Source organism: Carcharodon carcharias, chromosome 13 (genome assembly GCF_017639515.1).
Source record: "Carcharodon carcharias isolate sCarCar2 chromosome 13, sCarCar2.pri, whole genome shotgun sequence".
Classification (NCBI taxonomy): domain Eukaryota; kingdom Metazoa; phylum Chordata; class Chondrichthyes; order Lamniformes; family Lamnidae; genus Carcharodon; species Carcharodon carcharias.
This window is the reverse complement of record NC_054479.1, coordinates 47,857,569-48,001,747: the sequence shown is the minus strand read 5'-3', so window position 1 is coordinate 48,001,747 and position 144,179 is coordinate 47,857,569. Positions and strand designations below refer to the sequence as shown.

At 43.5% G+C, this 144,179-nt stretch overlaps 1 protein-coding gene across 1 annotated transcript; it reads right to left on the bottom strand.

Annotated features, from left to right (window-relative positions):
• Window positions 1-32,280: 32,280 nt before the first annotated feature.
• Window positions 32,281-138,040, bottom strand: LOC121286039 (coiled-coil domain-containing protein 60-like). The gene is made up of 14 exons (XM_041203057.1): window positions 137,753-138,040; window positions 134,584-134,673; window positions 122,814-122,893; window positions 83,518-83,703; window positions 73,767-73,919; window positions 71,286-71,390; window positions 65,602-65,692; window positions 64,562-64,826; window positions 50,120-50,207; window positions 46,581-46,679; window positions 36,888-37,028; window positions 35,298-35,432; window positions 34,423-34,612; window positions 32,281-32,516 (listed from the first exon to the last, which is right to left on the bottom strand). The coding sequence occupies exons 1-14, from the start codon at window positions 138,038-138,040 to the stop codon at window positions 32,409-32,411; spliced, it is 2,019 nt and encodes a 672-aa protein (XP_041058991.1). The 3' UTR covers window positions 32,281-32,408.
• Window positions 138,041-144,179: the final 6,139 nt, after the last annotated feature.

Genomic DNA, 144,179 nt, shown 5'->3' with positions numbered 1-144,179 from the left:
TCTTATTTTACCTTACCTCGGTTTGCTTTGGGGTTATTAATGCAGGATTGGATCTCTCCAAACCAAAGTGTTGGGGGAAACATGCCACCATTTATAAAGGGAGGAAAATCAGAAAAAAAAACACCTTTCTGTTTACGGGTGGGTAGTGAGAGGAGAAATCAAGGCCGTTTAAATTAATCCCCCTCCTGACTACAATAATTCCCAGTGAATTCAATGGACAATGACCAACTGTAACAGAAGGGAAATTTGGTAAAAATTTTACTGGTGGACAGAATAACAAATGGATGGGAAAGGAATAGAAACAAAAGCTAAAGCTGAAAATAAGCAAAAGCCACAAATGAGACCAGAAATTATGATAGATTTCAATGAGAAACGGGGAACAGAATTCAATGTTGACGTAAAAAAGCAGAAACTAAAATCATCAAAGCGCAATATCAAAACAGGATATGATGAAAATGGAACATTTTTGTGGCTGTTAATTGTCTTTCTGCTTTCTGGGGTTTAATTTCACCCACTGAAAATGCTTCCTGCTTGTTTTGGTACAACCAGATATTCTTGCTGGGTAAGGTTTTTGAGGGATGGGCCAAGCTATTCAATTCCTGTACAAGCGCATTGTGAAATAAATACAGAAAATGTTGGGAACAGTCAACCGGTCAGACCAGAGTTAACATTTCAGGTTGATGACATTTCAGCTGTGGCTCTGGTGGTCACATCCTCACCTTTGGGTCAGGAGATTTCTGGGTTCAAGCCCAGGACTGCAGGACTGAGTGCAAAAATGTAGGCTGACACTTCAGTGCAATACTGAGGGAATGCTGCATCGCCAGAGGTGCAGTCTTTCAAATGAGACCTCAAAGCATGACACTGCCTGCCCTTTCAAGCGGACGTGAATATCCCATGCCACTAGTTAGAAGAAGAGTAGGGAGTTATCCTTAGTGCCGGGGCCAATATTTATCCCTCAAACAAAATCACAAAACAGCTTATTTAGTTATTATCACATTGAGGTTTGGGGGAGCTTGTTGTGCATAAGTTGGCTGCTATGTTTCTTTGGACTGCACTTCAAAAGTATCTCATTGGCTGTGAAATGCTTTGGGACACCTTGAGATCATGAAAGGTGCGATGTAAATGCAAGTCTTTTTTCTTATCAGAACTGGAAAACACTGGAAAGGCACAAGAGGGCAAAGTCTGTGAGGGGGTGAAAGGCAGGAGTGATTCAGTGACAAAAGGTGGTGCAAGGAAAATGTCAGTAAAAGCGAGACAAATATAGAAACAAAAGATGTGTCTAGAGCGAATGTAAATAATAAGAACAGCACAGGAGGAGGGAGAAATAGAAAATCGGCTAAGAGAAGGAGGCTCTGATGGACTGAGAAGATGACAGAATGTGGACCACTCTTCAGGCCTTTTGTTTGGTAATATTGTGAGCTTTGTTCAAATATAATTGATTCTCATCTTTGTCTGAATCTAACAGACACAAGAATAAACTTAAGGTAAAAGCAAAATACTGCGGATGCTGGAAATCTGAAACAAAAATAAAAATAGCTGGAAAAACTCAGCAGCTCTGACAGCATCTGCTGTCATATGGAAGTCATACAGACTCGAAACGTTAACTATATTCCTCTCCGCAGATGCTGTCAGACTTGCTGAGTTTTTCCAGCTATTTTTATTTTTGTTACAAGAATAAACTTATTCTTCACCAGTCTTTTTTTTCAAAGAAATATTTTTTTCAGCATGCTTTGTAAAATGGATCCGCCATCTGAAGCTATCAGAGAAAGAAAGATAAGCCTTTACAGACAGTTAATAATCACTCATCATGTTAAAGGTTAGTGTTGAAGGTGAATGGATGTTTTCTAGTTTCCACTGCAGGCAGGAGAAAAGGCCGTGCTGTTTTCACCTTCGCTGTCTCAGACGGATCCTCAGAGTCACTTGGCAGGACAAGGTCGCCAACTCAGAGGTCCTGGAGCATGCTAATTCCATCAGCCTACATTCATTGCTAAGCCAATGATGTCTGTGCTGGCTTGGCCATGCTCACCAGATAGATGACAGCCATATGCCCAAAGGCATTCTATACTGCAAACTGGCAACTGGGTCATGACCTGCTGGACGCCCACACCTCCGCTAAAAGAACCCCTGAGAGTGAGATATCAAGACGGCAGGCATCAATACACACAAAGAGGAGAGAGTCACCGATGTCCGTGACCTCCACAGGCTCTTTGTAGGGTCAATGGAAGAGGCGAACAGAAAAGCTCAGCTGGCCAAGAAGAGGGCCCAGAGAAAACAGAGGCCAGAGAATGTTGCACCTTCTCAGCCCATTGCTTTCCTCTGCAGAAAAAGTAGTAGAGACAGCCAGGCCAGAGTGGAGCTCCTGAGCCACTCAGCCACTGCCAGATTTAACACAGAGTTGACCACCAAGGCGCAAGCCATCGTCTCACAGGCCACAAAGTTGCCAACTGCAATATTGAAAGCAGACGAAATTGTTATTGTTCTATCTTCCAAGCTAAAATGGTTAAATCTCTGTAAATCTGCTGTGTGTTATTCTTTCTTTACTCATGCCTTTACTGATTGATGGAAGAGTTGGCAGCTTTTATCCTAAGTCACGGTTTGGTGGTGCTCATTCTACCAGATTCCAAAGTTGAGGAAGACAATTTGAGGTCAAATATCGTGGACCCACCTATTTCTGTAATCTTCAGCCCGATAACCCCATCTTCCCTTGATTGCATTCTTTCATTGCTGGCCTCTTGTGCATCCCCCTCCCTTACTCTACCATTGGCGGTCTCCTCTTCACCTCTTTCACTTCCATTAAAAGTTCCTTTAAACCTATCACTTTGACCAAGTGTTTGATCACACCTCCTAATATGTCCTACCTCTGGCTTGTTTATTCAGGTTATTCCTCCACAAAGCATCTTGGGATATCTATTTTTCTACAGTAAAGGCGCAGTGTAAAGGCAAATTGTTGTTGTTATTATTTATAACGAACTAAGGCCGGTAACTACATGGTGTGAAATGATGCGCACTGTCCACTCCCTTCACACAAGTGTAAATAGCTTCTCCACATCGACTTTAACCAAGCTCTTCATAATTTTAAAGACCTCTATTGGTGGTGGTTTGTTATAGTTCACTCGGAGAGTTGGAGTTGTTGTGGCAACATGCCCTTTTACATTTGTAGTCTGGAGCTACGAATAGAGAAGCTCCAATGTTCCTTCCATTGCATGGCTGATCAGGATTCTCTTCCACTTTTTTGCCTGCTATTGGTGTGTGTTGGAAAGATTTGGAGGTTGATATTCGACCTGTTTGGCCATGTTATGTAAAGGGGATCAAAGGTTACGGGGAGAAGGCGGGAGAATGGGGTTGAGAAACTTATCAGACATGATTGAATGGCGTAGCAGACACGATGGGCCAAATGGCCTAATTTCTGCTCCTATGTCTTATGGTCTTATGGTTATGAACGTGCCTTCCTTGACCATTAAGTCCTATAGTGGGACTGAAACCCAGAGCTTCTGGGCCAGAAGCAGGGACGTCATCCATTACTGCACCGCAAGACTCCAAAGACATCTACTCAGCCACCCCTATCAGAAATGCACCTCCAACATGTGATAGAAATTTGGGGCTGTGTCCAAACAGAGCGCACCCAGGTTTCCAATTTGTGCTTCCAATACTGGAAGCAAGTTGCAGTTGCTCCCTACAGGACAAGAACACGATGGTGGATCAAAATGGAAGTGAGCTTACAGAAGCAGAATGTAGGATTCACAAAAAAGCAGAACAAGTCAAGAAACTAGAAAATGTGAGAGCAAAACTGGGAAAGAGGAAGCTACTGGAAAAGTTCTAGGAATGAGCAAGCTGGGAAGAGGAAGGGCAGAACAGAAAGTGCAAAAGAAACTAGAGTCTTCCAGCCTGTTGCCAAAGTTATAGCAGGAGATCCCTGGGCAGAAATACCATCACTGTGCACTCCAAATTGCACTTCCTGAAACATTCTTTGCAAAGCATTGTACTAGACTTTTGCAAACTTTCTTCATTTTCAAACTATTCTCATTGCCAGACCCTGTGGTTGCCTTGTCAACCTCTCTGTTTCCTTGGCCACATAAATTTTGAACATTGCTTTCCAAGGACCCCTCATAAAAGTGCAGTAGGCCTCTGGAGAGTTTTTTGAGATACGTGTTGCTAACTTTTAAGCAAAGCCTGTAGATATTTTTTAACAACCAAATAGATGCCATAGCAACTGCTGCACATTTCTGATGAAAAACTCCCTGACTCCTTGCATTCTTAAATTGTGCCAGAATATTAAAATATCAAACAATGGGCGAAATGTTCTCACCTTAGACTTGCCCTGCATCAACACACCTTGCAGCATCATTCATTCTGCTCTCTGAATCTGAACAGCCAACACTTACACTCATCCACACCCTAATGCCCACTCACACCTGTGTCCCACAGTTACCCTTCACAAATGTTACTCTTCCCTACTACGCACACAAACCTTTGCTAATGTTCATAACTCTCTTCCCTCCTCACAGGAGAGAAAAGCACACAATCTCAGAGAGGAGCAGAGTGGGTGGGGAACAAATGGGGAAAATTTTTTGGGGGGGGCGTGTTTGCCGGCCAGTGACAACTACCTTATCACACACTGGCACTCCATGTCCACATAGCCCACTGGGAAGCTGATCATATTCCAGGAGGCTGAAGATAGCAGCAATGGCCTGTCATGAAAAGCTGAGTTGCCTGAGGCACTCGTATTCGTACATGTTCAGAGAGCTGATCCTCTGCCTGTAGAACCTTGTTAAGTGTCTCAGCTCCTTCCAGCAGAATCTCTGTTCTATCCCTCAGTCCTGTGGGGCAGCATGTGGCTGAAGAGTAGGCAGCTGGAGTTGATGCTGGTGCTGCTGGTGTAACTCCTGCTGCTGCTGAAGCTAGTGGTGTTGGTGTTGTTGCTGGCGTTGTTGCTGGTACTGTTGCTGTTGCTGGTACTGTTGCTGGTGCTGATGCTGTTGCTTGTGCTGTTGCTGGTGTTGTTGCTGTTGCTTGTGCTGTTGCTGGTGTTGTTGCTGTTGCTTGTGCTTTTGCTGGTGTTGTTGGTTATGCTGTTGCTGGTGCTGTTGCTGGTGTTGTTGCTGTTGTTGTTGCTGATACTGTTGCTGTTGTTGCTGGTACTGTTGCTGTTGCTGTTACTGTTGCTGGTGCTGATGCTGTTGCTTGTGCTGTTGCTGGTGTTGTTGCTGGTGTTGTTGGTTATGCTGTTGCTGGTGCTGTTGCTGTTGTTGTTGCTGATACTGTTGCTGTTGTTGCTGGTACTGTTGCTGTTGCTGTTACTGTTGCTGGTGCTGATGCTGTTGCTTGTGCTGTTGCTGGTGTTGTTGCTGGTGTTGTTGGTTATGCTGTTGCTGGTGCTGTTGCTGGTGTTGTTGCTGGTGTTGCTGGTGTTGTTACTCGTGTTGTTGCTGCTGTTGTTGGTGCTGTTGCTGGTGCCGTTGCTTGTGTTGTTGCTGGTGTTGTTGCTGGTATTGCTGGTGTTGTTGATGTTGTTGCTGGTATTGCTGGTATTGTTGCTTGTGCAGTTGCTGGTGCTGTTGTTGGTGTTGTTGGTGTTGCTGGTGTTGTTACTGGTGCTATTGATGATGCTGTTGCTTGTGCTGTTGCTGGTGTTGTTGCTGGTACTGTTGGTGGTGTTGTTGCTGGTAAACCAAAGTAAAATAAAGTTAACATAAGGGAACTAAATTGAAACCATGGCAGCAAAGCTTGGTCGTGTAGAATGCGTGTCCTGCAATATGCCGGAAGTCCTGGACACTACTGTTGTCCTCGGCAACCATATCTGCAGGAAGTGTCACCAGCTGCAGAAATTAGAGCTCTGGGTTTCAAAGCTTGAGCGGTGGTTGGAATCACTGTGGCACATCCACGAGGCTAAGAGCCAAGTGGATAGCATGTTCAGAGAGGTGGTCACACTTCAGCTTAGGAGCCTGGAGGCAGAAAATAAATGGATGACCGCCAGGCAGACCAAGAGAACTAGGCAGATAACGCAGGAGTCCCATCGCCAATTGGTAGCAAATTGCTTGCCAATCGGTTTTTTGTTTAGATACGGTGAGAGAATTGGTTCTTCATAGGAGTGCAGTCAGAGCCAGTTTTGTGGCACCACAGGCGGCTCTGCTGTACAGGATGGGAGCAAAAATGGGGGAGGAGCAGTAGTGATAGGGAATTCATTAGATAAGGGAACAGACAGGTGTTTATGTGGCAATTGACATCACTCCAGGATGGTATGTTGCTTCCCTGGTGCCAGGCTCAAAGATGTCATGGAGTTGCTGCAGGACATTCTTCTGGGGGACGGTGATCAGCCAGAGGTCATGGTCCACATTGGTACTAATACTGTGAACAATTTTGATCCCCTTATCTAAGGAAAGATATACTAGCATTGGAGGTAGTCCAGAGAATGTTCACTAGGTTGATCCCAGGTATGGAGGTATTTTCTTATGAGGAGCAGTTGAGTGGGTTTGGCCTGTACTCACTGGAATTTAGAAGAATGAGAGGCGACCTAATTGAAACATATAAGATTCTTAAGGGGCTTGACGGGGTAGATGCTGAGAGTTTGTTTCCCTTTGTGGGAGAGTCTAAGACCAGAGGCCATAATCTCAGAGTAAGGGGTCACCCATTTAAAACAGAGATGAGGAGGAATTTCTTCTCTCAGAGGGTAGTGAATCTGTGGAATGCTTTATTGCAGAGGACTGTAGAGGCTGGGTCATTAAGTATATTCAAGGCTGAGATAGACAGATTTTTAATCAGTAAGGGAATCAAGGGCTTTGGGGAAAAGGCAGGTAAGTGGAGTTGAGGATTATCAAATTTGCTATGAAATCATTGAATGGTGGAGCAGACTTGATGGGCCGAATGGTCCACTTCTGCTCCTATATCTTATGGTCTTATGGATTTAGGAAGGGAAGGGGATGAGGTCCTGAAAGCAAATTTTAGGATTCTAGGAAGGAGATTGAAAAGCAGAACCTTTAAAGCAGTAATATCGGGGTTACTCTCAGTCCCACATGCAAGTGAGTATAGATATAGGAGAATTGAGTGATTAAACATATGGCTAGAAAGCTGTTCTATGAGGTAGGGCATCAGATTTCTGCAGCATTTGAACTGCTTCTGGGGAAGGTGGGGCCCTTAAGAGTTGGACGGTCTGCAGTTGAACAGGACTGGGATGAATACCCTCAGGGTATCCTCACAGGCTGATTTGTGAGTGCTGTTACAGGGGTCGGTGGGGGAGGGTATTTAAACTAGATTCACGGGGAGCTGGGAAACTGAGGGAAAATTCAGAGCAGGGAACGGGGAGAAAGAGAATTAGTGAGTGATTCTGAAAGGCAGAAGAAGCACAGGTTAAAAGTTGTACAGTACAGGAATTTGGCAGTTTTAAAAGGTGCAGATGTAAATGCAAGGAGCATAGAAGACAAAGCCGATGAGCTGAGGGCATAGATAGATACATGGCAGCATGATATCATCGCTATAACAGAAACTTGGCTTAAAGAGGGGAAAACATGGCAGCTCAACAAAATGTAGAGTTTTCAGGTAGGATAGAGAGAGGGATAAAAATGATGGGGGTGATTGGTCAAAGAAACATTTACCACTGTTGGGAGGAATGATATACGAAATGTAGCATCAAATGAGACCAAAACAAAAACAAAAATACCTGGAAAAACTCAGCAGGTCTGATAGCATCTGTGGAGAGGAACACAGTTAATGTTCCGAGTCCGTATGACTTCAACAGAACTAAGGAAAAATAGAAAAATGGTGAAATATAAGCTGGTTTAAGGGGGACAGGTAGAGCTGGATAGAGGGCCAGTGATAGGTGGAGATTGCCAAAAGATGTCATAGACGAAAGGACAGAGGTGTTGACGATGATGATATTAGCTAAGAAATGTGCTAATGGTGACATTAAGGGTAGAAAGCAGGACAAGCAATGTACAGATAGCCCTAGTGGGGGTGGGGTCGGGGGAAGGGATCGAAATAGGCTCACCCACTCTAACCTGTCTCTTTCTGAACTTGCTGCACTCCGTTCTCTCAGGTCCAACCCTAACATTGTCATCAAACCTGCTAACAAGGGTGTTGTTGTTGTTGACTGGCGCACTGACCTCTACCTCACAGAGGCCGAGCGTCAACTCACAGACACTTCCTCCTATCTCCCCCTGGACCATGACCACACCACTGAACATCAAGCCATTGTTTCCAGGACTTTCACTGACCTCACCTCCTCTGGAGATCTTCCTTCCATAGCTTCCAACCTCATAGTCTCCAAACCTTGGACGGCCCGCTTCTACCTCCCACCCAAAATCCACAAACAGGACTGTCCTGGCAGACCGATCATGAAGGTCTGTTCCTGCCCCATGGAACTCATTTCTTGCTATCTTGACTCCATTCTCCCTCCCCTTGTCCAGTCCCTTCCCACCTACATCCACGATTCCTCTGACACCCTACATCATATCAACAATTTCCAGTTCCCTGGCCCCAACCACCTCCTCTTCACCATGATGTCCAATCCCTCTACACCTCCATCCCCCACTGGGATAGTCTGAGGACTCTCCGCTTCTTCCTCGAACAGAGGCCTGAACAATCCCCATCCACCACTACACTCCTTCGTCTGGCTGTATCTGTTCTCTCACTGAACAATTTCTTCTTAAACTTGTCTCACTTCCTCCAAATAAAAGGTTTGGCTATGGGTACCCGCATGGGCCCCAGTTATGCCTGTCTCTTTATGGAGTATGTGGAACATTCCTTGTTCCAGTCCTACTCCGGCCCCCTCCCAAAACTCTTTCTCCGGTACATCAATGACTGCTTCAGTGCTGCTTCATGCTCTCATCTGGATCTGGAAAAATTTATTAATTTTGCTTCCAATTTCCACCCTTCCATCATTTTCACATGGGCCATCTCTGACACTTCCCTTCCCTTTCCTGACCTCTCTGTCTCAACTTCTGGTGACAGATTGTCCACCAATATTCATTACAAGCCGACCGACTCCTACCTTGACCACAGCTCCTCACACCCCACTTCTGGTAAGGACTCCATCCCATTCTCTCAGTTCCTTCGCCTCTGTCACATCTGTTCTGATGATGCCACTTTCAAAAACAGTTCCTCTGACATGTCTTCCTTCTTCCTTAACCAAGGTTTTCCACCCACGGTGGTTGACAGGGCCCTCAACTGTGTCTGGCCCATCTCCCGCGCATCTGCCCTCACACCTTCCTCTCCCTCCTAGAAACATGATAGAGTACCCCTTGTCCTCACTTATCACCTCACCAGCCTCCGCATTCAAAGGATCATCCTCTGCCATTTCCGCCAACTCCAGCATGATGCCACACATTATCCCTTCACCCCCCAGCGGCATTCCGCAGGGATCGTTCCCTCCAGGACACCCTGGTCCACTCCTCCATCACCTCCTTCACCTCAATCCCCTCCCACGGTACCTTCCCATGCAACTGCAGAAGGTGCAACACCTGCCCCTTTACTTCCCCCTTCCTCAACGTCCAAGGGCCCAAACACTCCTTTCAAGTGAAGCAGCATTTCACTTGCACTTCCCTCAATTTAGTCTTCTGCATTCACTGCTCCCAATGCGGTCTACTCTACATTGGAGAGACCAAATGCAGATTGGGTGACCGCTTTGCGGAACACTTTCGGTCTATCCGCAAGCATGCCCCAGACCTCCCTGTCGCTTGCCATTTCAACACCCCATCCTGCTCTCATGCCCACATGTCCGTCCTTGGCCTGCTACAATGTTCCAGTGAAGCTCAATGCAAACTGGAGGAACAGCACCTCATCTTTCGACTAGGCACTTTACAGCCTTCCGAACTGAATATTGAGTTCAACACCTTTAGATCATGAACTCTCTCCTCCAACTCCACCCCCTTTCCGCTCTCCCTTTTTCCAATTACTTATATACTTTTTTTTCCACCTATTTCCATTATTTTTAAATGTATTTCCATCCATTGTTTTATCTCTACCTTTTAGCCTATTTCGATCCCTTCCACCGACCCCACCCCCACTAGGGCTATCTGTATCTTGCTCATCCTGCTTTCTACCCTTAATGTCACCACTAGCACATTTCTTAGCTAATATTACCACTGTTAACACCCCTTTGTCCTATCGTCTATGACATCTTTTGGCAATCTCCACCTATCACTGGCCCTCTATCCAGCTCTACCTGTACCACCCCCCTTAAACCAGCTTATATTTCACCTCTTTTCTATTTTTCCTTAGTTCTGTTGAAGAGTCATATGGACTTGAAATGTTGACTGTATTCATCTCTGCAGATGCTGTCAGACCTGTTGAGTTTTTCCAGGTATTTTTGTTTTTGTTTTGGATTTCCAGCATCCGCAGTTTTTTGCTTTTATCAAATGAGACCATATGGGTTGTGTTCAGAAATGAAAAAAGGGAATACACACTGCTAGGAGTGTACTATAGACCCCCAAATAGTGGAAGGGAGTTAGAAGAGCAAATATGTAGGCAAATGTCTGAGTGCAATAACAATAGGGCAGTAATAGTTGCAGACTTCAGCCACCCTAATATCAATTGGGATATGAACAGTGTGAAGGGCACAGCTGGCACAAAATTCTTTAACTGCAACCAAGAGAACTTTAACAGCCAGCATGTGACAAGTCCAATGAGATTCTAGATTTAGTCTTAGGAAATGGAGCTGGGCAAGTGAATGACATAGCAGTAGAGATAGTGACCATAATACAGTTAGATTTAGCATCATTATGGAAAAGGACAAAGATAGAACAGGAGTAAATTGGGGGATGACAAATTTTACAAAGCTGAGAGGGCAACTGGCAAAAGTGGACTGGATACAGCTACTAGAAGGGAAAACACTATGAAATCAATGGGAGGTATTCAAAAGCAAGATTCTACGGGCACAGTGTAGACATATCCCCACAAAGAAAAAGGGTGATGCTGCCAAATCTAGAGCTCCCTGGTTATCTAGAAGCATACAGGATAACATAAGGCAGAAAAAGAAAGCTTATGGCAGTCAGAAAAAGCTTAAAATTATAAAATGGCTAGAGGAGTTTGGAAATTACAGGGGCGAAGTAAAAAAGGAAATTAGGAAAGCAAAGAGAGGATACAAAAAGAGGACACATTGACAGGTAAAATCAAAGAAAACCCAAAGATGTTTTACCAGTACCATTAAGAGCAAGAGAATAACTAAGGAAAATGTAGGGCCTATCAGAGATGTACATGATAACTTATGGGTTGATGCTGAAGATGTGGGCAGGGTTCTCAATGAGTACTTTGTTTCTGTCTTCACTAAGGAGAGGGATGATGTAGACATTCTAGTTAAAGGGGAGGAATGTGAAACATTCGATACAATAAGCATAATGAGAGAGGAAGTACTGGAGGGACTGGCATCCTTGAAGGTCCATAAATCACCATGGCTGGATAGATTGTTTCCCAGGTTGTTAAAGCAAGCCGGTGAAGAAATAGTGGATGTCCTGAGGGTCATTTTCCAATCCTCACTAGATAGAGGCGATGTCCCAGAGGATTGGAGGTCCACAAACACTGTATCATTATTTAAAAAGGGTATGAGAGATAGGCCAGAAAATTGTAGGCCAGTCAGTCTGACTTTCGTGGTGGGCATATTATTGGAATCAATTCTGAGAGACAGGATGAAGTGTCACTTAGAAAGGCACAGAGTGATCAGGGATAGTCAGCATGGTTTTGTTAAGGGAAGGTCGTGTCTTACTAAATTAATAGAATTTTTTGAGGAAGTTGCAAAGAAGATTGATGAGGGCAGTGCAGTGAACGCTGTCTATATGGATTTCAGTAAGGCATTTGACAAAGTCCCACATGGCGGACTGGTCAGAAAAGTGAGATCCCATGGGATATAGGGGAAGGTGGTAATTTGGATCAAAAATTGGCTCAGTGACAGGAAACAAAGGGTAATGGTTGATGGATATTTTTGCAAATGGAAAGCAGCTTTCAGTGGTGTTCCATGTGGCTCAGTGTCGAGGCCCTTGCTGTTTGTTGTATATATTAATGACTTGGACTTAGATGTGGGGGCATGATTGGGAAATTTGCAGATGACAAAAAAATTGGTCACGTTGTCAATAGTGAAAGGATGATAGCTGCAGTCTCCAAAAAAGGTATCAATGGTTTGGTTGTGTGGGCGGAAAAATGGCAAATGGAATTCAATCTGGAAAAGTGTGAGGTAATGCATTTGGGAAAGGCGAACAAAGCAAGGAATACTCAATAAATGGGAGGATATTGAGAGGGATTGAGGCAGTGAGAGACCTTTGAGTGCATGTCCACAGTTCCCTGAAGATGGCAAGACATATGGATAAGTTGGTAAAGAAAGCATATGGAATGCTTTCCTTTATTGGGTGAGGTATTGAATACAAAAGCAGGGATGTAATGATGGAACTGTATAAAATGCTGTTTAAGCCACAGCTGGAATTTTGTGTACAGTTCTGGTCACCATATTACAGGAAGGACATACTTGCTCTGGAGAGAATGCAGAGGAGATTTACAAGAATGTTGCCAGGGCTGGAAATTTGCAGCTATGTGGCAAGAGTTGATAGGCTAGTGTTGTTTTCCTTAGAACAGAGGAGGCTGAGGCATGACCTAATTGAGGTGTATAAAATTATGAGGGGCCTGGATATGGTAGACCGGAAAGACTTGTTTCCCCTAGCTGAGGGGTCACTTTACCATGTGCATAGATTTAAGGTGATTGGTAGAAGAATTAGAGGAGATGTGAGGAAACACTTTTTCACCCAGAGGGTGGTGGGCGTCTGGAATTCGCTGCCTAAATTGGTGTTTGAGGCTGAAACGCTCAATTCATTTAAAAGGTACCTGGATCTGTGTCTCAAATGCTGTAACCTGCAAGGCTACAGACCAGGTGTTGGAAAGTAGAATTAAAAGTGAGTGGCTAGTATTTTTTTTTCTCTTTTGTGCCTGGTGCAAATATGATTGGCTGAATGGTCTCTCTCTGCACCATAACTTTTCTATAGTTCTAAAGTTGCACTCTGCTCACACAGCCAGATATTTAATATGATAATGAAGAGCACAATCAGATATACTGTGGAGGCTGTCTTGATGGTAGACTTTCCTATACTGTGGATTGCTGTGGTAAGAATAATCACCCTTTAGGTGGACAGTTATCTTTCATCTTGGAACTCATTGATTCAATGTTATGTGATCTTGAGCCAACCTGGATCAGGAACTTCACAACTGCCAGAAAGAGATCATACAGCAGAGGAGGAGGCCATTTGGCCCATCATTCCTGGCAACTCTTTAAAAGAGAAGCAATGCTGTGCAATGCTGGGATCATCCATATCCTGGTGAGGGAGAGCATGCTCCCCGTTTGTAAACTACTTCCTGCCAACATCTGGTTCCTCGGTTAGCTCAATGCACACTTACCAGTCTCTTCTTAGGCAGTCCCATGGGATCAAGGATGACGTGCTTCACTTAGGTGTGATGGGTTCTGAGATGGCTGATAAGTCCATTGCACGATCTGCAGACTCTGCTACATGTGGGCAGGTGGTGCTTGAAGGGTTAGGTTTGTACGCACCTTCCAATGCTTTGACTTCACCTCTGCACATTTCTGGCAAAGTCTCTCTGTGTGTTCAGTTCCTTCCCAAATGAGCCTTCTACATTCTGATTGGTCACAAGCCAGGGATTCCCATGAGTTGCCTGGGATGATGGATCTCTTCAGGGATTCTTTGAGGACATCCCTAAAGCATTTTCGTTATCCCCCTGGGATCCTCCTGCCGCAACCGAATTCCAAGTAGAACAGTTGCTTCAGGAGGGATACAAACAACATGTCCTGCCCATGGAGCTGGTTTTGAGTGATTAGCACCTTGATGCTGGGCATGTTGGTTGCTGCTGCTGTTAGACCACCTTTCTTGCCCCTGGATTTGGAGGATCTTGTGAAGGCATCATGGGTGGTACTTCTTTGTGCTTTGAGGTGCCTGCGATAGGTTGTCCAAGACTCTGAAGTATATGGGAGTGCAGGGATCACTGCTGCCCAGTAAACCATGAACTCAGTCTCAAATTTGAGACCCTGATTCTCAAATACTCTTTTCGTCAGTCAGTCAAAGGCTGAGCTGGCAAGTTGGAGACGATGATGCAATTCGTTAACCATGTTTGCCTCATTCACAGGAGGCTTCCAAGATATGGAAAGTGGTCCACATTTCCAAGCTCTTGCTGTTGACCTCAACTGACATTGAAAGGTGTTTTGCTGTGGGATCTGGTTAGAAGAAGATCTTAGCTTTCCGAGTGTTTAGTGAAAGGCACATTTTCTTATGAGCTTCGGAGAAGGAGTCAACAATGACCTGGTCCTCAGCTTCTGACTGAGCCCACACAGAGTGCCATCTGCATACTGACACTCTATGACTGAGTGATTTTGCTTCTGGCTTGAAGGTAGTAATAGGTTGAACAGTTTCCCATCTGTTCTGTAGATTATCTCCACAACTGTGGGTAATTTTCTGGAGGTGAGGTGCAGTGTTGCAGTGAGAAAAATGGAGAAGAGAGTTGGTGCAATGACACAGCTTTATTTGACCCTGGTGTTCACTGAGATAGACTTTGTGGTGGTTCCCTTGGTGATGATCACAGCTTGTATGTCATTGTGGAGTAGGCAGATGATGATGACAAATTTCTGACAGCAGTCAAATTTGAGGAGGATACTCTATAAACCTTTGTAGTTGATAGAGTTCAAGGCTTTTGTGAGACAAAAATAGGCCATGTACAGCAGTTTAGCTGTTTGTTGCATTTTTCTTGAATTTGCCATGCAATGAAGATCATGCCTGTGACACCTCTCAGTGGGGGGAAACTGCTCTGTGACTCTGGAAGGAGTTCCTCAGACACTGGGGGATGGCGGTTAAAGAGGATTTTTGCAATGATCTTCCCTACTGCAGATAGTGGGTAAACTCGTCTGTAATCAGCAAAATTGGATTTGCCTCCCTGCTTAAACACAGTCATGCTCACAGCATCCCTGAGATCCTCTGACATGTGCTCTTCTTCCCAGATGAGGGATATGAGTCTGCCAGTAAAGATCACTGCACAGAAATTAGGAGCAGAATCCCATTTTCACATTGATATTCTTATCCTACACCCTCCCAGAATAGTAAGATCCATTGTAACAGATTGCCGTCCTTCTGACCAAGATCAGACTGCTCAGCACAGCCCAAGCTTGAAGTGGACAACTTATTCATCCAAGTGGCCAATACTGTAATGTGATGCCTTTATGCACTAAACCATCTAGATATGTGTTCTACATGTGTTTTAGCAGTTTTTTAAGACTGATGAAGAAATTCCTCGACAGAAGTAGACTTCAGTAGTTTTTCAGTCTGATGGTACTTCTGCAATGTGGGTTTCATTGATTTGATTCAAAAAACTTGTGTCTTTCTCTGTTGATGAGGCCTCAAATAGTCAATTGCTGTAGTTACTGAGCATCTGTTTGACAAGATTTTCAGGAAGTTACACCTATTCATCGGAACTCTTCAAAGTGAAACCCAACAGTGGAAAATAGAGCTGCAAAAACAGTTGAGGAAAAATTCAATGGAATGAATGAGTGTTTGTGAAAAGAATATTAGCCCCTTTGCTGAGTAAAAGTGAAAATGTTTCTGGAAACAAATACTTGACATTCATCAAAGTGAAACACATACCCGCATACTAGTGCGAGTATTTACATCTGACACACACACAAAGCAGCTTGCATTTATTTAGCATCCTTCATCTAGTAAAAAGGAGAGTTCTTGTGGTGCAGTGGTAGCATCCCTACCTCTGCGCCAGGAGTTGTGGACTCAAGTCTCACTCCGGGATTTGATAGCCATGGAAAGTGCATTCATAATATGGTCAAACAGGTTTATTATGAGCTTCTAAATCCATCCAATATGTCAGATGGCAGGTGGTAACAGTTGGGGAGATTCCTGGTCAGCCATACTGCAGAAGGCAATGGCAGACCACTGCAGTACTTTGCCAAGCATAATCATGGCCCAATCCATGGAACTCCTTGGTTGCCAACAACCCCTTAGGGTGTGGTACCTGAAACAGGAGGAAGAATGTAGTAAAATGTCCCAAAGCACTTCAACGAAATGTCACCAGACACAGATCTGTCACATTTCGCAATAATAGGTGAGGTGACTCAAAGTTTGGTCAGAAAGGTAAGTGTTAAGAAGCGTCTTAATTGATGAGCGAGAGGTAGAGTAATGAAGACATTCAGGGAGGGAAATGGTCTAGGGATCTATGATCCTAATGGTTTAGGACCAAGTAGCTGAAGGCATGGCCACCAATGGAGCTGCACTGCAAGTTGAAAATGTTTAACAGTCTGGAATTGGAGGAATGTAATGTTTTCGGAGGGTTGTACGGCTGGGGCAATTTACAGGGATATCCAGGCAATCAGGCCATGGAGGGATTTGAAACGAATGATGAGGATTTTAATTTTGAGACTATTTTAGTGGAGGCAATAACCCATGTAAAATACATCGGTTAACACTTCCGTTAATAATGCAGATAAAGTAATGCTATCAAAATGAATTGACTCCCCTGACCACCCTGTCATGCCGTTCCACCTGCAATGCTGTATGAAACATGACGTGCTGAGATTGGTTGCTTCTGAAGAACTGTTTAGCACAAGGATTTGTCGATGCTTTGCATGTCTTTGTGACATCATTAGAGGTCTGTCAGCATATTTTCCTTTGAGTAGAGGTACCACCAGCACCACCACCACCACCCCCCCAACCCTCCTCAGCCAAAATGAGACCATTTGACCTTCATCTGGAGATGCAGTTATAGGTGAGGGCACAGAAAAACTTTCAGACAGCCTGAACTGCTTGGCATTCTATCATAGGTCCTTACCATCTTCCAAATAATTCACATTGGAGGATTCCCATTTTGAAACCCATTGATGCCTGTAATGGTGTTAAGGGCAAAAACCTAAAATAATTGGGAACTGCTGAGAAAACCTAAGGATTAAAGAGAAATAGCTCTGAAATGACCTAAGAATATCCTGTGCCCTTTAAATGTGCTGGGCTGTCCTGGTAAAGTAGCTCTGGACATGTTCCTTGGACACCTTTCTGGCCTGTATGGGATTGAATACAGCACTGCAGCAGGAGACAGTTACACTTTCAGCAGCTCTCTGGTATAAACGAGCTGGGGCTTTGGGGTCTTTTGTTGTTTACAATGTGGACGACCATCACAGGTGGTACTCAATGCTGCTGGGCCACATCTTCTCAGGCCATGGACCACAAATGAGAGCCCCCAGCACTAGTACACCGATAAACCCGACAAAAGAGGTGCATATGTGATATGGTAAAAGCAGTGGAAAATTGTGCTTCACATCATGGTGCATGGAAGTGCATTTTGTGCTGCTTTGTAGTGTTAATAAAGAGTGAAACCCTACATTCTTTGTCTCAGCTGACGCCTATCTTTAGGGCAGGGTGTTCTGCCTTTGAAAGATAGAAATCAGGAGCAGTATCACCGTGCAGCCTGGTACTGTTTGTTGACCTGGCATTTCAGTAACCTCAAACTCTTCTAATCCTGTAGCCTTTCTATACTGTTATGACTAAAATGCTTAATTGTACAATTTGGCATTCAGATTATACTAGAAGGTTACACAAACAACGATGAATTAACTAGTGATGCTCTGGCCCATTTCATACATGCAGCAGAATTTAGCTGGTGGCAGTGTACCAGAATAAAATGACTAGTTTGGCATTGTGGCATTAAATTGTCGAAAAGGTAAATGCACCTCATGGTGTGACACCGAGTTGCACAGATGAGGACAGACTCAGGCATCACTCCTGAGTTAGTTGCCCTCAGACGGGCAGCAGATGTGACTGTTTAGTTCTTTACATGCCAACTTGGAAAATTAGTGAAGTGCGTTCAACAAGTTCTGAAAAGCTGACGTAGCTCCAAAAAAGGATTACAGTTCAAGTCCAGTGAAGCTCAACGCAAACTGGAGGAACAGCACCTCATCTTCCAACTAGGCACTTTATAGCCTCCCGGACTGAATATCGAGTTCAACAATTTTAGATCATGACCTCTCTCCTCCATCCCCACCCCCTTTCCGATCCCTCTCTTTTTTCCCAATAATTTATATAGATTTTTCTTTTCCCACCTATTTCCATTATTTTTAAATGTATTTCCATCCATTGTTTTATCTCTACCTTTTAGCCTATTTCGATCCCTTCCCTTCACCCCACCCCACCCCCACTAGGGCTATTTGTACCTTGCTTGTCCTGCTTTCTACCCTTAATTAGCAAATTCCTTAGATAATATCAACACCATCAAAACCTCTTTGTCCTTTTGTCTATGACATCTTTTGGCTATCTCCACCTATCACTGGCCCTCTATCCAGCTCTACTTCGCCCTTCCCCCTTAAACCAGCTTATATTTCACCTCTTTTCTATTTTTCCTTAGTTCCTTTGAAGAGTCATACGGACTCGAAACGTTAACTGTGTTCCTCTCGCAGATGCTGCCAGGCCTGCTGAGTTTTTCCAGGTATTTTTATTTTTGTTTTGGATTTCCAGCATCCGCAGTTTTTTGCTTTTATAACAGTTCAAACACTCTCTGACTATCAGCAACAACTTGCATTGACATGGCACCTTTAATGAAGTAAAATGTTCCAAGACATTTCACAGCAGCAGTATAAAGCAAAATTTAACACCGAACTTCAATGTAAGTTTTCCTTTCTCAGGAATATATACAATGTTCCTATTCATTTGGCAAGTTTCTCAAATTGTTGATTTTAATATGTCTTGGTGTTCTTATTTAGGATTTAGTTACCAATGAGACAAAAGTACCTTTTCCAAATCTCTGGGCCTTCAACATTCAAGATGGACAAAGCAGCTAATTAGAAATGAAAGTGTAAACAAGAACAGAATCACTTAAGCTCAGAGACACTGTGGTTTTCAGGTATAGTTCGGTAATCCTGGCTTATTGCTGTCTCTTTGGGCTCAACTAATTCACAACAGAGGAATGATGCTGGTCCTTACCTGGTCTTTATAGTCCAGCTGCTCACTGCACATATTGTGTAACCAGGGAGACTCAGTTTACTTCCATTTCTCTTTCAGCATTCCGAAGGGACCTTCACCTCTGTGACACCCTAGTCCAATCCTCAATCATCCACAGAAACATCCCTTTCCCATGCAAGCACAGAAGATGCAGCACCTGCCCTTTTACCACCTCCCTTCCCATTGTCCAGGGTCCCAAACATTCCTTCCAGGTGAAATAACAATCTACTTGTACTCATTTCAATTTGGTATACTGTATTCGCTGCTTACGATGTAGTCTCCGCTACACCGGGAAGACTAAATGCAGATTGGGTGATCACTTTGTGGAGCTCCTCCATTCAGTCCACAGCATGACCCTGGGCTCCAGGTTGCCTGTCATCTTAATTCTCTGTTCCACTCCCACTCAGACATTTCTGGCTTTAGCCCCCTACACTATTCCAGTGAAGCTCAATGTAATCTTATTCTTCCTTTGAGCACTTTACAGCCTTCCAGATTCAACACGGAGTTCAAAAATTCCAGACCATCATTTCTGCCCCCATTTTTTCAGACAGCAGCTGTTGGTAAGGATTCTGCTTTTCCCATTTACACCTCCTGTAGACCCTTCTTTTGATTCTTTACTTGTCCCCTTACCATTCACTTTTGCCTTGCGCCATCATCCCTTTTATTACTTGATCATCCTGTCTTCCACCCTATCATTTTCCTGCCCTCTATCCTTCCCTGGCTCTGTACTTGCTGTCTTTTTTCCCAGTTCTGATGAAAGGTCATCGACCTTGAAAAATTAAGTCTGTTTTCCTCCTCATAAATGCTGCCAGACCTACTGAGTACTTTTGTTTTAATTTTGGGTTCTTTAAATGTTCACTCAGGCTTCATTATTAAAGAAACAACCCCTGATTATGTGCTTTTGTTGAATGCTACTTTAAACATTGAATTGAATACGCTCCACTGCAAAGGTATTTTCTTTTCCTAGAACATTATGTCCTTAGAAAAGTCAAAAGGCACCAATTTCAACAACATAAATGCAAGGACAAATAGAGATCAGTGAGGCTGATAGTACCATTTATAACACCGACGTTATTAAATTGAAGTACACTTTGTTCTTACTTTTAGCACAAAGTCATATAATTGAAGTAAGAATGTGCATGTTTTCAAGTTCAGAGGAACAAGCCTTCCTGCTCTGGTACAGCAACCAATGACCTCGTCGCCATGGGTACATGTGTGGATGTTAAGTGAGTGGGGGGTTGGTGTGGTGATGTCTTTGACTCCATCAAATTTAAACAGCAAGTTGTTGCTTGTTGTCTCTGCTCACACACGAAGAACTGGCCACTTGTGAAGTGAATGTCAATGGCGGGTTGCGGGGAGGGGGGAGTGGTCGTTGCGCAGGATAATGGAATACATCACTTTAGCAAAGGAGCTGGCGATAATTAAAAGAAATCAAGCAACTGGAGTTTTGGAATTAGCGGCTCTGATGTTAGAGTACGAATGCTTAACATATTGGTGTGACAACTGTTATGGATAGGAGGGAGTTTATTTTAAGCAGCCCTGATTTCCCCTCTCACCATCCGCCTGTAAATGGAAAGGTGTTTTTGATTTTTGATTTCCCCCTTTATAAGTGGTGGTGTATTTTCCCCAACCCCTCAGCTTTGGAGTGACTCAATCCTCCATTTATAACCCCACAGTAAGTAGGGTAAAATCAGAGGGTTAGTTTATTTTACACACACTTTAAACGTGGGGAGGGGACTGTTGCTACATAACCCTTGGTACATCCACACAATGAAGGAGGGATAAAGGAAAGAAAGAAGTACAGGGCAAAGACCACAGACAATATAAGAATTATTGCTTCACATGAGTCCAGAATCAAAAGCCTAATGGTGTATTCCTTCAGAGGGGGTAGCAGGCTGAAGCAGGGTGATCCAATTTTCCAGTCGCTCTGACTTCCACGATGGGAGAAGCACGTAGAGATGAATTAGTCTTTTGGTAGACACTGGTACGGAAGTTCAGATGTTCCAGTAGAGACAATGCATATGAGGGCCAGGTAATTTAAACCTGGACATAGCTCTGGTTCTGCTGCTCTGTTGATGGTAAATGGCAGACTGCCTTTGTTCAGCTCCACAAGGTAATATTACAGGTTCTAGCAGCTTGGGTGGGTGGGTGGGTGGGTGGGGGGGAGGAGGAGGTCGTGTGACATAACTCCCACTCCTTCCCCTTGGTTTGGACAAAGGATGTGGATTCTTGAGATGGTTAATATTTCATCCATTCATAAGTTTAACAGATTTCAGGGGCCTTTATCCTCGCAGATGTATCATCTCCATTGGCCAGAGTTCTGCCCTAGAAATGTGTCTTTGTGCATTCCCTTGAAATTTGATTTCTGCAGTCACAGGGAGCATTAGTGTCTTTTTTATAGAGATAACAAGGTCTCTGCTGTTTTCTGAAGGCTAGAAATTCCTTTTGAGAGTCATAGCCAGTCAGGCTTCAGTCAGTGTAAAGCCTTTGTCCATTGAAAAAATATATTTTTATGAAGAAGCCAGGATGATATTTATATATATATATATATATATATATATATATACACACACACAAATATTTTCCTTCATACCTTCTAAACATGACACAACCATGTTATTACACCAATTACTCATTAATATAGCTAACTGGCTGAGCACCTTTGTTAAAACGTTATGAGTATGCATTAAACATTCACCTCTTAATACTCAAAGAGTCAATTTTAGACTTAGTTTTCAGAAGCAAGACTTAAATTCTTTCAGTTCCAACAAGTTACCATTTCTGATGGAAATGCTTATTGAATCAGCTGTAAGTTTTGATTTATATAGATTTTTAAAAATTAAAATTAATTTGCTTGGCCAGCAGATTCTGAAGGGGCTTAACATGATAGACACTGACAGGTTTGTTCCCCTGGCTGGGGAATCTAGAACATGGGGGTACAGTCTCAGGATAAGGGTTGATCATTTAGTACTGAGATGAGGAGAAAATTCTTCTTAGAGGGATGTGAATCATTGGAATTCTGTACTCCAGAGGGTTGTGGATGCTCCATTGATGACTATATTCATGCTGTAACTGATAGATTTTTCATCACTCATGGAATCAAGGGATAGAGGGAAGGGCAGGAAAATGGAGTGAAGATAGATTAGTCATGATTGTGTTGAATAGCGGAGCAGGTTCAAAGGGCTAAAATTTGTGCACAGTTTTGGTGAAAGTATAAGAGCTGGAAGAGTTGTGCATCAATGAAACAGCTCAATGTGATCTATATCCATTGCATTATGCACTTATGAACCAATGAAAGAAATGTTTGCCAAGTTCCTTTAAACACCAAGTACAGGCTAAACCAAGACTGGGAGTCAGAAGAGCAGAGCATTCTGCATGTGGATTGGACTTCAATTAATGCTGGTAATAAACCTCCAGTCTGTGCCAAGTCTTACAGTTGGTCTTCATTTATCTGTTTCTCTAATGAACTTTTCTCAAATGAACTCCTTCACTTGAAGGGGGTCAAACACATAGGTTGTTGCCTCTTGTCCATGACTGCAGGTCAATACTGTGCCAGTGCTGCAATTTTAAAATTATTCTATGGTTTTAAAATTATTCTACTATGAAACAGAAAAGTGTATGAAGCTCTTTATTTTGGCTTTAAATGCTGTAATGCTCGCATTAAATAAATCAGATGTTATTCCAAGAATCAGTGTGTTCCCTTCTTAAGTTAACATTGCATAACTTGTAAAAATCATTTATAATTATATTAACTTTATGACTTTTCCATGTATCTTCACACATGGACTCAGTGTGGATATCATGTATTAAAAATTGGGCAGCTCTGATGGATGATCATAGAATTTAGATTTGAGCCGCCTAATTGGTTGCCTCCGTGTTCGCCGAACTATTAAGGTTGGCGAACACATTCCGGATGCAGGAGAACCAATCAGAGGGCTCCCATTACAAGATGGGTGGTAGTCTTAGCAGGAGAGCTGGACACTGCTGAGGCAGAAAGGAGATAGTGGGGATAACTCAACATGAGGGCACTTTTAGATACCTTTGGGAAATTAAAGAATGAAGAAACCTGCAGCTAGTATGGTCTGTAGTGTAGAGGGGAAAACACTCCACAGGATTGTTTCTGGTCTTGGTTGGGGCCTTTCATCCTGACATCCCTCTTTGGGCCATGGAGCTTCCACCTCTATTGGCACCTTGCCACCCCCCTCTCCTCCCCCACTTTGCTTTGGGAGGCTGCCTCCAAGGAGCTGTTAAGCTTCCAGGCTTCACACTCAGGGGGTGCACTGACGGTGGGAAACTGCTGTCACCTTCTGAAAATGGTCCCCGAAGTGGGGCCTTAATTGGCTACGCTACTCCAGGCCTTGTCCCGTGCCTGCCCTGGAAAATTCCCCTGGTAGCATCTCCAAGTCATTAGACCCGACATCTAGATTATTAGACCAGTAACATAACCACTATGCTACTGTTCCAAGCTATTGTAATGTTGACTAAAATAAAAGCAAAATACTGCAGATGCTGGATATCTGAAACAAAAACAGAAAATGCTGGAAAAACTCTGCAAGACTCTGTAGAGAGAGAAACAGACATAACATTTCGAGTCTGTATGACCCTTCTTCAGAGCTAGCTGACTGGTGATTCTCCCTTGGGGGGATTTGCATTACATTCTAACATATTTGTCTGATGACTGAATGCCTGACAGCATATGTGTTTTGCATCAGATTGACTTTAAATTGTAAATATCTGCAAAGCAGGTGCACCACCCCTAACCACAATTCTAACTGCAGCGGACACTAACAATACAGAATGCAAATGAGATGTACCAAATACACATACTTCAAAGCACAAATGTTTTTAAAACAAAAACAGAATTACCTGGAAAAACTCAGCAGGTCTGGCAGCATCGGCGGAGAAGAAAAAATATTTTCTTCTCCGCCAATGCTGCCAGACCTGCTGAGTTTTTCCAGGTAATTCTGTTTTTGTTTTGGATTTCCAGCATCTGCAGTTTTTTGTTTTTATCACAAATGTTTTTATCTGATCAACGGTGAGGTTTTATTGTAAAGGAACAGATAATGCATTGCTATTTTTCATATCTCTGTAGTTTAAGTCAAATAAAGAAACCCACTAATTAGTTTTGCAAAGTGTGAATGGCAAGAGACAGATGGCTTGATTTTTCATACATCAGACAGGCAATGGATGGAGTGATAGTGCTGCCCATCTGTGGCACAAGTGAGAGGCCTCAAGCCATTTTTATAGGCGTGCCTTAAATGGGATCGGTGAGCTTTCGGGGATCAACGAGCACTGGGCAGGCAACTTGTTGATTGGGTTGGAGCAGGGGTGTTGCCGAGATCCTGTGGCTCCACCATGAAGATCGAATGGGAAGGAACAGTTGCTGCTCGTGGTCCACAGAAATCAAGAGCCACCTGTTTGTTTTTGAGTATTCAGGAGTGGTCCCTTTAAGAAGTGCTGGTTAAGCCAATCTAAGCCACAGTGCTGAGGGCAACTTGCAGGGTGCACACAACCACCCATTGCTACACAAAAATTACCACATATAGAATGGAGCAATTGTAAATGTTCACAAATCAAAGGTGGGAGTATCAAGTTAGTCACAAATGGAACCAAGTTAATGGTACTTCACAGATTAATTTTCTTAAAAAAATGTTTGACATAAATAATAAGTAGGAAGAAGAGCTGTGAATGAGAGGAGAAAACTGAGAATAGTGAACGGAGGTGACTTGACCATGATAAAGAACAGCACGGCATTTCTGAAAGGTAGCACTGGTGACTGTAATGTGAGAAACAGTGGCAGAAAGTGTAACCTTTTTTTAATTAAGCAACTCCAGTGAATGACTGCCAACCATTAAGGTTGAAAAGTATAGAGGACAAGACAAGATAAATCAGGAAATAGCGAACTGATGAGGTCAAACTTGAACTTTTAACAGTAATATAGTCTACTCCTTAATTCAGGATTATTGAAAATAATTCAGAATTTTTGAAAATGCTATGAATTGTACATTACTTTCTATCAAGTCTCCAGTCATGTTGCTTAGTGAATCTTTGATGCAACAGTTTTCTCTCATCCATAATGGTCCTTGAAGTATTTGAAGGGATTCTACTGCACTTGTAGCACTAGTCAGTTTATCTGAAATTCTTCTCTCTACTATTTTACCAGAGGCATTAAACTGTTAAAATAAATGGTTAACGGCACCTTTTAAATAGAAATGAGAGCAATTTCCACCAAATGTAAAAGGTGTCCATGGTATCCCATAGTGTAATTTCAGGACAGTAATATTATTGTGTTGCTAGGGTTTAATTAAGTTTATTCTGACCCATTTTTAAGGTCACAAATTCTCATTGTTGTAACTCTTTCGAGTACAAACCCATTTCCATCTGTTTCAGATGAAGTTACATTGTTTCATAGTCTACCATTGTGAGATTTGAACTCTTGATCGTTTTTTTAGAAATTTGTAACTCTTTCGAGTACAAACCTATTTCCATCTGTTTCAGATGAAGTTATATTGTTTCATAGTTTGCCATTGTGAGATTTGAACTCTTGATAATCTTTTAAATGAAAACCAAATCAACAAAATTGGGATAAATCAGGCACAGCCCCTAATTCAGGTCAGCTGTAAAACCAAGAACAAAGTTTAAAGGAAACTTACAAACTTTAAATCAAAATGTGATTAAAGGGGTCAACAAAACACCCCAGTCCCCGCGGTGCCCACCGAGCACGGAAGGCATAAATCTACACTCGAGAGTGCCAGCAGACACCGCGTGCTCCTTCTCCAGGGACATCCGGCAGCGAACGTAGCCGCGGAAGAGGGACAAACAATCGGGCGGGACTCCTCCGTCGATCGTCCGCTGCCTGGACCTGTTAATGGCCAACTTGGCCAGGCCCAGGAGCAGGTTCACGAGGAGGTCCTCCTCCTTCCCGACCCCCTTCCGCACCGGGTGCCCATAGATCAGGAGCGTGGGGCTGAAGTGCAAACAAAACATCAATAAAAGGTTTTTCAAATAACTAAAAAGGGAGTGCAGCCTACAACACCCTATGTATACATGGTCCACGGACTCCACAAGACCGCAAAAAGGGCATGTGTCCTGAGAGTCCGTGAACCTATGCATCCTCTTATTATAAGGGACTGCTGCATGCAACACCCTCCAACCCAGGTCCCCGATAGAAAGGGGGAGGACACCTCCGTAGAGGGCCTCCCATCGAGGGCCTCCGCCGCCGGACGGCAACAAGGCACGCCAGGGCGTGTCCGGTCGACGGACAAGGGCGAGAAAATGGAAGGTGTGCAGCAGCAGTCCATACAAAAAGCCCCTCTTTGCTGTGCCAAAAGGCACAGAGGGCATGTCCCCGAGGCGGCTCATATTGCGGGGCACCAGCACCCGAGGGAGGGTTCGGGGCTTGGGGCCAATGTGGAATTCCGTTTGATCAGGGGAACGCTCAGACGGAAGACCACCGCGCACCTGGGCCACCTCAAGACCCAAAATAACGTCGGGTCCGAGCACGACCGTTCTCAGGTCTTGGATGGCATCGGCTGCGACCTGGACACTCACAGACGCGCGTCGCGCCAACTCCTGCGGGAGCATCCAGCCCAGTCCTCCGCCACCCAGCACGTCCCCGATCCTGGTCACCCCTGCGGCCACAGCCCTCCTCTCCGCCAACCACTGAAAAGGACGGAGGGGCTAACACGTTTCCATCTGCTTCAGATGAAGTTATATTGTTTGCCATTGTGAGATTTGAACTCTTGATCTTGGGGTTATAAACCCAGTACCATAACCACTTGGCTATTTAGGCCAAGCATCTCATTATTGTAGACATAGAATATCCTGGGGCCAATTAGAGATTAATTGCTGTTGACAAGGGAGGTTTGTAGATTGCCAAAACAAAAACAGAATTACCTGGAAAAACTCAGCAGGTCTGGCAGCATCGGCGGATTTGTAGATTGCCAGCTGCTTACATGGTTTCAGCTGCAGGTCAGAAACCAGCATGAACTGACTGGCTCTCTTCTCTTTTTGTTCTTTTGATGCTTAGATGTGTATTGTCTGAAGCATGATGAGCACAAAACTTTGACAGAGATGCAATCACTAATTTACAAGGGAAAAATAATCAGAGTGAAAAGCGACAACAAATGTGTCATCAGTGAGTTGGAGGGGGGCAGAGCAAACATCTTCTGAACCCATGACTGAAACTATAGCAAACAGAAGACTTTGAAAGCTACAAAACACCTTTGGTGTTCCACAAGCCAGGATCCCGAGTGGTGACTGCTGTTATATGAATGGAATGTGAAGCAGGCATCTAACAAATTCATGGAAAAGCAATCAGTGTAGTCCACTGGTTAATTATGCATGTTCGCATATTGCAAATGATACTATTACAGACTGGAGCATATTGTATGTTTGAATAATCTGTCAGAATAGAAAAAGAATCCCTTGGGGGTCTGCTCACGTGCATCAATTTAAAGATTCACATCATACATAACGGAACTTAATTGTTATTACTGTTTGCTTTTCATAATCACTGCTCTCTGGTATGGTGTAATGGGGATAGGCCTTTTAAACCCATGATTGCCCATTGAAGTAAGCAACATATTTTGCTGGACATATATCTTGCATCACCCATTAACCTCAGTATGTCATCAACTTGCTGATTTCAACAGAGGAAGCAACTAACAGAAAATTAGAGGGTGAAATTCAAATTTTAAATGATAGATGCCTGGCTTTTCTGTTATTAACAACTTGATAGCAAAATGCGATTCACAAATATTTCATGTTTCACAACCGCTTGATCTTACGATTTGTTTGAAGAAATACAGGATAACAGTTCCATTTGAGCAGTTCCAGGGTTTATAACATACCACATACTACCCTTATACTTCACTTAACTAGTAAGGCAAACTTAGTAAGGCAAAACTTTCTCTTATATCTTATTAGAATGATAAAGCTGCTTAGTATGTGACAAACTCAAGACCACTTAGGTGGAGTAGCCTATTTCTCTGCTGTAGACTCTGATTCGAGAAAAGATGACTGCCACTTTAATTTGAATCAATATTGTTTTTATCACAGAAAAAGTTAAAATTAACAGAATTTGGAAGGATTACCAGCCAAGCAAAGCAGGAAAATACAGCAGGCATTATAAATATAAATGTTGCATAATGAACATTAATTATGGCACATTACTTGCTCACATGAGAAAATAGCTTTACCAGCTAAACCATTAAATCGTGCCAATCATATTTTTTCCCCTCATGATGCTTTTTTCCCCTCCCCTACTGAAAGTGTTGATTGGTGTTCAATGCTACAGGTGAGGATGAGATTCCAGTAGGATTGTTCAGAGTGATCCTTAAAAGTGTGTCATCAAGGTAATTAAACACAATGGGGCAGTGTCTACATATTTCATCTATAAATTAGGCTTGCAAAATCTCTCAATTTCTCCTAGAAATTTCTCAATGTATTATTGATACAAGGAGTACCCAAGCTTGTGGTTTCATGGCCAATACAGATGTGTACATTGGAGTCCAGGAGTTTCCAAGTAAGTTTAAATCCATGTTGCTGTTAATTTGCACATGTCGCAAGTTGCTGAATCTAACTGGCTTTATGAAAAATTTAAGATTTATTGATCAAACCTCTATGGCCACACAATTGAAACAGGACAAGTTAACAAATAGGAAATATTAGCAGCTGTGGGATTGAGTTGTCTGGACTTTGACGGCCCAATAGCAAGACATTGGGAATCCATATCTATCTTACAGGATAATTTATACCAGTTAAATGGTAGCTTAATTGGCTGAGTAGAAACACTGAAGATGTTCTTAAACTGACTGCTTGGTTTTAACACAGTGGACAGAATCCTGGGGAGGAGACAGGGGCTAGGCCTCTGGCTGAAGAGCCGGAGAGAGCCCTGGGTTGCCTCTTTTCGGGAAGGCCTGCAGCAACTTGTGCCACATGGCACTTAGGCCAGTGGCAGGCCTTCCCCTGTGATTAAGGACCCTAAGGGCAGAAGGCCTGCCCACTGAGAGCTGCTGGCCAATCAGAGGCCAGCAGTTCTTCTGTACTTAGCAGCGCCACTGGGGAGGTGATGGCTGCTGCCGGTACTACACCCACCGGATTGAAGAGGGTCCCAGGCACAGGTGAGATATCGGGGGAGGGAGGTAGGAAGGGTGGTGAGAGACATCGGAAGCAAGGGCAGAGGGTGGCTTTCAGCGGACCCCTGCCTTCCCGAAGCTGGGTCCCTCAATCAGGCACTGAACGCAAACACACCAGGATTTTCATGTCATGCTCCTTGCCTAGGGAGCCCCCCACCCTGCCGGCTACTGGGTTAATTACAGCAACAGTAGGATGAGGCCCTTACGTGGGAATTAATAACCCACTTAAGGGCCTCAATTGGCATCGGGAAGGTCATCCACAGACCTTCTCACCCTGGACTTAATTGGGGTGGAGGCAGGAGATGTCCACCTGCCATCCTCCTACTCGATTACATACCCTCCTCACCACCAAACTCACCAAAGGGGGAGGGCACAGTGCCTGTACACCAACTGTAATTTCAACTTCTTCATATTGAATCCTTTCTTCAGGGATATTGCAAATTTGGGAATTATGCTCATAGCCTTCTATTTATGATAACATTACAGACCACATCACTGGAGAAGGAACTACACATAAAAGATTAGTTTTGAGCTGCTTGTCAACAGTAGGTTAAAAGCATAAGCACAGCAACAATGGGGGATAAAACGGCTGGAGTAAGTGGACATGTACCTATTTCATAATATACAGTTTTTAGGTATCAATTCAAGTAAATACAATTAAAGGATTGCCATTGTAATGGAGCATCTTTCCCTGTTTATGTACAGCTCAGACTGGGAGAGGAAGAAAAAGAGAGAGAATGATGCTAAATTTCTGCCTTCATTCATGTTAGGAAAAGCTTGTAATAAATATAAGGAACAACCTACTTAGCAATAACCTGCTCTCTGACACCCAGTCTGGGTTCTGCCAGGGCCACTCAGCTCCTGACCTCATTACAGCCTTGGTTCAAACATGGACAAAAGAGCTGAACCCCCAAGTTGAGGTGAGAGTGACTGCCCTTGCATTAAGGCTGCATTTGACTGAGTGTGGCATCAAGGAGCCCCAGCAAAACTGGAGTCAATGGGAATTAGGGGGAAAATTTTGCTGGTTGGAATCACACCTAGCACCAAGTAAGATGATTGTGTTTGTTGGAAGTCAGTCATCTCAGCTCCAGGATTGCAGGAGTTCCTCAGGGTAGTTTCTTCGGCCCAACCACCAGCAATGATCTTCCTTCCATCATCAGGTCAAAAATGGGGATGTTCGCTGATGATTGCACAACGTTCAGCACCATTAGTGACTCCTCAGACACTGGAGCAGCCCATGTCCAAATGCAACAAGACACCGACAGCATCCAGGCTGACAAGTGGCAAGTAACATTCGCGCCACAAAGTGCCAGGCAATGATCATCTCCAATAAGAGAGAATCCAACTACCGCCCCTTGATGTTCAATGGCATTACCATCACTGAATCCTCTACTATCAACATCCTGTGGGTTACCATTGACCAGAAACTGAACTGCACTAGCCATGTAAATACTGTGGCGACAAGGGGACGTCAGAGGCTAGGAATTGTGGAACAAATAACCCACCTCCTGACTCCCCAAAGCCTGTCCACCATCTACAAGGTATAAGTCAGGAGTGTGATGGAAAACTCCCCACCTGCCTGGATGAGTGCAGCTCCCACAACACTCAAGAAGCTTGACACCATCCAGGACAAAGCAGCTCTCTTGATCGGCACCACATCCACAAACATTCACTCCCTCCACCACCGATGCACAATAGCAGCAATGTGTACCATTTACAAGAACTCACCAAGGCTCCTTCGACAGCACCTTCCAAACCCACGACCACTGTCATCTAGAAGGACAAGGGCAGCAGATAAATGAGAGCACAACCACCTGGAAGTTGCCTCCAAGTCACTCACCACCCTGACTTGGAAATATATCACTATTCCTTCACGGTTGCTGGGTCAAAATCCTGGAACTTCCTTCCTAACATGTGTGTGTACCTACACCACATGGATTGTAGTGGCTCAATAAGGCAGTTCACCACTACCTTCTCAAGGGCAACTAGGGATGGACAATAAATGCTGGCCCAGCCAGCAAACCCCACATCCCATGAATGAATAAAAAAATCACATTTCTGTGTTTCTGGCAGAGAATATCAGGAATTCTGCCAAGTGATTTTCCCCCAAGATTTTCCTATACTGTTAGAAACCACAACCAGAGGCAGCAAGTGCAATTGTGGTCATTTCAGCCTGATGGTTGCCAAACACAAATGGGTAAACCACATTCTCATAGCTTGCGTTGAATTCAAGCCATCAAGGTGTGATGAACTGACAATGACAGTTGGGCCAAACAAGTACCGATAGCCAAAAAAACATTTAATTTGGAATCTTCAATAACGATCAGTTTCCTTCAATGAAGAATTCAGAGTGGGATTCTAAGGACAACAGGGACTATTTTATTTAATTGAAAAATTTAAGTAAAGTCTAAGACATACTAAGATTAAAAAAAAATACGATGGAAAATGAAACAGGTAGTGTGATGACTTTTCAGGGACAATTCCATGATTTAATTCTCCAATTGGACAGCATTACTCACAGGTATTGCATCTTGAGAATTCCACATCGATTTTCAAGCACTTGTTCTAATGGACAGGAAACCATGGGCTCTGCACCAACCACTCGCTGAGACTTACTCCCTGCTGAAAAGAGTAGGCTGCGGAATCGTGCTTCCTTAATTCCAACATATCAAACATGGACAAAGCAGGAAAGGTGTGTGGGATGGTGCATCTAGAGCTCAGGATGACCAAGAGGAGAAAGTTAAAGAAGCCAATGACTATAGACATACCCATAAAACAGAGGCAAGAAAAGTTACAATGGAGAGGGACAGAAGATCACAATAGTGCAATATACAAAATCTCTAAGTTTACATTAATATCATAACTCTTAAATGAGATGCATTTACAGCTGATTGCTTTTCCTTCTTTTTACAATATCTTCTCTATTAGTTTTCCAGCTCTAATGGACATAATCTCCCAGTGAAATGGTGGATGAATCTATTTCCCACTCTACTACTTGTGGTTTAGTCTGTGATCAGGCCATATTTATAAAACAATCACTATAACATTCTTTGTGGGTGAAATCACACTGTACAAAATTAATAAAATTTGTGAAGTGCTCCTTTGCCTGGAATTGTAGTGCAGGTGGGTCAGTTTAATTCATTCTCTAACACAGCAGTCAGGCAAATGTCACTTGTGTTCATTATTAATATTGCACATGGTAATTTCAGTCCATTTACATTTCACCAAAAGAAGGCACAAAAAAAACCCCTGAAAGGTTCCACAAAATCACTGTTGCAACAATTTTTAACATACTCCTTCCGTGTGATTTTCACCTTAGGGGTGGTGCACTCTGTATCCTCTTTGGTAGCTCCAATTTCAGCTGCAACCAGCTGTCATAGTCCTCTGCAGGCATCAGAACCACCTTGTCCCGCATAAACTGTGAATTAAACAGATGTGATAGGTGGTTTCAGCAATAACCTTCTGTACAGTACAGTTACACAAGGCAGGTATTGTTTCCTCTGGGGGGTTGGCATGTTAGCACACAATTTCTCTGTGTGCTAGTTTAAAACAGTGGATAAGCTGTTTAAATAAAGCTAGTTAATGGTATTAAAATAGTGTACAAATGCATTTTATATGAGCACTTATGTATTGCACTAGAAAATTAAACTCCTAGGTATTCAACAAGCACCGTTGTAACAGTAGTGTAATAGGAATTCTATAAAACCCTTTTCACCTCCCTTTACTTTTTTAATACTTACATCTTACAGTAGGCAAAAGACTGAGAATAAAGGAATCTGTCTATGGCTTTGTGGGTGAATGCTCTATCAAGTGTTGTCCTGAACCATGCACATTGCTTGGGCTGTGTTGTGTCACAGCAGGGTTGCTTCAATTAATCTCAATAACCGATTGGTTAATGTGCAGGGAAGAAATTGAAAAAAAATGATTTGGTTTGCTATCTAGTGAGTTCAATTGTGAAGTGTGTTCGTCAGGTCAGAGCAAGATTGGACTTAGCTATGATGCTTTCCTGGTGGAATAGTTCACCAAACTCTCTCTGTCTTAGTTTATGAACCATGAACTACGGACAACTGAGGCAAAGTAGGGGAAGAAAATTGTATAATTTAGAGAAAAAAAAAATCAATATAGATCATATTTTTAGGCACAAGTGAATTCCAGAGGTGAGAGTAATTATCCTTGACACCTTCAGAGCAAATGTGGCACCAAGGAGCCCTAGGAAAGCTTAATTCCATGGGGATCAGGGGAAACATGCTAGTACCTGAAGTCACACCTAGCGCATAGGAAAATGGTTGTTGTTGTTGGAAACCAATGATCTAATTTCAAGGCATTCCTGCAAAAGTTCCTTAGTGTAGCATCCTAGGCCCAATGCTCTTCAGTGCTTCATCAGTGACCTTCCCTCAAGAAGTGCTCAGCTCCATTTGCAATTCCTCATATAATGAAGCTGACCCTGCCTGCATGTAGCAAGACCTGGGCTTGGGCTGATAAGTGACAAGTAACATTTCCACTACACAAGTGGCAGGCAATGACCTTCTCCAGCACGACCCACCAACCCCCACCCTCCACCCTCCATCCTCCTCTTGAAATTTGAAGATATTACCATCATGAAGTCCCCCAGCATTAACATCTTGCTGGTCAGCAGTAACCAAAAGCTGAATGGAACCAGCCATATAAATGCCAGGGCTACTAGAACAGGGCAGAAGTTGCATACTCTGATGATGCCTCAACTTCCAACCTCTCAAAATCTCCCCACCAGTGACACAGCTTGGTACAGCATTGCAATAGAATACTTATCAATCACCTGGATGCAGCTCCAATAATAATTATGAGGCTTGACACAATCCAGAACAAATCAGTTTCTGTAATTGGGGGCCTTGCCATTGTATGCCATATCTACCATCAGTGCACTGTGATGCAATACGTACAGACTACAAGATATACTGTGGCAACTCATCAAGCTGCCTTTAATTATGCCTCCTAGTTCTATGACCTCTATTTCAAAAGACAAGAGCAGCAAGGTTATGGGAAACACCTTCACCTCCAAATTGGAAATGAATTTGAGTTGGACGCAATGACAGCTGCAGGCCAAGAAAGTGCCTCACTGCTACCTTCAGTGGATCAGCAATAAATATAACCTTCTCATTGTTATCCCCCTACCTTCAGAAGAACAAATATGAAGCTGTATTCCAGAGACTCAGCAAAATCTTCCTTCCTCAACAGTAAAACAGTCCCATGACGTATGGCTCACTTTCATTTTCACTAAATATTTTTCTTATCGAAACAATATTTGCCCATTATTCTTTTCACCAGTTAGGTAGATGAATCCTTACCTCAATAGCGGCACTAATGTCTGGAGAACAGAGCTCCCAGTTTCTCAGTCCATTAAGCACTTTGAGGAATTGATGTGGCCGAACTCTGAAGCTCTGTCGTTCTCCAAACTTTCCCAGTCTTTTCAGTATTCGGCTGATCTTTTGAATTTCTTTTACAGACTCAGGAATTCGAGACAATAGGTTGGAATACCTGAAAAAGAATGAAAGACACCAGTTTGCTGTGATCCATTGTTAGCAACAACACTGAGTACTGATCGGGGCAGCTGTTAACTCTAATTGTTCCTCACTGCTGACGGTGTTGACTCTTGCTAGGGTATGCATCGACAACTATCACCTACATCATTTAATGGCCGCTTTGTAAATGAGGCTGAGAGCAACTAGTGACAAAATCATCAACCATGATGAGCCATCATATCTGGACTTTATAACGTATGCACAATGATAGAGCATCATCTTAAGCACTTGATTTTGGCCATATTACAGGGACTTTTACCACAAAAGGGCAGTCTCTAGTCCAGGAGTTTTATCATGACAGGACACTCACTATAGTATAAGTAATGATCATTAAATTGAGGTTTCCCCTTCTCCAATTGCGGGGAGGTTTCAAGGTCAATAGTATCACTCCAACTGCAACCCAGCTGAGAACAGCTACCTCAGCACAGATTAGGGATCAAATCAGGAGTCTCCACAGCCTGCATGGTTCAATTCCTCATTGGACAGGACGCATAAGTGAGGCACTGGGGAAGCTCAGAAACAATCCACTCTAATAAAATCTAATTTACCTCAACTTTTTTTCTTCTTACTCCCCCTTTCCCATTTTTCTTTTTTATACATTAGAAGGATAGACAATAATGTAGAAATCATCAGACACTCACCAGGTCTCATCACTCATTTGTACTTTATCTCCTTTAGATTCCTGAAGCGATCTCTGCATATCCTCACTATATGTATAAAAGCTGACTATGTTGTCTAGGGCACGAAATTTGCACTTGCTGGTCTCCCAGCGTTTCCTAAAATTTCCAATGGAACATTTAGTCAGGAAAGAGCTAAACATCATTACTTCCATTTACTACAACAGCATTCACCATTTCCCAGCTGGAAACAACCTCTTCTCACTCTTGTACCAGTCTCCTTTTCAAATGTTCAGTGGGAGTTAGAGGGGAGCAGGCAAGTAATTTTGGGTTTCTCATCTGTCCACTTTGGGAGTTGCCCCAACTCCACACAGCATCTGCCAATACCATGATTTGGAGCTGAGCGCAGAACTATGGATGCTAACCTAGATCATGCCCTCCAAGAACGGCTGGTACATATACAGTAGCTACCTTTGGCCAGTAAAAAAAAAACAGACAGGGTGGAATTCGAGTGGGGCAAGAGGTGGGATCACATTTGGCTGCTGAAAATCATCATAGATATTCATATGTTAACATCATAAAACAAACTAGTAGGTGGGGAAAATATTATGGAAGGCATGAATATTGAATACAAGTTTATATTTTGAAAATTTACAAGCAGCTCATTCAAAACCCAAACTGTTGCTCGAAAACTGGATGGAGGCAGCTCAAAGCACAGACACCTCGGTTGGAATCTTCCGTTCTGGAGTGTAAGTTCGGCAGCAGGTGTGAAAGTGGGAGTGATTGGGACATGGGGGATGGGACAGCTGACCACGCGCAGTCTTGCACTGTTCAGCTCATTACATATGCATCCGCGAGGAGCTCGTCGATCCTCGCAGTGGGGGCAGGAAGTCGCTGTCCCCGCCATTACCTCATGGGGTCATGGACGGCATATTTATAGGGGACCCAGACAGCCTGCATTATCCTTTCCACCTTTGCCCGGCCACTGCTCCACCCTTCCCCGCTTACCCTTCCTTGGTCAACCTCCTCGCAACTTGCACTGCCACCACTTGGTCTCAAGCAGAGGCTGGCACTTACAGATGTTCCTCAAAGAGGACAGCGGAGTGGCAACTCACCGTTAATCATGAAACAAGTCTACCTTGCCAGGTGCACGCCACTAATGTGCAATCATGAAAGTTAATGTTCAAATATCATTTGGAGGGGGAACTTAATTCTACCGGGGTGGACTCTTAATGATCCACATTCCCCTAATGCAAGCAAAAGGGCTTCCCGACATTGTTCATCAGGATGCTCAACTTGCTCTTAACCTGCTTTTAATGTCCTGAGAACGTAATTGCTGAAGTTCATCCCACTGTCGGGAAACTGATTTTTGGCCTCCTGCCAAATTAAGTTCCCCCTGTCTGCCAAGCTTCTCACTGCTGGCAGGGCCAGAAGATTCCACCCATCTTGTGGCACCACTTCATCTCTGGGTTTTAATTTTACTGTTCATCAATTCTTTTTAAAAAAAGGCTAATTAATTTAAGCACTTGTTTTATTAAAGGCAAAACTACATTGCAAAAAAAAAAGATCCAGCTCAATATTGTATTAGCTATAGATAAGAAAGCATGCACCCACTTTTCCAAGGCTTCCAGGTTGTCATGGAGACATAAAGTTGCTTCTTCATTTATCTCGATGAACTTGGACTGCATCTCCAGAGAGAGAGAGGATTTGCTGGCAACAAACAGGCTGGTTTCTGAAGCAAGGTCTAAAGGTGAGCTGAAAGAGAGAAACAAGAGAGTCTAAGCATAGTTACAATTAGTCTGAACACACAGCACATGGTAATGAGCTATTCTCAGTCAGTCCCACCTGACAATATACACACACACATATACACACATGCATGCACACACTAGACTCTCAATTCAATGCTAAAATATGTCAGACTGTTGAAGAAATGTGTTCACAATATTACTCTTGCCTTCTGACTACTCTATCTAACGAGAGATTTAATTTTCTTAGCTAGCCCACGAGACAATGAGTTGGTATAAACTTGTTTTTGTGTTACTTTCATTCAGTCATTGATCCATCTATTCAACAGTGTCAAGATAGTGCACATAGGAATTTTACACAGCCATTGTAATCAGCATGCAACGAGGAATTAAACCTGCCCTTCCACTAATTTTTCAGCACTTAAATTTCCTTACTCCACTGATGCACTCTTCAGCACATTCGTGGCATTTCAATTACGAGAATTCAATGGAATTAATATAGGTGCATTCTGACTGGCTGTTTAGTTGTGATGCACGCAACATCTAAGAGAGCACAGCAAGTAAACTTGTGCACAGCTGTAAAAGATAGAATTATAAATGAGGTGAATTAAATGACCAGATGGTTGCTACAGTGAAGTTGCCTTGCTACTGAACAATGAGATTCCAGTTTTAAACAAACAAGTATGGAAGCCACTTCAGCTGCGTGGCATTCCCAGCATTTGAAACGCAAGGAGCAGCAACGGAAGTATTAGTGGAATGACATGAGTATAGTCAGTAATGTCCCTAACTGCAAATGTGCACCAAACAGTAATTTTGGGGGGAATTTTGCACTCCTGCCAGAAATGGGAATCGTGGCGAGTGGGCGCACTAAATTTGGAATGAATGAAAGAATCAGTTTCCCGCCGGTGGAAAACTAGTTTGGAATTTTGTTCTCCCGACTTTCAAGGCAGGTTAAAGGCGGGTCGAATTTTCCGCTGAGCAATGTCAGAGATCACATTTGCATCTCATGAATGCTCATTAATAGGCCAACTCGCCAGAATCACATTCCCTAAGTTAAGTGCCCCGCCAGTGGATAATGAGAACAGTCTGTTTTACAACTGGATATAAGTGGCGCACACCCTGGCGAGCTTCACTTCATTTGCAACCTGGAGGTCAGTAGATGCTGTTTTCGCCTTCCTTTAATACCATAACTGCTAAATATTGGGTGCCTGTAGCACAAACTGCACCAAGGTGGGGCATGGGAGGCACAACCATGAGAAGGGGTGAGGCATAGGCAGGACTATGGGGGTGTGGGGGAAGCGGAATGGTGGAAGACAAAAGGGGAGTGGTGAGACAGAGACAGAACTGGGGAGGGGGAAGACAAGACGGGTGGGCTGAGACAGAGACAGGACTGCGGGTGGAGGGGAAAAGACGAGAGGGGAGGGGTGAGACTGAGACAGGACGAGGGTTGGGTGAACTGAGTGGAAGAGTGAAAGGCTGTCTGGCGGTAAAAGTTAAAAGAATGTCCAGGGAAGAGTGAAAGACTGTCCAGCGGCTGAGGCCCTGTCAGGGGCATTTTTCAGGGACTGTCCTGGGGTTGTGCAGACCATGTTAGAATGCTCTGCTTGGCACATATGTCTTGGTCCTGGTCTTGGGCTGGGGAAGATCTCTCTGGGCAGTGACAGTCATGCACAGAATGGTCTGTAGGGCGTGGTCAGTCAACTAAGGCATTTGGTCCTGGGGGTTCGAGTCATGGTACCGAGAAACATAGGGTTTGGTAATGTTCAGGCGAAGCATCTGTGTTCTACATGTAGATAGTTGAAAAATCATGGGGGAGGGCCCTGAAAAATAAGCGTGTGTGTGGCCTTGAGAAGGGGAGGGATCAGATCAACAAAGGGCATGGGGACATCAACATTGAAGGGTTCAGGGGGCAGAACAGGAATATTGACATGTACAACGATGGGGTCAAGAGTAACGGGGAGGCTGGACAGTTACAGGAGGGATGGGAATTAGGAGCTGGTGAGTATGGAGGGAGATGGGAGGAGCTTGGTGGGTGATAGTGGGAGGTTGAAAGCTGGTCACACTTACAAAAGCGAGCACCATGTTCGCATTCAATGATTAATGATGCAGTTGGAAAAACAAGCTTGAAAAAAAATCAATACGGGAGGGGTCTCAGGGCATGTAGGAGGAGTTCAACACACAAGTTAAAGGCCGATTGAAGGGGCACCTTATTAATTTCCTGCTCAAACCATGGAGAACATGGCTTAGCTGAGCGCTGGAATTGAGAGCTGAATGCAAATGACCGAGCTTAGCTCCTTTAGTAACGTTGCGCATTCACGTGAGAAGCCATTAAGTTTTGGTGCTGCAGTGCAGTTGGTCTTCATAACCATCTGATCCTCACAGGTGCATGTGAAAAGGGAAAGAGGATCAAACAATCAAGGGCCACGGCTGCTGCACAGAAGCTAAGTGAACACAACAAGCCTCAATATTCCCAGTGTACCGCTCATGGTTTACAAGGCACCATGCTTACAGTAATGACATAAGTACAAGAATTGGGTATTGATAGTTATTGTCTAGGCTCCTGGAGATGAATTGACAAGAGTCTGACTGAGGCCTGGAGCACATGGGTCCATTGAGCCTAATGAAGACCCTCACTGTGAATGAGCAATCACGTCAAAGGGGAATACTTAGCCACTCGTCAACCTCCAGGATGTTATTAGCCATGTGTAGACTCAGGCAGGTCAAGGGCTTGAGGCTGGATTCCTGGCTTGGAGACGGAGGGGCCATTCAAGGGGAACTATCACTGATTGCTCAATTCTATCTATTCACAGACACAAGGAGGAGTGGAGAATGCAGGCTGCAGGCAACACTGTCTTGTTGACAGCTATAATTAGAATGAGGTGAAGAAGGCCTGGTTGGCACAGCTTTGAAAAGAATAGAAGACGCAGCTCATACATGGAGATGAGTGAAAGATGATGCTGCAGGTGCCTTCACTTGTCTAGGGACGTGGCAGCTCACATTTGCCACCTTCTCCATGAGGATTTCATGCTGCACAGACTAGGAGGGAATTCCATGCCGGCTACTTTGAAGATCACTGATGCACTGAACTTTTTTTTCCAGTGGATCCTTCCAAGGCTCTGCTGGGGGCCTTTGGGGAATCTCACAATCGGTGACACACAAATGCATAAGGGAGGCCACAGATGCCCTTTTCAGTAAAGCTCACTATTACGTGCAGATCCACATGGATGAAGCAAGCCAGGCTGCTAAAGCTGTGGGTTTCACTGCGATCCCAGGGTTCCCGCAAGTGCAGGGCCTTCAACTGCACACATCACTGCACATACGTGGCCTTGACAGCAGCCTGTGAGAATCATTAATAGAAAAGAGTTTCATTCTCTGAATGTCCAGCTAATTTGTGATCACAGAAATCAGATCCAGCATGTTTGTGCTAGGTCCCAGGGAGCTCACACAACTCTTACATCTTGTGTCACTCACCGGTGACACTGATCTTTGAGGGCCTCAGAGCTTAGAGGGCTGGCTCTTCAGTAACAGGGATGCCTGTTCGTTGGCCACAGAGTGCATCTGAAGAGAGTTACAATGCTGCACATTTTGCTACAAGGTCCTTAATAGAGCAAACAAATGGCTTCCTGAAGGTGTGTTTCTGATATCTGGGCTGTTCAAGCGGGGCTCTCCAATACTCATCACAGAGAGTGTCCCACATCATCATTGTTTGATGCGCCCTGCACAACCTTGCGCTGCAAAGGGGAGATGTGCTGCCTGTAGGAGACATTAAGGAGCTAGACGTCTCCTCGGATGAGGAGGACGTTGAAAGGGATGGCTCTGAAGAGGGCGAGGATTCAAATGAGCCACATGAGGATGCCATTGCACTGGCGAGATGCAGCAGACTGGCAGATGCAGGGGATGCACCAACATATTCATTCCCAGCTTGAACATCTCAGTAAAGATCAGAAATCTTACCATGATCACAGAAGCAGCATAAGTCTTCTTCTGCCCTAATGATGGGGTCATCCTTGGAAGGCATAGTTGCCTTGGCAACATGTGGTCATTGTGGAATGCGATTAACACTCCATTAGCACAAGTCCTTCAGCAACTCCACATAATACAATCCTTCCAACCATGGTATCACTAAGTTATTGGACATGGCAGCTTTCAAACGGATAAACAGCCAACTCACAGATTTTCTGCACTCATGTCAGCATGACACCAGCTTAGTAAGGCAGCCCAAACACAATTAGCATTCTTCAATGCTTTGTGCTTTGATGTCTTGAGAGGGACCAGCATCCAGAGAACTCCATTCCTCCCATCGTCAGTGCTCATGAATGCATAGTGAAGATGCATCACCTTGCTACTGCCCCATCAATTGCCCTCCGTACATCAGGATGAATTGACCTTTAAGTCTACATCAAATTGTGTGCTGTGCCTTTACACTAGGATTACATAAATCACCGCTAAGCAGCATCCAGGAGCAATTAAGATCATCACAGATAAGGAGGTAGCTTCATCAAGAACATATATCTGACATCACACACTCATACCACTCTTGCAGACATTTGTAATGTTCTTGATTGATCTTTACTTCCCTAGTCCAGCGTCATGCATGGGGAGAGGGGGAACTAATCATGGAATGATGTTCAGCCTTAAACGTGGAGATGAGATATACCAGAGAGAGGCAAGGAAGCTTTTGGGGTTTGAAGTTTGATACTACTTCTTTCATTAAATCATTCTCATAAATTAAGTGCCATAGCTAACTACACATTGGGGAAACAATTCCAACGTTCGTCGCAACGAATACTTGTGCCATCCACAAACACCAGATATCAGTGCGACAGCAGGAGGTAATCAGTAACTTTGATGAGCAATTCTCCTGAGCCCAAATAATATCTGCCTGAGATTTAAGGCTGACGAGTGTATTGGCCAACCATCCATCATTGTCACACAAGATGTGCCTTTGCTAATGTCAAAGATGTGGAAATAAAGGCTACTCACTGTGTTGAGATTGTACGAGGGTTAAGGCAACTGAAGGTCCGGGTGAGAGTTCATTAGGGGTCAGGTCGGGGTACATTTTTGACCCCTGAATGAATGTGGGACATTGAATCACACTGAATCTCTTCTGAATTCATGAGACTTGGAGAAGGATTAATACAACATATATTTAGAGAAGTGAAAAGTACATACAATGAGTGAACAACAGTGCCGCCATTGTGCATTCAAAACGTCTTAGTTTTTCCTACCTACCGTTATTGACTAGAGGCAGTTCCTGACATCTGCAGCAGAGGTGGAGGCAGTCTGCTGGTGCCTACGCCCTGTTGTCTGAGATGACTTCAGCGGGCATCCTTTGGTGGCCCGGGTCCTTGAGGGCCCTAGCCTGCTAATGGTCTGCTGCTCTGGGACAGGTGCACCCTCCTCGGCCTGACCTGCTGGAGTTGATGGGGTCACTGGTAGAGGAGAGGTGGAGTGGCAAGGAAGCCTTGGATTGTCCTGGGTGAATGCCCCCCTGGGTATCTGGCTGGCATTCTTCCTCCCTGTGGGTGCCCAATGGCCCCTCCCTGACTCCTTGAGGAAAGGGGGCACCCGGAGGGAGGTCGAGGTGGTTTGCCCCCTCTTGTCTAGCCACTTCTGGAATGCACCCATGGCAAGAGCGATGGTGTGCAGGTCCGAGCAGAAACTACTGGACCTGGGTCTCCAAGGTGGCTGCCACGCTTCCCATGGAGGCTTCATTGAGCTCGCATACCAGAGCCACAATATCTGACAGAATGTGGATGGGCCCCTCCATCCTTCATTCCAGTCTGCTGACAGCCTCTGACAACTCTGCCTGATGTTCCCCTGCCTGTCTCTGCATCGCCAACATTTCTCTTAGGGCGGATGCTAGGGGCTCGTCAGCGGACAAGGTCTCAGCAGGGACCTGGTCTTGAACAGCCCTCCAAGTGTCAGAGACCTCAGCCGTTACTGCCTCCACAGGCTGTGAACCCATGGCTGTAAGGGGATCATCAGATGTTGAACTTGAGCCTACTCTAGACCTAGGTCCCACTGTGGTGAGTATATAGTGCTGGTGGAGGGTACAGGTGAATGCAGTGAAAAGTCTTCATCTGAGGGTAGGTCTGCTTCCTCCTCCTCCTCAGAGGTCTGGGGCTGAGTCTTCTCCTCAAGGATGTCTTCTCCCTTTATGTACCTGCAATCGAGAAAAGAGAGAATTAGTGATTGATTAAGCAGGCTCATACATTGAAGATCACTCAAAGTAATCTGCATGTTGTCAGTAAATACTGGATTTACCCTCACTGGCTTGTTGGGGAAGGCCGATCTCACCTCTACACAGGAATGAACTCTATCCTCCGGCTAGCTCTGTGACCTGTTCCTCAAACATGGAGATTGGCTGCAACTCCCGGGTTCCCTTGATGGTCTTGGCTCTCTCTCTTTTGTTATGTGAGATCTTGCCCTGCATAAAAACAGATGGGTTGACTGTGAGCAATATGGATTAAAGAGCAGTTCAGAAGTCTGCATGCCTGCTGGGTGCGCTGAGCCCAGTAAGCGTTTAAGACATTGTTGTGCAGGAGCTTACATGAGATAGTGATCTTAAAGTGGCTGGCAGACAATCTATGCTGATGTCCCATCTGCTGATAGTGTGAGAAATCCCTGTGGACTCTAACCTTTAGACTACCTGATGCCGTGATGAGTGTGAGTTTTCTGTGAGTAGAAGTTTCATTACCCAGACAGAGCAGAGTTGCACTGCAGGAAGGTCTTTCCAGTTCACGAGCGCCAACCTCCCTGGCGACCTCCTCAAAGGCCGGCACGGTCAGGTGGGAGGACCTTGTGCTTCATCCCGGGGAAAGAGGACTTCCCACCTTTCCTGGATGGCCAGGAGGAGAATCCCCAGGGAGGCTTTGCTGAACCATGGTGCTGAGGATTTGGTTCTCCTTGGGCCTGTTGCTCTCCTGAGCAACACAACACCCGGCCTGGGCTGAGTGAATGTCTGTTCCGGTGGCCTTTCAAATATGGCACTATGACCTTCGTGCTCATGAGCTAAGGCGGGGCGGGCGAATCCCTGCCCACACTGCCACGAGATTCCCCGAGCTTTCCACACATGCATAATTATTGAGCTGAAAAACGAAAGATCATGTGTGTTCAGCTGTCCCACTATCCAGCAGGAATCACATCGACTTTCCTGCCCATCACCAGGCTTAGTTTCCAGAATGGGAAATTCCACCTTTTGTTGGCTGCAGTGGTTCAATAAATACAGTGAGGTCCCAAGCATTTGCATTTTCTGCATCTCTCTATTCTTCTGCTTTCCTCGCCCGGGTTCAGGTAATGGCACAGGAAGAGGGAAAGACAAGGGGATAAGTCAGTAGCTCTTCGGACTGGAGTGCTGTTTCCTGGGTGACAGTATCACTCCATTGTAGTGGCATTTCTTGTTATATTGCTTGTTCCGCATCCAGTATCAATGAGCAAGAATTATTAAGGTCAAAGCCATTGTCTTCAGTCCCTGCCAGAAATTCTGTTTCCTAATCATTCACTCCTTTTACCTGAAAAGCAACCATGCTGCTGTATTTGACCCTGAATTAAGCTTCTGAGCACATTTCCACATCATTACTAAGACTGGCTATTTCTACTCCAAAACATCACCTGAGTCCACTCCTGTCTCAGCTCATCTACTTCTGAAGGCCTCATACATGACTTTGTTAGCTATAGGCTTGACAATTCCAATGCTCTTCTGCCCTCAATAAACTCAAACACATTTAAAACTCAGAACGTATGTCCTCACTCACATCAAATCCCATTCACCCATCATTATCCCTGTGCTCGCTAACCTACACTGGTTCCCGATCCAGCAATGCCCAGTTTTGGAATTCTCTTCCTTGTTTTCAAATCCCTCCTTGATCTGGTTCCCTCCATACCTCTGTAAACTCCCCTAGTTCTAAAACATTCCCTGGATATCTGGGTTCCTCCAATTCTGGCCTCTGGGGGAGGCGCTAAATGGTTGCTCTCCTTGTTAACAGCCCACCCTTCACCCTCTGTAAACTTCAGCTCATCAAAAGCTTTGCTGCCTGTATCTTATTCTACACCATCACTCACTCACCCACTCTGTCCTTGCTGACCTAGGGTGACTCCCAGTCTCCTAGCATTTCAAATTTAAAATTTCCTTTCATTTGCTTCAATCCCTCCATGCCTCTTCCCTTTTTATCTCTGCAACGTCCTCCAGCACTACAATCATTCCCCCTTTCAAACTGTAAATTAGGAGTCCCTCTCCTGTATTTCCCCTCCCCACCGCTTCCCTTTGCCCCAATAATGGCATCTGAAATTACGCCTCACCATCAGCAATTCTCTTTTTAACCCAAATGCCTTATATTTTTTAAGACTTTGTTAAAACTCAAGGTATCAACCAAATTCTGATCACCCTTACTAAAGTCTTCCTTGGTATCCATACACTCTAGAGGAACTGGGGAACCTAGGGGTGCACGTCCACAGATTCTTGAAGGTAGCAGGATAGATAGATAAGATTAAGAAGGTATATGGGATACTTTCCCTCATTGGCTGAGATATGGGGTAGAAGAACAAGGAGGTTACTCCAGAACTGTATAAAACACTGGTTAGGCCACAGCTAAAGTATCATGTACAGTTCTGGTCACTGCTTTACACGAAGAATGTGATTGTACTTGACAGAGTAAAGAGGAGATTTATGAGGATGTTACCAGGACTGAAGAATTTTCGTTATGAGTAAACATAGTGTGGAATTATTTTCTTTCAAACAGAGGAAGCTGAGGGGAAATTTAGTTAAGGTAACATTTTAAGGGGCTTAGGTAGAGTGGATAGGAAGGATCTACTTTCCTTTACAGTGAGGTCAATAACCAGAGGCAGAGATTTAAAGTAACTTGTAGAAGAAATTGAAGGGAGTTGAGGAGAAGTGTCTTCAGCCAGAGGGTGTAGGGGATATAGAACTCATTGCCTGAAAGGGTGGTCGAGGCAGAACACCTCGTAGAATTTAAAAACTACTTGGATATGCACGTGAGGTGCCATAACTGACAGGAAAATGGGCCAGGAGCTGAAAAGTGGGATTAGGCTGGATAGCTCTTTTTCAGCCAGGCACAGGCATGATGGACAAAATGTCCTTCTATGTTTCTTTATTTCATATTTTCCTCACATCTGTGACATGCGCCTTGGGGTGTTTTTCTACATTATAAGCACAATATAAATTCAAGTTATTACATGTTTTAAATTGCTGTCAACACTAATGAACAGAATTCTATACTTAGAAATTTATTTTGGATATATTTAATTATGATTAATACATAGCTAGCTCGTTAACCACTATATTACAGCTCAACTCTAGCTCCATGCAGTTAATTACCTGTTGTGTAACATCATGTCAGAATGTAGCATGACACATTATGGATGCAGGAATATTCCCTAAGTGGCTGGCACAGATTTAATACCTGAGGAAATTTTGACTCTGTGATCATACCAAATGAAAATGAACATCAGTAACATTGACTTTATGCTCCACACTTTCAACAAACAAATTAGGATTGCAGCCAATTTTTGCAGGTGTCAATCTTAATCTGGAAAGTACCTTTTAGGCCTCTGTTGTGGATTATTGAGGTCGCTCTGCTGTTCTGTCCTGTAATTTGCCACAGCATTTCTTTTCCCATTATTCAGGACTGCTGTTGAACTAAAGGCAGAAAGAGAATCTTCATTATATGCAGCTAGTACACCTAGTCAATGTATCAAAATGGCATCTCTTGACCTTTGAATACTGTACATTCAGTCCTTCTGGATTATCCATCAGGGACAAAAACTGTGACATTGCTTGTTCTCGGCTTCATATTGAAAAAGTAACAGGCTGGATTGTGTTTTTGCCATTGGAAATTTTCCTGGACAGCATCTGTAGACAAGTGAGTTGAGTAGTTAGGCCTCTCTATCAGTAATATGATCTTGGTAAGGTACTGATATTTCATGGAGAAGTCAAAGTTGATAACGTATGATCCCAATAATAAAAAGTCTTTAAACAGGGGATTGCTAACTGGAAACAACATGTTCTTTTATGTCAAATATGTTTCAAAGTATGCAGGAAAATATCTGCATTAGCTTGGGCAGTGGAGCCCTCATTAATTGGCATAAAGAGGGGAACCCCTTAATGGAGAATGGAAATAGCTAGATAATCAAGGGTCACAAATTGTGACCTTGAACAAATGGTCCAGGAATACCCCAGGCACTGGAAAGAAAAATATTAAATACAAATAACAAACTAAATATAAACATAGTTTATTTAATCAAGAATTTAAAATAAGAAGCTATACCATTATGGGATGTCTACTACTAGGCTGTGTGAAAATTCTGGTGTTTATCAGGACACCCTATAGATAACATAAGCTTCCAATGTAGTTTGTTTTGCAGGGCTGAATGTTAGTTTACATAGTGCAGGACACGCCCAGCTGTCTATCGACAGATCTGACTCAACGACCTGAAAAATATTACCTCTCCCTTTCTCCAAACAAATGATCTGGGAGGGCATGGAAAATTATAAACTCCTTTTCTCTCCATTTCAAACCACCTTCTTTGATGGCAGTTGCAAGGAGTTCATGGATTTCTTTTTCTCTAAGATAGAGACAACCTGTTCATCTAACTCAGCTTCTTAAAAATAGTCTTCATTCACTAACCACTCCCAGCTCATACGCCACCTTAACACTGACCACATGATACTCTAACTTCTCCTACTAGCTACAGCCCAATCCTCACCAGATTAATCTCCTGTTTCCTTGGGCATTTCCCATTACAGCTGTCAACTGCTCAACTATATTCCTTCAGTTCATTGCTTGTCACTCCATGCCTCTCTTAAAGCTCTTTTCCCCTTTCCTAAAACTACTGTAATTGTCCCATTCCTTAAAAAGCCTCCACTGGACCCCTCCTCTCCAAATACACTCCCATCTCAAAGCTCGTTCTATTCTCTATGATTCTGGATCCTGTTCATCACAATTCTAGTCCATCATGGTCAAAATCAGCATCATCAATTCTGTTTAACTGTAAAAATTGTGCATCATTCCATCCCACCTTGGCTACCTCAATCGCTGGCTCATAATCCTGGAACTCCCTTCCTAATAACATTGCGGATGTATCTACACCACATGGACTGCACCAGTGGAAGAAAGAGGTGCACACCACCTGTTCAAAGGAAATTAGGGATGGGCAATAAATATTGGCTTAGCCAGTGGCACTGATATCCAATGAATGAATTAAAAATAAACTCTCTTCAGCTTTGGACATGATAAACTACACTGTTCTCCTCCGCTACTCCATGATAACCTCTGTTCTCATATTTCCTGGTATATCTGTTCCAACCCATCTCCTGATTTCTCCTCCTGTACCCATGCAGTAAACTCCAGTGTAGCCAAGTCTCCATCCTTAGGCGCCCTCAAACTTCTCAATAGAAGGTCAACTTCAATGCCACAACATTCTGCTGTCCATCTGACATTAAACTACGCAAGTCCTTGACTGAAACTACACTGGTTAGTCCACAGTGGAAACTCTGTGCCAAAGCCTTCTTGATCCTTTATGGATGCCTTCTCAAACTGAATATTATACAACCTCGGTATGCAGCTCAACTCTGAGCCAGATGCTTAATCCCACTTCCAGTCTATCAATGAAGAAGTAACCCCTTGATCTTCCATTTAGGTCTACTGCAAATTTCCAGAATACTGTAGATGGATTGTGTAGTTCTCCACTGTCTTGCCCATCGTAGCACAACGGAAAAGGAAGATGGATGTGATTGTTGGAGGTCAACCATCTCAGTTCCAGGATGTTGCTGCAGGAGTTCCTCAGAGTAGTGCCCTCGGCCCAACCATCTTCAGCTGCATCATTAATAACCTTCCTTCCATCAAAGTCAGATGTGGGGATGATCGCTGATGATCGCACAATGTTCAGCACCATTCACGATTCCTAAGACACTGAAGCAGTCCATGTCCAAATGCAGCAAGATCTGGACAATATCCAGGCTTGGGCTGACAAGTGGTGAATAACATTCATGCCGCACATGTGCCAGACAATGACCATCTCCAACAAGGAGAAATCTAACCATTGCCCCTTGACATTCAATGGCATTACCATCGCTGAATCCCCACTGTCAACATCCTCGGGGTTACCATTGACCAGAAACTGAATTGAATTAGCCATTTAAATGCAGAGGCTACAAAAGCAGGTCAGAGGCTAGGAATCCTGCAGCAAGTAACTGACCTACTGATTCCCCAAAGCCTGTCCACCATCTACAAGGCACAAGTCAGGAGTGTGATAGAATGCTCTCCACTTAACTGAATGAGTGCAGCTCCAACACTCAAGAAGCTTGACATCATCCAGGACGAAGCAGTCCACTTGACTGGGTCCCAATGACAAACATTCACTCCCTCCACCATGATGCACAGTGGCAGCAGTGTGCACAATCTTTAAGATGCGTTCCAGAAACCCTCCTCCAAGCCTCCTTGGACTACACCTTCCAAACCCATGACCACTACCATCTAGAAACACAAGGGCAGCAGGTACATGGGAACACCACCTCTCGAAGTTCCCCTCCAAGCCACTCACCATCCTGACTTAGAAACATATCGCTGTTCTTGGAACTCACTTCCTAACAGCACTGTGGCTGTACCTTCACCACATGGACTGCAGTGGTTCAAGAAGACAGCTTACCACCAATTAAGGATGGGCAATAAATGCTGGCCAAGCCAGTAATGCCCACATCCCATGAATGAATATAAAAACACTTGCTCTAGCCCTCTAATTGTTTCTGTTTGCACTCTCTGATCCTATGAAAATGCTTCCTTTTGCGCTCCTCATATCTACCTTTTCCCATGCTCTAGGCACATCCTTCAACCAGCATTGTGTTGCACTATGGAAACATTTCCTCAACCTTTTTCCATCTTTTCCTACCTTCTAAAAAAACTACCACCCCAACATCACTTTTAGTCACTGTCCCCGACTCTTGCCCCAAAACCTACTCATTGTCTGATTATTCACTCCATCTTAAAAGTGCTCAGGACACTTTACTGCATTAAAGTGCACATTATGACAAGTACAAATCCAGCAACAGCCCTCACTTGCAATACACCAAAATCCTTGTACCTTTCTTCACTGTTCCTTGGATTCATCTCTTCTCCATGAAGCTCCTTGTTTATGCTCTGTTGCACAGACTCAAGCAGTTTTCGAAGGTCTGTTAGAACAAGCATAATGCAAATTTCAGAGAATGTTGTCAGGTTTTGCTCCTTCTTACACATTGCCATGGGCTGAATTTTTAGGCCCAAATGAGATGAGTAGGGAAGAGGGCAGGTGCAGAATTTCGCTTCACTGGTCGGAGTGCCAGCGCTATCCCGTCACGGGCCATTTTCCTCAGAGGCGGGATGGGGCCAGCAGGTGAAACCAAGCCGAGGGAAAGGGCCTCAAAGCCTGCCTGGAGCTCTGGCCCGCTGGTCTACCAGATAGAGCCCACCTCCAGACAGCTGACCTAGTCCCTGATGCCTCAGGAGGGGCCTGGAGGCCAACTCTAAAATTCCAGTCGGCTTCATACAATAGACCTTAAGTGGCCTTTAAAGTGCCTTAATTGGCTACCCACTGTTTGTGGGAGGGCATTGTGGGAGGCATTACCATCGCTGAATCCGCACTGTCAACATCCTCGGGGTTACCATTGACCAGAAACTGAATTGAATTAGCCATTTAAATGCAGAGGCTACAAGAGCAGGTCAGAGGCTAGGAATCCTGCAGCAAGTAACTGACCTACTGATTCCCCAAAGCCTGTCCACCATCTACAAGGCACAAGTCAGGAGTGTGATAGAATGCTCTCCACTTAACTGGATGAGTGCAGCTCCAACACTCAAGAAGCTTGACATCATCCAGGACAAAGCAGTCCACTTGACTGGGTCCCAATGACAAACATTCTCTCCCAAAAACAGTGGGTAGCCAATTAAGGCACTTTAAAAGCCACTTAAGGTCTATTGTATGAAGCCGACTGGAATTTTAGAGTCGGCCTCCAGGCCCCTTCTGAGGCATCAGGGACTAGGTCAGCTGTCTGGGGGTGGGCCCTATCTGGTAGACCAGCGGGCCAGAGCTCCAGACAGGCTTTGAGGCCCTTTCCCTCGGCTTGGTTTCAGCTGCAGGCTGCCTGGAGTAGGAGGTTTCCCCTCCACAGTCGCTGTCCGGCTGCTGACTCTATTTCTTATTTTAAAGTTTTAAAGCTCCAAGAGAGTGCACCTGCATCTTGAGGCGTCCTCTCTCTTATTTGTCTGAAAAGACAGCTGCTGTTTCTTCAGTGCTGGAGGGCTTCCTTAACTGGTTGGTGAGCTCTGCCGTCTGGTCACTAATTGGCCAATTTGGGGAAAATCGCTGCTGTGTGACTGTTTCCCCCACAGTGAGAGCTTCTGAACCCCAGTTGACCCTGAAATCGGATCCCAAAGCCTATGAGAAAAATCCTGCCCCATGTCTTTCTACTCATGTCACTGCAGGAAGATATGCGTTCTATCTCTCCCAATGCAAATGCGAATGGCTATCAAATGGCCAGTAGTGCAGAAGTGTCCTTCCCATTGCTTATCTGCCACAGCTGTAAAGGATGAGCAAATATTTTGCTGTTTTTTAAAAGTCACAAGCCAACATCACACAGGGTAGACTGGCAATCAAGTGAGATGGCAAAGGTTGCTGCCCCCTGTGTAATTGGACACCAGGATTATTTGGCATCTTTAAGGAAGGAAGGGGGGGGGGGGGCGGAAATTGTAGGGGGTGAGGAACTAATTGGAGAGAAAAAAAAAAGTATTTCCACTAGAGGTAACGACACTCACCATTTCTTTGAAACAAACTGAGGGGCTGGAACCAGTGCAAAACCTTTTTGGGCTATAGGTTTGAGGGAAATGTTAAATGTTTTGTAAATGTAAATATAATCTACAATGCAAGTAGAGTGAGGCACCCGAATGCCATGTGCTGCATTTTACTGTATCTATTGATATGGGTTGTACCGTAAGTACCCTTACAAATTTTATAAATAAAGCATACTTTTGAAAACAAATTCTTTGAAACAAAATGCTTGAAGGCCACCTTTGCTATCTCCCACTACTGTTCAATACTTACAGTATGAAATCCAGAGGCATAAGTATCAGCATCTAACTACAAAACACACAAATGGCATCCCTGATTAGGAAGTCTTCCACCTTGTGGTGAGTTTCAAATAGATATTTAAAAATTCTGTGCTGTGTTTATTTTTCACTTGAATATTCGAGCCCATTGTAGAACCTGATTCTGGATTGGGCAACACTCTAATCTGTGGTTTGTTACAGAGCTGTTGCTGCGCTTTCATACCATGTACTAGGATATTGCCAAGTCCTGCCAAACACTGGCTGTCCCACTACTGGTTCCACTTTTCACCATACTATCAAGCTGCCTGAGCGCCTTAGCATTTTATTCTTTTGGCCGACTGGATGGGGGATGGAACCTTCTGTTCCAATGGTCCCTGGACTGCCCCAGGGAGGTCAACTCCATTAAGCAGGTTGTCTTTGCATGCGACAGCATGCTGCTGCATGCCCTAAATGGCCTCTAACTGGAGCCTTAAATATCTAAACTGGCTGCCTACCTCTGTTCAGCTGGCAGCCGATCCATTCCTCTGCCATCACAAAGGAAACCTCCCCAGCGGTGGGGATGTGTTGGGGAGCTGTCCCCAATTGACTCCCTGCTATTTTCCTGGCCTGCTCATCTCCACTCCCGTCACCAAGGCCAGGAAAATTCAGTGCTTTCTCGTTGTTCGTTTGGTAATGGAGTCATTACTCTGTGCGCCGATACAGAAAACGGGTCTCCACATTCTCATTCTGTGTGTCATAGGCCTATGGAGGAAAGGTCAGGTGAGGGCAAGCAAATGAGGGAGATTAGCAGCAGAATGCTAACCCAGTGGCTGGGATCTGCTGGCCCCGCTCGCCACTGGGATCTTCTGGTCCTGCAGACAGTCAATGGGCTTTTTGGCTATCGTGCCGCATCCCCCATCACAGGCTGGAAAATCCAGGCCACTGTCCACACTCCTGAAACATCTTCACAAGGTTACATGAAGAATGTTTGTTCCTTCATTTGTTTTTGAAATTTCATTCATTTGATCTGATGTTGATGCACGACAAATGCCTGTTGTGGGAATGTTTCTTTTATTCATTCATGGGCGTCACTGGCTAGACCAGCATTTATTGCCCTTCCCTAATTGCCCTTGGTGGTGAGCTGTCTTCTTGAACTGCTGCAGTCCACATTTCTGTTAAGGAGGGAATTCCAGGATTCTGACCCAGCAACAGTGAAGGAATGGCAATATATTTCCAAGTCAGGATGGTGAGTGACTTGGAGGGGAACTTCCAGGTGGTGGTGTTCCCATGTGTCTGCTGTCCTTGTCCTTCGATGGTAGTAATCTTGGATTTGGAAGGTGCTGTCTAAGGAGTCTTAGTGAGTTCCTGCAGTGCATCTTGTACATACAGCTGCTACTATGTGTCAGTGGTGGAGGGAGTGAATGTTTGTGGGTGGAGTACCAATCCAGCGGGCTGCTTTGTTCTGGCTGGACCGCTTTCTACATCCAGTTGAAGCCTGTTACTGTCTTCCTCATTGTCTACTGCACTTCCAAGTGTTGTGTCACCTGCAAATTTTGGAATTGTGTCCTGCACCCTGAAGTCCAATCATTAATGTATATCAAAAACAGCAGTGCTCCTAGTAATGGCAAACTCTACTGTATACCTCCCTCCAATCTGAAAAACAGCTACTCTCCATAACACTCTGTTTCCCATCTTTAGCTAACTTAAATGGTGAGAGGTTGGGAAGTGTTGATGTCCAAAGGGACCTGGTTGCCCTTGTTCATGAGTCACTAAAAGCCAGCTTTGAGATGCAACAAACAATTAGGAAGGCTAATAGTATGTTGGCCTTCAGTGCAAGAGGATTTGAGTACAGGAGTAAAGATGTCCTGCTGCAGTTGTATAGAGCCCTGGTAGGACTGCACATGGAGTATTGTGTAAAGCTTTGGTCTCCTTATCTAACAAAGGATATACTTGCCATAGAGGGAGTACAGACTGGAATGGCAGGATTGTCTAATGAGGAGATTGAGGAAAGTGGGCCTCTATACTCTAGAGTTGCGAAGAATGAGAGATGATTTCATTGAAATTTATGTTTTGATCTCAGCTAATGTTAATGCTGGACAAATCAGATCCCAGTGTGAAATCTGGCTTGATAGATCCTATTTTTTTTTTAGAAACTGTGCAAGAAAGTTACTGATCAAATTCACAGGAGTCTGCTGATGAACACAAAGAAGAAAATACTTATTAAGCAAGAAAAATGAACTATATTACACCAGACAAAATGGTTGTAAAGATCTCCACACAAACACAAGAAAATGCTTCAAATTCACACTATTCCTTTACCCTAGCAATACCCTTACAGACACATTAACCAGTGAAGAGTTACCATGAGCTTGACACACAGAAGGTTTCGCACTTGGGACTGTCACAGTTGCAAATGGTTTCCTTCCAATGAATTCCTGAGCATCCACTCTTTGCTTTTCACCCAATTCATATCTCTTCCCGAGAAACCCAAAAAATCACACTCTAAACTCAGTCTTTCAATAGCACCTCTGTTAAATTGATCACTTTACTGAATTCCATAACTGACTATTCAGTTGACTACTGTCCCAATAGCCGTGTAATGTTTTTTTTCCTCAGAGAACTGAAAATCCCGGTCTTTACTCTCTGATACACACCGAACTCTCTCCTCTGTCTTTTCTGTGTCTCTGTCCCTGGACCACTGTTGCTGGGCACAGTCAAGTTTCTTCTACTCGTGTTTTCTTCCCCACAAACACTAAACTTTTAATCCATCTCTTTACCTTCAGGGATTCTAAAGCCTCATTAACAATGCATATATACAAACAAACCCAAAAGACGTGACCTTTCAATTAGGAGTCCATCCAGATTTCCCAGCACCAAGGTTCCCTAACAAAACCTAAATTAAACGGGAACCCTTTTTACCTCGCTTAACACAGAAATATATATAATTCAACTTAAAAATTATACATTGTTCATAACACTTACAACATTCTTACAAGGCATGACAGGGTAAATGTTTATTGGAAGACTCCCCCTGGCTGCTGAGTCTAGAACCAGGGGACACAGTCTCAGGATAAGGGGCAGGCCATTTAAGACTGAGATGAGGAGGAATTTCTTCACTTAGAGAGTGGTGAATCTTTGGAATTCTCTGCCCCAGAGGGCTGTGGAAGATCAATCATTGACCATGTTCAAGATAGAAATCAATAGATTTCTGAATAATAATGACACCAAGGGATATGGGGATATTGGGTAAAATAGCATAGAGGTAGATGATCAGCCACAATCTATTTGAATAGGGGAGCAGGCTGAATGGCCTCCTCCTGCTCTTATGTTCCTATGTTTGCATCTACATTGCTACTGTCCCTTTTATGCTAATCTGTGGTATTTTATCAAACATCTTTTTAAAGTCCATACACAACTTATGCAACCACCTCCCTTTGCCCCATCATTGGTGGCTATGCCTTGTTATCATGGTCTCATGCCCCTGCCACTCAGAGTCACAGACCCTTATAGCCATTCAGCTCATTGTGCCTGTGCTAGCTCTTTGAAAGCAGTCATTTTTATTTTTACATTGTGCCTTTTGTCTATAACCCTGCAAGTTTCTCATCCTCAAGTACCTGTCCAACTCTCTTAAAATTATTTATGGAATCTGCTTCCACCACATTTTCAGGTACAACACTTGAGAGACCCCAACCACTCAGTGAAAAAAAACCTTCTCATCGACCCTCTAGATCTTTTGCTAATGATTTGAAACCATGACTTCTAGTTATTGACCCAGGTACCAGAGGGAATTTTTTTTTGCTATTTACTCAATCAAAGCATCTTGCAAATCTCAATTAGGTCACCTCCTAACCTTGATATAAAAACAAAATACTACAGATGCTAGAAATCTGAAATAAAAACAGGAAATGCTGGAAAAACTCAGCAGGTCCGACAGTCTCCGCATTCAAAGGGTTATCCTCTGCCATTTCTGCCAACTTCGGCATGATGCCACCACCAAACACATCTTCCCCTCACTCCCTGCCGTTAGCATTCCGTAGGGACTGTTCCCTCTGGGACATCCTGGTCCACTCCTCCATCACCCCCAAAACCTCAACCCCTTTCCACAGCACCTTCTCATGCAATCACAGAAGGTGCAAAACCTGCCCCTTTACCTCCTCTCTCCTCACCATCCAAGGGCTCAAATACTCCTTTCAGGTGAAGCAGTGCTTCACTTGCACCTCCTTCAATTTGGTCTATTGAATTCACTGCTCCCAATGTGGTCTCCTCTACCTCGGGGAGACCAACGCAGACAGAGTGACCGCTTTGCGGAACACCTTCGTTCTGCCAGCAACATGACCCAGACCTCCCTGTCACTTGCCATTTCAACACACCGACCTGCTCTCATGCCCACTTGTCCATCCTTGGCCTGCTACAATGTTCCAGTGAAGCCCAACGCAAACTGGAGGAACAGCACCTCATCTTCCGACTAGGCATTTTATAGCCTTCTGGACATAACATTGAGTTCAACAACTTCAGACCATGAACTCTCTCCTCTATCCTCCTCCCCCCACTTTTCAATCCCCTTTTAAACATTTTTAATTTTTTTATCCACATATTTTTATTTATTTATTCATTCATTGTTTTATCCCCTTTTTCTCACCTCCTCCTCCCCACCATCCCACCCCAAAAAGGCCACCTGTTACTTGTTCCATGTTGTTCTTTCATAAAGTGCTCGCCCTTGTTCTGCTATTATCACATTCTGCTTTTTTAACTTTATGCCACTATCAGCACCTTCTTTAGACCTTATCACTACCATTAACACTTCCTTTGTCTTTTTGTCCATGACATCTTTGTCAATCTCTCCTTCGCCTCCAATTATTGCTGGCCTTCTATCCAGCTTCACCTGCTCCACCCTCCTTAAATAGAATAATTTTGTCACATTTCTACTTCTCCTTAGCTCTGAAAAGTGTCGTACGGACTCGAAATGTCAACTCTGTTTCTCTCTCCAGATGCTGTCAGACCTGCTGGGTTTTGCCAGCATTTTTTGTTTTTATTTCACCCCTTAACCTTCTCTGTTCCAAGGAAAACAGTCCCAACTTTTCCACCTCTCCTCATAACTGAAGTCCGTCACTCCTGGTAAACTTCCTTTGTACCTTTTCACTACCTTTATGTCTTCCCTGAAATTTGGAGCCCAGAATTGTCCACAATAATCCAGTTGAGGCCTTACCAGTGATTTACAAAACTCTAGCATGATCTCTGTGCTTTTATATTCTATTCCTTTTTCATAAAATGTTTATTTATAAAGGATTTATGAAGCATTCAAAAGGGGATTAGACTTATCTGGAAAGGAAGAACATGCAGGGTTACAGGGAGAAGTTGGGGGAATGGCACTAAGTGGGATGCTCATTTGGAGAGCTGGTGTAGGCACGAAGGGCCAAATAGCCTTCTTCTGAAATTCTGAGATAAACTTAAGTAACCCATTTACTTTATTAACAATCATATCAACTTGCCCTGACACCTTTAAGGGTTTGTGTATGTAGAAGCTAAGTTCCTCTTCTCATCCACATTTTTCAAAATCATGCCATTTATAGTTCATGCCATTTATAGTATACTGCCTCCCAAAGAGTCATCATACATCTCTGCATTGAGCTCCATCTGATAGGCTTCTGCCCATTTCACCGTCCTGTCTGGTACCTGAACCTTATAACTATCATCAACATGATTGACTACTTTGCCAAGTATGTATCATCTATAACCTTTATAATGTTGCTCCCTACACCTGGGTCTAAATCATTTTTTAAAACTGCAAAGAATAATAGACCTAAAACTGACACTTTGTGAATATCAGTGCAAGCCACCTCCAATTCTGAAAAACATGGTTTCATCATCACTTCTTGCTTCCTGATCATTGAGTCAACTTTGTATTAATTCCTCCACCCTGGTCTTAATTCCATGGGCTTCCATTTTCTTAATATGTGTATCTGAATGCTTTCTGATAGTCCAAACATACATCCACTACATTACCTGAATCCACCTCCTCTGAAACCTGATCAAAGAATTTAATCAAATTAGTCAGACATGATTTGCCTTTAATAAAACCTTGCTGGCTATCCTTGATTAACACATGCTTTTCCAAATGTCAGTCTATTTTATCCCTGATACAAGTTTTCAATAACTTTCCCATCACTGATGGTAAACTGACTAGCCTGTAGTTTCCTGGGGTGGAAATTTCCATTCCTGAGGGAATCGGGTGTGTTTGGTGGCATGAGCGGACAATATGGCGAGAAGGCCATACAAATTCAAAATGAGGCCCTTTGAAATTTAGTTCCTTTGCAAACATTTGTAAGCTGACAGGCTGGTTAGATCTTAATTGCCTCTGACCTGCACACACAAAACTCCTTTCTGGCCTGTTGCATTGTTCCAGTGAAGCTCAATGCAAACTGGAGGAACAGCACCTCATCTTCCGATTAGGCACTTTACAGCCTTCCAGACTGAAGATTGAGTTCAACAATTTTAGATCATGAACTCTCTCCTCCATCCCCACCCCCTTTTTTCCAATAATTTATATAGATTTTTCTTTTCCCACCTATTTCCATAATTTTTAAAGGTATTTCCATCCATTGTTTTATCTCTACCTTTTAGCCTATTTCGATCCCTTCCCCTCACCCCACCCCCACTAGGGCTATCTGTACCTTGCTTGTCCTGCTTTCTACCCTTAATTAGCACATTCCCTAGATAATATCACCACCTTCAACACCTCTTTGTCCTTTTGTCTATGACATCTTTTGGCTATCTCCACATATCACTGGCCCTCTACAGCTCAACCCCCCCCCACCCCCCCACTCAAAACCAGCTTAAATTTCACCTCTTTTCTATTGTTCCTTAGTTCTGTTGAAGAGTCATATGGACTCGAAACTTTACCTGTGTTCCTCTCCGCAGATGCTGCCACACCTGCTGAGTTTTTCCAGATATTTTTATTTTTGTTTTGGATTTCCAGCATCCTCAGTTTTTTGCTTTTATCCTTTCTGTATATACCTAGCTTCCCTATTGAATGTAAGTTTTCTATTGTATTACTAAGTTTTTAAATTTTACCTCTCCTAACAATAATCCTTTCATTCCACCAATTTTACTGGTAATATAACACATTGATTGGCCTCCCTCAGCTAGGTCCAAGATTTCACCTATTCTTTTGAACGGTTTATTTAAAAATGCAAATTGCACTTTACCTTTTAAATAACTTACATTTATCTAATTAACATCTCAAAACTACTAAACATCAAAGCATCCAGACAAGCTTGCTTTAATCCAGTTAAGACACACACAGGCACACACACACAGATTTAATCTAATTTAAAAATAATTTCCAATAACATTATAGACATTAATATCTCTTCATGCCACCACCCTACTACCATATCCAAAACCCCTTCATCTCACTCTCCTCCTTATCATCCATCTCTTTGAATAAGTTTTTAGTCACCCTTTCTTCGTGATCAGCAATATTTCCTTCTTTGAGTGTCCATTTATTTGATTGTGCCTCTATGAAGCACACTGTGATGTTTTTCAATGTTAAAGGTGTCACATAATTTCAAATTATTGCTAAATACCACATCATTGCATGAGCACAGAATGTTTACTTAACGGAGTCAAGTATGATGCAGAATAACATCAACTAGCTGCACTGTCTTCCTTTTCTTCTTGCCTACCCCCAATATGAGGACATACTAGAACTTGACTGCAAGCTGATTGAGATACTTCAGGCTTTGTGTTGAGAATTGTGCTTTCTGCTGTGACACAAAATATTGGGAAATTTCAGTTCAAATTATAGAAGAAAGCTTGTTCTAAAAAAATTTTACTAATGGCACAAGTTTATTAATGCCAATATTTTTTGATATACCAGTATCGCTTTTCAATGCTGCAATTGTGCAGTATGGAGATTTATTAATTGTTAATCAAGGACATTTAGTTTTCTATTTGTACTTAAAACATGTGTGCGCACCTCTGATTAACTCTTTCTGACTGACTTCGAAATTTCTAACGTTAGAAAACAGCTCATCCGCTCATGTCGGTCACTAAAAGCTTGATGATTCAACAGGCTGCCTGTGATCTTCTAGGGATTTTTGAGTTGTCTATGGACCAGTTGTTGTTATGCCACAGCTAATCCTCAGGGCTGAGAGACCACAACTTCATAGCTACCTCATAATGTTAGAAAAACATCAAGCTGGTAGTTATACCGCACATTTTGCAACACAAAGGTTAATGTGGCTAGCAGCCACATTGTAGCATAGAATTCCTTATTGGCGTGTCCCACAGATGGGTGTAATCAAAGTATAACTTTGGATGACACATTGACTATCCAGTTGACTGTATTCATGTTGAATATTGTTCCATTGATTAATATTTTATTACATATTAAAAATGAAAGATTTATGGGAGGACTGGGTTAGACACTGCCTTTTCACCGTTGAGATCCAGATTGTCCACGGATACGTTCATGCTGCAAATTGTTGCACCATAGCTGTGGAGTAAATTTGTCATATGCTATAGAATTCCATGTGATTTTGTATTTGAAGTGGCATTGGACTGATTCTGGATCTGCATCACACTATGGGACACTGGTGCATTAATGTATAATTCCTGTCTACTCTAAAAATGGAGGTGTTAATCTGGTTTTCTTTTTCAATGTGAAGTCAGCACACACAAAAATAAACCAGCGAGTTGAAGCCACCATATCTGTGCTGACACAATTTGCACAGAAAAGGCCGATCGATGTGGGAGAAACTTGCTTCACTTGGAGAAATGCCTACAATGTAATCCTGTACTTGTCAATATGTCAGTGTGGATTAGCCGTTCTCGGTATTACTTCTGTATAAGGTGGAGAAGCACTTTGAAAAGAGATAACTAAATTAAGACTGGCACTCTCTGATCAAACTTTCATTGGAGCATAAAGGTGGGTAAGTGGAGAGGGGAATCCAAGCAAACCTGGCATTCGAGGAATAATATTAGGTTTTACTGATTTATTTTTATGGTAGTAATTTTGTTAAATGATTTGAAATGATTCTCAAGCCATAAGTAGTTATTATCCTTCAGTGCTCCTGTGCACGTGCAGCATATATACTTTATGAAGCATTGTTTGGCTCTTGCCACTGAGTCAGGGGATCATGTTATTTGTGAGGCATTGTTAAATTGGCTGTCAATTTGTCCACAAGTAGCAGTAGCTACATTCCTAAAGTAACTCATTGGCTATAAATTGTTAAGGACATGAAAGGTGTTATATAAATGCAAGCCTTTGACTGGGGAAGAGGGAATCCTGGGTGAGGAGGAAAGTGAGTTAGTGTATTGTTCATTCAACAATCTGCCATCTTACAGCATCCCTCTGGATGAAGAAAATCTTAGAACATTTAACCAAAGGGAGAGGAGGCTGCAGATAGAGAGGGAAAAAGATTGAAGGGGATAAGATTAACTAAATATTTATTTAATGAAATCAATTTTTAGAGGATCTTGAAGGAAAGGAGATAAATAGCAAAGTGATATAAGGGAGAAAGCGACTAAGCACAGGGTCATTGTTACCTATAAATCAGCTGTTGATATATTTCTGTGGAAAGCACGATCACTTGGTGGTACTGTAACACCTTATCTTCCAAATGATTTGCCTACATACATTGATATTTTCCTAAGAATATACTGAAATGATCATATTTTGTCTATCCAATAAATTAATAATCAACAGGCCTTATTGAAAGCAACCAGTTGTGCGGGGAGTAAAATATTCACTCTCCATAACTTCAAACCACTGCTTAGTTTCTTTATTAATAGATCCTTTATAAGGATACACACACACACTCCCTCAAACTGCTTAGAGGCAACACAGTATCTTCACAATTGATAAGAGCACACAGTTAATTTCCAATCCCTGAGGCAGGTAGTGATTTGGTCAAAGAAACCACTAAAGCAGTAAGTGGGGTACTTACTGTTGTTCTGTTGTATAGTAATACACCAGAAATAGCAATGTGAGAGACTTATAAAAGGCTAATTTGATACCTAGGTGTTAGGAAAGTTAAAACAAGGTTAAAAAAAACTGGACTGTTGCGTAGCAACAGGGGTCCAGGGAGGGAGGGAGGGACACATGCACTAGAAAAGCAGTTTGAGTTCAGTTGGAAGCCACTGCCAGCAGAAGCAGCCTATAGCCAGTCCCAAACCAAAGTCCAGTTGAAGCCAGGACTCTGGAGAGGCTAGACAGCAAAGGGACAGATAGCAAGACCACCAAACTAAAGTTGAAGCCAGCTAACGAGAGAGGCTGGACAAGAGAGGAAACTGCAGCAGCAGGTTCCAGAACTAAAGAAAAAAGTCCCCAAATCCAGAGGAGTGGAACAAGGAAGATCCAAGGAGGACAGACTGGTCAAATGACAAGGACAAGAATCTGGAAAAGATCCTGTTCTGTGGAAGTGAAAGTAAGGAGAAGAGATGGAGGTTCCAAGCTTCAAGTCTGAAGAGAAGAAAGCTGCAGGATGCAGATTTAAAGCGACATAGGCGTGCAAGAAGCCAGAAGGTCCAAGTACTGTAATTATTCACTATGGGCATGTGAAGCAATGGTGTTCTGTTGGCCCAGCTGAACATTTGAGAGTGTAAAGAAATAAGTTGAATGCACATGGTGATCCAGAAGAGTTTGGAACCCTGGAGCTGGACTCTTGTGGAAGGCATCTGAGAGAAAGTGTTGTTGGGAGAACATTCCAGAAAGAGTTCTTCAAGAGTAGAGATTGGAAACCCCCATGTGAAAAATGGAGTTCAGTGAGACTGGTTGGTTCAGGGTGTGACAAGCGTCTGTGGGGAGTTAATGAGAGATCCATAGCATGTTTGAGGTGACATCTGTCACTTAGTTTCAGAGTGTGGTGTACCTGACCATAGGTCGCCTATTGGTTTACATGGACTGTGTACTTACTGGGAACCTTAGAGTATAAGATAGTTTTTGTAACTTATGTTATCCTTACAAATCTGTATATATCTGTAAAGGTATAGTTGTGGGTGAAGGAGTAATGTATGGTATTTCATCTTTTCTGGTTTAATAAATGTTTTATTCTTTTGTTAAAAGTTCATCAGCTGACTCTTGTGACTCTTTTCAGTAGCCACTCTCCACGTACCTAAACAAAAAGTAAAAGTTAGGATCTATCAAGCCGGGTTCCACACTGGGATCAGGTTTGTCCAGTAGTAACATCAGCTGATTTCATATCACTAGGAAACAAAAAAGACTTTAATCCACGGATGCTTGAGCACTAAAGGCTCTTTGGCTTTTTGCTAACCTGTCTTGCAGTGTTATTTTGTATAGTTGAGGCATTACAGAAAATAAAATATCACAGCACCTTTCACTAGCATCGGCAGCAACTGCTGTATTGGACATTTGAAGGAGTTGGAATGAATGGCATAACAAAATAATTTTAAAAATTTCCCATTTCGTGCAATATGATGATTCAGATTTGGGTCCGATCGAAGGAATTGAGCCTGGGACTTTCCTGGCCTGTATGGCTCAGTTCTGCACTTATCAACTAAGTTTGTGTCACATCACATCAGTGGATGCTGTACATGCATCTGCTTACATCTACATGTTTGGAAGATAAAATATACCAAGATTCATTAAAAATGCCAATTAGTGCCCAATTAGCTCCTTACTTTAGATTGTGTGACAGTTCAGTCAAATACTTTTCCTCTTTAATTCTTGCTAGAATACATTGAAGGATAGTGAGGATAATGTATGTATAATGCTAACCAATGGAGCACCATTGGAAGGAGGCACTAATAAGTAAGTTTTTAATGAAATAAAAATAACAAATACTCTTGTAGAAATTAATTAGTTTGTGTAATCATTATGATCGGTGAGTAATTGCCCACTGGTACCAAAGGGCAACTACAGTTAGATAGCAAGTTAAAGTTTAGTGAACCCACTAAAATGTCTCAACATCAACCTCAGAAGAATAATCCTCCACTGTACCAGTTTAGCATTCTCATTGCCCATACAAGCCTCTCCCAGCAACACTGCCAGCTTATGGGCTTGATCACATCTGTGCACTATGAATTCATCAGTAGCAAAAAAACTGAATTCAAAAGTAACATATTCACCAACGTTCTTACTATTTTTACCCAGCCATTAACCAAACAAACAAAAAGTGGGACTTAAAGGGCAGACATAACATTTACACAAACATGTTAATAGGACATTAATGGCTCGTTAAGGAAATTAAACCCATTATTGTCAATTAATGCCCAATTATGGGCAATTTTGTGTTGTAGCCTTATACCCATTTTTTTACAGCTTCAGAAAGTGCTCCTTTCATCCCAGCAGTATGAGCTGAACTCAAACAAATGCTGAAGATGGAAGAATGGTATCGAAACCATTAATATGCCCACTTTAAGATGGTTTCAATGGCTACTAGAATGTGAAAACCTCTGTTCAGTCCGTAGCATACACAATGCTTGATAACTGATTAATCACACTCACAGTCAGACACTGGCTCCTCTTCATCCTGGTCCTGTTTGCTTTGGGTGAATGAGCTGCTTGTTGTGGATTCATTGTCCTCAGCCTCAGAAACTGATTCTAAAACGGTAGCTGGAGTCCCTGCTCCTAGGTCATCGGAGGTGGTGATCACTGATGAGGCACTGCCAAGGACTGGGGTTGCATCACTGGTGCGTGATATAGTTGCAAGGGAGGGTCTTCTGGGTCGTAATGATGTCCTGCGCAGAACTCGAGGGGAATGTTTTTTGAACTGGAAAAGAAATGTTTTAAGGATGTAACTGTACTAACACACATACACGCATTGTATTGAGGCTACATAAACTCAATTAGGGCACTTGCTGCCAGTTGAAAGAGGAGACTTTGATCTCATTAATAGGGACCTGAATCAAATTCAACTCAAAGGTTAAAGGAAAACAAATCAGGTATTGCCCTGAACTGTTCAAGGGAGCTCAGAGAAAGAGGAACATTTTCAGGCCTCTTTTATGGAGAATATATGACTGAATTTTACCATATATGATGTTTGCACAATGAGAAGGAGATGTGAAAAGTAAAACTTGGCACAAAACAATTTATTTTCAATTTTCTATGCAGCTGAGCTTCATAGTACTTCAAAAGCCCCACACTGAGTTGTGAATTGATCCCAGCCCATTAAACCCCTTAACCAACAGCGTCAAAAACAGTCACCCTGGGGTGTTTGGTCATTTCCTCTGTATTTCATTGAAAAGTTGCCCTGGTTTTATGCGGTCCTTGAACCCACAATGTTCGTATTCAAAAGGTAAAGAGATACTGATTGAGCTAAATTTAAATATGAGTTATTCCAAAGGTATCTCATGTAGAACAGTGGAACTTTCTCAGTCATTTGCTACATCAGATATTTCAACAAGATAAGCTCAGTAGCTGACAAACATGGGCACAAATAGTGCCAGTGCAGACAGCCTGGTACCCAGTGCCAGCATTAAGGAGGAAATCAATTCACTAGCACTGCCACTTTCTACAGTGCTATAGGGCAAGGCTGAATGCTTTACCTTGGGCTGTGTTATAAACTGTTCCCATCTTGTTTCTATGAATTTATCTTTATTGATTTTCCTGGCTGTATTCTTCATTCCACCTGGATCTCTGAGCAGAAAAAGAGGGAATAAAGTTTACTCAGGTGGCTGAGGTGGTTCTGAATGAAGCATTGAAGCAGGGCACAAATGTTGACACCAAGTGTAGTTCTTGTCTTCAAAAACATAAATATTCAGCTTCTGTTATCACCTTCATAAAAAGCGCAATGAGGCTCCAACAGCCAAATGCTCCCTGTAGACTAGCATATTGTTGGGTCCACATTGAAGTGTGAGGTTCTGTCTGCATTTTGACTTCACTGGTTACTGCTATGCTCATTGCACATCATTTGTGCCGAATAATGGAAGATATTATCTTAGGGAGTATAACTGGCTACAGGTACACCCTGTGCCCAGTGGTAATGGCACACCCAGGTATAAACAGTACAAAGCAACTTTCAAAGTTCCAACTGAGCCAGATAATCACTTTCTATTGGCTCTTATGAGCTGCTAATCCATTAACTTTGACCTTGAGCCTCTAAGCATGCAAAGCTGGTTTGACATCAATCTCCAATCAACTTGTGATGGAATTAGGATCTGTTCAGTTTCAATTCATTGTGGGTTCTAGATTTTATCTTTTTATAGAAACTTGTAGAAAGGTCAGCGCTTTGGCACTTTATCATGGACATCAGCACAGACTGGGAAATGAGCCTTGGTTCTTCAGGTCAGCACAAACAGTTACAGTGTAAATTCAGCACAGAAACAGGCCATTCAGCAGCATAAATAGTCTGTGCTGGTGCTTATGCTCCACATGTGCTCCTCCCACCCTTCTTCATCTAACCCTAATTAGTACTACCTTCTATCTCTTCCTCAAATGCTTATCCAGCCTCCTCATGAATACATCAATGCTTTTCATCTCAACTACTCTTTGTGGTAGTGAGTTCCACTTTCTAACCATTTTGATGATAAAGAAGTCACTCCTGATTTCCCTATTGCATTTACTGGTGACTATTGTCCATTTATGGCCTCTAGTGCTGCACTACATCTTCTCTTCATCTACCCAATCAAACCCTTTCAAAATCGTAAAGACCTCTATCAGGTCACCCCTCACTCTTCTCTCTCCAGGAAAAAGCCCCCAGTTTCATCAGTCTTTCCTCAGAGTTCTGGTATCATCCTTGTAAATCTTTTTTGTACCTCCTCAGCATACTTTTTATAATATGGAGACTTGAATTGTACATACATGCAAACAATCGAATTATGAGCAGGAAAAGACTCCTCGAGCCTGCTGCCCCAATCAGTAAGATCATGGTTGATCTGATTTTAACCTCATATTCCTGCCTACCCCTGATAATCTTTCATCCCCTTGCTTATCAAGAATCTATCTACCTCAGTCTTAAAGGTATTCAAGGATTCTGCCTCATCCACCTTTTGAGGGAGAGAATTCCAAAGTCTCACAACCCTCAGAGAAAAAAATTTCCTCATCTCTGTCCTAAATGTGCATTTAGGATCTAAATCCCTCATTTTGACTCCAAGTTTTAAATTCCGCAACGAGAGGAAATATCCTTTCCACATTAACCCTGTTAAGTTCCCTCAGGATCCTATATATTTAAATCAAGTCACCTCTCACTCTTCTAAGCTCCAGCGGATAAAAGCTTAGTCTGTCCAGCCTTTCCTCATAAGATAACAAGCCCAATCCAGGTATTAATCTAGTAAACCTCCTCTGAAGTGCTTCTAATGCATTTCCATCTTTCCCTACATAAAGTGACCAATACTGTACACAATACTCTATGAGCTTTGCTAATTACTTGCAGTACTTGCATACTTATGCAATTCATTCACTAGGACATCCACAGATTAGGTCTTTAGCTACCATTGATGGAGCTGGCTGGATTTAGTTCAGCCTGACAAATAGAAAAAAGCCTTAAATTTAATCCTATATCTTTGCAGGTATTACAATACAAAAGGAGTTCTTGACAAAGAAGTTCCCTCTTCAAAAATACCTAGCAGCTTCAGCCCTTCAGTTCCATTTAACAAGATTTCCTACAGGGGTAGTCTTGTTGGTTACCTCCTTTCCTTCACATTATTGATATAGTACAGGTATTGACAGGTGGCTTCCTTGAAATTGAACTATGATAAATTTTACAACCTCCAGTAGTGATTTACAGAGAACCTCTTGTGTTTGAGAAGTGCATTTGGTCTTCTCTAAGAGCCTTCTCAGTGCAGGTATTCAATGTCAAGCTGCCAGCACCGGCAAGCATGTCACAACTTTTAAGAATTCTTCACATTTATTATAATACCACAAACATGAGACAATCCCATGCCTCTAATCCTCTATCATTAGGATTGCTAAATTAACTCTCAAAATGCAGATGGTCCAAGATTTACTGCAGTATTAGCTGAGGATTTGAGGAAGCTTTGTGACCCAATGGTGTGTACGTGTGCGTGTGTGTGTGTGTGTGGGTGGGTGTGGTGTATGTGCACATATTTGAAGAAAGTTGGCTACTTCAAGTGACTGAACATGTTACAGTGCTTAATCTCGTACCTCCTTGCATACACTTCAGTAGCATCCCTCATATAATCAGGCTACTAATTCTAATCATTTAACCCATTTGTCAGCTTGCCATAGTTTCTCCAAGAAAAGCCAGCTCTTTCCCTTTGGATACAGGCTCCTACAAAGGAAGAGACCTGTGTCGGGTACATTAGGAGCATGCAGATGACCTGAAACCATAAATCCATTATACTGCTCTTAAGTTACAATAGGATTAAAACGCAAGGCCCTCTCAGCACAACCACTTGTTCTCACATCATAGGTAGGTCTTTTATGTTTTGATTTTTGTAGAAAAGGAATGAAATTGGGATCTCAACAGTGAGGATGATCTTGAAATCCTATGTAATAAAACAGTAATTAATTGTCACTATTAAGTTGGGCCCCTGGTGATGGGCCTATATTCAGGGCTCTTTTTGAAATGTTGTCTTTTATTTGCTCCAGGACCATGTCAGCTATTTTGAAGTTCCTCTCAGCTTTTGAGAGTTTCTTCGGTTACTCTGCATACGTTATTCTTTGTACAATAAAATACACAAACATGCAATAAACTACAATGTACCTCAAAAAGCTTGAGGTTTCCAGCTTCTGACCACCTTGTTGTTAATAGTATGTTAATTGTATTATCAAGGTTAAGGATACACAAGCAGAGGACACTGATACTGATTAAATACCTTGAGCATATATGAAAAAGGATTCTGGGGCACTGGAGCCTGAATTTTTGCAAAGCCTTTAGGACTCCATATCGAAGCCAAAATGGCACCAGAGCCTGGAAACCGGAAGTCCTGGACCCATATCCTGCACCCACCACTTTTGCTGGGAGGTGCGGGATGTATTTGATACCTCCACAGTTCACAGAGGCAGCGGCACATTTAGAAGTGCAGCTGGCTTCAAACAGAAGCAATTTTGGTCACCTATGTTTCTAAAAGAAGACTTGTGGACTTTATGAGTTTGATTGAAATGTCTAAAGCCACCACAGTTATTTGGAGAGGCAAGGTATCCATTGGAAGGGTCAGGTGCCCCTCTGCGAAAGGTCAGGTACCCCTTTGGGACTGTTAACTTGACTGAAACCTTTAACCTGATTGGGTCTTGACAGGTTGGACGTGGAGAGGATGTTTCCTCTTGTGGGAGAATCTGGAACTAGGGATCACTGTTTAAAAATAAGCGGCCACCCATTAAGACAGAGATGAGGAGAATTTTTTTCTCCCAGAGGGTCGTGAGTCTTTGGAACTCTTCTTCAAATGTCAGTGGAAGTAGAGTCTTTGAATATTTTTAAGGCAGAGCTAGACAGATTTTTGTTAAGCAAAGGAGTGAAAGGTTATCGGGGATAGGTGGAAATATGGAGTTGAGGTTCAAGTCAGATCAGCCATGATCTTATTGAATGGCGGAGCAGGCTTGAGGGGCCAAATGGCCTACTCTTGTTCCTAATTCGTACGTTTGTACGTTGTTAAGGGTAGGCATTATTGTGCGTAAAGGGAGGATAAGGGCTGTGGAACTGTCAAGCTATCAAATCATTTAAATATCCTGCTCTTTAAGTATTGAAAAAAAAGCCTATTATTGGGGAAAAAGATTGCTGCTTACAATTGAATAGATGTTTGTTGACATAAACCTGAATGCTATCATTATGGTATTATTTCTGCTTGACAGCCTCCACAACCTATCATTATTACAGTGGGGAGTCTGTAAGTTTACAGTTTGATTGACTGCTTCAAGTGGTCATACAGAGATTAGTTATCTTTGGGATTATGAATACAAATATGTGTTTTATAAGGGGTTAAGCACTTGAAGGGATTTAAATGCATTGAATGGGATTTTATCAATGAGGGTATTTTCTTTAATATAGTGAAGTCTGTAATAGATAATTCAAATTTTATTTTATTTCATCTTAGCACGGATCCTGACATCTGCCCATGGTGAATGCTGGATGAGTTGACGTGAAGATTGTAAGGGCAGAAGGTGGTTGGTGGGGGTCAAGGATTGGCATGAGTTGGCACTAAGTTGGCACAGAGGCTATAAAAGGGCCACGGCGTGGGTAGAGGGGCATCAATTAGCATGGAGGACATGAGGGGCCCTTGGGATGGGTGGAGGCTTGAGGTAGCATGAGTTGGCATGGATGGGACAAGGGGAGTGTTTCGGGGTTGAGAGGGGTGAGGCATGAGGACTAGAGGGCTATTTTTTGTTTCATTGTTTTCATTATAACTGGGAAGAAGTCTGAGTATTGAGATAGGCCTTTAAAACAGCCTGCCTCGGTTTTCAGCACTCCCTGTGGCTGCCTTCAGATTGTTTCTGGAGATGCTGGGCCTATTTCAATTAGCATTCGCTCCCCCAGATCGAAAATCCGACCCTTTGGGGAACTTTCTCCCAAGTCAAGTTTGCGGAGTTGAAAAATTTATGCCTGGGTATTGGTTAGGTAGGATATCTAATGTCACATTCTATAAATAAATCTAATATTAAGTGAAAAGATTGCTGTTTGGTTTCCTACTTCACCATCTGGCTTCAGAATGAATTAACACTTGTGTGCTGTGTCTGTCCTGTCAAACACAATGGAAACATTAGCTGTGGTGCTATTTTTCTCAATGATAAACAAATGCTGTTCTGCTTAACAGTTAGGTAAATAAATATTAACTGATTATTAGTCACAACTAAATTTACAATGACAGTGCGAGTTCTGTTCCTCCTGAGAACATGCCTGGATGGATGAGGTTTGCATTATCTAACCACTTGAAGTTCAGACAGAAAATGGTGACTGTGTAAAATGGACTTGCAGGTAATGACACCTGATTCTTTCCTCATGTGATATCTGTGTATTATGTACTTTGCAGCAGGGATCATTGAATTGCAAGCAGGAGCAGGGACCCAGCCTGTTACTTTTCCCTCACTATCTCTGAAACATTGAGGCTTAACTGTAGCCCCTAACTACACCCTCAATTAAAGTCATTTAAATGAGCAGCGGGATAACTGAAGCTGCAAAAGCGACTCAATGGCAGCGTTTGTATGCACTGAATTATCAGAGGACTACGGGAGAAAGCTTTATTTATATTGGCATTCTAATGAAGGTACAATCTAAAACAGTGCTGCTATAAAGAACAAGTACAGCAATGCACAAGGCGAATATCTGTGGCCTTACCTGGCACTCCAACAGCTTGTAACAGTGCACATTGTGCTCGGTGGTTCTAAAGTTACAGCCTCCAGCAGCCAAGTCAAGGCACAGAGTTGTCGAAAGAGTGGTTCCCTGTAGGAAGGCAAACATGGAACTTAGAACAGCAGGGTCAGCTGAAAAATATTAAATCTCCTTCCTTCCCTTAAGTTGCTGATTCTTGCTGAGGTATGGCTCCATTGGCACCAGTTGTCCACTTGAATGACTACTCCTCACACATGAGGCTAGTGATAGGCTCTTGGACCCATGAGAGGATAGCAAGGCTCAGTCTGATTCTGTTCTCACCTGAAGTGCCTTCACATGAACTTTCCAGCAGAGATTACCACGTAATGATCAGGCATGGGCATGCAATTTTCTTTCTCCTCCCTGGCTCAGAGATACTGAGGGCAACTGTAGCACCATTGCTGCTGTCTGGTTCAGAATAGCTAATTGATTACAACCGGGGATTTGTCTGGAACTTTCCCCATCTGTGAGGCTTAGCTGTACTTTGTGTTGGGCAATTACCAACCAGACCAACAACAGGGAAGCAGAAGATTTTCAATTTAGCAAAGAGATATTCAAACATGTTTGCTTCTTCCTGTGTTACACATTTAGATCTCTGCCTGTGCCCATCAATGCTGCCTGTGGTGAACCAATAGCAGGTGCTTGAAAGATTGGCTTGATTTTTTTTTGGTCAATCTCACTGTCGTTCTCTCTGGAGGAGGGTCTCTCTCTCTCTCTCAACTCAATAGCCCGGATAAAATTGGGAACGCAACATGTGGAGAATTATTATTGGCTGGATTTTACAATTTGGCATTCTTGACACAGAGATTGACGCAATGGAAGTGGACATTGAAATATGGGCACAGATGTCCAGGTCTTGAATTGTGCGAGGAGGTCAGCATGCTGAATTCAGCCTACCCACTTCACATCCACACCCAAATTCCCTACCTGCATTCCTATCCCATGAAGATTTTCAGAGAGAGAGAGAGCCAATCATAAAATCTGCCCTAGGTATTGAAGGATAGGTATTACCCATGCCAGGTACTGAATGTGCAACCATAACTTCAGATTGCACTGTTCCAAACAGGACAATAGGGAAATGCACTCGAGAACTTTGGCTAGAACATTGGGAATTAGGTGCTGGCACAAGCAGTAATGTTCCAGTATAGAATGCGGTTACTCAAAAGCTATACAGCAGTTCACTGCTAGGCTATGCTGCCAGTTACTTTGCAGTCAGGCACTTTAAACCTGAACAGGCAAAATCATATGATTCTCAAAAAGAAATGATGAAAGCATTTCAGACAAACAGCCAGTTGATGAATATGCAAAATCAACCTGTGAAGTGATTAGAGCTGATTATTTAAAGGTAAGCAGAAACCAGTGTAATTACAGCCCCTGATGTAAGATTATACATGTCAGATTATTTAGGGTAGGAAAAGAATGAAATTAGCAAATTTCACATGAAATATTTTTTCAAAGTTGCAGCTATAACAAAAATATCCTTAAAAAGTTTAATGATACATTTAGAAAATTTATGTGGCTATTGGGAATCATTTAATAAAGACCTCACTAGATAAGGATAGATTCTTGAATCTATTTGTGATCCATATTGAAAAATCATAATGTTAGCTGTTTAAAGGCATAGAAAGAAAATGTGTTACTTATGAGAAATCCTAAACTCATTTATAATGAGCGTAATAGCAATTCTGGTTCGTACAGAATGCAAAGAAACATTTCCCAACCTGTGAACCATTAGCAGGACATAATATGTTAAAATGGCTGCATCACATTTTAATTAACATACATTGCAACAAAGCATTTCAAGCTTGTATTGAATGTGTGTGGTGATACTTCCCTGACCTTAATAATTACATGGCTGAAACATACAGGGTTTGTGATGCAAATTTTTCATATATTTTTATCATCAATAAATAAATTCCTACATTACAACAGTAAATACATTTCAAGGGTGGTAAACCGCTTTGAGACATCCTATGTCGTGAAAGGTGCTATAGAAATGTAAGTTTATTGTTTTTTTTTCAGTAAGTTGAATTAATTGTGAAAATGGGGGCAGCAAGTTACAAAAGATCATGGCTAAATTAAGTGAATGGGCAAAACTGTGGCAGATGGAGTGCAAGATAGAGGAGTGTGAAGTCACCCACTTTGGATTCAAGAAAGAGAAATCGGCAGTATGTTCTTAATGGTGAATGACTAGGAGTTGTAGGAGAGCAAAAATATTTGGGAGTCCAGGTATAGGAATCATTAAAGGCCAGTACATGGGTATCAAACGTAATTTAAAAGGCTAATGGAACATTGGCCTTTATCTCAAGAGATGCTGGAATATGGGTGGTTCCCCTGTATTGGAATACATTGGGTGGGACAGTAACTATAGTTTAGTCATACAGCATTCCTAAGTCATGAGTTTAAAACAGTTGTTCTCCAGACCTATTCATTTTAAACTATACTTACATGTCTCTCTCTGTCAGTCTGGTAGATGCAAGGCTACAATGTAATGGGGTGTAAGGTCGTGCAGCCGGAACCTTTCTTTTGCTGGAAGTTTTTCGAGAGTGGAGTTTTGTTGCATTTGTCCGTGGTGAGAAGACTGGTTCTGTTACAAAAAACCTGAGCCAAATACACATGAAAATATAGTCACAATCAAATGCCATCAGTATTGAATTTTTTCAGTAATTTGGGAGTGAACAAACTGACATCTTCCTGACATGAATGATGATACATGTTACAGGTGCAGGATTTCTGGGGATTAGTTTCAAGTGGAGGGCATGTGCAGCTGCACATGAGGACTTGCAAGAGTATTCCACATAGGAGCTAGGAAGTCTACAAAAGGACTGGTCTTGATGTGGTGGTCTTGGTTGAGACAGTGGTTTCTCATTTCATACTTATCGCTTTATGCCACTCAAATTGAGGTTTGTGAACTTTTTCTGTTGTAATTTTTCCAAGTATAAAACAGTAAATTATTTTAAATACCATTGTGCTGCCATCAAAAGCACAAAATCAGCAATATCCACACAAACAGATGTTGTTATGTGCATCTGCAGCTTACTACATGTTCCCAATCTCAGTTAGGCAACAGGATCATCACGATAGGGGAAAAGCTCGTGAAGAGGGAAGGACTGTCAGAGTAGCCCAGGCATTTCAGTAACTGGGTGAAGAGTGGTGCCTCTAGAACCCTGGCACTAGCCCAGTGGCGCTTGCCCTTTCAGCGATAGAATGGTGGCTGGTGAAGTGGAAAGCCAATATTGCCATTTTCAAAGTGGAAACCGACACAGCAGTCAAGAATGAGTTGCGAGGTATTGCCGATGCTAAGTTAAAGGAATTATCTCGACAGGTGCTACCTTGAGTGTTCCACTCAGATGTGTCAGGGTTCCCATTGAGAAACATTGGTGACAACACTGTTTGGAGCCCAAAGATACAACAGAAAGATAAACAAATATATGCAGAATGAGCAGAAAAGCATTTTTAGAGGGAAAAAAAAGCACACTTTGTCTTTGGGAGAAGCTTTTAATTAAATTAACTTGGTGGTTAATAAGGAGATTTCATGTAGATATAAGCTGGTACTTAGGGAAAAAAAAGTTCAAAATGGAGGACTGAGTGCATGGTCTGAAACTATTAAACTCAATGTTGAGTCCAGAAGGCTGTAAAGTGCTTAATCGGAAGATGAGGTGCTGCTCCTCCATATTGCGTTAGCCTTCAATGGGACATTGTAGCAGGCTGAGGACAGAAATGTGAGTATGAGAGCAAGATGGTGAATAGAAATAGCAAGTGACCGGAATATTGGGGTCATGCTTGTGGAATGAGCAGAGGTGTTCACCCAGTCTGTATGTGATCTCCCAAGGTAGAGGAGGCCACGTTATGAACAGTGAACACAATAGACTAAATTAAAATAAGTATTAGTAAACTGATGGTTCATCTGGAAGGAGTGTTTGGGGCCTTGGATAGTGAGGAGAGATGAGGTAAAGGGCAGATGTTACATCTCCTGCAATTACACGGGAAGGTGCCGTGGGAAGGGGATGAGGTGTTGGGAGTGATAGTGGAGTTGAGCAGGGTGTTGACGAGGGTACAGTCCCTTTGGAATGCTCACAGGGGAGGTGAGGGGAGATGTGTTTGGTGGTGACATCATGCTGGAGGTGAAAGAAATGGTGGAGGATGACCCTTTGGATATGGAGGCTGGTGGGATGGAAAGTGAGGACAAGGTAAACCCTATTGTGGTTCTGGGAGGGAAGGGAAGGGCTGAGGGCAGAAGTGCGGGAAATGGGTTGGACACAATTGAGGGCCCTGCCAACCAGAGTTGGTTGGGGGGGAATACTTCAGTTCAGGAAAAAAGATCACATGTTAGAAGTGCCGTGGTGACAGACAAACTGGGAGAATGGAGCAAAGTTCTTACAAGAAGCAAGGCGTGAGGAGGTGTAGTCGAGGTGCCTGTGCAAGTTGGTGGGCTTGTAATGAATATTTGTAGACAGTCTAACCCTAGAAATGGAGACAGGGAAGAAGAAGTCAAGGAAGGGAAGGGAAGTATCGGAGACGGGCCATGTGAAGGTGAGAGAAGGGTGGAAATTGGAAGCAAAACTGATTAATTTTCCCAGTTCCGGATGTGAGCAGGAAGTGGCACCGATACAGTTACTAATCTACTGGAAAAAGAGTTGTGGGAGGCAGCCTGAGTAGGACTAGAACAAGGAATGTTCTACACACCCCACAAAAAGACAGGCATAACTAAGGCCCATGCGGATACCCAAAGGAGGAAGTGAGACAAGTTAAAGGAGAAATTGTTCAGTGAGAGAACAAGTTCAACCTGGTGGAGGAGAGTAGCGGTGGATGGGGATTGTTCAGGCCTCTGTTCAAGGAAGAAGCCCTCAGACTTGATGGGGGTGGAGTGTAATGAGATTGGAAGTCCATAGTTAAGAGGAGGCAGCTGAGGAACTGGAAAACATTGAAATGACGTACGGCGTCAGAAAAATCACAAATATACGTTGGAAGAGATTGGACAAGGGGAGTAAAAATAGAGTAAAGATAGGCAGAAGTAAGTTCAGTGGGGCAGGAACAACCAAATGATGGGTTTACCACAACAATCTTGTTTGGGAAGGAGGTAGAAGTGGGTTGTTCGAGGTTGGGGTCTAGAAGTGGGGAAGCTGTGGAGGGAAGACCTCCATAGGAAGTGAGGTCAGGGATAATCCTGGAAATAATGGCTTGGTGTTCAGTGGTGGGGTCATGGTCCAGGAGGAGGTAGGAAGTAGTGTCTGCGAGTTGGCGTTCAACCTCCGTGAGGTAGAGGTCAGCACACCAGACAACAACAGTGACAGCCTTGTCAGCAGGTTTGATAACAAAGTCAGGGTTAGGCCTGAGAGAATGAAATACAGCAAGTTCAGAAGCAGACAGTTTGAAGTGGGTGAAGTGAGCAGCAAAATTAAGGTGGATGAAGATCAAGAGTGGGTAAGAAGCCAGAGTTGGGGTCCATGTGGAGGAAGAATATTGGAGGTGGGTGAAAGGTTCTGTTGAGTAGAAGGAGGACTCCTCCTCAAAGAAGTGAGCATGAAGGCGAAGGCAACGGAAGAAGAGTTCAACGTCGTGCTAAGCCCGAAGTTCACTGAAGTGAGGACATAAGGGGATAAAACTGAGTCCTTTGCTGAGCACAGATCTTTCAGAGAGCAGAAGGTCAGAGGGTATAATGAATACATGGCAAGAGCTGGGATTAGAAGAAGGAATGGAGTCAGAGGGACGGGAAGGGGAAGAAGGGTCTGGAGTGCTGTCGGTACCAATAAGTTGTTGCAGCTTGAATTCCTTAATGACTGAAAGGAAGAGAAAAAGTTTCTTGTTTAGATGTTGGATGAGATGAAGAATAAAATGAAACTGGGGACCAGGATAGCTTTGAAATAGGGTGAGATCATGCTGCTGGAGAGAGAGGTTGAGTGTGTACATGTGGCAGCATGTGTGTGCATGTGGATCTCAGGATGGTGAGAATACTGGTCCCAGGAACATTGTATGTCTCGAAGATGCCTGTAATCCTGGATGGATTCAAAACATGAAGGATGGAACTTCGGTTGGAATGCACTTTTTAAAAACTTTCCTTATGAGGTCCCAGGTAAGTTCAGGCATACCTTGCATGGTCTTGTTCTTCCTGATCGCGAGATCCATGCAGGACAAGCAGGATTTAAATAAGACCTGGAGGGAATAATACCCAGCCTCCATTCCAGAATAGCTAATAGGCACTGACTGTTCAACCAGCACAGAAATCTTGAAATTCTGAGGCTCGACTGGCAATGGAGACTGAATGTGGATCAGGATTGGAAGGCATGTGCCTATCACCTTATAATGTAATTTGCAATGCGAGAAGTGGAACTAATTGAAACTGCGCGAATAACCAGCATTAGCCTCCTTGCAAAGGAAGGATTACATTAATGAGGTCCCATGCAGAAATGAGATGAGCAAACTCCATCTCCACCATGTCCTGCGAGTCTTTGATCAGGTAACATATCTGGTGAAGAGTCATACGGACTCGAAACGTTAACTGTATTCCTCTCTGCTGAGTTTTTCCAGGTATTTTTGTTTCGAATTTCCAGCATCCGCAGTTTTTTGCTTTTATCATACAGTGGCCTGGCCTGCTGTAGTGGTTTCCTATAGATAACTTTACATTCCAAAAGTACCGTAAATCGTGACATATAAGCCAACCCCCTTTTCAGCCACAACATGCTATTCTCACGTTAGCAGTCAGCTTCAATTTTTCTCCCCACAAATACATGGTTTATTTCCCGTTACCTTATAACTGGGCGTAAAGGATCAAGCAGATGATTTAGGCTATGTTGCAAAGGTGCACAGGAGTTTAAGACACCCACTCTGTGTCAGAAGCAGATGACATTTCAAAATGGCGATCACCCAGACTGGCGTTTCACTTCGATATTCAGAGTATAAGTTAACTCCCACTTTGGGAGGGACTTTTTGAGGATTAAAAGTCAACCTGTATGCCGATATCTGCAGTACATTGAAAAGTCATGTTTGTTCATTAGGAGCATTGCTCCTTGCCTTAAGTTACTCTGACATGGAAATTTCCATTTTACATATTTTCCTGATTTCTTTAGCAACCTTTCCTGCAGCACTGTTGATTACTGTGATTGGCTTCCAGTGTCCAATTTCCATGAAGTGGAAGCCTATTACAATTAGTGAGCTGGGCTGACCTGAAGATTCACCCAATTTACTTTTTTAGTACTAATTTCCTAAAGTTTAAATTCACATCTCATGCTACTTGAGCCTTTTGCAATCCACTCAAAAGCTTCACATGAATACAACCTGCTTCATGAACATTTACCATAGTATAATTAAAGACTTGTTTGATTACACGCAAGTAGTCATCCCTCACACAGGAATAAGGTTATCATGGAGGCATTTAAACAAAACTGAGAACGCACCTATGCCCCTTCTGTGGGAATTAAGATGTTGTAGTCAAATTATTTGAGAAGGTTATTGGTATTTCAATCCATGGAAGGTGATCCTGAACTCTGGATTTATATATACTTTGAGTGCAATGCCAGAGAAAAGCTCAACAAATCCATTTCTAAGGGTTAACCAATATCATTTACTCCAAGTTTACATTAAGCTGAAGTTTTAGATTTAAAAGGTAATGTAAGAGCTAGAACTGGTTGGAAGTAAGCTGTAATAAGGCTTGAATTTAAATTGTGGGGTCTATTAAAAAGATGAGAACAACCTGAGCAGCTAATGGAGCTTGCCTGAATTCACACAGCAAATTATTACTCAGTCTGTACAAGATGGCACGGATTTTACGATGTTAAATGGAGGGGAGAAAAGAAGGAAACAAGTTGGAATAATTTGCCACACAACATCTAAAACAACTGAATTTTATCGGAGACGGTGTCTCCCTCTTCCTGATCACAAGATCCATGCAGGACAGTCCCAACAGCCAATCACTGCGAGTCAGTTGCTAATCAGGCTGTGTGTTAAGTAAGGGAATTCAGGAAGAGGATTTCTAATTACCCACCAACATCACACTCTTAATGAAGGTAGCATCCACTGTGAAGATGGTTACAGCATAATCCAGGTTGGTCTTTCACCGCTCAGTCAGTGGCGAAGCACCTCCCATCTATCTTTGCAAAGTCCCAGTTGCAGCAATTGCTAAATTATCTCCAGGAGATTCTTTGCTACATGTCACCTGATGTTTAGAGAACATTAGGCCAATTTTAACCCTGTCTACCCAGCAGAGACTGGGCGGATAAGCAGTGAAGATGCATGTGGGTCTCCAGTGTCTTCTTATAGGTTCCAATCTTAATCTGCCCCTCTGTACATTCAAAAGAAATAGCACATGGAAGCCAACATGTGTAGATTGGGTGACAATGAGATAACTGGCACCCAAATACAATTTTAATTGGAGGCCCTGATTGTTTCCCCACCACGTCAACCCAGTTGAAGAGGGTGTAAGGCCTGAAGAGACCCAAAAAGATTCATAGATTTTTCTCTTTTTAAAAATTCTTCCTGGGCCTTGCAAGGAATGTTTCAGCTTCCCTGCAACCTCCTGAATTCGTTCCCAACCACTTACTCAAGTGTTTGGGGACCATTTCTTCAGGCCCTCACCATAGGGCTCCAGCCATATGAAACCTTTCTCCCATCCACCAGTTGGCCAGCTGCTGCTTCCCACTAGGTTACGTGGGAAACTGATGTGACCTATACAAGACAGGTCCAAGATTAAAAATTTCCCAGGCCTCAGGCTGCCGATGCCCTGATAATTTGCAAGCTTTTTAAAAATTCATTCATGGGATGTGGGCATCACTGGCCAGGCCAGCATTTATTGCCCATCCCTAATTGCCCTTGAGAAGGTGGTGGTTAGCTGCCTTCTTAAACTGCTGTAGTCCTTATGGTGTAGGCACACCCATAGTGCTGTTAGGGAGGGAATTCCAGGCTTTTGACCCAGCGACAGTGAAGGAACAGCGATATATTTCCAAGTCAGGATGGTGAGTGGCTTGGAGAGGAGTTTCCAGGTGGTCGTGTTTCCATGTGTCTGCTGCCCTTGTCTTTCTAAATGGTAGGAGGACATTATGGTAGATGGTAGTGGTCATGGGTTTGGAAGATGCTATCTAAGAAGCGTTGGTGAGTTCTTGCAGTGCATCTTGTAGATAGCACGCACTGTTGCCACTGTGTGTCAGTTGGTGGAGGGAGCGAACGTTTGTGGAAGGAGTGTCAATTAAGGGGGCTGCTTTGTCCTGGACGGTGTCGAGCTTCTTGCGTGTTGTAGGAGCTGCACTCATTCAGGCAAGTGGGGAATATTCCATCACACTCCTGACCTGTGCCTTGTAGAAGGTGAACAAGCTTTGGGGAGTTGTCAGGGGGTGAGTTACTCGCCACAGGATTCCTAGCCTCTGACCTGTTCCACTTCCCACCTGCATGACTCTTGCCCAGAATTAAAATTGTGGCTCATATACTTGAGAGGACTTTGGTGCTTGCATTTTCTCATTGTTTGATAAAATTGTAACTCAATTTATTTTGTGTTAAAGAAGTTTAGCTGTACAGAAGTGCAATATTCTCCAACTGAGAAGTAGAGGGCTGGAGTTGAACACCACAATGTTTGCACATTAGTTCAGTTCACCAACTTATTTAAGAGGCCATTTTTGCTCTTGAACTTCTGAGCTACTTGAGTGAGGTGGACCTTGTAGATAAGTGTGCGACCTAGAGTTAATCCAGATGTAGTGACATTAAGTCATGTGCCAGCTGATTCAATACAAGATGGTGTTGAGGTGAGATTTGTGGTGCTTTGAGCTGCAGTATGCAGACTTACACTAAACTCCTGGGAGCAGGCAACACTGCATGATATAATGATATCATTGAAAATGACATGTGGGTTATGAAGGTAGCTGGATGCAAATGTATTCCTCCCCCATTGAGTTCTTGTGAAACTATGGCATGATTAAGACAGAATTGTGTCAATATGGTCTTTGATACACTGGGCTTGTCACCAATTTTTGCAATAATTACTGATGGCTGGCATGTCCTTATTCAGGTTTCTCCTAAATCCTTTTGTAATTGCTACTTCTTGAAGCCAGTCAGATGTATATATACTTGAACTGCCTGGAGATTATCAGTGGCTGAAAATGCTGCTGATATTATTAATGGCTCCTTCTCTTAAGGTACTGTTCGCCTTACCTTCAAATCTGCCATCACCTCTCTCTTCGAAAGAGAAACCATAATCTCTCTATCCTTACAAACTATCGCCCCCCCATCTTTAATCTCCCTTTCCCCTCCAAAGTTCTTGAACATGCTGTCACTTCCCGAACCCATGTCCATTGTTCCTGGGACTCCATGTCTGAATTCCTCCAATCAAGTTCTTCCCCTGGTCACCGTACCAAAATGGCTCTAATTAGTCACAAATGGCATCCTATGCGACTATGGCAAAGGTAAACAATCCACCCTCATCTTTCGCCATTTATCTGCAGCCTCTGACATGGTTGACACACCATCCTCTTCCAACGTCTCTCCACCATCATTCAGCTGGCTGGGACTGCACTCACTTTCTTATTTATCTAATCATAGCCAGAGAATCACCTGCAATAGCTTCTCTTCTCAATACTACACAGTTACCTCTGGTGTCCTCCAATGATCTATCCTTGGCCTTCCCCAATTTATCAATTACATGTTGTCCTTTGGCAACATTATCTGAAAATGCAATGCCTGTTTCCACACGTACACTGACTTAGCTCCACCTCTCCATGATCTCTCTCAACCCTTCACTGACTTTAGTTTGTTGGTCTGCTTCTCCGACATTCAGTGTTGGAAGAGAATGAAGTTCCTCCAACTATATATTGGGAAGATCGAAGCCAATCTGAACTCCCATTACCTATCCATGCTATCAAGCGGACCACCTATTTTCACATCCATAACATTGCCTGTGTCTCAGCTCATCTGCTGTTGAAGCCCTCATCCATTCCTTTGTTAGCTCTAAACTTAACTCTTCCAACATGCTTCTAGCCAGCCACCCATGTTCTACCCTCTATAAAAGTGAAATCAACTAAAACTTTGCTGTCTACATCCAAATTTCACCAAGTCCTATTCATCCATACCCATGTTCATTAGCCTACATTCGCTCCAAATCAATTTCAAAATTTTTATCCTTGTTTCCAAAACTTTGGCCTCCATGGCCTCGCTTCTCCATACTGCTTTAATTTTCTCCAACCCCATAATGTTCCATGATATCAGCACTCCTTTAATGCTGACCCCTTGAACATCCCCGATTATCATTCTAACACTGACAGCCATGGCTTCAGCTGCCAAGGCCCTGAGTTCTGGAATTCCCTCCCTAAACCTCTTAACCTCTGTTTCCTTCTTTAGGATGTTCTTTAAAACCTCTTTGTTCAAGCTTTTGGTCTCCTGCCTTAATATCTCCTTATGTGGCTCTTTGTCAAATTCTGCTTTGTAATGCTCCTGTCAAGTGCCTTGGGAAGTTTTATCATATTAAATGTACTATAAAACACAAGTTATTATTGTTAAATTTATTAAAAATGCTGGAGCAAGAAGTGATCTCTGGTGAGATCCTCCATGCATTTTGCCTAGCATTAACTCTGCAACCAAAGCAACTCTTATTTGGTACCATTTTAACAAGAGTGACCAGTGTGTCAACAGTGTTATATTCTGCTATCAAGTCAAGAAACACAGGCACATTTATGTCTCATGTCTGCAAGACAGCAAGATGAGGAACATATGGCAAAAAGCTAGAGTAAAAGTTATATTTACACAATGGACATATGTGAAAAGTACCTCATTGGCTGCAAGGTGCTTTGGGACATCCTGAGGTAAATAAAAACACTATATAAAGGCAAGCCTTTATTTACTTCTTTATACCCAAAACCAGGAAAGAAGCACTTTTTCCTGGCTAGCTATTATACTTCTGAGCTGTGTTTACAAATATTTGGAGTGGTTAATTCTGCAAAGAATACTACCCAGAACATAGCAGGCTCTGGAGGGCGGCAAGGCAGACACATCACCTACAGAGAAGACTGCAGAAGCTGTGTTCTTTAACATACAGATAATCATTTTTAGAATACTCTTTGTTTCTTTTGTTGTAAATAAAAATAAATTAGATGCTAATTTCCCTCCTGCCAAATTTCAACTACTATTCCTGATGAAAGATAAAATGAAGGTTTAATTCAGCAGTGAAATGTATAGTTATTAAGCCAGCATTTTATACCTCCAATAATATCAAAGAGCTGCTTACCCCTTTACTTCTTCTTGCTCTTCCTCAGATTCCTCATCTGAAGAGAACTTGGGAGGTTGCCATTCTTTGCTGCGTTTCTCCATTAACTTCTTCTGCTCCATCAGGAGCACACTTTGTTTCTCCTCCTCCTCTCTCTTCAACCGCTTGAAGAAACCTTGTCCTCGTTTAGCTGTGTTTACCAACTGCCTGTCAAATAAGTGTAAAATATATTACTATAAAAACCAGAATATAACCTTGGTGGCACATAGAAGGACAATTTTTCAACACATTCCTCCTTTAGTCATTAAAGGTTGGGTGGGCTAGGCTGCAGTTTACCAGATGATATTATTCATTAACATTTTGTAAAAGGACCAGCTACAGTTTTAAGATGTTTCTTCCTTGAGGGCCATTCTCAATAGTCCTCCTATAAGAGCGACAGAAATTGAGGGGCGACTTGATAGAAGTTTACAAACTTGAGTGACATGGACAGAGTAGATAGTCAGAAGCTTTTTCCCAGGGTGGAAGAGTCAAATACTAGGGGACATAGATTTAAGGTGAGAGGAGAAAACTTTAGAGGAGATGTGCGGGGCAAGTTTTTTTACACAGAGGGTAGTGAGTGTCTGGAATTTGCTGCTAGAGGAGGTGGTGGAAGCAGGTACAATAGTGGTGTTTAAAAGGCAGCTTGAAAATACATGAATAGGATGGGGATAGACGGGTACGGACCCCAGAAGTGCAAAATGTTTTAGTTGACGGGCAATATGATCGGCACAGGCTTGGAGGGCTGAAGGGCCTGTTCCTGTGCTGTACTTTTCTTTGTTCTTTGTTCTAGAACTGCATTGCAAAGTGATGGGGCAAGGATTGATCCTTTTAGTAAATATTTTAATGGCTCTATGGATTGTGCAATAGCATTGCCTCCCTCATTGCATTCCACTGCTTTCCCTTGTGGGGGCACAGGAAATTGAATATTTTTACATCTCAGCTTTTTCAAGGTTTTACAGATAAGACAAGTTATCAGTCAGCTAGAGATCCAAGTTTACTACATAGCAGAAGTAAGTCACAGGAAGACCCTGGGCTGTAATGTGAGTATTATTGGTATGAAAATGTTCGGAATAGCATATATTAGCCAACAGGAAATGCATGCAAGGGAGGGGGCATATAGGCCAGAGCTGGCAGTGGGGTGGGGTGGGGGTGGAGCATATGATATGAAATGAGGCATTTGATAAGGTACCACATCAACGGTTATTGAGGAAGATGTGAAATTGTCCATTTTGGCAGGAAAATTACAAAGAAGCATATTATCTAGATGTTGAGAGATTGCAGAGCTCGGAGATGCAGAAGGATCTGGGTGTCCTAGTGCATCAATTGCAAAAGGTTAGTATGCTGGTACAGCAAGTAATTAGCAAAGCCAATAGAATATTATCATTCATTGTGAAGGGAATTGAATGCAGAAGTAGGGAGATAATGCTTTAGTTAACAGTGCATTGGTGAAACCACATCTGGGGTACTGTGTACGGTATTGGTCACCTTATTTAAGGAAGGATGTAAATGCATTGGAAGCACTTCCAAGAAAGTTTACCAGGCTAATACGTGGAAGAGGAGGATTGTCTTATGAGGAAAGGTTGAACCAGCAAGGCTTTATCCATTGGAAAACAAAAACAGAAATACCTGGAAAAACTCAGCAGGTCTGGCAGCATTGGCGGAGAAGAGTTGACGTTTCGAGTCCTCGTGACCCTTCAGCAGAACTAAATAGAAATCGGAAAGGGGTGAAATATAAGCTGGTTTAAAGGGGGGGTGGTAGAGAAGGGGGGGGTGGTTGTTGGGACAAGCAAGCAGTGATAGGAGGAGATAACCAAAAGATGTCACAGACAAAAGAAAAAAGAGGTGATATTATCTAAAGAATGTGCTAATTAAGACTGGAGAGCAGGACAAGCAAGGTAGCTCTAGTGGGGGTGGGGTGAAATAAACGATGGGTGGAACACATTTAAAAATAATGGAAATAGGTGGGAAAAGAAAAATCTATATAAATTATTGGAAAAAATAAAAAAGGAGGGGGAAGAAACGGAAAGGGAGTGGGGATGGAGGAGGGAGTTCAAGATCTAAAATTGTTGAACTCAATATTCAGTCCGGAAGGCTGTAAACTGCCTAGTCGGAAGATGAGGTGCTGTTCCTCCAGTTTGCGTTGAGCTTCACTGAAACAATGCAGCAAGCCAAGGACGGACATGTGGGCACGAGAGCAGGGTGGAATGTTAAAATGGCAAGCGACAGGGAGGTTTGGGTCTTTCTTGCGGACAGACCGCAGGTGTTCTGCAAAGCGGTCGCCCAGTCTGCGTTTGGTCTCTCTAATGTAGAGGAAACAGCATTTCATTTGCACTTCCCTCAACTTAGTCTACTGCATTTGTTGCTACCAATGTGGTTTCCTCTACATTGGAGAGACCAAATGCAGACTGGGTGACTGCTTTGCAGAACACCTTCAGTTTGTCCGCAAGCATTACCCAGACCTCCCTGTTGCCTGCCATTTCAACACTCCACCCTGCTCTCTTGCCCACATGTCTGTCCTTGGCCTGCTGCATTGTTCCAGTGAAGCTCAGCGCAAACTGGAGGAACAACACCTCATCTTCCGACTAGGCACTTTACAGCCTTCTGGAATGAATATTGAGTTCAATAATTTTAGATCTTGAACTCCCTCCTCCATCCCCACCCCCTTTCCATTTCTTCCCCCTCATTTTTGTTTTTTCCAATAATTTATATAGATTTTTCTTTTCCCACCTATTTCCAAAATTTTTAAATGTATTCCTCCCATCGTTTATTTAACCCCACCCCCACTAGAGCTACCTTGCTTGTCCTGCTCTCCACTCTTAGTTAGCACATTCTTTTAGATAATATCACCACCTTCAACACCTCTTTGTTCTTTTGTCTGTGACATCTTTTGGTTATCTCCTCCTATCACTGCTTGCTTGTCCCAGCAAACCAGCTCCCTCCCTTAAACCAGCTTATAGTTCACCCCTTTCGTATTTTTACTTAGTTCTGCTGAAGGGTCATGAGGACTCGAAACGTCAACTTTGCTCTTCTCCGCCGATGCTGCCAGACCTGCTGAGTTTTTCCAGGTATTTCTGTTTTTGTTTTAGATTTCCAGCATCCGCAGATTTTTGTCTTTATCCATTGGAGTTTAGAAGAGTGAGAGGCAACTTGAGTGAAATGTATAAGATCCTGAGGGGTCATGACAGGGTGGATGTGTGAAGGATGTTTCCCTTTGTGGGAGAATCTAGAACTGGGAGGTCATGTTTAAAAATAAGGGGTCACCCACTTAACACAGAGATGAGGAGAATTTTTTCCTTTGAGGGTTGTGAATCTTTTGGAGCTTTCTTCCTCAACAGACGGTGGAAGCAGAGGCTTTGAATATTTTTAAGGCAGAGGTAAGTAGACTCTTGATAAGCAAGGGGATGAAAGGTTATTGGGGGTAGGCGAGAACGTGGAGTTGAGTTTGCAATCAGATCAGCATTGATCTTATTGAATGGTGGAGCAGACTCAAAGGGCTGAGTGGCCTACTCCTGCTCCTAATTCACACGTTCGTATATTGGACAGGGGCAGGGGAAGGGTGGACGTGGGAGGACAAAACTGTGGAGTGGGGGAGGTGCTCCAATTGGCATAGGGTGCCCGGGAATGAAGAACCTCCCTTTCACTGACCAGCAGCCCGCACGGTTAAACCTGCCAAGTTACATGTAGGGTGCAAGTCTCTCCTTTCGTCCATTAAATCGGAGTGGTGGGTGGATGAGGCCATTAATTTACCTATTTAGGGGCCTCAATTGGGCCACAGGTGGGCTGTAAAATTGTGGCACGGTGGGCAGCACATTGCCAATGGCATGGCACCCTTAGTTACGGGTCCACCCCGCTGTTTTTCCACCCACAGGTGATTAGTAAAATTCAGCCCTAGGAAACACTTCTTCACATAAAATGGGGTCAAAGTTTGGAAATCTCTTCTGCAAATGGCGAATGATGCTAGACCAATTGTTTATTTTAAAATTGAGATTGATAGATTTTTGTTATCCAAAGGTATTCAGGGATATGGGGCAAAGTCAGGCGTTTGGAGTTAGGTCACACATCAGCCATGATCTCACTGAATGGTGGAACAGGCTCGAGGGACTAAATGGCTTCCTCCTGTTCTTACATTCCTATCCTTTGTTCCTATTAACCAGAGTAATTAAGGATATTTTGTTGCAGCACTGAATAAATGAGTGGTTCTAATTTTCTGTTGGAGCTGCAGGTATCCGAATTATATATTCAAAGCTTGGGGGAAACTGATAACAGTCTTTCCAGCTTCAAGTCAGGAATGCAGAAACTGACAAATATGCACATTGCATTTGCAAAAAGTAGGTCAATAGTATAACAAAAATAAATTGAAAGAGTAGACAACGTGATCAAAACTGTATATACTTGTATAAATGGCCACTATAAATTTTTGTTGAATAAAGCCTTGGCTCCAATTTTCCAAGTGGCAGCTGCAAGGGTTCTCCACATCAGGTAGAGGTGCAAGGAAAGGGCTGAAGATACTGTTGTATCAGCAATGTCAGAATTTTCAAGTAACTTAAAAAATGCTATGCTACAGTTGCAAGTTCAGGCAGCTTGGTGCTAAGAGTACCCAACAATATTCTGGGTTATATTTTACAACACTGCACAAATAAAAGTCAGACATAAGATCATACTTTTAAAAATCTTTCAAAATATCATTTCTATGATAACAGTACTTTCCCAACGCACCGCGTTGTTAAGGTCAGAAAGAGAGAACAGAGAAGCTGATCACCACTTTTCAATTTGCTTCATGCTTCGTAAGTCGTTAAGGGAGGCTTTCTCTGGTTGTAGTACATTTCGTCATTTAGAGGGTTACATTTTTGGCCAATAATTTTACACACTTCAGTGTCCAGTCAGCTACTGAAGGATGGCCTGGACATAGATGCACACAGGGACAATCTGCTTTCTCTCGGTTGAGTTCCTGTTCTTGCGAACCTGGGAGAGGGAAGTGAGGCACTTCCATTCTCCCTCTGGGATCACCCTGCCCTTCCCTGTGCAAGAATGGAGTGTGTGACACTGCTTATTGGGGTGAGTTGTGTGAGAGAGTCCAGCCTATTAGGTACTCCCATGGCTCCCTTTAGCTTTACTGGAGAATTTGTTGACGTAAAAGCGAGTGCTGAATGTACAGGGCGGAATACACTTCTACGCTTGTAACTTTGCTGCTGTCCTGCACTAAAGGCAAAGGCCCCTCATTTCACAAATTATCTCCCAAAAAATATCTAAATGAAATAATTTGACTATCAAGAGGCAGATAGTATTTGTTTAAAAGAAAAGAAACTCGCATTTATGTAATATTTTGAACAACTTCAGGACATTCTAAAAGTATTTCACAGTTGATAAAGGATGTTTGAAGTGTAGTTCCTATTGTACTGCAGGGAAATACAGCAGCCAATTTGCACATAGCATCAAAACTAAGATAAATAACCAGATAATTTGTTTTCAGCTGTGTTAGTTGAAGCACAAATATTAACCTGGATTGCTCTGCTGTTCTATGAATAATGCCATGGCATCTTTTATGTCCACTTGAGACGGCAGGTTTGGTTGAGATGGTTTAACAGATTGGATTGAAGTACTAACTCCCTCAGTACTGGATTGAAGTACTAATATAGTTTACATGCTCAAGTCTCTGGAGTTAAAACCCATGGCTGTCTGACTGAACAGTGCTATCACTGAGTCAAAGCTGACATGGCCAGGGATCAATTATAAACACAATACAGCTTACTTTACTGTCTCTTACAACCTTTTACCAGATCCCTTTTGGCTCAGTGTGACTATAGCCAGGGAGGAGCCACTAGTTACAAAGAATTACATAGGTTATGTACATAGGATATCTGGTACAGAAACGGGGCATTCGGTCCAGAGTCCATGTCAGCATTTTATGCTCCACTCCAGCTTTCTCCTCATATAGATCCATCTGTGTAGCGATCTAATCCCTTTTCCCTCAATGTTTTTTAGCTTCCCCTGAGATATATCTACACTACTCACTTCAACTGCTCCCCGTGGAAGCAATGTCAACATTCTCACCATTCTTTGGATAAAGAGGTTTTTTCTGAATTCCTTATTGGATTTCCAGATGACTATCGTCTATTGGTAGCCTTTAGTTATGCTCTTCCCCACAAGAGGAAACATTCTCCCTGCGCCTCACTCCATCAAATCCTTTTGTAAAGAGAAAAGAGACACAGCCTGTTCATTCTTTCCCAAAATGTGTACCCTATGATTACTGGTATCATCTTTGTAAATTGTTTCGGCACCCTCCCCAGTGCTATATGTTCTTTTTTTAATATACCAACCAGAACTGCAAGCAATATTCTAAGTGTGGTCTAAGCAAGGTTTGATACAGGTTTAGCATAACTTCCCTACTTTCCAGTTCTATCCCTCTAAAAATAAACCCATAGTGTTTGTTTAGCTATTTTTATGGTCTTGGTAAGCTGTAGCACAACTTTTAGTGATAGCTGCACTGATAGTCTGAGATCCCTTTGTTCCTTTACCTCCACTAGACTTGCACCTTCCAAGTAATGTGACCTCCCTATTCTTCCTACCAAAATCTACGACCTCATATTTATCTGTGTTGAACTTCAACTGTCAATTATTTGCCCGTTCTGCAAGTTTATAAATGTCCTCCCGTAACTTGTTGCAGTCTTCCTCAGTTTTGACTAGCCCCTCCAAAATGGTGTAATCCGCAAATTTAGAAATCATGGGTGGAATTTTCCCATCCCATCTGTGGCGGGCAGGAGCGAAGAATTAAGCGGGAGGCCAAAAATTGGAAACCCACCGGCGTAAAAATAGTTCGCGATTCTCCCGATAGCGATTTAACGGCAGGTCGGTTATCCCGCTGAGCAGTGGCGTGAACGCCATTTGCATTCATTACCACCTCATGAATGCTCATTAAATTAGCTTCTCACCACAATCATGTGCAGCCTTCCTACCTTGCGTCATGCAAGTGGGAAATCACGTCCACCTGAATCTTATTTGAAAAAGGGTGGCATGCACCAGGCGGACCTCGCTTCGCTTGCAACTTTGAGGTGAGTGCAACATATGCAGCCTACCTTCAATAGCACTGCGCCAGTCTAATTGCGATGCCAGTGGAATGCCACACTCCTGAGGCTCAAGGGTTGGTCTGCTCCCAGTGCTTGCCTCTGTAGTCACAAGAACACTATTGTGCAGCAGTACTCAGGCAAGGCTCAATTTTCAGACACTGACCAGTATTGTGTCTGGGGTGAGGCGGTGAGGTGGGGGGAGGACCATGTGTGTTGGAGTGGTCTGCGCCTGGCGTGTGCCACCGTTGTCCAGAAGGAGAGCACTGTGCAGCGGTACTCGTACAGGGCTGAGCATTCAGAAAATCAGCATTTCGACTGGGGAAGGGGTTGGGGGGTGGGGAAGGGTAATGGCGAAGGAAAGCATTGCAAGGGGTTGGGGGAAGACGGTGGGGGGGCACGATGGAAGATAGAGGGTCAGAAAGGTTCTGCAAGGAGGTGGAGGAGGAGGGAAACGTTGAGAGGCAAAGGGTAGATTGGAGGAGTGGGAAGCTGGAGCCTGACAAAGTTAACTGAAATAATGGCAAACAAGGGGGTGACAGGGATACATTGTGTATGAATGAAAGGGGATGCACGCAGAATCTCAAATAGGAAAGAGGTGGGAGCTGTTAGTGTGTCACAAGAGGGATGGGTCACACGCAGACATATAATGGGGGGTGGCATGCAAGGGAGACAGCATAGTCTTCAGTCCTGAGGGTCCTGAAAGTCAAAGTTCTTGGTCTGGGGCTTGCAGTCAGGAGTCAGGTAGAGACACTCCTGGGGCTCTGTAGACCTTACAGTCAATGGTCAGAGAGTGGAGATTGTCGCAGGGTGCATGCTGGAGAAGTAATCATTGGGAACACAGTGTACTCCCGCTCCAGGGTATGGCAAGGGCTGTGTGCTCAGTAGGAATAATGCACAGCTTGGTGTGCAACGCTGGCTCACAGTCGCCGCACACAGGCTTGTCTGTCTCTGTACTGGGCTGCAGATGGTATGGTGATTGTAATGGGAGGCACCTGCAGCCTGTACTTGGGAGGGGGACATAATAAAGGGGGTGGGTAAGTATGTGAAGCTTTCCTGGGGCGTTCATCTCAGTAGGTGGCTATGCACACAGCCTCCAGATTGGAGGGGGGGGGGGGGGGGGGGGGGGGGGGGCGGTGGGGGGTGGAGCAGGTACCAGTCCACATGGGGCATGGGCACTACAGTAGTGATGGGCTCAGGTGGGAGGGTAGGAATGTCGACCACAACAACTATGGGAACCACTATTATTGGGGGAGGATGGGGAATAAGAGGAGGAAGGTCTATCATCATAGTGAAGTTCCAGGTAAATTTCTGGGACACGGACAGGAAGAGGGGGAGCATCGAAGCTCATTTCGAAATAGCAGTGCAGAACCACCATCTTGCTCTACTGGAGTTCTGGCAGAGTTATAAATCAAAAGTAGAGGTGAATCTGAATGAGAGGGGTCTGAGGCTGTGTGGGAGGAGTGCGCTGCTGGAGCAAGGGGCCCCTTTCTAGGGGCACCCTCTTAACTTGTTGTTGCTGCAGGAGTGAACTGAACTCTTATTACTGGGAAAGGAGGAAGACCTCCCTGCAAAGAAAGCCATTGAAAGCCAAAGCCTTTATCAGCGCTGTAACAGGGATACTCATAAGTCAATGGCTTCAGATCACATTCACAGCATATCAGCATTAACACATCGGAATGTGAAATTTGGGAATGCAGACAAAAGGTAAAGAGGCACAGGTCCAGCATATATGACATTGCCTTAACAGAGGCCAGTCATGTGCTGTCTGGAATTGGCATTCCTGATGGGCTAAAGGGCACCCAGTCATTAACCATCAGCAACTTACTGTTCATTAGAATGCCAGATCAGAGATTGAAGAACTGAGCTACGTTAGGTAGCACTTGTCATTCAAACCTTCTCATAGCAATGAAGGATTCAGATGTAATGTTTCTGGGATGTCACCTCAATGTGGGTGGTAGTGACTCAAGGACAAGGCAGCATCGGTGAGAATGCAAGTATGACAGAAACCGCTATAGATCATTACAGTAACAGGTTGTGAGCTTCGATATCTTGATCTGTTCCTCATTAATGTCTTCAATGTCTCATTTCAGAGAAAAGCTAAAAGCAATAATGATCCAGGGCTCAGTGCAGCCGTTCTGAGGGTCCAAATGCAATGGAGGAGGTGAAGGAGGAAGAGGCGATGCAGAGCACAGCTCCCCCAGGAGACCCTGCCTGATGTCCAGGCTCAAAGGGAAACAGGGCAAGGACAAGAGGGTCAGGAGGAGAGACCCAGACAATGGAGGTCAATTGCCAGACCAAGGGTATACTAAAGAAGGCTCTCCTTTTAGAGATGAGTGAGACACAAAGCTGGGCACGTCTGCGCTTGTCCCAATCTCTGGTAGATCACATATGTCACATTCTTCATTAGGACCTGATGATGCCCCGTGCAGTTGGAGGGTATCCCCTGCCAATGGCTCTAAAGGTGACCACCGCGCTCAATTTCTTTGTCTGTGGGTCATTCCAGGGATTCACAGGGGACCTATGTGACACCTCTTAGGCAGCAACACAGATGCATAAAGGAGGTCACGGATGCCCTTTACAGCAAGTCACATCACTATGTGAGCTTTACTCTGGACAAAGATAGGCAGGCTGCGAGATTCACCAGCTTCACAACTATCTCAGGCTTCCCAAGAGTGCAGGGTGTAATCAACTGTACCCATTTGGCTTTAAGGGCTCCGTAGCAGCAGCCCCTAATGTTTATAAACCACAATGGCTACCATTCCACGAATGCACAACTGGTGTATGATCATCGGAAGCACATGATGCACGTTTGTGCCGGGTACCCTGGGAGTTGCCATGACTCAAATTCTGAGTTATTCCCAGGTGCCTGAGATTTTAAGAGGGCCTGAACATCTGCATGCATGGCTGCTTGGGGATAAGGGGTGCTCACTGAAACGCTGGCTGATGATACCGGTGCATCGACCTCAGAGTTGCTCCAAGGAGAGGTACAATGCTGCTCACAGCTTCACACGTAACCTAATAGAGCAAACCATTTGGATTCTGAAGATGCGCTTCGGATGTTTGGACCACTTAGGTGGCACACTCCGGTACACTACCGATAGGGTCCTTCACAACCTGGCACTGTAAAGAGGTGACCCCTTGCCAGAGGGTGAAATGGAGCAGGATGAGAGTTCCTTGGAGGTTGAAGATTAGGAGTCCCAGGAACCTCAAGAGCGTGATGGGGTCACTTTAAAGGTGATAAAGCCACAGGGGAAGCAAGACTTGGAAGACATGTCCATGACACTTTAATTGCTGCCAGATTCCAGGAGAAGTAAAGTGAAGGTAGGGAGAGATAGCCACAGTCCTCCTAGCCCTTAATGCCATTCCATTTCATCTCAAGGGATTTACAACCAATCGATTCAAGAACGAGCCCAGCATTGACAATTGCATCTTTTGGTATTCACCAGGCCATGATCTCCACAAAGGCCTATGGTTCCCAGAGTGCTCGCTCTGGGAACTGGAGCACACTGAACAACAAGAGCAAAGCGAGAAGTGACTTGAAGCAGTCCTCACCACATAATTAAGAAGGTACGGTGGACAGAGAGATGAGGACATGGTTCGGAATCTCCTCCTCCCGTCCATGTGTCTTATACTTTTCCATTCCCACTTAGGACACACAAGTCATGCTAATCAATCAAGGCTGATGTGCTGCCCTTGCAATGGTCTTCTGTGAGGAAAAAGGGCTAGAAGTACATTTATTGCACACTTTTAATAAAATTGACATCACACAAGGGTGCAGAGGCTATTTTCACTGAGTTTCACATCACATGAATGTAAATGCCACAGAGGGAGACTGTCACTGCGTGGGAGGATGGACAAACCTCGAAATAAGAGGGTTCAAATTTACGTAATCACAACAGCTTCAGTTGACCAAGGCATTCACATAAAGATCAAATGTATTTACAAAAGTGTGATATTTATACAGTGGTAGCACACCCATGACCCAAAAGTGATTTCAATATTTCTTAACTTTCCTAACCTTACCGCTACACCTGGGTGCAGCCCCGACATCCGCAGCAGAGGTGGGGGCAGCCTGCTGACTGCTACGTCCTGGTGTCTGTGATGACCTTGGCGGACGTCCTCTGGTGGCTGGAGGCCGGGAGGGCCCAGGCCTGATAAGGGTTGCCTGCTCAGGGGCGGATGCACCCTCCTCTGCCAGAGCAGTTGGAGGGAATGGGATCACAGGCAGAGGGGACTCCGAGTGGCTGGACACCCTAGCTGCCCAGCTCACACTCATCCCCCCTGTGGGTGCCCGTGGGCCCGACCCTGACTCCTCGGAGAGAAGGTGCACCTGGAGGGAGGTCAAGGTGCCTCGGCTGCCTGTTGTCTTCATCTTGATGATGCCCACCAGGGTGTGTGGCCATGGGGTCCAGGGCTGAGCGCAAAACCTGCTGGACCAAAACGTCCATGGTGGTCACCAACCTTCCCTTGGCGACCTCGAGACACTGGCATATCGGAACCAGCAGATCCAAAGAGAATGCGAGTGGACTCCTGCACCCTTCGCTCTAGTCCTCTCAGTGACTGCCAAATCTCTGCCTGATGATCCGCCACCACCTGTTGTTGCAACTTCAGCACTGAGTTGGCAGCCGCTCATCACCTGACCTGGACTGAGTGGGTGGCTGGTGACCAGCAGCCTTCTGAGCACCTGAGACCCGGGCTGTCCCTGCCTCCGACTGCTGCGGGACATGTCTGCGAGGTGTTCTATAGTAGGTGAGCCAGAGCTTAATCTAGAGCATTGCACCACCAAAGTATGTGTCTTTGCGCTGGCGGAGGGGACGGGCGAGCGCTCTGACAGTTCGTCCTCAGCTTCCTCTTCGGATGTGGTCTGGGGGCTGGGACTTCTGGTGGGTATCCTGGTGGGCCTCAATCTGTTGGTGCCTACAAGATACAGAACAGAGTTTCAGTTGATGAGCATGAGGACTATGAGACTGCATGTCACTCACCGTGATTGTCAGGATGTGATGAAGTGATGGAGGTGTGATCCTTACTAGATTGCTGAGATAATCTGATCTCCCTTCCCCACAGGAGCAATCCTTGTCCCCCACCCCACAGCGATCTCGGCTGCAATCTCCTCAAACTCACTGATCATAGTGATGTTAGCTGTGGCCCCCACCCCCAACCCCTGGCTGCACACTTTCCTGCCTCTAGTGGGCAAGCTTGCCCTGGACGAAGACAAAAGAAAGGCATGTGATGAGAAGGGATGGAGCATAGGTTGGGAAAGACATATGGCCCCTGTGTGTGATGAGCCCTCCCCAGCAGGCCTGAGGGTGGAGAGTGTGCTGCATGATAGATGAGATGATGGCAATGCGAAAGGTTCCTTAAGCCAATTAGTTGTAAGCTGTGTCCCCACTTTTGGCCGTGTGAGACCCGTGGAGAGAGCAGCCCTTTGAGTACATGATGCCAATGTTATAAACAGCAGTGGTAAAGGCTGAGTTATTTAAAATCCCAGAGGGAAACTTTAAACAACTGTCATAACCTATATTTTCAATTGATATGTTTGAGATGCAGCTTGGAATTCAGGAATAAAACCAAACAGGCCTGGAGAGGTTTTTTTATATAAATTAAATCAAACATTTATTAATTTAACAAGGTATTAAACACATACACTTGTCTACAAATTACTACCACAATAACTATTAAACAAATCCCCAAATTAATTACACCCAGGTAATCTTCCCCAAGACAACAACAACCCATAGACTTAAACAGACACCAGGCAAAGCACATTTTATCTTACACATTCAAAATGAGGTTCCTTCGCACAGTTGTAGGCTTACAGGCGGCTTAAATATCACATGCCTCTGACTTCCACACACAAAACTTTTCTAATTATACCTAGCCTTCCCTTTGAATGTAAATTCTCATTGTATCACCAGGCCCTTTGAACTCCACCTCGTCTAACAATAAAACCCTTTTCACAGTACCAATTTTATTAGTAATATAAACATTGCTTGGTGTCTCCTAGCTAGGTTCAAAAATTCCCCCCCTACTCCCAGCCTTTGAATGGCTTATCGAACAAAACGTAAATGTATTATTTACCTTACTGTTTAACCTCTCAAAAGTACTGTACATCAAAGCACCCAGAATGGCTAGCTTTAATCCAATTAAGACACACACACTCACACCCACAGACACAGACCCCACTACAAGTCCAATTTAAAATAATTTCCATTAACATTGTAAACATCAATATCTTCATGACAGCCATGATGAGAGCTTGATATGGGAGGGAATTGAAGGATGACTTACCCTGGCAGAGCGGCTGAGATCATCATCATTCTCTTCCTGCACTGGATGGCGTTTTGAGTGCCGTTGCCAGCTGCATTGACATCCCCTGTGATGACCTCCCAGGCCAGAGAGGTGAGGCTGGTGTGCTTCCTGGAGCCATACCTGGGACACAGCGCATCACTGTGCACCCGCATTCCTCTGATCGAGGCCTCGAGGGCCTGGTGGGTGAAGTGGGGTGCTGTCCTTGGCTTTAGGCTTGTAAGCCACCTTCTTTAGGCTTGACAACATCTCAAACGGTGTCCTGGAGACAGATGGGCTGGAGACAGTGGGCTGTGTGCGCTCGGCCGGTGTTTAAATATGGTGTCCGGACCTTCGACCTGTCAGGGAACGGCAAGGTGGATGAATCAGCTCCCAATCCACCAGGTGATTCGGGGAGATAATCACCTGTGTATAAGCAATGAGCTTCCAAGCGCAGAATCAGGCGCAATTTCCCATCATTCTGAGCAGCAGAATATGCGCCACTAAACCCACCCACCACCGCAATTAGTTTCAAATATGGAAAACTCCGCCCCGTGTTTTTGGTTCCAAAGTCTAAACTGTTACTGTAAATTCTGAACAGCAGCGGTCTCTTCATTGATCCTTGTGGGACACCACTTCCCATCCTCCACCACTGTGAATAGCCAGCTAGCAATCCATTCTGCTACTTGTCTCCTTACTCCACATTCTCTGACTATATTCATTAGTCTATTATGGGGCACCTTATCGAAGACCTTTTGAAAATCCAGATAAATTACATCTACTACATTACCATTATCTAATCTCTCTGTGGCCTTCTCAAAAAAACTGAAAAGGTTAGTCAAGCAAGATTTTCCCTTCTGAAATCATGCTGACTATTTATCATATTTTTAGCTTCTAGATGTTAGCTTATTTTCCCCTCTATTAGACATTCCATTAAGTTTTAAAACACTCTATAGTCTTACTGAAGCTGCTTCCCCTCCGGGGGTGCATGCGCTATTTTGGCAGCTGATTCTGGGATACCTGTGCAGCGTGGCCTCTTCAGCAATATGCCCAGGTGGGTGTCCTTTGCGTACACTAAAGCAGCTGAACTGGTGCTATCCTAATGGCACATAGCCCGATTGACTGAATTGAACCTTAATGCTCCAATTTATACCATGGAGGCCCATTCTACAAATCTGTACATCATTCACCAAGATCAGGCATTCAGCTATATGAGAGGCACAGGACTAGTGTTACTTGAAGCACCAATCATCCAACTTGCAAGTAGAATGATTTTTAAAATCTTCTAGTGCAAAGTCTCTCAAGATACTCTAGTTTTTGGAGATGTTGTTGTGTTGAGTCCCTGGATTTGGCAGGAAGTGTTGGGATAATCTCACAAGGGTGGCAGAGGATTAGGTCATCTGTCCTGGCAAAAGGCTGCAACAGGTATAGGGACATCAGTTTCAGTGCCTCTTGGTCTGCAGCAAGAAAGGGAGGTGCAGCAGAGGCTCTGGAGAGGGCAAGCTCTGCGTGGTGACCTCTGCTCTGTTTGGAGTCAGACTCCTTCATGATCTTTGACAATGATAGGATGCTCTCGGCAGCCCAGCCAATGCAACCAGCAGCTCAGCGTGCATCAGTGTTCCCCTAAATGGCTGCCCCATTGAGGCTTCATCGAGTTCCCTGCAGCAGGACTATACTGTCACCTCACCCTCCAGTGATGTCAAACAGATTATCCTTTACAAAAACAAAAAATACTGGAAAAACTCAGCAGATCTGACAGCATCTGTGGAGAGAAAGAGAGTGTTAACATTTTGAGTCCGTATGACTCTTCTTCAGAACTAAAGGGAAGAAGAAATGTGGTGAAATGTATACTATCCTTTACTCCTGGACTGGCTGAAGCCCACTCATGCCCACTAATTCACCATATTGATTCCAATTCTATACTAGCCTCCAAGGTGTGTGTAGTGCCAGTATTTGAATTGGTGACTGTGAGTACCTGATTAACTGACATGGCTTCTTCATCTGAGCTGTTGCCCTCTCACTTCCTCCTGTGGTTGCTGTGGCTGGGTAGGCAGCTGTTCTTGCTGTCTTATTTATCATGCCAGATAGATGCAGGTGAGCTGGGATTTGAGAAGGGGCATAGGCAGCAATATACCATCATCTTCAATGTTCTCAGCAATGCCAGAGCCACGAGCTCAATCACAACTGGCCCCATGATGAAGAAAACTATCACCTCTCCAGGGCTCATCCTTGTCCCTGCCACAGCTTCAGCTCTGCTCCCTTCTAATGTCTGCCATCTTGTCCTGCAAGATGGAAAAATATCAGTAATTGTGCTGCACTGTGTTTGGATGACCTGCCTGCCATAGCTGAATAGCTGGAGGTATATGGAAGCAATGAGAGAGGAATGTGAGCACTTGGTAGGTGTGTGTGAAGGTGAGGTGGAGTTGCTGTATATTAGATATGTTTCCTGAGTGCTAGGGGCTGCTGATGGCTGAGTGATGAGAGCGAGCAGTTGAGCAGCAGGAGGGGCTGGTAGTGTAGCGGGTAGAAGATGTCAAGTGAAAGTGCATTCACTGAACATAACTAACTACATCCAGCAATTCGACCTCTTGGAGCACTGCTGCCAGGTCCAGGGGTCCAGGCAATAGGGACTGATCTTCCTGCTCCCAAACTCATATGAGGGTTGCCTTCTGACCCTCCATGGAACCATAATGTCTCTCCTGCTGTCCACCTCCACAACCAAGGCGTCCAGGGTCACATCCATGATCATGGTGCCCTCTCTCTTCCCTTGATCGCTCTACTTTCCTTGTTTATAATTGCAGCAACAGTATTCAGCACTGTCCTCCTATGATTCTTTTAAGAGGGATGGACTGCCTTTGAGAACAGAAGGCGGGGTGTATCACACAAGTTGTTCTGCTCCCTGCTCAGCACAGAGGCAGCTAGCAGCACAAGAGCTGCTTGGCCCTAAGTTACAATCATGGAAATAAGGGTTTTATGTCTTGGGTAAATGGGTTTGTTGGCCAACCGAATTCTAAGTGCACGCTTTCCTATGTTCTCATCAATTGCTGCTTGCAATCAATAACGAGGAGAATCCGATATAAGAATAAACAGTGATGGTTTATTGAGACATAGGGCAGAACACCAGATCGGAAACCTCCAGAACTAGACTTACAGTTCCCAGTTGCCCATGCTGTATAGTGATTCGTCAGTGCTGTCACATGATCAGTACACCTGCGTTCTCTTAAAGGGACAGGGTACCTCACTTTACCACAGAGGGGCAGTACCAAATTTACCTGCTGTTTATCTCCACCAAAACAGGCACAGGTAGGTCATGATTCACGTGCCAAATTATCTGCGCTATCCAATTTTTAGCCCAATTTATTTATGCTTGTATATGTTTAGCACAGCCAAGCACACTGGACATTTTAAATTGCAGATAAATTATGAGTTGTCACAATTCTAAAACCTACTGTGGGATAAGCCACACTAATCAAACATCCTGTTTGCACATTTATAGAACATGACGAGGATCCAACTCTTATCTATTTTATCAGTCACCATGACAACTGCAAATGTCAAGCTGTTGACGCCACAACCCATTACCCGACGATATTCTGAATGTTTATTACAGTTTATTGCTGTAAATGAGGTTCAGCCAGCAGCCTTGATAAAGCAATTGTTTGCAGACAGCCTGAACTGCCTTCTACTTACACCTCATCAGCATGTCAAGTGCTCTGAACAGCATTATTAAAGGAAATTAACATGCTATTCACAGCAGAGGCAAAGATTTAATTAACACTTACTGTTTACATGGGAAAAGAAAATTAGGATGATTATATTCCTTGATGAAAGTTCTTTCAAAAGCAGCAAATGTATCATAGAGGAGCTGTTGTGCTGTGGGTGCATAAATCACTGGGGCTGGATAAAACTCTGGATGTTGGCTTGAAAATGGTATGTTCTTGTAGGTTTTTACTGCATAATGGCAAAGCACTGCAGAGACTGGAAATCGGAAATAAAACAGAAAAGGTGAAAGCATTCAACAGGTCAAGCAGCATCCGCGAAGGGAAATAGTTAATATTTTGGGTCAGTGATTTCATTAAAACTGGAAGTTAGAGGATTAACCACTTTTAAGTAAGTCCATAGCCAGGGAAAATGGGGGGAGGGGGACTGTGGGGAAGGCAAATGGGATTAAAGAACAAAGGGAAAGCTCCTGTACCTCATCCTATTAGGCTTTTCCCTTTGCCCATTTCCCCAACTCTGCATTTGCTTATAGGCTGTGAAATCTCTAACTTTTTCCCCGGTTCTGATGAAAGTTCATTAACCTAAAACATTGGGCTGGTTGTCCCTCCAGGGCAAATGTCTGGACTATTTCCAGGTCCTGAATCCGCCCCTGGGGTAACAGCCACTAATTGTAATTTTCAACGGGGTGGGGGGGGGGGGGGGCAGGCTTTCCTTAATTAGTATGAGGTCAGGTTCTTTGTCCAATTAAGGAGGGCGAAGTAGAGGTCCTCCAGCTTGTGAGGAACAGAAGGCTGTAATGGAAGGGAAGTAAGAGGGAGGGTGCTTCAAAATGGAGGCACCCTTTCTACAACCTTTGTAAATCATTAATTAAAAAATACATTCTGCAGCCAGTCCCCCACTGTGTGGGTGGAGTAAGGGGTGGGTGGGAGGACCCCCTCTACAAGGCAGCCCTTTTACAGCTCTTGCACTCCTATGTATGGGGGGTGGTGGGGAGGGAGCTGTAGGCCTGCTTGAAAGGCTGCACCCCCACCCCAGGCCTGCTGGGTGCCTACCTCCAGGCACATGTGTTCATTAGATGTCTCAAATGATGAGATCTTGAGTCCTATATATTTAAACATGGAACCCTTGATTAACCTTTAACTATTTACAGATCCCAGGTTACTGTCATGCATGGCACTGTTACCTCCATGCAGCTTGGTTCAAGAGTGTTCTCTCTGTATGGTTCTCTGAGTCTATTACCATGTGACTCTATACATCATATCATGGGTGGTGATATTAATCCAGTCCCATATTAGCCCTTGCTCTGCTGGGCAGCTTTACATTGCAATGGCATGCAGGCACATACAGCATCATACAACATCCCCCTTTCTTCTCCAAATAAAAATTTCCCTTCCAACAGAGTGTAACTATTTGTAATACAATCTTTACTTGCTATCCCTTCTGCCACATTAAGTCTCTGGCTTTATAAATTCAGGAGGTCTTGAGGCTTGACAGCTCTTCCACATTTCGGTCTGTCACGTATGGAAGAATGATAGTGGTACTCTGTTTCTGGTACTTGGTTATCTCCATTTGATTAGCTTTTTGCATTTCTTAAAATTGTGTTTCTCCTTAGTAACAACCAGTCTGCTTTTTTTCCAGACACTGTCCAGGTTTGTCCCACTCTTTCTGAGGGGAATGTGCATTCCATTCATTCCTAGAGTCGACTCGGATTTTCTTTTTCCGTGGTGTCCCCCATGTTCTTACTGGACATATATGCTTTTCAATGGAACCTTCCTTTCCACCTGTTTCACAATTTCAGCCAAACATTTGTTTGTTTTCTTTTCAAATCTTTTAGCAAGCTTATGAATCTTTTCATTCAGCTCAGCTTTTTCTTCTTAGAGCACCTTGCACTTCTGAGTTGGATTCACCTTTTCCAATCTTAGTTCAGTGTTTTCTTTTTCTATCTGCAACACAGCTTTGTTCTTGTCCTTCATTTTGGATTCACTGTTGGCCAGGTCTGTCCTCAGTTAAGTCTTAATCTGTTTCAGTTCTGTAATTGTGCTATTCATGGCTTCATTATCAGCTCACAGTTTGGAAAGTTCTATGGATTTTCTTTTCAGTGCCCCCTCTTTTCCATTCAACTGCTTCTTCAGCTCTTCAGCCTGTTTCTCATAGCTTTCGGCTTCCTCCTGGAATATAGAACATTGCTGAGTCTTCTCTGCCAACTGGTTCTTCAGTTCAGAGTATTGTTAAGTTCATTTTCCTTCTCTTTGTAATTTTCCAGAGGAATAAGCTTTGTCCTAAGGAATTCTTGTAACACGTGAAGGTCTGTAAACAGGTTTTCCTTTTCTTTGTGAAGCTCGCTTGCTTCATCTTTAGTTTTCCTGTACTTAATAACATCTCTTCGAGTTTCTTCTGCCATGCTTCCATTCTGCTGTTAAACACAGTTTTCATTTCTTCATGCTTCTAAATGGTTATGCATTCCTGTTGCACTTGATCTCGAAGGACAATCAACTGGTTTTTCAAATGCTTATTTTCTCATTGACCTCTTGCCAACTCACTCTGATGCTTCAGTGCATTGTTTTGTTGCTACCAATAGTTCCAAGGCAGCTTTTTCTGAAGCACTATTCAACATCCTCTGTGGCTCATGTTTTTCCAATGGCTACATATTGATTCTTCAAGGAGTCTTTCAGTGTCGCAACTTCTTTGCATGTTTTTTCTGCCTACTACTTTGCCTGGCTGTACATCTGGTCTAGTTTTCCCTACTCCTACTTTGATTTGTCAACTGTGCAATAGAGGGTAATTATTTCCTCATAATAAATTTCAGAGGTGACACAAAGGTGTTTGTTCAGACCTTGAACAGCTTGGTTCACTGAAGACTTCAGTTTATCGTGCATTTTCAATGGTATATACTCAGCTTGAATTTTGCATTTCAAATCTTCCAGCTCAGCTCTGATGAGAACATTTTTCTGTAGAATTTACTTTTTGCACATTTTGCTTCTTTTCAGTGAGCTCAGATAGCTTTCCTTCATTCATAACCATCTGTTCACTCTGCAATGCCATCGGCCTCCCTCGCTCTGGAGTTTATTGGCTCCCTTTCTCTGGGGTTTTCTGTCACCCTCTCTCTGTGGTCTTTTGCTGCCCTCAGCACTTTATTGGGAGTTCAAATATCTATCATAATCTTTTAATATCTTATCAAGTGTTGTCGAGTTTGGATCTATAAGTTGGATGTGAAGAACTTCAATGAACCAAAGATGAGTTAAAAATTTATCAACTTGTACTTCTTCTGAATTCTTATCTAATTCTGCAAGTCTCCTGCAAACTAAAAATTGTCTTCTCCAAGGCTCCCACTCTTGGATCTGGTTTAGCCCTTTCCATTAGCAAAAATGCACCTGGCTCTTACTGCTGTCCATGGCGGTTTGTTTTTTTCTTGTAATGACAGCTTTAAATTTCATTACCTCTTTAAGACTGTCAGTGCAGTAACCATTTATTTCACCTCAGGGTGTCTGTACTTGTTGGTTCTATCACTGATTTTCCCACACTTTTCTGACTTTGGTGGGCTCCCCAGTGATCGTTGCTGCTTTTTAAAAAAAAACTTTTTAAAACCGTAGCACTGTCTTCTCTCTTTTCCTTCTTTTTTAACTCTGCAGATCCTGTTTATTTTGAACAGCAGGGGCTGTTAGCAGCCTGTCAGTTTTATCCTAGTAATTTTCCCATAATTTTCCGGGATCCCCGCGAATGTGGGCCTTCTTTCAAACTTCTCTTTTTTTAAACAAAATACTGCAGCATTTCTCTTCTGGGCAATTCTCTCTTTTTAAACTCTGCAAGTCTCTTTGAGCCTTGCACTTTGAGAGCTTCGGCAGACACATTTTTTGAAAGCCACGAACTATCAACTCTGCAGGTTTCGTTTTCCTCTTTTTTACTCTGTCATTTTTTTTAACTCTTGAGAACAGCAGCAATTCTTCTTTTCTCTTTATTGAAAACTTTACTTTTCCTGACTATTACGTCAAAGAAGGGCATACTTCTGTTATGTGAGTGATACATTTGCTAGATTTAAATCCGCAGCTGCATGTAACAGTTTCCTTACATGTCTTACTGAGCTGCATCCCATGCTCAAATTCATCTTTGAAATGGAGCAATCAAATGAACACTCCTTACTTGATGTACTAGTTGAGAGATCTGCCAGGGGGTTCTCTACCACGGGTCTGATGCAAGCCTACCTTCGCTGGTCAATATACATGTTGGGATTCTTATAGTTCCACAGGCGATAAGACTGGTCTTATCGGCAACCTTGTAAATAGGGCCTGGACCATTTGCTCACCAAGCAAACTTGATGCTGAAATAGGGCACATCAAAGACAGGATGATGGTTAACCTGATCAGATCATTTTGTGCTGTATGTCACGCAAACTCACGAATGGGCCTAAGGCCGTCACTTTTGGTCCTGAAAAGTGCCCAGCCTACCTCAGATTATACTGGAAGGGTAAAGTATCTCAAAACTTTGAGTAACAGGTGAAGCTAGCTGTTTCACGCTGCTATTAGGCAGTAGCAGTACGAGTGATATTCGCCACTAACAGGATGCTGCCGTCAAGCCAAAAAGACGTTCTGCCTATCACACAAATGAGTAATGTGGTATATGAATTTCAGTGCCAATGGTGATGCTAGGTATGTAGGCCGTACGCTCCAAAGACGGGTGAATCGTATCAAACAACATGTCCCTGCCACTGTTCGCAATGGGCAGGGTAGACCGCATCCAACCAGCCCATGGTTGCAAAACTCAAAACACTGTGTTCAACATTAGATGTGGTTCCGCGATTGGATAACATTTGCTAAATAATCCTCAGTGTGCTAAGAATTACGCTGACAACCAATTTAAGATTGTCAGTTAGGGTCACAGTGTGGTACATTTGCATGTACTGGAAGACACATATATTCATACACAGGACCCTATTCTTTGCAGACAAAAAGAACATGTACACACACTGTATCTGTTTCAGCTAAACAAAATAAGCAACAGCCATTCACGGACTCATTCCTCAGGGCAATGCTTTGACCAATCAGGGTCAAGCTGCTTGGTTTAAATTTCAAACAATGCTTGGCAGTTCCAATGCCACTTGCCAAGCAATCAGCACTCTCTCCACATACAGTATAAATTGTTGCTTTCCCCTTATATTGGTATTCTTGCGAAGCATCCTGCTGAGTGCAAGACGAAAAGCTTAGACATGTCTAATTTTTCAGCAATAACCCTTTATTGTTAACTTTTAACTACTTACAGATCCCAGGTTACTCTCATGCACGGTGCTGTTACCTCCATGCAGGCTGGTTCCAGAGTGTTCGCTCTAGACTGTTCTCGGAGTCTTTTACCATGTGACTTTATGCATCATACTTTGGGCGGTGCTTTTCTCCAGTTCCACATTATCCCTTGATCTGACAGGCACCTTTACACTACGATGGCAGGCAGGCACATACAGCATCATACAACACCTAAGCTGGCCCCTGGCAGGGTCTCTTATAAGTGACTAATTGAGTCGAACTAATGAGCCCAATTGGCCTCTGATCCCAACCCCAGTTGGGGCCAAAAATGCAGCCCATTAACTCTGTTTCTCTCTCCACAGATGCTGCCTGATCTGCTAAGTGTTTCCAATATTTTCTGTTTTTATTTCAGATTTCCAGCATCCACAGTATGATGTAATTGTTTTCAGGTTCAGTTTGCAATATGTGATCTTAGCAATGCATCAATGTGTTTCAATGAAATTTCTCTGTTTGCTGCTTCAAATGCAGTACTAATCCTTAAATACGAGTGTTCACACAATAAGATTTCAAACCCACTGATTTTAAGACAGTATACAAATTATCATGTCCCCAAAGTGCTGATAAGTTACTTACTGAAGTGCCTTAATGATATCACAGAGACAAATGTGACCACCAATTTAGGCAGAGCAAGGGAATAAACAAATGACTAGCTAACCCTTTTTATGACCATGTTGCTTGAAATCAGTGGCTTGAGGTCAGTGTGTTGATCAGGACACAATACACTTCTAATATTTGACTTTAAGGGGCTGATAATTTGTCCATTATACATCGAAAACCGAGGCAGTCATGGGACAAAAAGCAGGGAAAAAAAGGCCAACTACCAATCGGCAGTCCACCTTTCTTCAATTTTCAAACAAAACCCCATTTAGGTGTCCAGTGCTTCCACTGGTAACAGGTTGGAATTCTGTTAATATAAGTCAATTAGGGGTCAGCAGATGTCACCAGGAACCCCACTCCTCAGTGACATTTTCAGTTTGGGCAGGGCGGACACTACTACTCCTTCAGCCCAGAACTTGAGTTCTGTTGAAGGGTCATGAGGACTCGAAACGTCAACTCTTTTCTTCTCCGCCGATGCTGCCAGACCTGCTGAGTTTTTCCAGGTAATTCTGTTTTTGTTTTGGATTTCCAGCATCCGCAGTTTTTTTGTTTTTTTTGCTCTAATTTATATGCTGCAATACTTCAGGAGACTTTTTTCTGATAGTTTATAGTGACTCATGGCTACAATTTAAAGTGTTTCCATCAGTTGTGCAACTTCCTGAAATCTTATGGAGTTTCTGGAAGTGTACGTTTTCTAGAGGGGGTCCTTCTGGCAATCGCACTCTGGCTTGAGGAAGAAGTGCGACAGCAGCAACAAAACCTCAGAAGTAATGCAGCACAGGGAGGAGGCCATTTAGCCCATCATGCCTGTGCCAGTTCTTTGATGGAGCTTTCCAATTAGTTTGGAACAACAGTGCTGCAGCTGTAGAGTCCAGCATTTCTTTGCCTCCAACTCCTCTAGGAGCACGGGAGATATCACTATTGTCCGTCAATCTATAACTCACATTTGCTTCAAGCACATGACATTTACTGAAGCACTCACTTTCATCGCTTTCTCCATGGACAACTAGAAACAGCAGGATAGTATTCGGAAATTGAGCATGTTGCAGGTTTCTCCGAAGTGCAGGACCTCAATGAGTTGCATCCATATTGTTCTACGGGCTGCTTCAGATGAGCTTGATTCCTTCAAGAATTACACCATTAATGTGTGACTGGTGTGTGACCAGAAGTACATCATGCAGTCTGTTCCCACTTTCTTGGCAGTTCTCATGGTGCTTTTGTTTTGCAATAATCTTCCATCCACCTACCCCTGTAACACTTTGTCCCCCACAGTGAGACAGAGATCGACTCTTTGGGAACAAGGGCAAATAACTGCTCTTAGGAATGTGTGATCAGTGGATGAGTTGCACTACAATTACATCCATGGCTCAGCTAGAGCTCATGTCAAGCAAAGCATTGGTGCCCTCATGCACCGATTCTGATGCAGTTTTTTTCCTTTGTTCATTCATGGGATCTATGCTTTGCTGGCTAGGCCAGCATTTATTGCCCATCCCTAGTTACTCTTGGAAAGGTGGTGGTGAGCTGCCTTCTTAAATCGCTGCAGTTCATGTGGTGTAGGTACACCCACAGTGCTGTTAAGGACGGAGTTCCAAGATTTTGACCCAGCAACAGTGAAGGAACGGCGATATATTTCCAAGTCAGGATGGTGAGTGATTTGGAGGGGAACTTCCAGGTGCTAGTGATCCCATCTATCTGTGGTCATGGGTTTGGAAGGTACTGTCTAAGCGGCCTTGGTGAATTCCTGCAGTGCATCTTGTAGATCTTGTTGCTATTGTGCCATTGGTGGTGAAGGGAGTGAATGTTGGTGAATGTGATGCCAATCAAGTGGGCTGCTCAGTCCTGGACGATGTCAAGCTTCTTGAGTGTTGTGGGAGCTGCACTCATCCAGGCAACTGGGGAGTATTCCATCACACTCCTGACTTGTGCCTTGTAGATGGTGGACAGGCTTTGGGGAGTCAGGAAGTGAGTTACTGATCGCAGGATTCCTAGCCTCTGATCTGCTCTTGTAGTCACAGTATTTATATGGCTAGTCCAGTTCAGTTTCTGATCAATGGTAACCCCCAGGATGTTGATGGTGGGGGATTCAGTGATGGTAATGCCATTGAACGTCAAAGGGCGATGGTTAGATTCTCTCTTGTTGGAGATGGTCATTGCCTGGCACTTATGTGACACAAATGTTGCTTGCTACTTGTCAGCCCAAGCCTGGATATTGTCCTGGTCTTGCTGCATTTGGACATGGACTGCTTCAGTATTTGAGCAGCTGCGAATTGTACTGAACGTTGTGCAATCATCAGCCAACGTCTGCACTTCTGGCTTTATGATTGAAGGAAGGTCATTGATGAAGCAGTTGAAGATGGTTGGGCCAAGTTCTGGTGGCTTCCTCCAATACAGTCCAGAATGAGTGTTTAACTCGAGGATAATGGTTTTCTGTAACTGCCTATCTGCACTGGGGACAGCACAAGGAGCCACAAGTGAACAAGGGTCTTCAGCATGATGAGCGAGACAACATTGATGACAGAAGATGACAAAGAAGCAGGAGGATGCCAACATCTCCCTACAGCCAGAGCTCACTAATGAGCACTTCAGCTGAACAATGCTCTTTGCATTGACAGCCACATGCAACATTTAACACCTTGTGCTTATTCAGTACTGAATTTCATCTGCCACCAACTTACCCCATTCTAGGTGTATCTTGCTCTTTTTGTCAGCTTCAAGCCATTGCAGAGCAGGCTTCTCCAGTCTGACTGCCAGTCCTGATGAACGATCATACTCAGTGTAAACCTTTCATGCTTTCTCCAATGCTGACGGATCCACTGTAACCTTGCACGATTATGGTTGGATCATCTAAAGACATTTCTTTGGAGAGGGGCGCATGTACATTCCTTGGGTCACAAATGATGCAATTGGAGCTGCAAGATGTAAATCTATACAGAATTAATGGCCCCAGTATTTACAAGAGGTACGTTCTGAGTCTGGGGACGGGAAACTGGGAAATAGTGGTTTTCCAAACGTCCTGCAGGTATTGCAGGAGAGCCCATGGCACACGGCTGGAACTGTGGACACAGTGCAGGTTGGGAACTGGGCAGAGGTTGTTTTCAAGATGGGGGAGGGCGAGGAGCATGTGGAAAGGCACAAGGTGGGAAGAGGAAGGTAGTGTTCAGGAAGCAGGTGTTAGAGGTCGTGCTTGGGGGTGCTACGATGGCGGTTGGAATGAGAGAGGTTTTTTTGAGGGGTGGGGTTGGGAGTGGGAAGCAGTGTTTATAGCAGTGTTGGACCAAGAAATAAGGAGTCCGACTCCTCCTGGCTCACAAGCATTGCTAAAAAGGCAATTATCTTACGGGTTTGATTTGCCTTGCCATTTTTTATCTACTGACTTTCCCCAAGACCTAGGAAACATGGCCAAAATCATGGAATCATAGAATGGTGATAGTATAGGAGGCCATGCAGCTCATTGTGTTTGTCTCAGTACTTTGTAAGAGCAACTCGGCTAGTCCCTCTCTCTTGCGATTTCCGCATAGCCCTACTAAATTTTCTCTTCAGAAAATTATCCAGTACTCTTTTGAAAATCACGATTGAATCTGCCTTCACCACATTCTCAGGCAGCACACTGCAGAGCCTAACCACTTGCTACATAAACGGTTTCTCTTCATGTAGCCTCTGGTTCTTTTGCAATCACCTTAAATCTGTGCCCTCTCTTCTGAATTATTCAACCAATGGGAATAGTTTCTCCCTATTGACTCTGTCCTGAACCCTCATGGTTTTGAATAGCCCTAATAAAGGATTTAGGTAGGAAAGGGGATGAGGTCCTGAAAGCAGACTTTAGTGAGCCAAGAAGGAGGTTGAAAAGCAGGACCTCTAAAGCAGTAATCTCAGGATTATTCCCAGTCCCATGTACAAGTGAATACAAAAATAGTTGAATTGAGCAACTAAACACGTGGCTGGAAAGCTGGTATAGGAGGCATTGGGACTGGTTCTGGGGAAGGTGGGACCTGTATAAACCAGACAGTCTGCACCTGAACAGGATTGGGATGAATATCCTCACAGGGAGATTTTGCTAGTGCTGTTGGGGGTGTGGTTTAAACTAGATTGGCAGGGGGATGGCAACCTGAGGACAAATTCACAGCAGGGAACAGGAGTTGGAGAATTAGTGAGTGACTCTGAAAGACAGAAGCAGCACAGGTTAAAAAGTGTACAACACAGGAATTTGGCAAAAGGTATACATGTAAATGCAAGGAGCATAGTAAATAAAGCCGATGAGCTGAGGGCACGGATGACCACATAGCCACATGACATCACTCCAAAACAGAAACTTGGCTTAAGGAGGGGCAAAAATGGCAGCTCAACATCCCTGGATATATAGAGTTTTCAGACAGGTTAGAGAGGGGAATGAAAAAGGTGTAGCATTATTTGTTAAAGAATCAATTACAGCTGTGAGGAGGGATCACATACTAAACGAAGCATCAAATGAGGCCCTGGTTGAGCTCAGGAATAAAAAAGGGGCAGCCATAATGCTGGGAGTGTACTATAGACCCCCAAATAGTGGAAGGCAGTTAGAAGAGCTAATATGTGTGCAGATTTCTGAGTGCAAAAAAATAGGGCAGTAATCTTTGGGGACGTCAACCACCCTAATACTGGGATACGAAGAGTGTGAAAGGCACAGAGGGCATAAAATTCTTGAACTGCACTCAAGAACTTTTTTAGCCAGCACATAACAAACCCAACAAGAGGGTGTGCAATTCTAGATTTAGTCTTAGGAAATGAAGCTGGGCAAGTGGGTGAAGTAGCAGCAGGGGACCATTTTGGAGATAGTGACCATAATACAGTTAGATTTAGTATCATTGTAGAAAAGGACAAAGATAGAACAGGAGTAAAAGTTCTAAATTGGGGGAAGACAAATTTTACAAAGCCGAGAGGTGAGGTGGCGAGAGTGGACTAGATACAGCTATTAAAAGGAAAAACAGTGTCAAATCAGTGAAAGGCATTCAAAGGCAAGATTCTACAGGCAGAGTGTATACATGTCCCCACAAAGAAAAAGAGTGGTACTGCCAAATCTAGAGCTCCCTGGTTATCCAGAAGCAGACAGGCCAAGATAAAGCAGAAAAAGAAAGTTTATGACAGTCACAAAAGGCTTAATACTGTAGAAAGCCTAGAGGAATATAGAAAGTACGGGGGTGAAGTAAAAATGGAATTTAGGAAAGTAAGGACAGGATACAAAAAAATATTGGCAGGTAAATTCAAAGAAAGTCCTAAGATGTTTTACCAGTACACTAAGCAAGAGAATAACTAAGGAAAAGGCAGGGCCTATCAGAGATGTACATGGTAACTTGTAGGTTGATGCAGAAGATGTGGGCAGGGTTCAAAATGAGTACTTTGTCTCTGTCTTCACTAAAGAGAGGGATAATGCAGAGATTCTAGTGAAAGAGGACTGTGAAATATTAGATACAAAAGCATAATGAGAGGAAGCGCTGGATGGACAGGCATCCTTGAAGGTGGATAAATCATCAGGATCAGATAGATTGCATCCCAGGCTGTTGAAGGGAGCCAGGGAGGAAACAGCGGATGCTCAAAGGATCATTTTCCAACCCTCACTAGATATAGGTGAGGTCCCAGGGGAGGTCTGCAAACAGTGTGCCATTATTTTTAAAAGGGTGTGAGGGATAGGCCAGACAATTATAGACCGGTCGGTCTGACTTTGGTGGTGGGCAAATGATTGGAAGCAATTCTGAGAGACAGGATAAACTGCCACTTAGAAAAGCACAAAGTGATCAGCATGGTTTTGATAAGGGAAGATTGTGTCTTACTAACTTAATAGAATTTTCTGAGGAAGTAACAAGGAGGATTGATGAGGGTAATGTAGTGGATGTTATTTACATGGATTTCAGCAAGGCATTTGACAAGATCCCACATAGCAGACTGGTCAAGAAAGTGAGATCTCATGGGATATAGTGTAAGGTGGCAGGTTAGATCCAAAATTGGCTCAGTGACAGGAAACAAAGGGTAATGGTCAATGGATGTTTTTGCGAATGGAAACTGGTTTCCAGTGGTGTTCCACAGGGCTCAGTGTTAGGGCCCTTGTTGTTTGTTGTATATGTTAATGATTTAGACTTAAATGTGGGACTCATGATTGCAAAATTTGCAGATGACACAAATATTGGCCGCGTAGTTGACAGTGAAGTGGATAGCGGTCGACTCCAGAATGATATCAATGTTTTGGTTGAATGGGGAGAGAAGTGGCAACTGGAATTCAATCTGGAAAAGTGTGAAGTAATGCATTTAGGGAGGGCAAACAAAGCTAGGGAATACTCAATAAACAGGAAGTTATTGAGAGGGGTTGAGGAACTGAAGGACCTTGGAGTGCATGTCCACAGGTTCTCGAAGGTGGTAGGACAGGTGGACAAGGCATTCAAGAAAGCACATGGAATGCTTTCCTTTATTGGGTGAGGTACTGAATACAAAAGCAGGGGTGGAATGATGGAACCGTATAAAATGCTGGTTAGGCCATAGCTAGGATTTTGTGTACAGTTCTGGTCACCAGATTACAGAAAGAACAGAATTGCTCTGGAGAGAGTGCAGAGGAGATTTACAAGAATGTTGCCAGGGCTTGGAAATTGCAGCTATGAGGAGAGGTTGGATAGTCCAGGGTTGTTTTACTTAGAACAGAGGTGGCTAAGGGGTGACCTAATTTAGGGGCAGAATTTTGCCACCGGTGAGCAGGGGGCGGGGCCCTCTCACCAACGTGTAAAATGATGCGGGATGACATCGGGTGAAAACCCCAACGTCTTCCGCCCCATTTAAATTTTCAGGAAGGTGGGGGCTCAGCAAAATCAGTTGTGTGCCCGCCGACCTGTCAATGGCCAATTGAGGCCATTGACAGGATCATTTAAACAATTAAAAAGGACCTGCCCGTCCAACCTTAAGGTTGGTGGGCTGGCCAGGAGCCCCGGCAGCAAATAGAGAAAACATGAAACCTCAGCCAGGGTTTTAAAAAGTTTAATAAAGTTTTACTGTAATTTATGAACATGTCCCATCTCATGTGACATTGTCACGTGAGGAGGACATGTTAGGGAATATTTTTTCTTCTATTTTTAATCTTTTTAAAAGTGTAAGCGATCTCCCTGAGGCAGCACTTAGCCTCAGGGAGATGTGCGCTCTTTCATGCGCATGCGTGAAAGAGTGCACTCTCGCTTTTGGGGAATCCCCCCCGCCCGCACAGGGAGCACATAGCGCTTCCCACCGGACGTCGCGCTGGGCAGGGCCTTAACTGGCCTGCCCATGTAAAATGGCGGCGCAGCCTGCTTCTCTCGCGGGGATTGGCTCCCCGCCCGCCGGAGATTGAGTCAGGCTTGCCCGCCCAACAGGCAGAAAATTCTGCCCTAGGCGTGAAAAATTATGAGGGGTTGAAATAGGGTAGATAGGAAAGACTTGATTCCCCTAGCTGAGGGTTACCAGGGGGCATAGATTTAAGGTGATTGGTAGAAGGATTAGAGGGAACATAAGGAAAAACATTTTCACCCAGAGGGTGGTAAGTGTCTGGAAGTCACTGCCTAAATTGGTGGTTGAGGCTGAAACGCTCAAATCATTTAATAAAGGTACCTGGATCTGCATCTGAAGTGCTGTAACCCACAAGGCTGCGGACCAGGTGCTGGAAAGTGGGATTAAAATGAGCAGCTAGTTTCTTTATTTTGACCGAGGGAGACACAATGGGCTGGATGGCCTCTTTCTGCACCGTAACTTTTCTATAGTTCCTTTCAACTTTCTCTTCTCTAAAGAGAACAGCCCCAGCTTCTCCAAACTATCCACCTAACTGAAGCCTTTGATCTCCAGAACTGTTCTTGTAAATCTTTTCTGCAACCTCTCCAAATAAAAAACGTTTGTTACAATGGAAGCTCACAACCTCCTTAAAAGTGGTTGCTAACTGACCTGCACCCTGAGAACAGGTTGCCCCGCCCACTTCTGCTTCTACTAAAACCAGAATTGGGCAGGTTTCACATCTTGAAAATTTTAAATTTCTCATCTGACCCCAACCCAACCATTTTCAGCAGTCAAATTATGCACCGCCCCACCCCCCCACCCCCCGCCACTCACCCCCCCCCCCCCCCCCCCCGACCCCCCCATGTGGGCAGAACAGCGGAAATATGGCAGTCTTAGGCTTAGTCTAAAAGCTAATATCATTCTTAATCCTGAAAGAGGAATCGCTTCATTTGATTTCCTATATTTACTTTGAGGACCAAAATCCGTCTTTCCAAATATCAGCAACCCACTAATTGAGAACTATGCACCAATATCAGTAGTTATATTCCAAAATTACGTCAGCGTTAAGAAAGTAAGTATTCAAATTGATGCTGACGCATATTCTTAAAATATTTATTAACTCTGACAATAGATGAAACTAGCAATTTTTCCTTAACTGTTGAACCATGCGATTAAAGCATATGATGAATTCGTTGGGTGGAAATTTAGTCTCGAATAAAATAATGGCATTAGTAACAAAAGAAATACTAAAAAAAGCTTATCACTGTAAAGATTATTTCACAATTGAAAGCCTCTTAAGTAACATTAAATAAATAGGTTCAAGAACAGAGAGAAAGGATCAGATTAGAGGCAAATAACACTTGGTGCAGATAAAATGAAGACATGCTCATCACACCTCGAGCATCACATTGAATAAAAAGTGAAAGACAAGCGGTCATTATTAGTCTCTTAATGACCCCCAAATGTAACTAACAGCAATTATACCTTGTGGTCTTCAAAGTTAAGGCAGACGATACAATTTAAGACTTCAAAGTAAAATAATAAATTAAGATTTGTATGGTATAATGCTCTTATTTTATAAAACTGCATCCTCCAATTTACTGTGAACAATACCATGGGGCATTCTAGTCATTATTTTTTTAAATCAGTGCTGGAACTCAAAAATAAAAGCTGGAAATTCACAACAGGTCAATCAACATCTGGCAAAGGATCATCCAAAGCAGTCACATTTGAAACATCAACCTTTCCTTCAGCTGCTTTCAGCCCTTCAGATATTGATCAGCTTGCTGCGTATTTCCAACATTCAGTGTAGATAATGCATAGAGCAAAGGCACTTGTAGATATCATATTCCAGCTCTGTGCAAGAGATTCACAATTTTCTTATGCCTCTAACCCTTTATTTTGGTGAGCTAGGATGTCACTGATGATCCATTTAAGCCTCTCTCCAATTACTCTTACCTATCACAATCGTTGGAGCCAGGCTAATAAATTTGTCCAATCCTAGTCCTGCATGATAGCATCAAAGTTTGCAACTATAAATTTAATGACCAACAATTTTTTCCAGAATTTAGCGTTTAACTGCTGCATTATATGGTTGTTCTTCCTGTATGCTTTAACCTTTTGTCTGTTTGTAAAGAGGTGGGGAGTTACCACAGAAGTTAATTACAAGAGAAGCATCTTGTAGCTAAAGCAAAGAGATGAAAAATGGCGGTCTCTAGGCAACTAATGGTACCAGTTATTAACTTGATTGTGAACATAAATCAACACTGCAGAAACAAAATTTGTAAATTGTCCTATTTTCATCCACTCATGACTAGGTAACTCTGACTATGATGCAGTAATTTTAACTCTTACATTACTTTGGAGTCAATAGCATGATGGATTCCTGAAAGCTGATTCTGCTATAGCAAATTACATCCTCTGCCCAAACAAATTATTCAGCAACTTGTGTTAAAAATCAATTAAAATTTTGTTGGTCAGTGTCTTAACTATTTCAAATCTCTCCCACACACTACACATGAACCATCCTTCAATGGTAACTGCTTTACCAATCACATTCCAAAGCCGGATAGAGTGGGAACAGTGACAGCCTTGGCTCAATGGTGGCACTTTTGCTTCCGTGTCAGAAGATTGTGAATGCAAAATCTAGGCTGACACTTCAGTGCAGCCCTGAAGGAGTGCACTACTGTCGGCGGTGCCGTCTTTCTGAAGAGATAGTAAACTGAGAGCACATCTGCTCACTCAGGCAGGTATTAAAAGATCCATGACACTATTCGAAGAAGAGCAGTTGAGTTCTCATAGGCCAATATGTATTCCTTAATCAACATAAATAAAAGTTATTTAGTTGCTGTTTGTAGGACCTTGCTTTGGGAAAAATGACTGCTAGATTTCCTACATTACACGTTATTACAATTCAAGAGTACATCATTGGCTGTAAACCTCTTTGGGGTGTGCGGAGGTCCTGAAAGGGACTACATAAATGAAATTTCTGTTCTTTCAGGAAAGATGGACTCACCCTTCAGTTTTAGTGCCTTCTTTCTACCTTAATTTAGCACAATTTCAGATCGGTCACACAATGCCAGAAGAAACCAAATCCTTATCCTGTTTGGGGCAGGTTTGGTGAGCAACAGCTCGCCCAACCCAGACCCACCTGTTTGGGGGTTGAAACTACACCCCCACACACACACACACCTCCACCATGTGGCAGTACAACTTGCTATACAAGCCAGTAGATTACCCAAGTAACTTTCATGGAGCAATAATCGTGAACTGATCATTTGGTCAAGTATTCATTCAAGACTGATGCTGAGCTCATGACAAAATTCCTCTTGTTACTTCCTCCAGCCTACTGGTTAAGTGAGAGATTTGGCTCAGCATGACATTCCAAAGATTTCTACACTTAACCAGGAAAGACCTTCTGGTGTATTTTGGGCAGGGCCCAGCCCTACCTATTTCCCACCTATTTAGTGGTCTGAACTGATCTCTCATTAGATATTTTTGTGTGGTGGCTATACCAAAAAAGCGTTAGGGTCTGCCATATAAGTATGGTAGAGTGGGACATGTTGCCTGAACACTACAATATTACATTTAAAAAGTCCCAGGTCAGTGAAAGTGTTAATTTTAAATTGGATTGGCGTAATCCTTACTGCACCAAGGATATAACAAACTGTACTAGCAACCTTTCACCACCAGGAGGAAGATTTCTTCATTTCACCAACTGGATCGACATTTGATAGAAATAAACTTGCAGGGCTACAGGGATGGAGTGGGGAATGGGAGTGACTGGATTGCTCTACAGAGAGGCGGCACAGACTTAATGGGGCGTATGGCTTCCTTCTGTGCCGTAATGTCTCTATAAAGGATTAATGTTTTCTGTAATAGACTGATGGGGAGCCAGTTCACTGTATTTGTAATTTGTGCATCTCTATATAAAACCACAGTCTATCATTTCTCTGGAGACAGACTCCCCACTTGAATGTAAAAAGGAGAGCATGTCTGTGTAAAGGAATCCTAAATCAAATGCAAATATAAAAACACCCAAGTCGATTTTCAGCCAACAAAGCACTAAAAAGAGGAAGAAGCACTTTTTCACCAGCAGCTGTAACAACATAATTTTGCAAATAAAAAAAACCTTAAAAACCAAAATCCAAACTCGTTCCCCAAGCATTTCCCACTAACCGGACGTGCACCCCAACTGGCCTTTCTGAAGTCATTACATTTTCCCTGTGGAGACACAGATGATTTTCACAAATATTTGGTTAAAGTCTTCCCCTTTTTAAGGTGTGCTGCAGAGGACCACTGACTTTCCTTAACAGTTTGCCTTCACCGGCCAGTCCCATAATATAAGCTGCCATGGAGTGATGCGGCAGGCATGGGGCTGCTAGTGCTCATACAGCCCAGCATGAGCCATTACTTTCCAAAAAAGGAGTGGACACAGTTTGGAGAGAAACCATGACAGTTTTGGCATTTGTGTGCATGGAATAGATAGACAGACATATGGTCACACTCATAAATTCACTCATCTTCCACATCGATAAACAGATTGAAATCCATTGACACAAAGAAGCTGGCCATAACATATGACTGAACAGAAACCATTTACCTCACTCTATGAGATCTAATATGACATAACTTTTAACTAAAAACGTCTGACCGAGTTGGTATATCTGCCTGAGTCACAGGCAGTTGCTGCTAGTGAATACAGGAAAGATGGTGTAAATTTAAGAAGCTACTAAATAGCATGTGTGCCATGTGGGTGATGCTAATATTTCAACAGTGATGCTGTACAATCAGTTTCTCAGTATATAATTGCGAAGGCAGTTGAACAAATGCACAAGTAACACACCCTTTCTCACATTTAAAGAAAGTGCAGAACACATGTAGCGTGAAAAAAAAGTGTTTGTCTCACACTTTGGAACTAGGGAAGCAGCTGTGCGAGTCCCACAGGATCTGCTAACTGCTAATTAAACACTGAGTCACACAGGAACACTTTCGACTAAGCACACACCCTCAGTCAGCTGTTCTCATTGTTTTCCTAACTTAACAGGGACTGCTACATGGACGTCGGCTCAAAGAGGAAAAAATAACATTATTAGCTGAAACTGCACATCACCCAGGAGAAACGCTGAATATTTTCTCTAGTCATAGCTTCATGTGCTGCAATTTCAATGTTTCTGCTTCCTTTATAGGATTGCAGCATAGAAATCCTGAGTTGCGGCTAGTGAATACAGGAAAGATGGTGTAAATTTAAGGAGCTACTAAATAGCATGTGTGCCATGAGAGTGATGCTAATATTTCAACAGTGATGCTGTACAATCAGTTTCTCAGTATATAATTCATGCTCACCCTAAGGGTGGAGTTCATCCCTTTGCGAACATGGTAACAGCCCCACCTGGTGGATTTGTTTTTAATTGATTACAGAGAGCGCTAGGCTAGACTACAGTAAACTTGTTCCTATTGTGGCAAATAATTGTTTTCTTTTCAACTACTCTGAACACTTTATAAAAAGCAATGACACCCATCAGTGGAATGAATCCGGCTCTTGTAGCTGGGAAGGCTGCTCACACTGCTAGATAGAAGAAAAAGCTGGTCACTAAAGTGGCCCAGTTCCTGCTGTAGTAATGAAGGCGAACTGCCAGCATTCACCATCATTATTCCTATGAAACTGACATCAACCTCTTCATCCACACACGTGCAGTAAATGTAGAAATCCAGAAGTTGCATTCGTTCATTCTATGCTTCTCCATAAGGCAGTGTGGAAGTCTGTGCAGACAGCAATCAATTAGAAATCTTTGAACTTATGAAAACTTACCCTTTGATACTGTAATATCATTGTTCAAAATATCTGAGAAAGTTACTTCTTGTTAATGAGATGTAACTGGTATTTTAAACAGCATACAGCCATAATTACTGTGAATGAGCCTCTCTAGTTAATTGTATTCTTGTGTAATGTCAAATTAATCCATTTTGATTAAATTAAAAACCTTGCAAATATCATTTTTTAAAAGAAGTTTGTTTATATTTTAGCTTCTAATGTGGATGCTCTAATTATTTGTTTTGCTCTCTGTAAAATGTACCATAGATGTCGGCGTATAAGTCAACATTTGAAGCCTTGAAAAATCCCCCCAAAAATGGGGGTCGACTTCTAAGCCAAGTATAAATGTGAATCGCTAGTGTGAGTGGGGGTGGTTACCATCTTTGTTGTTCATCACTTGGGGTCTTCTCTGTGCGGGCATGCCATGCACCTTCGCAACACAGCCTGTATCACCTGCTTGATCCCTTGTGCCCAGTCATAAGGTAGTAAGTAAAATATCCATTTGTGGGGTGAAAACAGACTCTGACTACCAATGTGAGTAGAATATGTTGTAGCTGAAAAGTGGGATCAACCTATGTGCTGAGCATATGCAGAAATATGTTTTTTGGGGTCAAAGAAAAAAGGTCATCTTATATGCAAAGATGAATTATACGCTGCAATCTACGGTAATAGTTATTCATAATGCAACTCTTAAACTAGCCAGCATTGAAATTTTGGTATCAAATGTGTTAAATTCCTTAATATTAATTAATACTATTCTTCCCTTCTAAATTCCAGATAAATTAAATTCTCTCTCCATTTATTAAGTGCTCATGAATTCCTGATCTATTCAATCTTGTTTTAAAGGTTCAGTAATTATTGTTAATAAAACTATACCTTAGAGGAGTATCCTAATTAACATAAAATATTGCTCACAATGTATGCAGTTAATTAAAGGAGAATCTAAAGAGGCTCAAGCAAAGATAGGCTGTCTTTATTCATCAATGAGCTATTATCCATTGTTCATTTCTAGAGCCAATACAATCGCCATTTCCACCTCCTCCCCCATTTTTAACCCTCTGCCCTTCTGAAAGTGCTGTTTACCCTCCAGCAATTTGACCAAGCTACTATTTTTCTTGTGCCAGCTCCACTACAGCGAATGTTAGTCGGCTATTCCATCACAAATGTTCTGGGCCCAAACCTGCCCTCACCTAATGCCTGCACCTGCACTGGATTACAATCAAGATGAGGAAGCTCTGTTATTTGACTCTGCTTTCCTCAGGTTTGGCAACACTGAGGCTAACAGTAGAAACTGCAATGTTGTCCTGATGGAGATCGGCTAACAGAGCACATGGATTGAAACTGGTATCTTCATGGTCTGTATGGGTTGCTGTCATCCCAAACTGTGCATTTACCCACTTGCCCATTTGGTCTGGTGGAGGTGTGTCATTTTTTTTTGTTTGAAACCTCAGACTATGAACGGGAGTTTAATTGGAAGGAAATATGGGGATGATTTTCTGCAGCAACATTCAGGTGCTAAAGATCCTCTAAGGTGACCCAGCTTGGGACTCAAGCAGAAATGTCAGCTTAACTCTCATTTAGCACAAGGCTCCATTTTGGTAAAGGAGCTCAAGCCAGCAACAGGAACGAACATTCAGAGGTTTGCTAAACAACTGACTGTTACTTAAAATGCCTGCCATTTTGCATTAAAGAAGCTGCATGGCATTTTGGTAGCAAGTGTTTCCCCTAACTCCTCTCCTAAAAGTGACTACCTGTTTGCGAGTAAACTTGACATTGACATCGATTTTACCATTTCATGTTCAATTCTGCAAAGAATGCCTTGGAAACACATAGGGAGATTTCCTGGAACATCTTGTCAAAGATGTTGCCAATACTCAAGCAACATTTGTTACAGAAAGTCTCAGAAGGACCTCAGGGAGGCAGTGGTATTGTCACTGAACTAGTATTCCAGAGATCCAGGGCAATGTTTTAGGGACCCGGGTTCAAATCCCACCAAGGCAGATGGTGAATTTTGAATCCAATAAAAATCCAGAATGAAAAGTCTGATGATGACCATGAAACCAATGTCATAAAAACCCATCTGGTTCACTAATTTCCCTTCAGGGAAAGAAAATCTGGCCTGTAACTCAGCAATGTGGTTGACTCTTAAATGCCCTCTGAACAAGGGCAATTAGGGATGGGCAATAAAATGTCCACATCCCATGAACGAATAATAAAAAAAAGCTAAAAAGAAAAGTAAGTGTGGTGCTGCTCCAATGTAAGAGTCACCTGGTGAGAGTGAGAGAGAGAGCTTGGTCATTGCCATTTTGCTGCAGGATGAGGAATGGGAAAAGGAGAAGAGACCAGGCAGCTGCTGCAGGAGGCGGTCAGGAAAGTGAGGAGGCATCCACCTACTCTGTGAGTACAGGACATCCCTCCTCCTCTGGACCTTCTCCACCAAGACCTAAAATGCCATATCGGAGAACCTCTGCACCCTCTCCCTCAGCCCCTGAGCCACCCTAAAATGTGCTGCTGTATGCCAGCCAGAGTACTCCCCACCTTCAGTGATGTGGATGCAAGGAGCTAACATACACTGCTCCACAAAATTGCTTCTAATCAGCAATTGAGAACCAGACCTGTAGGTTTCTGGTTTAGCACTTCCAGGCAAGTTCAAATTATGGTAATCGACCAACAGGGCCAAATAATTTGGGTTAAATCCAGGTGTTCAAACAGACTAACCACATCACTGCACCTATTTAGCACCCCCTTTCACCCCATATAAACCTCTGAGTCTGAGTCTATTATACAGTAGTCAAAATTGAACAACATTTTTTTTAACACCACCAACCTAAAATAGGTAGGTTAGGAAGCAGGTAAAAAATTATTTAAAAATCTGTATAAGAGGAATCGGGATTTAATGGAGTCATTGGAAATAATTTTAGCCACGTCCATGTGGCCTTTGTGTTTTTTATTTTAATTGTGTATCACTCTCTCCCTTCCTGAAGGCATTGACTCCTTGTGGCAACGGTTCGCATCAGCATCAACAAACATGGAGTTTCAGCCACAGTTTCTGGTTAGCAGGTTTGCTGGCCAGTTACCCAGCCCAGCCAAACCCAACCCAGCCCAGGTGGTACAGGGTATTTAAAACAATAAACCACACTCCTAGCTTGAGATCAACTAAATCAAACATGGAATCATCCTGAATGGACATAATAGCTCAACTACTCACTGAGACACTGGGGGATCCGGCACTTTGATTTCATTGCGTGCTCTTACCTGGTATGAGACAGGTCCTTACGTATAGTCTTCAGGTCTTTCTCCTTGTACTTCAGATGCAGCAGCTTTGCAGTGAACATCTGCAGGATCAGAACATATTCCTATAAATCTCTGTAGCCTTTAAAGTAAGCTTGGAGTTAATGCTTAACAATGACAAATTTTAAGAAAGAGTTTTATCTGTATTAAGATGCTTTGGACAAAACACCTAAAAGACCAAATTGACAACCCATTTACCTCACTGCTGCTTGCAGGGTACTGCTGATTCAAAATGGCTATCATGCTTGCTTATATGATAGCTATTTTGATATGATAATTTCAGGTACGAATCCTTCAAGTGGAAGACCCACACAAGGAGCCTCTCTTAATTCTGAAATGTATTTTTGTAACCTTGGTTTTTAACCTTGGTTAGACGGCACCTGGAGCACTGTGTGCAATTTTGGTCCCCTTACCTTAGGAAGGATATCACTGCCGTAGAGGGAGTGCAATGAAGGTCCACTAGACTTATTCCTGGGATGGCAAGATTTTCCTATAAAAAGAGATTGGGAAAACTGGGCCTGGATTCTCCAGAGTTTCGAAGAATGAGAGGTGATGTCATTGAAACCCACAAAATACTTGAATGGATAGACAGGGTATTTACAGTTAAGATGTTTCCCCTGGTTGGGGAGTCTAGAACCAGGGGACACAGTTTCAAAATAAGGGGGAAGCCACTTAGAAGATGAGGAGAATTTTTTTACTCAGAAGGTTGTGAATCTTTGGCATTCTCTACCCCAGAGGCCGTGGAAGCTCAGTCATTGAGTATAATTAAAGTAGAGATTGACAGATTTCTAAGTGCCAATGACATAAAGGGATATGGGGATAGAATGGGGAAAACGCATTGAAGTCGATGAGCAGCCATGGTCATACTGAATGGCAGGGCAAGCTCGATGGGTTGAATGCTCCTATTTTCCTAATATTTGCAATAGTAGTGAGTTGCTTGAAATTTGAATTGTGATAAATCATTCAAATATAATTTTTTAAAAACCTAGAATTGGAGGTTAGGGAAATAGTCCATGATAGCATGATTTACACCACTGACAAGTCTTCAACGAAGAAAAAAAACCTGTCTGTCTCGTGCAATATAAACTCATGTCTTATATCAAGGTAGGAGAGAGATCACCACAGTACAAGTCTTGAAAGTACACCTTGGTGATAGGATTGAACTAGTGAAACAGACTGAACTAAATCTGAAATTTCAACACTTGAATCTGTTACTTAGTCTCTTGAATTTCTAATTGTTCCCTCTTCACCGTTCCATCCTTATTCGTCACTCACTACATTTTCAGCAAGGGTCACTGAAAAACAATTAGGAGTAGCAATCCTGGACAAGCTTTAGGTTAACAGCTCTCCCTAGCTTAGGGGCAAACAGTGCAAGTACAGTATCTCCACCCTCATTTCAGCTGAGATGAGGAACTCAGTACAAAGCACAGGGGAATTCCTAGTGTGATGTTCCAATTTCTGCCATAATCTAAGCGGGCATCCAACACAGTTTTGAAGGTGTGCTGCACTGCTAATACGATTATCCTTGGGATGAGATATTAAACCAAGGCACTAGCTGTCTGTTCAGGTAGATTTTTAGGATCCCATGCCATGCTGCAGAGAACAAGGATTCCTCCCCTTACCCATACCACTAAAAATGGATTTATTTAATTAATATTTGAGTGTGACTTGCACAGAAGTGTTGTCACAATTGCCATCGTAATAATAGTCCCTGGTCTTTAGAATACTGTGGCTACAAGGGCAGATCAGAGGCTAGGAATCATGCAACAAGTAACTCATCTCCTGACTCCCCAAAGCCTGTCCACTATCTATAAGGCACAAATCAGGAGTGTGATGGAATACTCCCCACTTGCCTGGATGAGTACAGGCCCCACAACACTCAAGAAGCTTGACACCATCCAGGACAAAGCAGCCCACTTGATTGGCACCACAGCCACAAACATTCACTCCCTCCACCACTGACACACAGTAGCAACAGTGTGTACCATCTACAAGATGCACTGCAGGAATTCACCAAGGCTGCTTAGACAGCACCTTCCAAACCAATGGCCACTACCATCTAGAAGGACAAGGGCAGCAGATAGATGGGAACACCACCATCTGCAAGTTCCCCTCCAAGTCACTCACCATCTTGACTTGGAAATATATTGCCATTCCTTCTCTGTCACTGGATCAAAATCCTGGAACTCCCTTCCTAACAGCACTGTGGGTGTGCCTACACCACATGGACTGCAGCGGTTCAAGAAGGCAACTCACTACCACCTTCTCAAGAGCAATTTGGGGTGGGCAATAAAGCTAGCCAGCGACGTCCACATCCCATGAATGAATGAAAAAAAAGTTATTCATATATATGTTTGGAGACATTAGAACGTGACAACACACAATATAACTTCAAGTAATATGTTGTCAGATTACATAAGAAAAAACATCAATGGGTACATAATCTATTTCCTCAGTATGAACAAAATAACCCAAACACTTTCTGACCTTTATGATCTTCATCAAATACTTAACTGTACTATTGTAGCTAGTTATTCTCAGGGCATTAAATAAAAAACTCAACTGTATATAAAAGGATTCCCTACAGGAACCTAAATAGCTGCCATCACGATTGAACAAGAACCCACAGATGCATGTCTTTTATACACCATTTAAGAAACTCTAAAACAGTTGACAGAAATCAACACAGGTAGGTTACAGCTTGCCTAATGTGGATTACACACTTTCTACCCATAAGGACACAGACCAATTTCCCATGTCTGCAAAGCTTTGCCACCAGCTGGCAACAGTTGAGATCTCAGTCACCAAGTGTGCGCTGGGGTACTGAAATTTAACCAGTCAAAACAAAACTGTTCAGATCGTTAGCAAAGAACACTGTTCCCATATCCCACTACTCTTCCATTGAGGACCCTGGTTTGAACAGTTAACTGCAATTGAGCGGGGAGCATCACAACTGCAAATAACAATTTAAATGAGTTTTGCAAGGGAACGAGAGCCTGAGCATAAATTCTGAAGGGAGAGAAGCAAAGCTGGAAATCAAAGGCACAAAATTAGTTAGCAAGTGCAGAGGCAGAGGAAAACAAGGCTAGGAAATAGACAACAAAGGAGTTCAGCAGTGCTTAATCATATGTCCTTCAATGCAAGGAGTCTTGTGCATATGGCAGATGAGCTTAGGGCACAGTTAAAACATTTGGAAGCATGATATCATAACTATTACTGAAATATGACTTAAAGAAGGGCAGGAATGGCAGGTCAACATCCCAGATGACAGGATTTTCAATTGGGATAGAAATGGGAATCAAAAAGGAGGGTTGCAATATTAGCTAGAGAAACAATAGCAGCTGTGAGGAAGGAGTATGGTACATTAGAAGGATCATCAAATTATGTCATATGGGTTGAACCGAAGAACAAGAAAAGGGCAATCACACTGTTGGGAGTGCGCTATAGATCACCAAATAGTCAGAGGGAGTTAGGAGAGTAAACAAGAGCTGCAAAGTGGGGATTAGGCTGAATAGCTCTTTTGGCTGGCTCAGACAGGAGCCAAATGGTTTCCTTTCTTCCTGCTGTAAATCTCTATGACTTCTATTAACAGTGAAATTGGATTAAGAAAGGACTGTGGGCACTGCTCAAATGGTTCAAACTCAACAATAATCTTGAGATGTAGAACTAAAAAGGGATGTAGAACTAAAAAGAGATACAAAGTCAATTTGATCCTGACAATTGTTTCATCTAAATTTCTACTAGGTTTAACCTTCAAATTAAATTTTCTATGGATGCTGAAAGCATTCTAAAAGTAACGTAGAACTTCAAGCTGGGTGTTCAAAAGAAATATTTAATTTTCAGTAAACAATCATATGAAAGAACTGTCTAAATTCATAGAAATTATCAGGAATTGTTGGAATTCCCAGAATATGACACTAAATAGCCCAGCGCAACAAAAGGATAAAGTTATCTTCCAAAAATATTAGTGAAAACCTAATGGGAAATAGAAATAGAATTTGTCCTCAGTTTGTAAAAGAAATAAATTCTTTGGAAAGGTAATTGTATTAAGGGTGTTTGTAAAAGAAATAAATTCTTTGGAAAGGTAATTATATTAAAGGTTTATCTACATTCACACAGAAATGTACTGGAAATTAGCAATCAACCTCATGCTGAAAAACTAAGCAGCTTAAGAATCCTGACCAGAATTTTAATCAAGGACACATTGCGCAGAAAAACAATAATCCTCCTACCACCTCACTATCCCAACAACTTACATCTGTACACATTATGAATATATGTAATATCTGCACTCTTGTTGCTAAGGCCATTATTTACAATTCCTTTGTGTATTACTGTCTTGTAGCAAATCTGCGCCACTGTAACAGTACACAAGGCAGCACACAGTCAGAAGATGAATTAAAGGCCCATACAGAGGGAACCTCTGGTTCAAGCCTGTATAAGCAAGGAATGCCATTTGATTACCAGTACCATACTGTCTCTAACAAGGTACTTGTAATGAATTCAGCCGCTTACCACATATATCAATATTCCCAAGTCCCTTCACTTATATACAAAAACATATAGGGTTGGAATAAGGTGTTTGAATGCAGACAATATTAGAAACATTAACATTCCTTTTTTTTGGAAATTGTGGTGGGGAGAATATTGAACTCTTGCACATATACACAAGCAGATCTTCATTTTAACTGTGAAATTCAATGTTACATTCTAGAAGAAAGGATATATCTGATCCACACAATCACCAACTCTCAACTGAATAACCCACTTAAGAAGTTTAACTCAATCCAAGATAAAACAGCCTACTTGATCAGCAGCCTATCCACCACCTTAAATATTCACTTCATACACTACCGATAGATACACAGTGGCTGCAGGGTGTACCATCTACAAGTAGATAGGCTTTGGGGAGACACGTGGCAAGTTATTTGCCATAGTATTCCCAGTCTCTGGCCTACTCTTGAAACCACAGTATGGCTGGTTCATTTAAGTATCTGGTCAATGGTGACGCTCCGAGATGATAGTGGGGGATTCAGCGATGGGAATGCTGTTAAAGGCCAAAGGAAGATGTCCATTGCTTGGTACTTGTGTAGTGCGAATGTTACTTGCCACTTAGCAGCCCAAGCCTGAATGTTGACCTGGTCTTGCTGTATGCAGGCATGGACTGCTTCAATATCTGAGGAATGCAAACTGAACTGAATATTGTGCAATCATCAGAAAATCTCCTCACAGTGACATTATGATGGAGGGAAGGTACCTGATGAGCAGCTGAAGATGTTGGGCCCAGGACACTGCTCGGAGGAACTCCTGCAGCAATACTCTGCAGCTAAGATGATTGGCCCTAACAACCACAAATTTCATCCTTTGTGCTAAGTATGATTCCAAGCAATGATGTGCTTTCCTTGGATTCGCAAAGACTTGAACTTCATTAAGGCTCCTTGATTAAATGCTGCCTTGATGTCAAGGGCAGTCACCCTGACCACACCTATGGAATTCAGCTCTTTTGTGCACGTTTGGACCAAGACTGTTATAAGGTCTGTCAAATGATCCTGGCAGAACCAAAACTGAGCATCTGTGAGCGGGGTATTGGTGAGCAAGTAAGGTATGATTTTCTAAGTATGACTATGTCAGGCTGTTGCTTGACTAGTCTGTAGGACAGCACCAATTTTGGCACAAACTCCCAGGTGTATGCAAGGGGGATTCTGTAGCATTCTGTAGCAGGCCTTTGACATATCCAGTACCTAGATTGATGTCAGGTGGTCCATCCAGTTGCTTTGATAAAATTGTGCTTCTTCCCAGGCTATTCCAGAGGGTAGTTGAGAATCAACCATATTGCTGTGGGTCTGGAGTCACATACAGGCCAGGCCCAGTTAACAACAGCAGGATTTCTTCCCCAAAAGACATTATTGAGCAGATGTGATTTTATGACTGCACAGCAGTTTTGTGATTACTATTACTGATACTGGCTTTTTAATTCCAGATTTAATTAATTAACTGAATTTGGAGGTCAGAAGCTGCCATGGTGAGATTCAGTCTCACGTTCCTAGATCATTATTCCAGACCTCTGCACTAATGATCTAGTTCAATAACATAACTAATATAACATAACCAAGTTCATTGCTTCTGTTTAGGTTGTATCTGCACATCTTTAATCGCAAGTTATATTCTGTATTTCATTGCTTTCATGTTATAAAATATTAGAAAGTCAAAAATAAATCAGTGCTTGTCACTCAGTAGAGGTCAGTTTAACTTTCGGCAAGAGTGTAAAATATCAGATCAGCCATCTGACACAAAATCACTAGACGTTTTCCTGTCAAGTTCACACAGTAATCTCATATTAGTAGGTATCCGGACAGACATGGGAAAGCAGGTGCTGCAAAATCGATCTTCCACTCAGAACACCACAAAGAACTGGGTTCCTCGGCCTACAAAACACTCTCAAATATCTGGGTAAATTTAGTAACATACATCAGGTTTAGAGGTGTCGGATTGAATGGGTTACCTCTTCAACTAGTCACGCACCACTATATAGAGGAATTTTTTCTGTGGTTGACTGCTAAACAGACCATTAGCCTACAAGTGGGAGCATCAGTCAGTTCTTTTTCATGTACTATTAGCAAAAGTAAGACCAAATGCAGGAGAGTCTCATTGTTTCAACAATCCTTCAGAGGAACACAGAGGAGATTTGGCTCCAGACATGCAGTGTGCAGACTCACTGACATATGGACATACCCTGGCCCTCATGAACCAAACTCCCAGCTATGTGTGAATAGCTCCATTGCCTTGAGAGAGTTGAAGGCTAATGGAGTAAGCCCTAACAAAAATATCTGCACTGGAGCCCAAAGGCAGACTACTGTCTAAATATGTCGTCCTTCCGAGAACTCCTGTAATCAAGCCGGTGCCAACCGTAGTGCCTCGCTTTCCTTTGGACTCAACCGGGGAGGGCGAGAGGGGGACTCTAATATTTGGGTAGCCCAGGGTCTTCATACATTTTGTCCAGGTTTACACCCTGGAGAGGATATTCCAGTTTCGCTGCAGACCGTTAACACAACACCGGAGACAGCAGTTATGATTGATAAGCTGAATTCGATTAGTGTAGAGAATGAAAGCTCCGAGCTATCTTCGATGGTGGGAGGGATCAGCATGTCCCACTGGTCAGTGACCGCCCACCTCAAGCTGGGTACCCCCCGGCTAGTAAGGTGCTGACTTGTCACATTCTATATGCTTCAATGGATACTTGGAATTTAAAGTCTCCGCTCAACAAGTGAAAGGAATCCATCGTGCCAGGCAAACAACCAAAATGAAAGGCTACACTAACTCTTCAATTGGCAAGCTGGAATGTAAGGACCTTGTGCACGAGATTGAAAAAAGACTTGCAACTGGTTGATACTGCATGCAAAACAGCTGTGACCAAAACGGCATTTGACAGGCTAAATATCAGCATAGCCTCCCTACAAGAGACCAGGCTTGCCTGAGAGAAGATCACTGAATGAAAAACATTACACCTTCATTTGGAAGTGGAAGAGCTCAAAGAAAATGCATGAAAAGGTGTAGGCTTCACTGCAAGGAACTCGTTACATGCGATGATAGAAACCCCACAAATGTCTCAGAATGTGTTCTATCCATCCACCTCTCAACTCAAATGGGGCCAGTTAACCTCATAAGTATCTAGGCTCCAACACTGTGCTTCCCTGGGGGGAAAGACTAATTCTACGAGGAGCTTGACACTTATCAGCAGAGTCCCCAAATCAGAACATGTTTACTGTAAGATTTCAACACAAGGGTGGGCACCGACCATGACGCATGGCCCTCTTGCCTTGGTTATCACAGCCTGGGAAAGATAAATGAGCACGGACAGAGACTACTTTGAGCTTTGGTGCTACCACAAGCTTTGTGTTCTTTCATTCTTTCAGAACAAACCATGCCATAAGGTCTAGGCATAGGCACCGACTGGATCTGATCATCACCAGATGTGACTCTGAGCAGTATTCTCAACACACGCAGCTACCACAGCACTGACTCCGGCATTCCCACAGAGTGCATAAGTAACTTGGAACATGCTTTGAGACACCATCTTCATTACAGCACTTTCAATACATGGGAAGGAAGAGACAAAAATTGCTGACTGGTTCAAGGCTAACATCACTGTGATGGAACCTGTCAGTGAAGCCAAGCAGTCCATTTTCATTAATGGTAAGAGAGATCCAAGTGAGAAGATTCTGAATGCACTAAGAATAGCTCGAAGTCAAATCCAACAAACTGCTAGACGATGAGCTGGTTACAACTCTATCCAGATGTCCTTCAATACAGGGAATATTAGGGACATGTATGAAGGGATCAAAAAGGCAACAGGTCCATCAGCAAAGAAAATGGTTCCACTAAAACAAAGGCAGGGAAGGTCATCACCAACTGCAATAAACAGTTGAAAGATGAATGGAACACTACCCAGAGTTGTATTCTAGGGAAAACACTGTTACCAAGGAAGCTCTAGACACCATAGAGAGCCTGCCTGCATGGCAGAGCTGGATACCGAGCCCATGGTGAAGAGCTTGGCAAAGCTATTGACTCGCTTGCCATGAACAAAGCTCCAGGTGCTAATGCCGTGCTGTCTGAACTCAACAAGCATGGGAAACTGGCATTCTTGCAGCATCTGCATGAACTTCTCTGTCTCTGCTGGAGGGAGGGGGGCAGTGCCCCAGGATATGCATGCTGCAAAGATTGTGGCCCTGTACGAAAATAAGGGCGACCACAGCAACTATCAAGGCAACTCCCTGCTGAGGATTGTGGAAAAAGTATTTGCCCTTGTTTCCTTCGTCAGACCGCAGATCTTAGCTGAACGCATCTACCCCAGATCCCAGTGTGGTTTCAGAACTGGAACACCTAAATTTGACATAATCTTCCAAGTCGAGCAGCAGCAAGAGAAATGCCATGAACAAAGGAGACTTCCATATATTGCCTTCATTAATGTTACCAAGACATTCAATCATGCGTGCACAGACTGTCTATTAAGTTGCTGGAGAAAATTGGCTGCCCACTGAAGCTGCTCTTTCCATTTCCACATGATGGGTCAGATCAACTATGATGGGGCAACATTGTAACCCTTTGAGATGTGTCATGTTTTTATAATGATATAAAGGCACCAATCACTCATAAGGGATTGAGTAAATATGTTGTGGGTTCATTTATTAAAACTAGACACATAGGAACAGATTTACATGGATAGAAAGCTTGAAGGCACAGCAGCAGTGTTGTGTGTGCTGTGTTCTGCTCTGAGACTTGATCATATGACACACTCTCCCTCTAGCAATGGCATGCTGCTATCCCTTAAAGGCATATTACAACAGGTAATGTCAGCTATGACTGGGCAACACTGCAACCCTTTGACATCTGCATTGCGGTCAAACAGGGTTGTATTCTGCCATCGACATTGCACAGAGAAATACGGGATAAATGGCGTATGGGACAAATTGGAAAATTATGGGAAGATCAATAAAATATGGGACAGTTGGTCACCCTGACTACTAAGTGCCTCAGGGATCAGCGCTGAGGCCTCAACTATTTACAATCTATATTAAGGACTTGAATGAAAAGGCCTACCGAATTGTAGCCAAATTTGCTGTTGACAAAAAGATACATAGGATAGCAAGCTGTGAGGAGGATACAAAGAGTCTGCAAAGAATATAGATAGTTTAAATGAGTGGGGAAAAAAATTAGCAGATGGAGTATAATGTGCGGAAATGGGAGACTGTCCACTTTGGTGGGAAGAATAGAAAAGTAGAATATTATTTAAATGAAGAGAGACTGCAGAATGCTGCAGTTCAGAGGGATCTGGGTGCCCTGTTACATGAACCACAAAAAGTTAGCATGATGAAGGAGGAACACTTAGAGTTCTGTATACAGTTTTGATCTCCTTACCCAAGGAGGGACATACTTGCATTGGACACAGTTCAGAGAAGGTTCACTAGGCTGATCCTTGGGATGGAGGGATTTGTCTTATGAAGAAAGGTTGAGCAGGTTGGGCCTGAGGAGGTTTGACAGAGTAGATGCTGAAAGGATGTTTCCCCTCATGGGGGAATCTAGAACTAGGAGGCACAATTGAAAAATATGGGATCTCCCACTTAAGATAGAGATGATGGATGTCCATACATCCACTACAACGACACCTGCAGGTGAGATATGAAGATGGTGGACACTGATGCTGACAACTGGGAGACAGTCGCTGACAGCCATGATCTCTGGAGGCTGGGTGTTTGGAATGACATTGGAAGAGATGAGCAGAAACAAAAATGCTCAGCTGGCAGAGAGGAGTGCCCAGAGAAACAAAGCCAGCGAATCATACACCGCCACAGCCCACTGTGTCCCTCTGCAGCAGGCAAATGCTTGACAAAGTGTTCACCACCACTGCGCAAACCATCGGTAACAAGATGGAAGGTCATTCATGGGATGTGGGCTTTATTGGCTGAGCCAGCATTTATTACCCATCCCTAGTTGCCCTCGAGAAGGTGCCATGAGCTGTCTTCTTGAACCTCTGCAGCCCATGTGGTGTAGGATGCCACCATTAAAAGTGTTCTTGCATTTTTATGAAACTAGATTTGCATAAATATCAAAAAACATCCAAGTGTAATAAAAGTACATGGACATTTTCCATTTCTGCTAAGTTAACCCTCAACCAGGGCAGATGGGCTGCTGCAACTGGCCTTGGCAATCCTGGACACAGAAAGGAGGTAGGAAAATCAAAACCCTGCTCTTGGTCATTATCCAGTAACTATTGCTAGAAAGTGTGAATGTGCGAGTGATGGACAAAGACAGCATCAGACTCAGCTGCCATGGGCATTTCCCTTCCCCTTAGAGAAGCTGCTTGACAATGTTAGACCCCAAAATTTCATCAGGACAAATAGACCCAAGGTAGGTGTCTGATTAGTGGAAGCCTGGTGGGCCTTTAAAACGGGGCGGGATCTAGTCTCCGTACTTAAGGTGCATCACATTGGCAAAAGTTCTGTCTAACTCTAAAGAACCAGCATTGAGAAAAGAGGTGAGGTCAATAGGATGGCATCACCTCCTAGATGTCCTGCTACTCCCACTCCTGAGCCCTGGTCACTTGATGCCAACAAGATACCGGAGTTTATTGCATTGGAGTGGCAAACTTTCACAGGTTATTACAAGCCAGAGTAATCGCCTGGATTTCTCTAGGAGGTTACAGCCTGCACCATTTAAATGGGCACCTAATAAAGGGAGCTGATTTCATTGAGGCCTGAACTGTTTAGCCAATGCTGCCAGATTTTCCTCCAAAGGGATTTCCAATACCATATTTGTCTCCCTCCCTTCACCCCAGCAAGTGCTTAAAGACACACCAATACTGTCTAGTCACTAGCCTGATTTGTTTAAATAGCCTGATCCCGGAGACTCCTGTGGGTTACTCTCTCTTTCTAGCAGCGCATCATCATTCTTGCTCCATCACAGCTGAGGCAGCAGAGCAAGGCTGCAGTTATTCAGGGCCTTAATCTCAAACACAACATAAGGAAAGGTGTCATCTGGATGAGGGACCAAAAGTGCCTGCAAAACCATACTCCATCAGTGGTCTGCATTTTCAGGGAGGGGACAGGGGCAAAAACAAGTAACTGAACATGAATATTTGTTACTCAATTCAACTGTTCCCAGATCTTGAAACCAACAACTTCTTGTAGCCAAGTCAAACGCCTTTAAAAAAAAATACACAAATTCACATCAAGGTTACCTTGTTCTCCTTTGACATGTTTGGTGAGCTCAAGCATTTTGCTTCTTCTGCATTTTCCTCTGCAGTGCTGTTAGGGTCATCGTTCACAGTCTGGACAAAGAAAAAAATAAATGGAAGACTCTTGAGGGTTGGGGGAACTTTTTGACCAACTATTCAAAGATACACTGTTTTTCCTTAACTGTCCCATGCTGACAGTAATGGTTAAAGGCTGCAGCAGTGCCTAATTTAAAAAGAGAATATTGAGAAGTTGAGATTGTACTCCTTTGAACCAAGAAGGATAAGGGAGATTTAATAGAGGTATTCAGTATCATGAAGGGTTTTGATTAAGTAAACAATAAACACAACAAAGTACATAAGGAGAAACTGTTTCCACTGGAATGGGCCAGTTACCAGAGAACACAGATTCAAGGTAAGTGGCAAACGAACTGGGGGGGGGGGGGGCGGGGGGGGATTTTATTTTTAAATGAAGCTAGTTGTTGTGATTTGGAAAGCACTGCCTAAACGGATGGTGGAAGATACTAATAACATACCAAAAGTACTAAATAATCAGGGGGCAAAGTGGGGGGTGGGGGGGGAGGGGGGGAAATAAATACAATAACTATCACTAGGGAAAATGAGGTACTAGGGAAAATAATGGGGCTAAAGGCCGATAAGTCCTCTGGACCTCATGGGTTGCATCCTAGGTTATGAAAGGAAATAGCTGCAGAGATATTGAATGCACTGATAGTAATCTTCCAAGAGTCCTTAGATTCTGGAAAAGTCCCAGAGGATTGGAAAACTGCCAATGTAACACCCTACTCAAAAAGGGAGGGAGACAAAAAACAGCTAACAATAGGCCAGTTAGCTTGATACTGGGAAAATGTTGGTGTATATTATAAAGGATGTGATAGCAGAGCATTTAGAAACGCATAATCTACTCAAGCAGAGTCAGCATGGCTTCTTGAAGGGGAAACCATGCCTGACAAATTTCTTAGAATTCTTTGAGGAGGTAAGAAGCAAGATAGATAAAGGGCAAGAGAGGTGTAATATATTTAGATTTCCAAAAGGCGTTCAATAAGGTACCGCACATAAGGCTACTTAATAAGATAAGAGTCCATGGTGTTGGGGGTAGTATATTAGCATGGATAGAGGATTGGCTAACTAATAGAAGACCGAGAGTTGGGATATGAAGGGGCATTTTCAGGATGGCAACCTGTAACTAGTGGAGTGCCACAGGGATCAGTGCTGGGGCCACAATTATTTACAATATTTATTAGTGACCTGGATGAGGGAAATGAATGTACTATCGCCAAGTTTGTACATGACACAAAAATAGGGGGAAGGCAAGTGGGGAGGATGACACGAGTCTACAGAGGAATATAGACAGGTTGAGTGGGCAAAAACGTGGCAGATGGAATATAATGTGGGAAAGTGTGAGGTTATGCACTTTGGCAGGAAGAATAGAGGAGCTGATTATTATTTAAATGGAGAAGAACTGAGGAAAGCTGCAGCACAGATGGATTTGGGGGTCCTTGTGCATTAATCCCAAAAAGCTAGCTTACAAGTTCTGCAGATAATAGAGAAGGCAAATTTAATGTTGGCTTTTATTTCAAAGGGATGCAAAAATAGGGGAGTCTTGCTAAAACTATACAAGGCACTAGTTAGACCACACCTAGAATACTGTGGACAGTTTTGGTCCCCTTATCTAAGGAAAGACATACTGACATTGGAGGCAGTCCAGAGAAGGTTCACGAGGTTGATCCCAGGAATGGAGAGATTTTCTTATGAGGGGAGGTTGAGTCAGTTGGGTCTCTAATCATTGGAGTTTAGAAGAGTGAGAAGCGACCTTATTGAAACATATAAGATTTTTAGGTGGCTTGACAGGGTAGATGCTGAGAGGTTGTTTCCCCTTGTGGGACCAGAGGGCATAATTTCAGAATAAGGGGATGTCCACTTAAAACAGAGATGAGGAGGAATTTCTTCTCTCAAAGGGTAGTCAGTCTATGGAATTCTTTACCACAGAGGGCTGTAGAGGCTGGGTTAAGTTTTTTCAAGGCTGAGATAGACAGATTTTTAATAAGGGAATCAAGGGTTATAGGGAAAAGGCAGGAAAGTGGAGTTGACGATTATCAGATCAGCCATGATTTCATTAAATGGCGGAGCAGACTCGATGGGCCGAATGGCCTACTTCTGTTCCTACGACTTATAGTCTTATAGCAATTCAATAATAACATTCAAAGGAGAATTGGATTAATACTTCAAAGGCAAATTTTGAAGGACTACGAGCAAAGAATTGGGGAGTGGGAACTAATTGGATGGCTCTTTCAATGAGCTGGCACAGGCATGATGGGTCGAATGGCCTTCTTCCATGCTGTATGATCCTATGAAGTTCACTGCAGTGGTGACCAGTGGTAACAGCTCAAGCACCACTTACCGCAAAGCTTTAATTACTGCACCAGTGTCTCTCAGAAGCACTTCAATCCTTTGAGGCTCCTCAGCAGCTGTGGCTCCCATTTGCAAACAAAAGCATGTTAAGAGCCCAAATTCGAAATGGCACAAACTCAAAACACTCACCTGGGCATTATATAATGCTGATGTTGCAAAGGGGTGTTTGATTTGAGAGGGCAAAAGAGATACATTTTGAAGGAAATAACCACATAGAAGCAAGCTTTTCAGCCCTACCAGTCTATGTTGGCATTCATCATTCACACAAGTGGTAACCTTAAAGCCATGTACCCTGTGTTCCCTTTATTTCCCTATCCACCAACCACATACCAAACCTGCTCTTGAAATGAGTGAATTATTCAGCATAGAGGTTACACATTCCCTTAATGACAAACAAATGAGAGGAGAAATAAGGCATACACAGCAAGTCTCTGAAAGAAGAAAGTATCCTTAATTTTCTACAGCACTATGTTAATTGCAAAGTTGTCAAGCTCAATTACAATTCGAATGATTGGTATCTCCCCACGAATGTTAGTTACCTTGTTAACTGTTTTGCCATAGTGTGATCACCTTGAAAATGTCGTGGAAATTAATAGCTTTGATATCGTGGGGGGCATCCTGTGCACAAATGGTATAGGTTTGCCTAGTTATTCTAGCTGATTCTGTGAGAGTTTGGTCTCCCCAAGTGTACATGTCTGTGTGTGTTGACTGCACTCAGTGGGATATGAACCCCTCTGGTTCTGACCTGGTCGAGCTGCCCCAGGGAATGCAGGATGAGCTGCCTGGGTTCCAGGTGAAGGGGCTGGCCGATTGCCTGATAAGGTTTCCAGTAGACTGAGCGGTAACCCTGCTGCCTCAGCTGGTCCTGCCTCCTGAGGTAATTCTCGTGGAAAACTTGTTGCCTGCTCGGCTCGCAGGGGCTGTAGACGGTCAGGCTCCGGGCCTTCACCTTCAGCCCTTTGGACGGAGGGAAGGGCAGGGGCTTTATCATCACAAAACTCCGTGGCTCCAGGACTTTGCTGCCTGCGGGCATGGCTGAGAGAAGGAGGGAGGAAAACATTAAAAAAAGTTATTCAAAGTTTCTAAAAAAGTTCACTTTTTTGCAATTTCCAAATTTAACCCTTAAAAAATAAACCGTCCAAACCTGCTTTAACTCTGTGTAAAGTAATTCAAGAACTATTGCTACAATGTTCCGGTCCCAGCACTTTTATCCGACTTTTTGTTTAGTTTCCCTGGGTTACAGCCGCAGTCCCGGCGCGATCAACTCCAGCAAAACGGGGTGCATTTACTCAGAGCTCACTTCAGTCCATCAAGGACGATGCATTTCCCACTATTAATTTTAATTCGCAAAGAAATGTCTTAAAAATTAAGATATGGGAAATCATTACACCGCTTTTCTTATTAATTAAGTCAACTGCAAATATGTTGAACTTGTACCCCTCCCGAAAGTGTGGTATAGTCTCTATTTGTAGCCTTGGATCGAATAGGGAGGTTGAGCAGGTTTGAGTTGAGTGAGGCTGCATGGGGTGTATAGAATCAGCAGGTCAGGGAGGAAAAAGAAAGGGTAACTTCTGCTCTCCCCAGCGTCGGTTTTGTTGGGGTGGGGTGGATGCTCTGGGAAGTTCCCAGGTGAAGGTTTGCAAGGCAATTGCCCAGAAGTGCACAATTCCTCTGGACAACTGCGATGCGCTGATAACCATCCGAAAATGCACTTTAAATTGCAAACTTTGGATGGTTCCACCCCAGTGATACTGATAATTACCCAGAAAAAGTTCGAAGAATTAAAACCACTTTTAGCTGTTGAGTAACTATTGTAAAGACCCGGACTGAACCCATGGAACTCTCCTTACACCCCCGAGCCCCCCCATGACCACGCCGACCCCTGACCTTCAACATCTCCTTTACCTCAGACACTCCCCTGAGCACCCCCATCCCGACCTTCGACACCCCCACCCCCGACCTCTGACACCCCCCACCCCCTGAACGCCGACACCCCCATCCCCAAACTCCGACACCCTCCCTGAACTCCAAGCCCTCACCCTCCAAATGCCGACACCCTCGCCAAACACCGACACCCTCACCGAACTCCGACAACCCCAACAACCCAAACTCCGACAACCCCCTGAACTCCGACAGCCCCCCCGAGCTCCGACAGCCCCCACCCCCCAAACTCCCGACAGTCCCCACCCTAACATCCAGACCCCTCCCATCCGAATGCCCAGCACCACCCCTCCCCCCCCCACCACCCACCAGACAGCCCCTGGACATCACATCCTCCAAATCCTATCTACCTTAATACTTACCTTCTCCCTGGCCTGCCAATTTGTATGGCCTTTTAAACGTACCTACTTTACGGCAGCAAGTACCATAACAAAGGGGACGTGGCTTCCTAGAATACGCTGGAACTACATGTCGCTAGGGCCTGTGAGGGGTGTTTCGGTGCAGGCCCCAAGCAGCTCTGGAGAAGTGTCAACGTAATTTTCAAGACCAGCTAAGTAGGTATTTATTTCTTCTAATTCGTGTGGGCCAGCACTTTCCAACACTAGTCAGAGGTTATGGCCCTGTGTTTCAGGTCAATGATCTTTCATCAGAATGGTCCCTCTGGAATGTTAAAATGGGAGGGGAAATGAAGACGTGTCTAGTGGTGGCATCACGCTGCATGTGGTGGAAATGGTGAAGGTTGAATTGTTGAATGTCGAGGCTGGTTATTGGGTGGAAGCTGGGTTGCTAACTCTGGCTGGACATATTCCAGGAGGTGTCACTGGAAGTGATGTCACAGAACCCGTTGGTGTGACACGAGCGGGTTCCAGGTTTGTGAGTTGGGTGTGAACAGGGATACATAAATACAAATCCTGGCCCATCTCCTCTTACTGGAGTCACTGCGCAATAAGTGGGAGGGGGTGGGGCGGTGGGGTGTTGGATGGGGTTGGGGGGGGGTTGGATGGGGTGGGGAGGGGGGAAAGAGAGATACTGGAAACAACAACAAGAAATTCTCAATCTTAACTGACCTACTTACCCTCTGTCACAGCCGTAACCATCAGCTACTCTCACCGTTTACCTCAACTTCTGGAGTTTCACTTGAAAAGTCACATCACCGTACCCCGCAACCCCCCACCCCCCCCAGTGCCCTCTGCAATTGTCATAGGGGACTCTATAGTCAGGGGCTCAGATAGGCGCTTCTGTGGTCATGAAGGAGACACCAGGATGGTATGTTGCCTCCCTGGTGCCAGGGTCCAGGATATCTCTGATCGGGTACGGGACATTCTGAGGGGGGAGGGAGAACAGCCAGAGGTCGTGGTACACACTGGTACTAACGACATAGGCAGGAAGAGTGACGAGGTCCTGCAGCGGTAGTTAGGCAGAAAGTTAAAAAACAGGACCTCTAGGGTGGTAATCTCAGGATTACTCCCTGTGCCACATGCCAGTGAGGCTAGAAATAGGAAGATAGTGCAGCTGAACACGTGGCTGAACAGATTGTGTAGGAGGGAGGGTTTCCGATATCTGGATCAGTGGGATCTCTTTCGGGGCAGGTGGGTCCTGTACAAGAAGGATGGGTTGCATCTAAACTGGAGCGGCACCAATATCCTGGCTGTGAGGTTTGCTAGTGTCACTCGGGAGAGTTTAAACTAGTATGGCAGGGGGTTGGGAACCAGAGCAATAGGTCAGCAGGTGAAATAAATGCCTGGCAACCAGTGAACATGGCCAGTAGGACTAAGAGGAAGGGCAGGCAGGGAGAAATTACTGAACACAGTGGAACTGGGGGTCTGAAGTGCATTTTTTTCAATGCAAGAAGTATAACAGGCTTGGATTAGTACTTGGGACTATGATGTTATTGCTATTACAGAGACTTGGTTGAATGATGGACAGGATTGGCAGATAAATGTTCCAGGATTTAGATTTTTCAGGCAGTATAGAGAGGGATTTAGAAGAGGTGGCGGAGTTGCACTGCTGGTTAAGGGGAATATCACAGCTGTACGACAGGAGGATACCTTGGTGGGCTCATGCAGATAGGCAATATAGGCTAAGCTCCGGAATAGGAAGGGTGCAGTCACAATGTTGTGGGTTTAGTATAGGCCTCCCAATTGCTGGCGGGAGATTGAGGAACAGTTATGTAGGCAGGTTTTGGAAAGATGTAAAAGCAATAGGGTTGTTGTGGTGGGTGATTTTAACTTTCCCTATATTGACTGGGAATCACTTAGTTTGGATGGTGCAGAATTTGTAAGGTGCATCCAGGAGGGCTTCCTGAGACAATATGTAAATAGTCCAACTAGGGAAGGGGCAATACTGGACCTGGTATTGGGAATCTGTGTGTGGAGCCAGAAGAAATGGGAGAGATACTAAATGAATACTTCTCATCAGTATTCACCAAAGAGAACGACTTAGCGGTCAATTTGTCTAGGGAAGAGTGTGTAGATAGCCTGGAACATGTTGAGATCAAAAAAGAGGTGTTAGGCGTCTTGAAGAATATTTAGGTGGATAAGTCCCCAAGGCCAGATGGGATCTACGCCAAAGTACTGAGGAAGGCAAGGGAGGAGATTGCTGGGGCCTTGACAGAAATCTTTGTATCCTCACTGGCTATGGGTGAGGTCCCAGAGGACTGGAGAATGGCCAATGTTGTTCCATTGTTTAAGAAGGGTAGCAGGGATAATTCAGGAAATTATAGGCCGGTGAGCCTTACATCAGTGGTAGGGAAATTATTGGAAAAGTTTCTTCGTGACAGGATTTACTACCATTTGGAAGCAAATGGGGCATATTAGTGAGAGGTAGCATGGTTTTGTGAAGAGGAGGTCGTGTCTCACTAACTTGATTGAGTTTTTCGAGGAAGTGACAAAGATGATTGGATGTTATATACATGGATTTCAGTAAGGCCTTTGACAAGGTCCCTCATGGCAGACTGGTACAGAAGTTAAAGTTGCACAGGATCAGAGGTGAGCTGGCAAGGTGGATACAGAATTGGCTTGGTCATAGAAGTCAGAGGGTAGCAGTGGAAGGGTGCTTTTCTCAATGGAGAGCTGTGCCTAGTGGAGTTCTGCAGGGATCAGTGCAGGGACATCTGCTGTTCGTAGTATACATAAATGATTTGGAGGAAAATGTAACTGGGCTAATTACTAAGTTTGCAGACGACACTATGGTTGGAGGAGTTGCAGATAGTGAAGAGGATTGTCAAAGGATACAATGGGATGCAGATCGGTTGGAGACTTGGACAGAGAAATGGCAGATGGAGTTTAATCTGGTAATGCGTTTTGGAAGGGCTAATACAGGCAGGAATTATACAGTAAATGGCAGAACCCTTACGTGCATTGACGGACAGAGGGATCTGGATGTACAGGTCCACAGGTCATTGAAAGTGACAACGCAGGTGGATAAGGTAGTCAGGAAGGCATATGGCATGCTTGCCTTCATTGGCAGGGGTATTGAGTATAAAAGCTGGGAAGTCATGCTGCAGCTGTATAGAACCTTGGTTAGGCCACACTTGGAATATTGCGTGCAATTCTGGTCGCCACATTACCAGAAGGATATAAAGGCATTGGAGAGGTTGTAGAGGAGGTTTACCAGGACGCTGCCTGGTCTGGAGGTTATTAGCTATGAGGAGAAACTAGTTGGAGAAACTCGGATTGTTCTCACTAGAGCGACGGAGATTGAGGGGCAACTTGATAGAAGTTTTCAAAATTATGAGTGGCATGGACAGAGTAGATAGTAAGAAGCTTTTTCCCAGGGTGGAAGAGTCAATTACTAAGGGACATAGATTTAAGGTGAGAGGAGAAAACTATAGAGGAGCAGGGGCAAGTTTTTTACGCAGAGGGTAGTGAGTGTCTGGAATTCGCTGCCAGAGGAGGTGGTGGAAGCAGTTACGATAGTGGTGTTTAAGAGGCAGCTTGACAAATACATGAATAGGAAGGGAATAGAGGGATACGGACCCCAGAAGTGAAAAATGTTTTATTGATGGACAATATGATCAGTGCAGGCTTGGAGGGCCGAAGGGCCTGTTCCTGGGCTGTACTTTTTTTTGTTCTTTGTTCTTTTTCTGCTCACCACCCAGTTCGCCATTCTCCATATGAACATATGAGCAAGGAGCAGGAGTAGGCCATTCGGCCCCTCCAGCCTGCTCTGCCATTTAAAATGATCATGGCTGATCTGGTCGTAACCATAAATTTGCATCCCACCTACCCCTGATAACCCCCTTGCTTACCAAGAAACCATCCACCTCTGCCTTAAAAATATTCAAAGACTCTGCTTACACAGCCTTTTGAGGAAGACAGTTCTAAAGACTCACGACCCTCAGAGAAAAAATTTCACCTCATCTCCATTTCAAATGGGCGACTCCTTATTTCTAAACAGTGCATCCTAGTTCCAGATCCTCCCACAAGAGCAAACATCCTTTCTATATCCAGCCTGTCAGGACCCCTCAGGATCTTAAAGGTTTCAATTAAGTCACCTCTTACTCTTCTAAACTCCAGTGGGTACAAGCCTAGCCTGTCCACCTTTCTTCATGAGACAACCCATCCATTCCAGGTATTAGTCTGATAAACCTTCTCTGAACTGCTTCCAATGCAATGTGAATGACTGTTTTTCAGACTTGAAGGAGGTATACAGCAGAGTTCCCCAAGCTTCGGTACTAGGACCAGTGCTGTTTATAATATAATGACTTGGGCAGGTAGGGGGCAGGGGGTGTTGGCGCGAGAGGAGTCTTGAATAGGCCATACAGTTCATCCAGCCTGCTCCGCCATTCAATGCAATGACCTTCTGCTTCAACTCCATATCCCTTGATTCTCAGAGAGACCAAAAATATCTCTCCCTCAGCCTTAACTATATTCAACGGTGGAGCATCATCAACTCTCTGGAGTATGGAGTTTCAAAGATTCGCAGCCCTCTGAGTGAAGAAATTTCTCCTGATCTGAGTCCTAAATGATTGGACCCTTATCCTGAGACTGTGCCCATGTCCTAGACTCCCTAACCTGGGGAAGACAACTTCTCAGAGGCTACTCTGTCAAGCCCCTGTAGAATCGTGCATGTTTTAATGAGATCATCTCGCAGTCTTTTAAACTCCAGAAAATATAGACCCAATTTACTCAACCTCTCATCACAGGAAAACCCTCTCATCCCAGGGACTAATAGAGAGATTACATTTCCCAGCCAGCACCACGGGGACTTCCTTTCCTGGTTTGGTGGGG

Excerpts from the sequence above, each read along its gene's own strand:
- LOC121286039 (XM_041203057.1), bottom strand. The coding sequence starts at position 138,040 with ATGCCCGCAGGCAGCAAAGTCCTGGAGCCACGGAGTTTTGTGATGATA. Across the intron at positions 64,827-65,601 it reads AGTTTATAACACAGCCCAAG|TTCAAAAAACATTCCCCTCG; the intron begins GTAAAGCATTCA and ends TTTCTTTTCCAG. Across the intron at positions 50,208-64,561 it reads AGAGGAGCCAGTGTCTGACT|ACCTTCGAAAACTGCTTGAG; the intron begins GTGAGTGTGATT and ends TTGTTCTAACAG.